We start from the raw sequence: 143506 nt of genomic DNA on the forward strand, positions 1-143506 counted from the left end.
ATCTGCTGTTGCCCTTTATTGGACTTATTTCCACAAATTGTGTAAGATTTAAGGAAGGTATGTTATACAGTGCAATTTTAAGTAAAGTTGGCGGTGGAAAGTGCTGTCAAGTGGGAGCCAGCATGGTGTAGTGGTTAAGAGCGGTGGTTTGGAGCGGTGGACTCTGATCTGGAGGACTGGGTTTGATTCCCCACTCCTCCACATGAGTGGCAGAGGCTAATCCGGTGAACTGGATTTGTTTCTCCGCTCCTCCACATGAAGCCAGCTGGGTGACCTTGGCCTAGTCACATTCTCTCAGCCCCACCTACCTCACAGGGTGTCTGTTGTCAGGAGGGGAAGGGAAGGTGATTGTAAGCCGGTTTGATTCCTCCTTAAGCGGTAGAGAAAGTCAGCATATAAAAACCTACTCTTCTTCTTCTTGTCGCAGCTGATTTAGGGCAACCCTGTAGAGTCTTCAAGGCAAGAGTTAAACGGGGGTGCTTTGCCATTGCCTGCCACTGTGTAGTGACCCTGGACTTCCTTGGCAGTCTCCCATGCAAGTACCAACTAGGGCCGACCTACTTTGCTTTCAAGATCTGACGAGATTAGGCTAGCCTGGGCCATCTTGGTCAGGGCTACACCCTTCTAAATCCATTGGAGCCAATGGGTTGGATCAAGACTAAGTTTTCCGCTAATGGAAGGGATGGGGTAATTTCTACCAAATCCCACTTCCTATTGCAAATGCCTCCAATGCTGGCCAGTCCTCAGGCTCTGCCCCCAAAACCTCCCACCAGTGGCGAAGAGGCACCTGGCAACGCTATGAAGAATATAGGATTATCCACTTTTTATATTACTCTGGCGAACGGTGGCTTGTTTTTTTAAAAAAGTATTTATGGATCAAGGCAACGAAGAGAGGATAACATCTTTAGTAACAATATTGATCTTCTTATACCTCCCTCCCCATTTTGCTTACAATTTCAACGGTGATTCCAGTGTGTGATATGCTATTAAAGAGTTGAATGTTGTTATTTTGAAATCTGGCTAATTATCGATGCTCCATGCTGGACTGAGGTACTGTGATCTCTTTTTTTACATTATATGGCACTTAATTTTCTGAGCTAGTTCCCTAGAAACATGAAAGGGTTTTTTTAAATCATTCCTGCAAGATAATGTTGAGGTTTATGTACTATTTATAAGTCCAAATAAAATAACCCGTCATTTTCGTTATCACAATGTAAATGGTTTCTATTTTCTGCTTTTAAAATATTTGCTGACTGAATGGACCCGCTGGAGTCAGCAGGTAGAGGACGTGGAATTGCATGTTTGACTTCTCCCTTTGCAAGGTGAAAGCTAGCACTTCAAGGAGGAGGCTAGAATGCTTCTTGTCGAGGGTGCAGCTAGATGAGGCAGCAGGAGATCTAAGATCTCCCTTTCCGGTCTTTGACAAACACTAAATAGCACCTGTGCTGGGCGGGGTGGGGGGGACCGTGGACACATAGGCCTTTTAAACATGGCTGTTTCACTCGCCGTTACCCCTCTGTTGTCTTTGGGTCTTTGTTTGGGTTATGCATGCCGTTTCAGACCGTCAGAGGTCGCCTCGCTCTCCCCCTGTGTTTCCCTGTGTTTTGCCCACGCTTTCAAATTCGAGATAAAACAGGTCCCTGAAAACACAGGCAATATGTAACTCTCAATAGCCCTCTAGAATTGTGGAGGTATTTGTGAATTTCCTGCATTGTGCCGGGGTTGGACTAAATGACCTCAGAGGTCCCTTCCAACTCTACGTTTCTGGACTTCTAGTTGCCTGTTTGTTTCATACTGTGTATATCCTTGGACCTTTTTCATGTTTATTTGTGTTATTTTGTGTACTCACTTTGTATTTCGTGCTTGCAATTGTTACACTTGGTGTTTTTTGTGGACAGATACATAAGACTGTCGTTTAAATTTGTAGTTCAAATAGTCATTTGATTTTGAGCTTTTTGCTGGTTGTTCTCCTGTCATTTCCTTATTCAGCATAAGGTGTTCTTAGTTGTGCCAAACCTCTAGGTGGAGCCTGGAGATCTCCCAGGATTACAACCGATCTCCAGACGAACAAGATCAGTTTCCCTGAAGAAAATGGCAGCTTCGGCAGGTGGATTGTATGGCATTATACCCTGCCGAAGACTCTCCTCTTCCCAAACCCTGCCCTCCCCAGGCTCCACCCCCCAAATCTCCAGGTATTTGCCAACCGAGTTGGCAACCCTAGCTCCTATTCTGCAAATGTTACAGCAACCTCAGTGACTCTGCTATGAGCTTTGCTGATAGCTCTGTGTTCTGGGTTTTTTTGCATGTTAGATTATGAAGATGGCTCACTTGAAAAGTGGAAGTACTGATTTGTTTTTCTTTTTCTGTTCCCTTGCCAGTTTTGCAGCTGCAACCAATTTGGGAGCTTGTGGTGAGGGTGGTTTTTTCTTTTGGGTAGAATGAAGATATTTATCTATTGTTTTCTGAACGTATTTCAACCCTGCTGCATTTGTAAAAAATGACAAAAAATTGGTGCTTTTTAAAAATAGCTCCCTGTAAAATCAGGCTGCAAAGGAGCAGGGGGTATGTTGGGTGCTGATGAGATTTGGCGATCTGCTTGACCGACTTGAGTCGGGGCAAAACAGCCCCTGGCGTGGCTACCGCAAAACCACAACTCCACTCCTGGCAAGATTATTTTAATTTTCTTTAGTTACTTAGAATGTATATATTATATATTGGGGGGTAGGGTTGCCAGGTCCCTCTTCACCACCGGTGGAAGATTTTTGGGGTGGAGTCTGAGGAGGGAGGGGTTTGGGGAGGGGAGGGACTTCAATGCCAGAGAGTCCAATTGCCAAAGTGGCCATTTTCTCCAGGTGATCTGATCTCTATCAGCTGGAGATCAGTTGTAATTGTGGGAGATCTCCAGCTAGTACCTGGAAGTTGGCAACCCTACCCCACAGTGGCTGCCACTCTTACTTGGCCTAACCTACCTCACAGGGTTGTTGAGAGGATAAAATACACTGTCCTGAGCTCTTTGCAGAAAGGAACACATGATGCTGCCTTATACTGAATCAGACCGTTGGTCCATCAAAGTCAGTACTGTCTATTCAGACCGGCAGCAGCTCTCCAGGGTTCTCAAGTAGAAATCTTTCGCATCACGTACTTGCCTAGTTCCTTTAACTGGAGATGCCGGGGATTGAACCTGGGACCTTCTGCATGCCAAGCAGATGCTCTACAAACTGAGCCACAGCCCCTCCCCCTAAGGAAAAAGGATAAATAGATGGTGACAATGGAGAATAATAGCTGCTGTCCATGTTGAAAGATTAAGACGTAGCGCGATTTCTACTACTGAGTTTCCATCTCACTGCTCCTAGTTTAGAAATGAAAATCTGACTTTCTGAAGACCAGCGGCTTTAATCGACTAATCCTCCTGGCTCCTATCTGGATTTACACTACTAGCATGACTAACCAGGTTATCTACACCTAGATAACACTCTTGCTGGGGGGGGTGACCTCTTTGTTTAGCTGTAACCTGGTGCCAGTTATGTTTTGTTGTTTAAGTTTGCCATCTAGCGGTCACACCCACCCATTGCACCTTTACAAGGGAAGAGGTCTTCTATTACCATGTACGCCAGAAGTTGGGGTTGCCAGGTCCCTCTTCGCCACCAGCGGGAGAGTTTTGGGGCGGAGCCTGAGGAGGGCGGGGTTTGGGGAGGAGAGAGACTTCAATGCCATAGAGTCCAATTGCCAAAGGGGCCATTTTCTCCAGGGGAACTGATCTGTATTGGCTGGAGATCAGTTGTAATAGCAGGAGATCTCCAGCTAGTACCTGGAGGTTGGCAACCCTACCAGGGGTCCCCAACTTTTTTTGAGACTGCAGGAACCCTTGGAATTCTGACACAGCCACAAAACGACGGCCACAAAATAGCTTTTAAAAGTATCTGCGCAGCCAATCACATTTCTACAGTCCCATCAGAACCCCTGCTAGACGAAAGCCCCACCTGGCCCCTCCTACTTTCTAAAAACGCTTGGTGGGCATCAGGAAAGGTGTGGTGGGCAAATGTGACTGTTTTTAAAAAATAAAATGAAATATTTACATTAAGGTATATTGGCTGCTGGAATAACGAGTATGTGGAAGGAACAGGAGGCAAAGATTTTTATGGGACTAAAGTTAGTTTCAGAGGGTAGCCCGTGTTGTTCTGCGGTAGAACAGCTAGATATCTGACAAAGGGAATTTTGACTCTGGAAAGCGTAAAGGTAGTCCTCTGTGCAAGCACTGGGTCATTACTGACCCATGGGGAGACATCACATCCCGACGTTTACTAGGCAGACTTTGTTTACGGGGTGGTTTGCCAGTACCTTCCCCAGTCATCTCCCCTTTACCCCCAGCAAGCTGGGTACTCATTTTACTGACCTCGGAAGGATGGAAGGCTGAGTCAACCTTGAGCCGGCTACCTGAAACTGACTTCTGTTGGGAATCCAACTCAGGTCATGCACAGAACATTTGACTGCAGTACTGCAGCTTGAACACACATGAACACACATGAAGCTGCCTTATACTGCCCCTTGGTCCATCAAAGTCAGTATTGTCTACTCAGACCGACAACGGCTCTCCAGGGTCTCAGGCAGAGGACTTTCACATCACCTACTTGCGTGGTCCCTTTAACTGGAGATGCCAGCGATTGAACCTGGGACCTTCTGCATGCCAAGCAGATGCTCTACCACTGAGCCACGGCCCCTCCCCATTCTGCTCCACAGGGCTCCTTCTGGAAAGCGTATACCCAAAAAATCTTGTTGGTCTCTAAGGTACTACTGGACTCGAATCTCGCTATGGAAATGAAGGGCTTCTTAAAGGTGCTTTGCAGAAAGGGGTGAACAATTGCCAGTAATCCAAATGTCACCTGTGAGCTAGTGTCTGCTGGTGTGCTAAAACAATTACAGAGTGTTCCTGTGTATATTGGTTAATTAGTGCAAGATCTCATGCATGCTACTTTCTAAGAAAGGGCTTGCAACAACCAGTGTTTTGACTGCAGAATCGTTAATGGATTACTAATCAACATGTCAATTGTGTGTGTGTTAAGTGCTGTCATGTTGCTTCAGAGGCATGGCTACCCTATGAATCAACGTCTTCCAAAACATCCTGTTGTTAACAGCCTTGCTCTGGTCTTGCACATTGAGGGCCGTGGCTTTCTTTATGGAGTCAATCCATCTCATGTTGGGTCTTCCTCTTTTCCTGCTGCCTTCAACTTTTCCTAGCATGATTGTCTTTTCCAGTGACTCTTGTCTTCTCATAATGTGACCAAAGTACGATAGCCTCAATTTAGTTATTTTAGCTTCTAGGGAAAGTTCAGGCTTGATTTAATCTAGAATCCACTTATTTGTATTTTTGGCTGTCCACGGTATCCATTACACTCTCCTCCAACACCACGTGTCAAAGGAACCTACTTTCTTCCTGTCAGCTTTCTTCACTGTCCAGCTTTCACACCCATACATAGAAACTGGGGATACGATGGCGTGAATTAACTTGATCTTGGTTGCCAGTGACACATCCTTACACTTCAGAATCTTTTCTAGCTCCTTCATGGATGCCCTTCCCAGTCTCAATCTCTTTCTGAGAATCATGTCAGTTACCAATAACATAAAACGGTGTACTTTCAGTTCTACGAATGAGTTTTCTCATACTGGTTCTTGGTTGATCTCTTGCTCTGAATTTTGATGTTGTGGCTCTTTGATTATAAAAGCTTACAGAGCCCTGATATGAACAAGGATCTGTCTCTGCCTCACAGGGATCCTCGCGTTTGTGGAGGGGACATGTCTCAGTGGTTGAGTACTTGCTTAACATGCAGAAGATCCCAAGTTTAATTCCTTGCATCTCTAATTAAAAGAATCCAGTTGCAGATGATGCGAAAGACCCTGGAGAATTGGTGCTAGTCAGAATAGCAATACTGACCTTGGCAGACCAAGGTGTGCGTGCATCCATATGTATCGTCACACAAGTTCTCTACCTTTATTTCCAAGGCTCTGCAAATGTGTTAGCAAATGAGGGATAAGCAATATCAAACCTACCCCGGCCTGCCCCTGGCCTTCCCATCAGCCCCACCCCACCGCACCCCAGACTTCATAAACCCTAGTATTCAATTTACTGTTATCTAGAACTGAATTGCATTGGGTGTGATTCTTTTTCATATATGTTAGAAGAATGAGGATGAAGTTGGCTCCTGGGGCCCAGTTCCTTTATTCAACAGACTGTGTGTGTGTGTCGTCAAGTTGCAGCCGACTTATGGTGACCCTATAGGGTTATCAAGGCAAGTGAGAAGCAGAGGTGGTTTGCCATTGCCTTCCTCTGCAGAGCCTTCCTTGGTTGTTTCCCTTCCAAGTATCAACTCTGCTTAGCTTCTGAGCTCATAAGAACATAAGAAAGGCCCTGCTGGACCAAACCAAGGCCCATCAAATCCAGCAGACCGTTCACACAGTGGCCAACCAGGTGCCTCTAGGAAGCCACAAACAAGACGAGCTCTGATGAGATTGGGCTATACCATTGACTTATGGCAACCCCAGCAAGGGGCTTTCAAGGCAAGTGAGAAGCAGAGGTGGGTTGCCATTGCCTTCCTCTGCCGAGTCTTCCTTAGTGGTTCCCCACCCAAGTATTGACCCTGCTTAGCTTCCGAGATCTGCTGAGATCAGGCTAGACCATGCTGCCTTCCCTCCCATCCATCAGATTAGATACAGATATTTCTATCTGTCTGTTGAATAAAATAGACAAAATAATGCACTAGTCTCTATTCATATTATTCAGAGATTACAGACAAATATTCATATTGATTTACCTCATTTATATCCCACTGTTCTCCCCAACAAGGACCTAAAGCAGCTGATGTCATTCTCCTCTCCTCCATTTTATCCGCACAACAGCCCCGTGAGGTAGGCTAGGCTGTGTGACTGACCCAACGTCAGCCAGCAAGCTTCCAGGGCAGATTTGAACCTGGGCCTCCCAGTTCCTAATTCAACACTCTAACCATTGCACTACACTGGCTCTTGATACATAATTAATACTAATAATACATAATAAGTTTGATTAATATTTACACATTACATAAATATACACATCAATATAGCCTGAATAACTCTTCTTTTGCCTTGAAAACCCATGAGTGGTCGCCGTAAGTCAGTTGCTTATTATCATTGTGTGTGTGTAAAGTGCCGTCAAGTCACAGCTGACTTATGGCGACCCCTTTTTGGGGTTTTCATGGCAAGAGACTAACAGAGGTGGTTTGCCAGTGCCTTCCTCTGCACAGCAACCCTGGTGTTCCTTGGTGGTCTCCCATCCAAATACTAGCCAGGGCTGACCCTGCTTAGCTTCTGAGATCTGACGAGATCAGGCTAGCCTGGGCCATCCAGGTCAGGGTATTATTATCATTACACACTGAGATATACAAGTATCTGGTTGTGATATTGTGTGTGTTAAGTGCCGTCAAGTCACTTCCAACTTATGGTGACCCTACGAATGAATGACCTTCAAAACTTCCTATCGTTGACAGCATTTGTGATGTACAACCCCCACTTTACACACGCTTCTTTATGGTATTCTATTAGATACATATACTGATAAAGCAGGTTTGCTTCTGAAGGTGCTAACCTGCAAATGGGCAGAATCAAGAGCTTTCTCCATTGCTTTCTCCATTGTGGCTCCTGCGTTGTGGAATGCACACATGAACACTTGAAGCTGCCTTATACTGTTTCAGACCCTTGGTCCATCAAAGTCAGTATTGTCTACTCAGACCAGCAGCTGCTCTCCAGGGTCTCAGGCAGAGGTCTTTCAAATCTCCTGCTTGCCTAGTCCCTTTAATTGGAGATGCTGGGGATTGAACCTGGGACCTTCTGCATGCCAAGCAGATGCTCTACCACTGAGCCATGGCCCCTCCCCAACAGCTTGCCCGAGGAGGCCAAGAAAGCTCCCACTCCCCTGGCTCGCCACAAACTATGCAAAATCGAACTATTCAAGGGCTTTTTAAATTTTATTTGAATTTCTAGCCCGCCCTCCCCAGCCAAAGCTAGGCTCAGGGCGGGTACCAACAATAAAATCACAAATTACACACACACACACACAAAATCTAAAACAATAAAATGCCGACTCACAAATGATTAAAAACAGATGGCACACCAAATAATAGTACCCACTGCAGCGTAATAAATATCATGGCCATTGTGCAGGTAATAGGGTTGCTCCACACAAAATGGTTTTTCAAACTTGCTTGGGCACATGTTTAAGGACTGTGGTCTATACTGCTGAGTTTAGCTTATTGTAAGTAGGATCCTATTTATGTAATTTCTGTCAGCATACATATGCTATGCTTCAGTTCTTTCTAGTGGTTCCAAACGGCTTAAATCCTAATGCATTGGTTATTGAATGTCCCATTTGATTGATTGTTCTGGCTCACTATCTGTCATCCTACCTTAAGTCCTTGTGAGAAAGGCGGACAATGAGGGTTGCCATCTCCGGGTTGGGAAATAATTAGAGATGTTTGGGATGGAGCCTGAGGAGGGCGGGGTTTGGGGAGGGGAGGGGCTTCAATGCTATTGAGTCCAGTCGCCAAAGCAGCCATTTCCTCCAGGGGAACTGATCTCTGTCACCTGGAGATCAGTTGTAATAGTGGGAGATCTCCAGCTAGTACCTGGAGGTTGGAAAACAAATTAGACACCTCTATACACTTATCTTGAGATGAGAAATTCAGTATAGGAATAGCTGTAACTAATACCAACAAAATTGTGGCTATATATTGACAGTATGTGGTAATATACCCACCAACATCACATATTACCAACAAACACATGTATTTATTTCTTATACACATAGAATTTTAAACGAAGACACATATTCAGCATTTCCTATAAAAGGTAAGTATTGTATTAATTTAATATAATTAAAATGTCCTTTATGATGTATTTCTTTTCTTTTGCAGCAGCTGATTGGTTGAAGGAGAAAACGATCGTTTCAAGGCGCAAGGGCCAATTTTTCTTCAGTTCTTCCTATATGATACAATAAATAAAGCTCTTTGATAGTCATAAATATCTTAAAAATTATTCCATATCAAAACTGCAATAAATAACAATTCCAACACTCTCAGTAATAAATATATATAGATTCCATCATATACTTACAAAAATACGTCCTATGCAATTACTCATCATCATCCATAGTTTCAGGTTTCAACCGAATAACCATTTATGGATATAATATATGGTAAGTCCCCACACTGGGTAAGTGAAAGGAATCAGTCCACTCCGGTAACGATCCCAATGGCGTTATTACAATAGTGCAAGCTAGTTACCTAAATAGCTCTCCGGTGTTCGCTCCTTGATACAGCTGATGTACATAGTCTGTGAGCCAGATTCTTAAAGTGCCAGTGCACATTTACAGAAAGCATGAGAGATCGTTCTCTAAGTTTAAACCATGAGGAGCCATGGTATTCAGAACATGTATAAAGTATGCTTCCTTGCGTCTAAGGATTCTTTCATTGTCACTCCTATTGAATCTGTTACCTTGTAGACGCCAAATTACAAAGAATCTTAGCTCATTCTCATTGTGTTTTAATTTTAAAAAATGGTCGACGACCTGGGCTGTAGTTAATCCTGCCCTAATTCTAGATCTGTGCTCTAGAATCCGTGCTTTTATTGGCCGTATGCTAGAGCCAACATAAATAAGTTGGCAGGGACAAATGAGACAATAAATACAATATTTGGTATTGCAATTAGAAAATGAGCGCAATTTGAATTTTAAATCTGAGTCTGTTCTTTTAAATTCTTTCACCTCCAATGCCAAATTGCAAGCGAGGCACTGATGACATTTGAAATGTCCCACAACAGATTGTCTTTTAGTTTCCCTGTATATATCAGAATGAACCAGCCTATCTTTCAAAGAATTAGTTTTTTTAAAACCTATTTTTGGAGGTGCTGCACATCCGGGAATATCAGACAATAAATGCCAATGCTTCTTTACAATCCCTGCAATCTGTGCTGATAAATGACAATAAATAACCTACATAAATAAAAATGAATATTTTGAATAGTTTTGAATACAGAATGTTATTTTTAGTTAGAATGTTTCTGTATTAAGATGAATAATAGAAAGCAGAAAGACAGAAACTAAAAGCAGTAACAATCCGTATTGATATAGCATTAGAGGTTCTTAGGTATAGCATACGTTAAATGGATTTTTATTACCAGTATTCGAGAGGTTAGCAATTGATGATTTGAAGGTGTAGGCACACTTTGGAAATGTGGAGAATCGATATGTGTGGGTTGTATGAATGTATGTGGTGTTTATTTTGCTGTTCTTTAATAATAATAATAAATTATTAATAAAAATATGAATATTATATTATCATGCATGCCTATTATGAGGTGCTGTGGAATACAGGCAGGATGCTGCTGCTGCAGTCGTCTTGTTTGTGGGCTTCCTAGAGGCACCTGGTTAGCCACTGTGTGAACAGCCTGCTGGGCTTGATGGGCCTTGGTCTGATCCAGCATGGCTTTTCTTATGTTCTTATGTAAGGCTTTAAATGGGGAGTGGACATGTTCATGGAGGCTAGAGCAATCCATGGCTAAAAGTCAAGATGGCTACTAGTCATGATGCATACCTATTCTCTCCAAGATCAGAGGAGTATGCCTATTATATTGGGTGCTGTGGAACACAGGCAGGATGGTGTTGCTGCAGTCGTCTTGTTTGTGGTCTTCCTAGAGGCACCTGGTTGGCCACTGTGTGGACAGACTGCTGGACTTGATGGGCCTCGGTCTGATCCAGCAGGGCCTTTCTTATGTTCTTATTAAACCTACATACACTATTTACATTACTTTTTTAAAATAACATAACACATAAATCAAAACAAACAAATACTATAAAAATTAAAAAAGAAAGTACAAAAGAGTATAGATTGTATAATCTGGTTAATACATTCAAAATTGCAAAGTTATAAATGCAAAAATACCCTTTTGACCCTCCACCCACCTTAAAAAGTGACCATCACGACTTCCAAAGAAGTGCCTAAACAGTTTAAAAATTACTTTAACAATAAAATTAAAGAATAAAAATAAAACTCGTTGCTATAACTTACTAACTAGTGACATTACTGAACACATTACGTTATACTGAACCCATAGAGAGTTTAAACCCATTCATAGTGTTTAAAAGGCTCAGACGCCCACTCGCACCAGCGCAATCCCTAAAAAGGAGGCGCGCCCTCCGCCCCTCCCGCGCGGGACGCGTCCTCTGATGGCCCCTCCCCGTTTCCCGCCTTCTAGGACAAGCCCCGCCCCTAGAGGCAAATCTCCCCGCCTGCGAGACGCCGCGGAGAGAAAGCCGGCCCTCGCGCAGGCGCGTTCCGCCAAGCCGCCGGCTCCTCCTCCTCCCCCCACCCCTCCCTCCTCCCTTTTCTGTGCCATGCGTTGTCCCCCCGCGCACGCGCGCGCCGGCTGCTTCACGCGCTCTTTTCCCCGCTCGCTGGGTCAGGGAAAGGACCGTCCTCGGAGGCCCTGCGCTCTCTTTCGGCTGCCGGGGGCTCTGTGCGCGTGCGCGCCGGGCGGGTAGGCTGAGGGCGCGGGGGAGGTGGGGGGAGGGGTCGCTTGATGAGGCGCGCGAGCGTGGGGGGGGGGAGGGGAGGCTTGGGGCCTGTCCGTTGGTGGTGGGGCCTGTCCGTTGGTGGTGGGGGGGGAGGGGGAGACCTGACCAGCGCCTGTCAAGCCTGCCTGTGGGAGGAGGTATCCCATAACTTTTTTTTTGGGGGGGGGGAGATGGCGACCCCCAGCGTGAGGGGAGGGGGGGGCACACGATCGCCCCTCTTTCCTTCCTTCCCCGCCTCAGCACTGCCGAGGGTCCCGATTCTGTGGCAGCAAGGTGGTGTAAATGGTCACGGGGATGGCGGCTGCAGTCTGAAACTGGGGGGGCCCCTCCTCTCCATCCTCTGACACGCACCCCCTCCCCACTTTGCAGAATGAATGGTTATTGCTTTAAAAGTAATGATGCAGCAAACCAGAGGTTCGTGGGGGAGAAGGAGGCCCGAGACCGTTGTTTGCAAGAAAACGGTTTTTTATTCGGAGCAGCTGCTACCCAGAGCACTCTGTGTGTGGTGTGAAGTGCCGTCAAGTCGCTTCCGACTCATGGCGACCCTATGAATGAAAGTCCTCCAAAATGTCCCATCCTTGACAGCCTTGGTCAGATCTTGCAAATTGAAGGCCGTGGCTTCCTTTATTGAGTCCATCCATCTCTTGTTGGGTCTTCCTCTTTTCCTGCTGCCCTCAACTTTTCCTATCATGACGGTCTTCTCCAGTGACTCTTATCGAGTAAAAATCTCCGAGCCCCGATCATACTGAGGAAGGGATATTTATCCAAATTCAAGATACGACAACCCATCAGCATCCAGGGTAAAGTTCTTGTTATGGTTCATTGTAACCCTCCGCGCCCCAATTCCTTAGCACACGGACACACAGAGATATCCTCCCCAGCAACAAGCTATTCCCTGGCTGTCCTAATACATTTCAGTACATTTTACAGAAAGGTAAAGAGATTATTGCAAATTGCTAAATCAGTGGATCTTCCATAGTCAGGGGAAGTCTACCCTGCTGGCTCAGTACCGACCCCAGCTATATTATGCGTGTGCACGTGTAATTATAGAAAGGAGCAAGGGTCCAGCAGCGCCTCAAAGACTAACAACATTTTTGGCAGGGTATGAGCGACTGTGTACCCTGACCTGGTTGGCCCATGCTAGCCTGATCTCAGAAGCTAAGCAGGGTCAGCCCTGGTTAGTATTTGGATGGGAGACCACCAAGGAATACCAAGGTTGCTGTGCAGAGGAAGGCACTGGCAAGCCACCTCTGTTAGTCTCTTGCCATGAAAACCCCCAAAAGGGGTCGCCATAAGTCGGCTGCGACTTGAAAGCACTTTACACACACGCACATGAGTGTCTGTGAGCCACAGTTCACTTCTTCAGATACAGCTAGAATGGGAGTCCATCTGTCCTTAAGTAGAGATGAGTTAATTAGACGCACAATGGCAATGTAAGTGTCAAAAGCAAGTAAATGACATTAGCAGGCATGATTGGATTGGGTGTGATATGCAGAGGGTTGTTAGGCGTGGAGAAATTAGCATTGGTAATGAGACAGGAATCCCAGATCTCTATTCAATCCAGGAGATAGATCACAACAGGTAGCCTTGTTCGTCTGTCAATAGCAGTAGAAAAAAGCAAGAGTCCAGTAGCACCTTAAGGACTAACGAAATTTCTGGCAGGGTATGAGCTTTTGAGAACCACAGCGCACTTATTCAGATACAGCTGGAATGGGAGTCTATTTGTCCTTAAGTAGAGAAGAATGAATTCGACACACAATGGCAATGTAAATTTCAAAAGTAAATGACATTAGCAAGCGTAGTTGGATGAGGGGGAATGACTGCTGAATTACAACTAATAATGAAACTCAAGACTATGCATTCTCTTGGACTGGATAGAAATCTGAGATTCCTGTCTCATTACCAATGCTAATTTCTCTGCGCCTGGTTCCCCTCACATCTAATATAATCACACCTGCTGATGTCATTTACTTGCTTTTGACATTTACATTGCATGTGTCTAATTCACTTTTCTCTACCTAAGGTTAGACGGACTCACATTCTAGCTGTATCTGAAGAAGTGAGCTGTGGCTCACAGAAGCTCATAGCCTGCCAGATATTTTGTTAGTCTTTAAGGTGCTGCTGGACTCTTGCTCTTTTCTACTGTAACAGACAAACACTGCTACCCATCGTGGTCTATCACATATATGTGTGCACCTATAATATAGGTAATGCTGATATGTGGATACTGAAAAGGGTTGTGTGTGTGTATGTGTGTATGTTTAGAACCTCCATGTTCAGAAGCAGTCTACTGCTAAACAAATAGAAGCCAGCATCGGGATATCCTCAGCCTCTATACCCTGTTTGTTAGCCTTCCAGGACGCAGCTGTTTGGGCACTGTGTGAGACAGGATGCTGGACTAGTTGGACCACTGGTCTGATCCAGAAAGGCGCTTCTTATGTATACAAAACAGGCAATGCCTTTTGCGGTAAACTCTCATCCATGGAATCTCCTGTCACAATGAATGCATTCCTAGAGGGAGAAGTCAGCTGTATCCAGAACAGCAAAGAGCCTTGTGGCATAATAAATTTATCGTTGTTGAGCCATCAGTGACTCAGCTAGCTTCCCTCGGATGCGGTTGCAGCTGACCAAGTGACCTTCGACTCACAAAAAACGTAATGCTGTGTTAAACGTGTGTTAGTAAAAGTGCTACAAGATACCTTTGTTGCTTTTACTGTAACAGACTGTACAATCCTAAACATGGTTACTTTGGGGTAAGTCCCGTTTAACTCAGTGGGCCCCTGCTCCCTTAGTGTGTTTAGGATTGCAGCTGAAGCTGACCACCTTTCTTAAATCCAGTTAGCTCCTGTTCCTTGAGAGATGTTCTTTCGGGCAGGCATGACATAATATTCCAGCCAGACTGCCAATTCATTCCATTAAATCTGTGTTTGCCTGGCTCCCGGAAGAATGCTTTCTTATCCCAAGATACTTGTTTAGGTGCTATGGCCTGAAGTAACACAATTTCCCAGAAATTGTATTTATTTCAAAGGCAAGGGGAAGAACGGGTGTGAATTCAGTTGCAAGGGTTTAGGCTTGGTTCAGAAGGGGTAATGTAGTGATGGAGAGCCAGCGTGGTGTAGTGGTTCATAGAATCATAGAATTGGAAGGGGCCATACATGCCATCTAGTTAAGAGTACCAAAACAGCACAGAAACAATATACGCAATGCTTAATTTTATAAGTGAGTAAAGTGCAAAAGTGACAATAAATATATACAATATAATACAACAAGATACAGGTAAGTAGTATATCTCAATCCAGCATGTCAAGGACTTGGAAACCTCTCAAGTCCATTCGGATGTAAGTCCAATAAATCCAGTAGTTATATAGGAAGAATATTTCCTTTGTGGGGATCAGTTGTATGTCTTTTCAGACTATATCTCAGTATGCTGGAAATCAAGCAACATTTGCAAAGCCACAATAAAGGATGCCAGGACGTGTTGTCTAGATCATAATCAATCACGTTTTGCATATGGCTTTGTCAGCTACATGTATCTTAGTTCTCTTGGTTGAGACTTCTCCCCGTTGTCCCTTGCCATGTGGTAAAAGCTTAGTTGTGGCTTTGACTCTGCTGAGAAGCTGGAAGCTTGTGATTAATTATGCATCCCCAGTGAATCACAGAGCTTCCGAGTTCCTCCTCCTGAAAACGCAGCCTCGTTTCAGCATACTGATTTCCAGCATACTGAGATATAGTCTGAAAAGACATACAACTGATCCCCACAAAGGAAATATTCTTCCTATATAACTACTGGATTTATTGGACTTACATCCAAATGGACTTGAGAGGTTTCCAAGTCCTTGACATGCTGGATTGAGATATACTACTTACTTGTTGTATTATATTGTATTATCTTGTTGTATTATATTGTATATATTTATTGTCATTTTTGCACTTTACTCACTTATAAAATTAAGCATTTCATATATTTCTGTGCTGTTTTGGTTCTCCAATACTTTTACAGCACTGAGCCTTCGTTCTTTCCATCTAGTTAAGGGTGGCAGACTAATCTGGAGAACTGGATTCGATTCCTCACTCCTCCATATGAAGCCTGCTTGGTGACTTTGGGCCAGTCACGGTTCTGTCAGAACTCTGTCAGCCCACGCGGAGGCAGGCAATGGCAAACCACCTCTGAAGGTCTCTTGCCTTGAAAACCCTACGGGGTCGCCATGAGTCAGCTGTGACTTGATGGCACACACACAATGTAGTGATGATGACATTTGTTAATTAAACTTGTAGCGTGAACTCTGAGTAGAAGATGATGAAGATCAAGGAGAAGAATCAAGTCTAAAAAGCAGTTGCTTGTATTGCACGTTTCATTTGACAAAATTAATACAAGTATTTTGGCACAAACCTGCAGCCAAAAAAAGGTTTCTCATGTGCCACTGATGGTTGTGGGTAGACGGTGTTAATGTGTCTATATTGTAATTTTTTTGAACATTCCAAACAGTTGGGATGGGGGGGGGTGAGACATGGTTATATTTCTTTTTCTCCAAACAGATGTTTTATGGTGGGGGGGTTTTAATTCCCATTTTCTTTTCCAGACAATAAAACAAATGAAATACATCTTGGTAACAGGAGGTGTTATCTCTGGGATTGGGAAAGGGATCATTGCCAGCAGCGTTGGGACGATTCTCAAATCATGTGGATTGCATGTCACGTCCATTAAAATTGACCCCTACATTAACATTGATGCTGGGACCTTCTCTCCTTACGAGCATGGTAAGATTTGGGATAAAGGCCTGTCTATGTAATGTTTGTGCGAGACAGACTTCTATATAGTATTTATGTAACATTTCACTTTTGAGAATGAAAAAATTCCGAGGACATAATTTGTAATAAGTGTAAAATTACATTCATACCTTCTCCCTGGAGATGTGTGTGTATGTCTGTACATATTTGAAATTGTCAGGCACTGTCAATGAATTAGTGACCCAACTTTTTTTCCATGTAAAGGTCAGGTACTCTGTGAGCACAGAACTAAATGATAGTACTATCAATATTATTAACTGACCGGGGAAAAACTGATAGAAAAGACTCATACCTAAGTCTTTTTATATGTACTATCATGTACCTGCTGACAGCAATCTGTTATTGTTTTCTCTGGTCTGTTGTGGTCATCTTTCATCTTTTTGAGTTGTCATCGTAGCTGCCTGCTTGCATTTTGAAGCTGAATCTTTCAAAGACAGAATTTCCCATTTTTCTTCTTCAGTACTCTTCATGTTTCATCCCTTTGTTATTGTTTGATAACCGTGTTACTGTTTTTCTTTCTCATCAAGCTAAAGATTCTGGAATTTTGTTTCAGACTTCTCAGTCTCTCCCCCCACCCCCACTTAGATTTTATAATTAAGACTTCTCGCTATTCCTTCCCATACTTTAGTTTGTTCTCTCATTATGTCTTGATTTGATTACTGTAACACTTTATCAGTCGTCCCTCTTCCTATCTGGTCTCTTGTTTCTATTTGCTTCCTGCCTTAATTTTTTCTGCATGTAAACATGATCAGGTTTCACTGCCCTTGATTTTCACTGACCACCGATTTCACCTTTTCATATTCAGCTTAAGATCTATTCAGTTGCAAGGGTTTAGGATTGGTTTCAGAAGGGGCAGTGTAGTGATGGAGAGCCAGCATGGTGTAGTGGTTCATAGAATCGTAGAGTTGGAAGGGGTCATACATACATGTCATCTAGTTAAGATTCCTTATCTTTCAAACATATTCATTCTCTAGCTCCTGTGTTCCCCATCTCTTCAATTTTTCAGCTCTTCGCTTTTTGAAACGCTTTTTTCCCTGTTTCAAATAATTATCCTCCCACACCTTATTACACTATATTTCTAGGGGTGCATAGCCATAGGATTGCTACTAATCTCTGCCTATAGCTTTGTTGTATGGACTAGCTGCACAAATGAAATAATTACAGGAGGTTGGATAATAATGTTACCATTTTTCTTTCTCAGCAGAGTGGTCTTAGCAGATGAAGGGGGACGTGGAGGAGGTAGTTATTGTTTCCAAGCAAGTCTGCTCATCTTCATGTGTGTCACTGTTTACTGCAGGTGAGGTGTTTGTGTTGGATGATGGAGGGGAAGTTGATCTGGACCTTGGGAACTATGAACGCTTTCTCGATATCCGTCTCACCAAAGACAATAATCTGACGACAGGGAAAATCTATCAATATGTCATCAACAAAGAAAGGAAAGGAGATTATCTGGGCAAAACAGTCCAAGGTAAATATTGGAAATGGATCCGCTTTGCTTTGACCTTTGTTGGTAATGATCCATTCCTCTTTGTCTCTTAATTTCAGTCAGTGTTTCGTCCTTTGCGTACTTAAGTTGATTTATAGCATGCTGTTTCTTACGACAAAGCATTATATACCCGGTAATCGATTGGGTGTTGTTTTTTTTACCCTGCAATGCTTAGCCCTCACAGGGCTTCCACAGCATCGTACAACATTTTAAAAATTCCTGCGAATGTGTGTGTGTAAGGGGGGAAGGGAATTGCCATTAAAGAAGTCAGTGTATACAGTACTGAAAGGTACCAACTTAACAGTTTTTAAACCACAGAGGGCTTTGGCACCCAGTGGTTTATGGATTTAAAAAAGGCATTTCTGAGAAGTCTTTGGCTTGTCTGCAGAAGCTCGGCAGGAAGTTGGTTACATTCGCCTCCCTGTGAAGAGAGTTCTAGATCAAGTATTCTATAGCAGAGCAGTGTCAAGATCTCTCTGTGCTCATCTCCCCCCCCCCCCACACACAAATTAGATGTTTCCCAACAGGCTTTCTCTGCAGAACTAAGAACATGTAGGACAATCTTAAAATTGTTTTAGTTGAAAATCCATCTTACCGCAGGCTTTAAGCCTAGCTTTACTGGTACAGTGGACTTTGTAGTCAGTGAATAATCAAACTTCTGTAATTTGGTCTGACTTGATACTTACCCCTAAGTGTAAACCTGGTTTGGGGCATGTTGTTTTTCATGTACTGAACGCTCTGCCTGTAATCACTAACTATCTTCTTTCTTCAACATTTGCATTTTATCTTTCCTCATCCAACGGATCTTTTTTCCTTGCACTCTGTTCTTTGGCCTACCGATTAAGTGAACTATAGGATTTGCTGCCGTGATCATCACATCATTTGAATTTTAGGTCACAAGCATTTGTGTGCAATGTATTGGTTACAGATGTTTGCTAAGATTATATGAATAGAGGAGGTATTTTGTTTCTCTGTGTGTCTGCTAACAGTTATAAGCATATGAGAAGAACCCAGTTGGATCAGACCAGTAGTCCCATCTAGTCCAGCATCCCGTTTCACACAGATCCCAACTGATTACACTAGATGACCAACAAACAGGGCATAAGAGTGATAAGAAAGGCCATGCTGGATCAGACCAAGGCCCATCAAGTCCATCAGTATACTGATGTTGCTTTCTAGCACTGGTATTCGCAGGTTTACTGTCTCTGAATGTGGAGTTTCCCTTTAGTCGCTGTGGCTAGTATCAACTGATAGACCTGTCCTCCATGAATCTGTCTAACCCCTTTTTAAAGCCATCTGCTTCTGTGGTCATCACTACATCCTCTGGCAGTGAATTCCACATTTTAATTCACATTTCAAAGGCAGCCCTGTCTTCAGGTACAGTGGATTGTAAGGCTGGGGCATATGTTGGGGTACAGTCCTTGGTGTCATCTGATGTGAAAGTTACAGCAAATAACCGTGGGTTAATAGTATTGTTCTGAGGCAGGCAAAGTTCTCTGTGGGTGTATGAATATGCCGAGAAAATCAGATGCTGATTTTGCAATGTGTTTTATGTTGGAAAGCAGCCGGACTGTATTCCTGATACTGTCTTTTCTTTGTTTTTAGTTGTGCCCCACATTACGGATGCAATTCAGGAGTGGGTAATGAGGCAGGCTCGAATCCCTGTCGACGAAGATGGTGTAGAACCTCAAGTCTGCGTGATTGAGGTTGGCATCTCTTCTCTCCTGTGTCTGTTACTTTGTGATGGCTCAGGACAGATTAATCTCTTAGGAATCCCTTTGTATGGATGCAGTATACTGTCCTGATTTTTGGACAGGGCTGCTTGAGGAGATCAGCAAAGTACTTGGGGTCTGTTATTTACCATTCACCTGAGTTCTGTGTCCAAATCAAGGTAGTGTTGAAGTCAGTAAGGTTTATGGTGTCCAGCTGCAAAAACTAGAATGGCGAAGGGGATAGATTTTGCCAGCTTGATGTAGTGGTTAAGAGCGGCGGACTCTAATCTGGAGAACTGGGTTCGATTCCCCACTCCTCCACATGAAGCCTGCTGACCTTGGGCCAGTCACAGTTCTCTCAGAACTCTCTCAGCCCACATGGAGGCAGGCAGTGGCAAACCTCTAAACATCTCCTGCCTTGAAAACCCTACAAGTTCGCCATAAGTCAGCTTGACGGCACTTTCCACCACCACTACATAGATTTTGCAGTCTAAGAGAGGACTGAAAGGGAAGGGTATGGGATGGGCAAAAGTAGAAGCTTGGGGATTGTCAGGAACTGCATTACTGTTGAATAGCCTTGTTTGTCTGAAAGGGAACAGAAAACTACATCACCCAACGTCATGTTACATGTTAAATTCTTGAGCTTAACTGCTGACAGTTCCACAAAGTGACATTGACATGAGCTGTGGGGGCCAAAGAACAGAGCATGTGCTTAATTCTAGCTACCTTTATTTTAGCTTGGAGGAACAGTAGGAGACATCGAAAGCATGCCCTTCATTGAGGCGTTCCGCCAGTTCCAGTTCAAAGTCAGGCGAGAGAACTTCTGTAATATTCACGTCAGTCTGGTACCCCAGGTAAGGCTCAGGGAAGCTTTTTCGTTGTGTGCTTGGTGCTCAGTTTAGATCAGCTCATGGTTACATAAGGCCTCTCTGCCCTAAGCATTTGGGATACAGTTGAATACAACTGCATTAAAAAAATGTCATCGACTAATTGTGACCTCTTTGAACTAGCTCAGGAGAACTATCGAATTAGTTTAATCCTGCGACATGATTAGAACTATGTCCTTGGAAATTGCAAGAAGGAATTGAAGTTAGTATAACACGAAGTATATAAACTCAATACGAAATGCATAGAGGCATAATGACTGAGCGAAATGTCATTTAGTTGGTTATACATTTGTTGTAAGGAGCCCCGTGGTGCAGAGTGGTATGCTGCAGTACTTCACTCCAAGCTCTGCTCATGGCCTCAGTTCGATCCTGATGGAAGTTGGTTTCAGGTAGCCGGCTCGAGGTTGACTCAGCCTTCCATCCTTCCGAGGTCAGTCAAATGAGTACCCAGCTTGCTGGGGGTAAAGGAAGGATGACTGGGGAAGGCACTGGCACTGGCAAACCACCCCGTAAACAAAGTCTGCCTAGTAAATGACGGGATGTGACGTCTCCCCATGGGTCAGGAATGACCCAGGGCTTATACTTTGATACCTGGAGGAAAGACGTATTAAATTTCATCTGGCAAGGGAAAAAAACGAGGATTGCTTATAAACATCTGGTGGACTCTAAAGTTAGAGGAGGTTTAGCACTACCTAACTTTCAACTTTATGCTGAAGCGGCCGCTTTAGTATGGCTAAAGGACTGGATGAACTTATCCAATTCGCGTTTGTTAGATCTTGAAGGTTTTAACAATATAAGTGGATGGCATGGCTATTTATGGTATGGTAAAATTAAGATACAAGCATCATTTCGTAACCATATAATCAGGTCCTCCTTATTTCATATATGGATGAGATATAAACATATTCTTGAACCAGTAACACCGATGTGGATATCACCTCAAGAAATGTTGACATTACGCCCACTTAGATTGGACAAATTTATCACCTACCAAGAGTTAATTAACTGGGAAGGAAAGAAAAGCTCACTAAAAGACTTTCAGTTACTTAAAGACGATTTACAATGGCTTCAATATCATCAAATTAAATCAGTATTTACACAAGATATGAAGAATGGATTCTCTAAAGAAAAATCATCTTTTCACAGGATGCTATTAGATAATAATACTCAACTGATTTCTAAAATGTGTAATCTTCTTTTAACAATTTATTGTGAGCAGGAAATAATCAAACCAACAATGATTAATTGGGCTCAAACTGTGGGACATGATATTGCTCTAAACAAATGGGAAAGACTATGGGCGAAAGACCTGAAAGGAATAAATGCGCAGTCAATTCGAGAAAATATCTATAAAATGATGTATAGATGGCATTTAACGCCTAAGAAGATTGCAAAGATCTACAAAGTGACATCCCCTAAATGTTGGAAATGTAATAAAGAAGTTGGTTCTTTTTATCATATGTGGTGGACTTGTGACAAAGCTAAGGATTTTGGGGATATGATTTATAACGAATTAAGACTAATAGTACAAAAAAACATACCCAAAACATCAGAAATGATGCTATTAAGTATGATACCTGATGATTTGTTAAAACACAGGACTTTTTTGATTTACGCGACTACAGCTGCAAGACTGCTTTATGCAGCAAAATGGAAAGGGCCAGACACTCCTGGGAAAAAAGACTGGACTATGAAAATGTTTGAACTGGTGGAAATGGCAAAACTTACAGCCATTTTAAATCAAAAAGACAATGTTCAATTTATGGGGGAATGGGAGGCGTGGATGAAATATTGTGAATATGAACTAGGACTGGGGAAAATGGAAGAAAATACCTTTTAATCTGATCTAGATGACATTGTTAACATAAAGAAACGTAATCAATTATATTGATAGTATAATGTGATTGAAATCTAATTGAGATATAAGAATAATTAAGATCAGACCATATCACGATGGGATAGAATACTTTATTAAGAGGCGGACGGAGGTGATGGGGAAGTCAATAAATTTTCCTTTATTTTTTATTTTTATTTAGCACTTAAACAATTATAACAACATTACCTATGATTTAGTTTTTAATACTACGTATATTGTTGTTTGTTAACATGGAAAATTTATATTATAAAAACCAATAAAAAATTTTCAAAAAAAAAGAGGGAAAAAAAGGAATGACCCAGGGCTTGCACAGGGGATCTTTACCTTTACATATGTTGTGAAATACAGAAAATGAGTTGGTCTTAAATTACGTGGATTTTTAACAGAGAAGTAATTTAAGGAATCAAGTTTTTTGAAGCTGCATCTGAGTAGCGTGCCGGGTATGGCTACCTCACTTGATGCAGTTCTTCTGTTGCTTAATAAGGCTAATCGGTAGGTTAAAGTTTGGAAGAATAAACGGGGTATTTTGTGTGTCGCTGGATTGAGGTGGTGGGTTTACCTTTGATTCCTGTGGTGTTAAATATCGCGTATGCAACGAGTGGATCCTGACATTAGGTGATTATAATACGTTGATGAACAGCCAAGACAGCAGTATTGCAATGTGAAAATATTACCCCCTTTTACTAGGGTCTTAAAGGTTAAATTTAGTAGAGCTTGGCTTCTAGCCAAAGAAAACCACAGTACATCTGTTTCACTGACATTCCAAATAGAAGTAATAAGTGATGATCCTGAAGTCATGATCAATAAGTAATGATCCTGTGTATCCTGGACACAGAGTGAGTGTGTGTTTGTGTGTGTGTGTGAGAAAGAGACAAGCAGAGAGATGCATATGTATATGTATGAGCATGTGTGTGTATACACACATGCACATTATTAGTGCAAAATGTCATTTCGTTTGGCTGTTACTGCTGAATGTTTCCTTTGAAATAGGGATTTGTTTTTTTAAAAATGATCAAAATCTGAATGTGTCGTTGCATTTCAGAGGACCTTGATTTGACACACTGACCTATGTTTTTGCCTGCTTATTTACTAGCCGAGTTCTACAGGAGAACAGAAGACGAAACCCACGCAAAATAGCGTCCGTGAACTCCGGGGTCTTGGTCTTTCACCAGATCTGGTAAGCGTTGCACCTTGAGAAAGAAATGGCACACATGCTGGATTTTTACAGAACCTTTTGGCCATTCTGAGACCTGGGACAGAAAGATCTACACCCAAGGCATAACTGTTGAAGATACATAGTGTTCTGTTTTTAAAAACAAACAATACTTATATGAAGGGCTGTAAAAAGTTGGTGCTGTTTGTTTTACAGCTTCCTTGCCTTTGTCTTCTTTTCTAGATTGTCTGCAGGTGTTCCACTCCTCTAGACACCTCAGTAAAGGAAAAAATTTCCATGTTTTGTCATGTAGAACCAGAGCAGGTAAAAAACTGTTCCAGCGTTTTGAGATGTTGTTAGCGTTGTGGTTGCTTTTATAAAATATTATGTGTCCGTGCTCAGTTATGGGAGTGGGACAGCATGTCTAACTCCTCTTTGTGGCAAAAATGAGGAGAATTATTAAGGTTTCTGCTCAGTTTGGGCAGTTTGAGCCCCACCCCCAGTGTCTTCAGAATGGATTTCCTTATCTTCTCTGATTTCCTCTATAGTAGATAAGGGTATTGTTTCCAAACTGAAAACACACGGGTACCTTACATTTGTGAATGTGGTTTGTCTGCTACTTCTGAGATAAATCATTTTATAAAGGCCTTTGATATGAAACTGATCTGGTAGATGTTTAAAGTTGTTCAAGCTTTTGAACAGAAGATTTTTGTATGGATGATCTGGGAACAAAAGAGTGTCTGAAACGGCTAGATTATAGCTTGGTTCTTTCACATGCAATACCTGTCTCCTCTTTCTTTGTTTTTTTTCTTTTATTTGAACCCCCCCAATATCAGATTCTGAATTTGTTCTCATTTTGAGAACTGGAATCATAAAAACAAGTTTTCTGGCCTTCATTGCTTAGAGATAATAATATTTTCTTTCTCTCACTAAACAGGTCATTTGCGTTCATGATGTATCTTCCATTTATCGAGTGCCCCTGTTGCTAGAGGAGCAAGGGGTGGTTGATTACTTTCGGAACAGACTCGACCTTCCTATTGAGAGGCAGCCTAGGAAAATGCTCATGAAGTGGAAGGAGATGGCAGATAGGTGAGCTCCCTTCGTAGGGAGTTAATTATATCTGCGTGTGTGCTGTTCAGTTTTCCTGAAGTAGCAGTGAAACAGTTAACAAGGAGTGCCGTTCCTTTAGACCAGGGCATCGAACACAATTGTTACGAGGGCTGGATATGACATAGATGTCACTTGGCCGGGCCATGCCTCGCCAGCCCAGATTGAGAGGGGGAGCTGACTCACGGGCCAGATATGAGCTCTCAAGGGGCCGGATCTGGCCCTCGGGCTTTATGTTTGACACCCCTACTATAGACTTTTCCAGCAGTGGTGCTGAGTGTGACTGGCCCAAGGTCACCTGGCAGGCTTCCATGGGAAGGTGGGGACTTTAACCTGGATCCTAGTACAACACTCTTAAGGGGCTGTGGCTCAGTGGTAGAGTATGTGCTTGATATGCAGAAGGTCCCAGGTTCAATCCCCTGTGTCTCCCATTAAAAGTAATCAGTTGATGTGAAAGACCTCTACTTAAAAACTTGGGAGAACTGATGCCAGTCGGAGTAGGTAGTGTTGATCTTGCTGGACCAAAAGGTTTGACTCAGGGTAAGCCTGCTTCTTGTGTTCGAGGGTACCCAAAAATTAAGATACTAGCTAAGCAGCACAGAGGAAAAGCCTGCAAAATAAAGCTTTTTTTTAAAAACAATTTTTTAAGATCCATTTGCAAATCATTTCCTGGGTCTTTTAGGGGTTGCATGAGCTACCTGTTGGAGATCCTTGTCTCCGAGCATATCTCTGTGGTAATCTTTAGGAATCATACTCATTTGGTGTTTTATCTTGGTCTGTCTGGGCTCTAAACGTGTACCCTGCATTGCGCGTTCTTTTGTTGTCGTTGGTACAGGTACGATCGTTTGTTGGAGACCTGCTCTGTTGCTCTTGTTGGCAAATATACCAAGTTCTCCGATTCTTATGCCTCTGTCATTAAAGCTTTGGAACATTCTGCCTTGGCTATCAATCACAAGCTTGAGATCAAGGTATACTTTTCACGAACTTCAGCAGAATCTTGTTTTTTGTTAGGTTAGCTTTAAAAGTTAAATGCAGTAGTAAGTTGTGCATCTTTGTTGTGACGATAATATGGAGGTTGATAGGGTGCCAGCAGTTTCTCTTTTTGCTCCACCTCATAATGGTACTTTTTTTCGGTCCCTCCTCTTGGGGGGGGGTAGATTTCTGAAAGCAGTAATAGTTGACTTCTCCTTGTAAGGTAATAAGCATGATGTTCCTTGGTGACAACCCCCCCCCCTCTCTCTCTTTTTTAGCAAAAGAAATTCAGTTTATAACTTCTTTAAAACATGTATGCCTGGGTTTCATAAGTTTTGCTGAAAGGTTGGATAACAGCTGATTTCAGGCAGGACCATTAAAGGTGGTTCTTCATTAGGATGTGTCTGAGCGGTGCTCTGAGCTAAGTTCTCCTGTAGCAAAAATGATTATCCTGGAGCAAGCTACTTCTCCCACTTGTTATTTGGCAGGGTGGTGTTGACTAATTTTGTCCCTTTCAGAGGGAAGAGGATTCATTTCCCCCCACCCCCCAATTATGGTCCTCTCTGTTCCACAGCATCACTCTGCATGTGTGTTAAATAAAGGAGATTTTTGTTTCTCTTTGGCTATGTCCGAAGAGAAACAAAAGGGGAGCAAATAGGAAGGTACATAAGAAAGGCCATGCTGGATCAGACCAAGGTCCATCAAGTCCAGCAGTCTGTTCACACAGTGGCCAGAAAAGAGCAACCAAAATGATTAGGAGACTAGAGCAACTGTCCTATGGGGAACGGTGAAGACGCTTAGGGCTGTTTAGCTTGGAAAGAAGGTGGCTAAGGGGTGACATGATAGAGGTCTATAAAATTATGCGTGGTTTGGAGAGAGTGAACAGGGAGATGTTTTTCTCCCTCTCCCATAATACTAGAACGCGAGGTCATCTGTTGAAGCTGGAGGGTGACAGATTCAAAACAGATAAAAAGAAGTATTTTTTCACACAACGCATAGTTAAATTGTGGAACTCCCTGCCCCGGGATGTGGTGATGGCTGCCAACTTGGAAGGCTTTAGGAGGGGAGTGGACATATTCATGGAGGAAAGGGGTATTCATGGCTATTAGTTAAAATGGATACTAGTCATGCTGCATGCCTATTCTGTCTAGTATCACAGGAGCATGCCTATTATATTAGGTGCTTTGGAACACAGGCAGGATGGTGCTGCTGCAGTCATCTTGTTTGTGGGCTTCCTAAAGGCACCTGGTTGGCCACTGTGTTAACAGACTGCTGGACTTGATGGGCCTTGGTCTGATCCAGTAGGGCCTTTCTTATGTTGTTATGTTCTAACCAGGTGTCGCTAGGAAGCCCACAAACAAGACAACTGCAGCAGCAGCAGCATCCTGTCTGTGTTCCACAGCACCTAATATAATAGGCATGCTCCTCTGATCCTGGAGAGAATAGGTATCCATCCTGACTAGAATCCATTTGATGAGTAGCCATGAATATCCCTCTCCTCCATGAACATGTCCACTCCCTTCTTAAAGCCTTCCAAGTTGGTGGCCAAGTATAAGACAAATCAGTGTGGTCCTGCTTATGCAGAGAGTTGGAAGGAGTCCCACACCCCATCCTCTGAAGCCTAGCCCAACCTGACTCAAAGCCTTGAGTCATTTTCTCCCTACAAGTATTGTGTGTTCAGGTTTAGTGAGGTATGCATGTAATTCTTAACAGTTTATGGCAGCAAATAAAATCAGCTGCTGCTTCGGCTCTTATTTCCTGTTTGTAGTGGTGGCTACCCTGACCTGGATGGGCTAGTCCGATCTCGTCAGATCTCAGAAGCTAAGCAGGGCCAGCCCTGGTTAGTATGTGGGATGGGAGAGCACCAAGGAATACCAGGGTTGCTGTGCAGAGGAAGGCACTGGCAAACCACCTCTGATAGTCTCTTGCCTTGAAAGCCCCATAAGGGGGTCGCCATAAGTCTGCTGCAACTTGAGGGCACTTTGCGCGCGCACACACTCACACACAGTGGTGGTTACAACAACACTGTGGGCTGGGCTTGGAAGCTGGAGTCTGAATTGGTAGTCTGAATGAGTCTGTGGCATACAATTAGCTCAGAAGCATGGAAAGAAAATGGTCTGAACCTGAATGCTGTGACCTGCCTTTCCGACTGTGAAACGTGCCAAAGCAGTTTGTCATACCAGCACGGCTGCTATTTGGAGAAGAAAAATCTAAAGCTGTTGTGGGAATCACAGGACGAGTTCTGTGGGTTCTTTGATCTTCTCGTAAAGACCAGCCAGGGCTCAAAGTTACTAAAATGCATAAATGATTATAGGATTAACCGCTGGTGCAATACAGTTCACACATGCTTTGCCAGTTGGCTCTGAACATTGAACACTCATTAGCAGAAAAATCACTTGACCATTAAAACCACACTTGTTTCCATTGTCTTTCTACCAACATAATTGTTTGGGTACTAAAATGAAACACACACACAAAATCCCAACCTTTATGATTACAACAGAGTTCAGGGCCTTCTTTTCTCATATAGCCATGGAAAACAACAAATGTTAACAGCTGAAAATCCTTTTGGAAGTGTTCAGTCCCATCTGTGCTGAAAAATTACCGTATATACCCATGTATAAGCCGACCCGCGTATATGCTGAGGTGCCTAATTTCTCCCCAAAAATGGGGAAAAATTAGGCACCCGCGTATAAGCCGAGGGTCGGCTTATAACCCCTCCCCCCCGCAGGCTTACCTGACAGGGCTCTCCAGCGGTGAGGGTCCGGCGGCGGCGTGGCCCGGGGGGGCCTGGGCAGCCTTCCTGCGGCTGCAGGAGTCTGCCCCAGGCCCCTCCCGCCCGGGAAAAATGGCGGCGGGGGCCGGGGCAGCCTTCCTGCGGCTGCAGGAGGCTTCCCATGGCCCCTCCTGCCCAAAAAAAATGGCGGCGGGGGCGGGAAGGGCCGGGGCAGCCTTCCTGCGGCTGCAGGAGGCTGCCCAAGGCCCCTCCCGCCCGAAAAAAGGGGCAGGGGGGGGCCTTGGGCAGCCATCCTGCGACTGCAGGAGGCTGCCCAAGGCCCCTCCCGCCCGGGAAAAATGGCGGCGGGGCCCGGGGGGGGGGCCTTGGGCAGCCATCCTGCGACTGCAGGAGGCTGCCCAAGGCCCCTCCCGCCCGAAAAAAATGGCGGGGGGGCGGGGGGGGCCTTGGGCAGCCATCCTGCGACTGCAGGAGGCTGCCCAAGGCCCCTCCCGCCCGGGAAAAATGGCGGTGGGGGGCGGGGGGGGGCCCTTGGGCAGCCATCCTGCGGCTGCAGGAGGCTGCCCCGGGCCGCTCCCGGCGGCAGGAAGCGGCACGGGCCCGGCGGCGGCGGCGGTAAGTTTCCTTCCTCCCTCCTCCCTCCTCCCTCCCTCCCCCCGTATTGACCCGCGTATAAGCCGAGGCCGGCTTTTTCAGCCCATTTTTGGGGCTGAAAAACTCGGCTTATACGCGAGTATATACGGTAGTAAGGAAGAACCAGATACTATTCTCTCGGGTCCTTGGAGGTAGGGCGGGCCAAAGACAGACGAATAAAGTCAGTGATAAGCAAAAAGTAATGCCCTCAAGGGTCTTCTAGGTTCCTCTGATTCTGCTGCAGTCTCTCACGTTTCCTTATGGATTTCTTTCTAGTACATTGATTCTGCTGACTTGGAACCGGCTACGCTGCAAGAGGAGCCAGTTCGATACCATGAGGCCTGGCAGAAACTCTGCAGTGCTGAGTAAGGACATTTGTACACCAACAACAAAGGGGAAACAGACTTAACCCCCAAAACAGCAGAATTAAGTACCCAAAGGTCAAGGGGGGGGGGGAATCAACATTCAAAGCCAAATATTATACAGTATAAAGTTTTTGTCAATGCAAAATGTGTATATATTTATCACAGGCTAAAATCAATAACATATATAAGGCCCTGCAATAGCCTACCAAACCAACATGCTCATGTAAACCTACAACACAAATAGATGTAAAATTACAAAATTAAACTTTTGTGATTTTACGTCTATTTGTGCTGTAGGTTTACATGAGCATGTTGGTTTAGCAGGCTATTGCAAGGCCTTATATATGTTATTGATTTTAAGTAAGTAAGTAAAGGTCCCCTGTGCAAGCACCGGGTCATTCCTGACCCATGGGGTGACGTCAATAAGAGCCAAAGCAGACTTTGTTTGCGGGGTGATTTGCTAGTTTCTTCCCCAGTCATCTTCCCTTTACCCCCAGCAAGCTGGGTACTCATTTTACCGACCTCAGAAGGATGGAAGGTTGAGTCAACCTTGAGACGGCTACCTGAAACCAACTTCTGTTGGGATCAAACTCAGGTCATGAGCAGAGCTTGGACTGTAGTACTGCAGCTTACCACCCTGCGCCACGGGGCTCCCTGTTATTGATATTAGCCTGTAATAAATATAGACCTATTTTGCTTTGACATTATATTGTATAACTTTTGGCATTGAATGTTGATTTTTTTTTTGACCTTTGGGTCCTTAATTAAGGACATTTGTAACCTTTCTTTCCTCTGACTGAAGTGCCAACATTCAGGGTAGCTGCTGGCATCGGTGTGGGCTTCTCTGACTGTCTCCTGCATGGCCCGGAGCGCCCTACATAGGCCACGCCCATTTGGACATAGTGTTCCAAAGGCAGTCTAGTATTGCCTTTGTCTTATGACCCAAATAAGCCACACATGCAGTAGTTGGATGAAAGAGAAGATAAACTATGTGCTGAAAAGCTGTATGAAAGAGAAGATAAACTTGTGGAAACAGCAAGGAATGTTGATAGGTGGACTAAAACAGGTGAGGATTTTACATGGGAGGTACGGATCAGCAGTTCTGGAGACTGAGAAAGAACGTCATGGAGACAGACAAATGAGAAGGAATGTAAGGGAGTGTTAGGTGTGGAATTTAGCAGGCCTCAGGAGAGGTGGCATGTGAACTCCTTAAATAAAAAAATGTACAGCATGTCGGCCCCTTCAACTCCTTAGGGACGTTAGACCCCCCCCCCCTTGAGGTTTTCAAATTTATTTCCCCTTCACCACTCTGATCCTTGTTTGGCACATCTTTTTTGGCTGACTTTTATTGTAAGCCGATGCTGCAGAACACTCAAATTCCTGCCCTGGAAGAGTGACTCCTAGAAGAAAAGGAACATTGTGGCCATAATTAGCTGTATTTGAAACTTGTATCTCTTGTTATCTGGCTTCGGTACAATCACCTGAAATAACTACATTTCAAAAGTTTTTCCAAGCAAGGCTAAAAAGATTTCTGCAAAGAGATATGTATATTGGGGGGGGTGATTTAAAGGGGAGAAGCGACAAGCAGAAGAGTGTTTAACCCTGCTCCCACTGGGTTTCCTGAAGTGTGTGTGCTACATCATGGGGACAAGGGGCAGCAAGAAATTCCAACCATTAAGCACCCATCCTTATTGTGCTGTACATGTGCTCCAAATCCTGCCTCGCCCCCTCCCCCCCCCCCAGTTTGCTTTGCAGCTGTTTGACAGAGACTCGGAGCTTGGCGTTCTGGGTCTATCCAATTTATGGGCCCGCCCTCTAAAGTAGAGTCATATTTATGTAGCTGGGTATACAGACGTTAAAAATGCCTGTCTGGCTTCGAAATAGCTTTCAGGGAGCTAAGGTTGAAACACGCCATCTTTGCTGAATGGACCTTTTTCTCTTTCTGTAGCGGAGTCCTGGTTCCAGGGGGGTTTGGTGTTCGAGGGACAGAAGGGAAGATACAAGCTATTTCTTGGGCAAGAAAACAGAAGAAACCATTCTTAGGTGAGAGAAATTACGGTTCTCAACGTATAAAGAAACATACGTACAGAAAGTAGGAGAACTTTTGTGCTTCCCAGATGCAAACTTTGATCATAAGGCCATACTCCCAATAATGTGTGAAGTTTGGGTATATGATCTTGGAGCCTACTGATGCAGATTTCATGGGGCCTTTTGTGTGGCACCATGCTGATGGGGGGGAGTAGTGGAATTTGGGTGATATAGGGCAGGTTTTTTTTGTGTTTGTTTTTTGCCTACAGCATCAAGATTACTATGGATGTGAAACAGGATCAGTGACCTCTCCCGTTGTGCTTCTGTCTTCTTCATGTTGACCCTGGTGCAAATAACAGCCAGGAGTCTTATGAGGGAGTTGCAAACAGAACAAGAGAGCCCACCATTGTAGCAAAACCAGTGTGCTTAATGTTGCTGTCTATGTACCTGCATGAAACAGTTTCCTCTCCTTTTTTTTCCCTTTAGGGGTCTGTTTGGGAATGCAGCTAGCAGTTGTGGAGTTTGCACGCAACATCCTGGGTTGGCAAGGTAAAGGCAATGGCAGAAAGAGACCTTGGCAGTTAAGGATGCTAATGTGCAAGGGGGTTGGATCCATAGATTGCATTCTATTAATGGTGGAGCTTTCTTCCACATGAACACACATGAAGCTGCCTTCTACTGAATCAGACCCTTGGTCCATCAAAGTCAGTATTGTCTACTCAGACCGGCAGCGGCCCTCCAGGGTCTCAGGCAGGAGTCTTTCACATCACCTACTTGCCTAGTCCCTTTAACTGGAGATGCCGGGGATTGAACCTGGGACCTTCTGCATGCCAAGCAGATGTTCTACCACTGAGCCACTTGCTTGGGTGCAAAGGGCCTTCCTCCAGTGGAATATGCCTCTTCTGCCAGTGGGGTATGCCTCCACTGTAAGTGGAACCAGAAAGTTTTGGATCCAGCCCGTTGTCACGAACAATGGGTGTTTGCTGTGGACTGGCCTAAACAAAGTACCACTTCTGAAATGTAAAAGGATTAGCCATAAAGGAGAACTACTCCCATTTTCCCAGCATAGTTAGGTCACCCACATGCAAGGCAAGGGTTTCTACATACTCAGGAGATCTCCAGGTGTGCCCTCCCCCACAAGACATTTAAAATTAACCAAAGGAAAAGGATCCCCAGAATGGCCTGATGAGTAGGCACCTGGTATAGAGTGTTGACATATGGAGAGAGTGGACAGGGAGAAGCTTTTCTCCCTCTCTCATAATACCAGAACGCGGGGTCATCTGCTGAAGCTGGAGGGTGAGGGATTCAAAGGAAGTATTTCTTCACACATCGCATAGTTAAATTGTGCAACTCCCTGCCCCAGGATGTGGTGATGGCTGCCAACTTGGAAGGCTTTAAGAGGGGAGTAGACATGTTCATGGAGGAGAGGGCTATCCATGGCTACTAGTCAAAATGGATACTAGTCATGATGCATGTCTATTCTCTCCAGGATCAGAGGAGCATGCCTATTATATTAGGTGCTTTGGAACACAGGTAGGATAATGCTGCTGCAGTCGTCTTGTTTGTGGGCTTCCTAGAGGCACCTGGTTGACTGCTGTGTAAATGGACTGCTGGACCTGATGGGCCTTGGTCTGATCCAGCATGGCCTTTCGTATGTTCTTATTGACAGCAATTGAGTCAGTTTGAGAGAGAGAGAAAGAGAGAAAAGAGGGAGAGGGGCCTAGTTTCTTCACCCACAGTCCTTTCTGCACCTCCAGCTGCTTCTTTCTGAAGCGTACATCCCAAGTGTCTGTTGGGAAGGCAGCAATAGCAGGCCACCCACAGACAGGGAAGAGGCTTCTGCAACCCTCACCATCCAGCAGCTGGAAGCAGGCTGAGCATGCTCCAGGAGGCCTGGAAGTCTCTGGGTAGTTTGAGCATCAAGTAAAGAGGGGCGGAGGAGTTGAAGAGGAAATCGGCCTGCCCAGGCTTTTAATACTGACGGTAGAAGAAGAAAGAGTTGATTTTTATATGCCGACTTTCTCTGCCACTTAAGGAAGAATCAAACCGGCTTACAATCACCTTCCATTCCCCTCCCCACAACAGACACCCTGTGAGGTAGGTGGGGCTGAGAGAGCACGAAGAGAGCTGTGACTAGCCCAAGGTCACCCAGCTGGCTTCATGTTAGGAGTGGGAAAACCAATCCAGTTCAACAGATTAGCCTCCACTGCTCATGTGGAGGAGTGGGGAATCAAACCCAGTTCTCCAGATCAGATTCCACTGCTCCAAACCACCGCTCTTAACCACTACACTACGCTGGCTCTTATTCCCATCGCAACATTTGTAACAGAGCAAAGCAGTGAGGTGGGCCCTGCTCTAAGTAATTAATGCAGATAACTGCCCACATTTCATACCAGTTTTGGGCCAGAGGGAAATCTCATCTAGTGGTGCCTTGTAAACCTCCAGTGTGTTACCTTCATTGTCTCTCTATCTTGCGTGTGATGGACAGGGAAGATGCCTCTTCTTGTGGATGGAGGAAATAAGGGTGTTTTTTTTTTTTAAAGCTCTGGTTTTGTACAGCAAGTGATACCTGATTTTAATGTACTCGTTGGTCTTTAATATACAGATGCCAACTCTACAGAATTTGACCCCAAGACTACGCATCCAGTGGTAGGTTGACTTTTATTTCTGGCATGCCGCAACAGCGGCGAGCGATGCCAGAACAGGGGTGGGGAACCTTTTATCCGCCAAGGGCCATTTTGATATTTATAACATCATTCGCGGGCCATACAAAATTATCAACTTAAAAATTAGCCAACCAAGCCCCAAGCAGGCAGCTGCCCAAGATGACCCCCCTGGTGCGGGCAAGCAGGCAGGCATCCAACCGGTGGTGCACTCGTCCACCTGGTGGCACAGGATGGTCTGTTGCACCAGCTGGGCATAGCCGTCCAGCCACACGCTGGAGTTGCTCCTGCTCCTCACGGTCAAGGCCGGGTTCTACAGCCGGCTCCTGGTACCTCCGCCGGCAGGGATGAAATGAGGACACACTGGCTAAGAATTTGCCCCACACACACACGCATTCTGCCCCTGCCTCCTTTAACCCTTCCATTGTCGCCACTTCTTCCCCCAGCCCTCTTGTAGTAGAGAGGGAATACATTTCTCCACAGCCAGGGTGGGAAAGGGTTTACACAGTTTCTTGGGTGGTCCTAGCAGCTCCATAGCTAATGACTCTTCTGCAAGGGGGAAAGAAGGTTCCTTTTCTCAGCAAAACAAACTCACATCTGCCTTGAATAGAGGCTGTTGCTGTCTGTGGGAGGGGGTGGATCACCAGTCTTAGATCCTTCTGAGCTAGAGATCTGCCAGGACCCACAAAGGGCCAGACCAAATGATTTTGCAGGCCTTAAACTGCCCCCGGGCCTGACGTTCCCCACCCCTGATCTAGGAAATCACAAAACCAAAATGAACTAGGCCGTTTGAGAAGGAATTTACAATGAGAATAAGTGCTGCTTGGGTGTGAAATGTTCTCTCCTGTGATCGGTGGATGTCAGATTAAGTTGGAGAACTGTAGTTCTAATGTAAATGGTCAGAATGGAACAGTGTGACGGATCCACATTGCTTAATAATAGCGACGTCACCATGCAATAAAATATAATTGAACGCGTGAAATGGTTCTAGGTCTGAAAACGTGGAAGGCTATTACGCTAAAGCAGCTGTTCCCAAACTGTGCTCCATGGAGCACTTGGTGCTCCACGAAACATCTCCTAGTGCTCCGTGAAGAGATTGGAAAGAAAAATACCACTGTGGTTCGGCTTAGTGTATAGGTGCTAGGTGAAAATTAGTGCTCCATGATGAATATATCTCCTCAAAAGTGCTCCATGACTCAAAAGGTTTGAGAACTGTGGCTCTAACGTAATCTTGATGCAGTTTCCAATTTTATTTTCCCCTTGTGGAATAGAAACAGTTAAGGAGGGTGCTTATGTATCCCTTGAAAAGCTGATTATGCCAAAAAAGCACTGTTGGTTTGTTTTTCCTCCCCACGTCAGTTTAGCAGTGTTTGCTCTCTTAACTGCTTTTCAGTTACAATGCGCTCGTCTTCACATTATCTCCCTCAGGTCATAGACATGCCGGAACATAATCCTGGTCAAATGGGCGGAACCATGAGGCTTGGCAAAAGGAGAACAATCTTCCAGACAAAGAATTCAGTCATGAGTACGACATTTCCCAGTTTTTTCCTTCCTCCCTCTCCCCCTTTTGGTTATTAATTGGCTTTGCTAGAACTTGTTGCTGAGGTGTATGGTACAGAAGTTCAGAATATCTCTTGGAAAGAACAGAAATCTTCTGCCTTAACCCAAGGGAAGACTGTCTCCAGGGGTGGAGTTGCATACACTAATGATCTGTTGAGATATTTTCTAACAGAGCCAGCATGGTGTAGTGGTTAAGAGCGGTGGTTTGGAGCAGTGGACTCTGATCTGGAGAACCGGGTTTGATTCCCCGCTCCTCCACATGAGCGGCGGAGGCTAATCTGGTGAATCGGGTTGCTTTCCCAACTCCTACACATGAAGCCAGCTAGGTGACCTTGGGCTAGTCACAGCTCTCTTCGTGCTCTCTCAGCCCCACCTACCTCACAGGGTGTCTGTTGTGGGGAGGGGAAGGAAAGGTTATTGTAAGCCAGTATGATTCTTCCTTAAGCGGTAGAGAAAGGCGGCATATAAAAACCAACTCTTCTTCTTCTAACAGAACTGGGGTTTAATAAAAGCATATAATTACAGAGGCTTGATCAATTTGAACCTAGATGTTGGAATTAGGGCCCTTGTTGTGAAGTCATCTAAACCGGTTTCTTGTAAGTGAAGGGCTGTATTTTCTTCTTGGTTAGGGAAACTATATGGCGACAGTGACTATCTAGAAGAAAGGCACAGGCACAGATTTGAGGTACCATCTGTCACATTGTGATCTTCCTTGTCCCCCACCCCCACCCCACATTGAGTTCCCTGGGAACAAGAGAGCATGTGACACCCATTTCCTTTCCATAGGTAAATCCAGAGTTGAAGAATGCCTTTGAAGAAAAAGGTATGAAGTTTGTGGGCCAGGATGTAGAAGGAGAGCGAATGGAAGTGGTTGAGCTGGAAGGTGAGCGCTTGCGTTACAAACTGGGGTCTGGGGGTGGGGAACTGATAATAGGATCACACATTTACTGAGACCAGCGAAATTGTCTCATAGTAGCAAGTAAGCATTTGAGTTAAGAGGAACGATTCTTCAGCTGGAATTTCCACAGAAAATAAAACTGAGAGAGGGGAGAGAAGTCGCTCGGCATGAACAGCCTTGAATCCACACTATGAGAGAGTCTTACGAGCTAGTCCGGGAAGTCTTTTGCAGAAGTGAATGAGACCCGATCTCATTTTTGCTCCCAACTCGATCGGAAGCCGCACCGAAGGCGAACTGGGACAGAGCAGCAATGGCTGCTCCCTTCTTGGAACTATTAAAAAATGTATTTGGATTTGTCTTCAGCTCTGATCAAAAAGCTGTTTTGGGTGTCCAAAGGGGGCAGCTCTTCGTTCTTGCTTAGAAATAATGAGTGACAAGTGTGTCAGTAGTGGGGAGAGGGTGTTCCAGAATTAGCACATAGTAGGTGATACTCCAGGTCTTTGTGTTCTTTCCTTAAATTTCAGAGATGAACACAGATCCCCGTCAGTAGTAGACAGATGTTAGGACCTGCTTTATATAGAATAATGCACTTTGGTCTAAGTTTGATTCCAGTACTCACTTATTGCTGCCTTCTTTCTTAGAGCATCCATTTTTCGTTGGCGTTCAGTATCATCCAGAGTTCCTTTCCAGACCCATCAAGCCCTCTCCTCCGTATTTTGGCCTCCTCCTAGCTTCTGCAGGGAGGCTTGCACATTACCTGCAGAAAGGTTGCAGGCTCTCCCCCAGGTGAGTTCAGCTAAGCTTCCCAGCTCATTGCGTGACTGCTTGACAGGTGATTTCCACGCTGTTGGTTGTGCTAATAAGATAACAATCTGTCATGCCAGGCTCAAATGCTTACAGATTACGAGGTATCTTTTTTCCCCTTGAATCTAGAGTGCCATATCCTACCTAATGCATAGGTGCATAGACGTGTTAGTCTGTAAGAGCAAAACAAAGCTGGAGTCTAGCGGCGCCTCTGAGGCAGTGAGCTCTGACTCTCAAAAGCGTGTGGTGGGATAAGTTTGGTTTGTCTTTAAGGGAGTCACTAGACTCTTGTTTTATTTTACAGAATGACGAGGGTCTCGCTGTGTGCAATAGTAGAAGAAAAAAGAGGGGAATACAACCCAACCTAGAAAACAGAAGTTGGGTACCCAAGGTTGGGTGGGATGAAAAAATATATAAATAATGGAAATATATAATTTATTAGAAGCGCTCTGTCAAGATTAAAATTATTTCAAAAACGTTAAAACTTCACAATGGCATTTCCTAAGGTTGGCATGTGGTGGCAGATATCAACCTTTAGGAAATGCCATTGAGTGGTTTTAACATTTAAAAAATAATTTTAATATTGACATAGCGCTTCTAATATATATTTCCATGGTTTCGCTGTGTGCGATAGGACAGTCAAACTGGGAGTCGAGCTGTTTCACAAAAGCAGGCAGCAAATTGGCCAAGTGTTTTTTAGAAAGTGGGTGGGCTCCTGCCCATCAGGGCTTCTGATTGGTCAGTGGAGGCCTGAGGTCGTGCAGATTGAAATAATGTTTCGGCGGCAGCTGCCACCGCAGTGTTGGTTTATGCTGACTCTCCTCTTTTCCTCTGCGCTTTTGCTTCCTGTGTGTGTTTTATGCGTGGGGGGGGGGCACTCTGCCTCCTGTGGTGGCCAGTTTGTGCCTGCGCCCACCACTGCGCCAGATTCCAAAAGTTCCCACAGGAGTAAAAAGGTTGGGGCTGCCTGGTCCACGGAGTACGTAGAACACTGTTATCTTCCTGGGTTCTTGCTGGCTCTTGTGTCCTTAGGCTAGAGGATTGCTCATGGGGAGGATTACCGTATTTTTCACTCCATAAGTTGCACCTGACCATAAGACGCACCTAGTCTGGGTGCCAGGTCCCCCTAGTTTTAACCCTCACCTCCCCCCCACATGCACATCCATTCCACTCAGTGGCCGTGCGTAAGTGCGGGGGCGGCGCGTCTCCACACACGCGGCCTGGGCCCTGCCCCCAGATACACCTTCGGGCGGGAATGTTTATGCGTGCTCCTGGGCCTGGCCTGCCCGATGCCCCCAGCCAGCCAAGTGGGAGGAGGAGCGGCCGGCGCCTCGAGCTCCTGCAGCTGCCTTGCCTCGTGCCCCTCGGCCGCCTGCCCTCCTCCTCCTCCGCCCAGTACAGAAAGGGCAGAGGGGGGGGAGAGCGCGCTTTCGCCCACTCACCTTGGCTGTGCCCCAGTCCGGAGAAGTTCCCCCCTGAACCGGCAGCAAAGGGGTTGCTTTGGGCGGCGGGGGGCTTCCAGAAGAGTGGGAGGTGAACTGCTGGGGCGGCAGAAGGAGGAGAAAGCCCAGGAGTTGCCTCTACTGGGGCTGGCAGGACTAGCTCCCTCGCAGGCGGCCGCGTGTTACAACCGTTTCCCCTGGCTCTCGGAGGCTCCTCCTCTCTCTGGTGAATGGAGGGCGGGGAGGAAAAGCCCTGGGCGAGGCGGAGGAAAGAGGGCAGGAAAGGGACCGCCTCCTTCTCTCCACCTCCGCCAGCACTTTCTTCTCAGCGATTCGGCTCCAGTTACCGTAACACACACATTCACTCCATAAGACGCACAGACATTTCCCCTCACTTTTGAGGAGGAAAAAAGTGCGTCTTCTGGAGCGAAAAATCTTTATTTCTCAGACTCTAGCATGCTGCATTTTGGCAAGTCAGTAGAAAATTCACCATTATCCGCAAAAACTGCATCACTAGAAAGATGCAAGGACAGTGTTCTTCAGACATAAAATAACTCTCTGATTGCTAGATAGTTCCATCTTCCTCAAAGAGGAAATGGCTAAACCAAATACACAGTTTGGAAGGCATAGAAAACCATTTCTACAGTGCATAAAATCAGGATGTCCGCACAAGCACCAGGGTTATGAGGAGGCATAGGAGTGTTTTTGGCCTCGTCTAAGTTTTTTCTTGGTAAAATTATTATAAAAACATTAAGAATGCCGTGTGGAGGATGAGGGCCAGTCACAGTTCTCTTCGAGCCCTCACAAAGTGTCTTGTGGGGAGAGAAAGGGAAGGCGATTGTAAGCCGGTTTGATTCTCTTTAAAAAGGTAGAGAAAATCGGCATATAAAAACCAGCTCTTCTTCTTCATCATCATCATCCTGAGACCCTGGAGAGCAGCTGCCAGTCTGAGTACCCATTACTGACCTTGCTGGACCAAGGGCCTGATTCAGTTTCAGGCAGCTTTGTGTGTGTAGTTTGATGGGCAAATTCTTGAGATCCTGTGGTCTGAATGCCACATGGAGGAAAACACCTGACTTTCCTCGTCGCACATCTTATACTTCGTTACTCTTTGTGATATGTAATGTATCAAGCAGTCCCTAGAATCAAAGAACTGGCAGAAGCTGGACTGCCATCTGGTCAAGCAAGCCCCACTGATAAGCAGGGGAAGGGGGATACCCTCCATGCCAAATTCTCCCATTGTCAGAGTAATACAACGTGCAGATGGAGTGCCAGAATGAGATTTCCTTTTTTTCTTCTGTGTCTCGTCACTGTGCTGGTAGCTCTCAGCTCAGCCTCTCCTTTCCCGGTGAGACAACAGAAGGTTTGAACTGGTGTCTGGAGGAGGCGGTGAGCAGGAATGAGGGCCAGTAGGCTGCAACCGATGCCCAGTTGGTCAACAGTGTTGCCTGCTGGGGGGGGGGGGTTAGGAAGCTGTCCTGTCCTGGACGACACTTCCCCCTGGCTGGGGGAAGTGGCGCACAGTGCCTTTGCTGAACATGGGTTCCTGTGCCAGCTGTAGCCTTTCCTTGAGACGCTTGACCTAACCATCTGTTCCCTAAGCCAGGGGATCCCCAACCTTTTTCAGCCTGTGGGCACCTTTCGAATTGTGGCACTGCGTGCCGGGCACAGAAGCAAAATCTCAGCTGACCCTCAGTCACACAGCAAAGATCCTTTTGCTGTGGTGGCAGCTGCTCCCGTAGCAATGTTTTAAAAAAATCTGCACACCCAGTCAAATCTCCAAAGGCCAGTCAGAAGCCCTGCTAGGCAAGCGCCCTACCTAACCCTGCCCCATTTTCTAAAAACACTTGGCAGGCACCAGGAAAGGTGTCAGTGGGTGCCGTGGCGCCCATGATCGCCACGTTGGGGACCCTTGCTGCCAACGCATCCGCTTGGCCTCATGCAGCACGCTCTAGGGGTTGTCGTTGCTCAGAAGCCTTCGTAGGTACAAGATGCAGCAACAAGGTCCCTGATTGGCTTCAGCTACTCTGGCTGCCTGTTCGCTTCTGGAAACAATTCAAAGTGCTAGTTGCCCTGAAATGGCCTGGGACAACCAGGGGTCCCAAATATCTCTGCCTGTCAGTTAAGATCTTTTTCAGGAGTTCTGTTCGGTGGGCTCCTTACCTTCAGCGGGTGTGTGTGTGTGTGTGACTACTGAAGGGTCTTTGGACCCTCCCCACAGTTGCTTGCCTGGTGCCTAACCTGGTCAATTTCAGGCATCTAGGGTTTGAGTGTGGTGGCCTGTTTTGTTAATATTTGATTTCTTTGTGGGTGTGTGTTTGTGTAAGTGTCATCAAGAGCCTTCTGACTTACGGCGACCGTATGAATTAATGACCTTCAAAATGTCCTATTGTTAACAGTCTTACTCAGGTCTTGCAAACTGAGGGCCGTGGCTTCCTTTATAGAGTAAATCCCCCTCTTGTTGGGTCTTCCTCTTTTCCTGCTGCCTTAAACTTTTCCTAGCATTTATTGTCTTTTCCAGTGACATTTGTCTTCTCATAATGTGACCAAAGTATGATAGCCTCAGTTCAGTCATTTTCGCTTCTAGGGAGAGTTCAGGCTTGATTTGATCGACAACCCACTTATTTGTCTTTTCGGCAGTCCATGGTATCTGTAAAACTCTCCTCCAACACCACATTTCAAAGGAATCAACTTTCTTCCGGTTGGCTTTCTTCATTGTCCAGCTTTCAAATTCATACATAGTAATGGGGACTACTATGGTATGAATTATCCTAATATCTTTATTCTTCATTTAATGTATATCCCTCCTTTCTCCACAATGGGGACCAAAAGCATTATGTCCTCCTCCTCTCCTCTATTTTATCCCTGCAAAAACCCTGTGAGGTAGGCTAGGCAGAGAGTCACCCAGGTCACCCAGCGAGCTTCCATGGCAAAGTGGGGATTCAAACCTGGGTCTCCCATATCCTGGTCTGGCACCCCAACCACACTGCCACACTGGCTTAACTGTTTTTAGCTGTTTAGTGTGATGATTCCTTGTTAATTATTGATTACTTCAATAGCTGCTTTATCCACCTCAAAAGGATAAATTGTTGAAATTTGTGCAGGATGTCTGTTAAAGGCATACATGAAGGGTGGGGAGGTTGTAGAGGAAATCTGTGTCTAGTGATTGGTTTGTCAGAGTGTTGCAGGCTATAGTAGCAATTACGATTGCAATAATTACATAATATAATAGACGCACAAAGTAAGGAGCCTGTTGTTATTGTATTGAGTAACAGGATTGCCTAAGATATTTTGGCCATAGTGGCTGCGATTGGTGCATAGTTTAACTTGTGCAGCACGAGCTTTAGTTTTGACAGTGACATGAATGGACATAACTAATGAGCCAGAGGCAGTTTCGAAGCATTCGTGATCAAACCCCTTCTTTTTTTCTCTCGTGAAATTCCAAATCCTACAGAGATACGTACAGTGACCGAAGTGGAAGCAGTTCTCCGGACTCCGAGATCACGGAATTGAAGTTCACAACGGTTAATCATGAGTAATCGCTGGTAATATTTCCTTTTTAACATTCTGGGCTTTCAGGCTTCCTTGTTCCCTCTCCCCCCACCAGATATTGAGAACCAGCCCCTCTTTGAGACTTTCTTACCCCAGAAACTGTCCGGTTAGATCCTCGGACCCCTTCTAGTTTGGAGGATGCCTCCCCCCTTGTCCCAGGCCGTGCTGTGCTGGTACAGAGCTTTACTCTGCTCTGGTTAGACCTCACCTAGAGTATTGTGTTCAGTTTTGGGCACCACAATTTAAGAAAGATGTAGACAAGCTGGAACGGGTCCAGAGGAGGGCAACAAAGATGGTGAGGGGTCTGGAGACCAGGTCCTATGAGGAAAGGTTGAAGGAGCTGGGTATGTTTAGCCTGAAGAGGAGAAGACTGAGAGGTGATATGATAACCATCTTCAAGTACTTGAAGGGCTGTCATATAGAGGAGGCTGCCGAGTTGTTTTCTGTTGCCCCAGAAGGTTGGACCAGAAACAAATGGGTTGAAATTAAATCAAAAGAGTTTCCATCTAGACATTAGGAAGAATTTTCTAACAGAGCGGTTCCTCAGTGGAACAGGCTTCCTCAGGAGGTGGTAAGCTCTCCTTCCCTGGAGGTTTTTAAGCAGAGGCTAGATGGCCATCTGTCAGCAATGCTAATTCTATGACCTTAAGCAGATGATGCTTAACTTAAAATGATTAAACTGAGGCTATCGTATTTTGGTCACATCATGAGATGACAAGAGTCACTGGAAAAGACAGTCATGCTAGGAAAAGTTGAGGGCAGCAGGAAAAGAGGAAGACCCAACAAGAGATGGACTGACTCAATAAAGGAAGCCACAGCCCACAATTTGCAAGATCTGAGCAAGGCTGTCAAAGATAGGACATTTTGGAGGACATTCATTCATAGGGTCGCCATGAGTCGGAAGCGACTTGACGGCACAACACACAAGCAGATGATGAGAAGGAGGGCATCTTGGCCATCTTCTGGGCATGGAATAGGGGTCACTGGAGGTGTGTGGAGGGAGGTAGTTGTGAATTTCCTGCATTGTGCAGGGTGTTGGACTAGATGACCCCTTCCAACTCTATGATTTGGCAGTCTGGTGTCCTACCTCTGTGAATAGCAAAGCAGCAGGAGGCAACCCAGGGAGTTCTTTCTGTGAACACTCTTTTTTAAAAAATTATGGTGAAATTGTGTGTTGCCTTGAGTGCTTTTATGACGCTAGGTAAATAATAATTCCTTTTGTTTCCCTCTTCCACCAGGATACACCTCACTATCAGAAGACCCTTTATTGGTGGACACTTTGGGCATTCTCTCCACCATAGCAGGGATGCTCTCGCTGGCTCGGAGTTCCTTAAATCATGTTTTAATTTTGAGGAATCATGTCACAACTTCTACTCTTTCAATTCTGTTTTTGTTCTTTCACATGTCTGGTTAAGGCTCTGAAGCCGAGGCTGCGTTGCCTAGCAATCCCGCGCGCTCTTGTGAATTTTGAGACGAGAACTTCCGAAGACTGGGAATGGTTCTTGGATTTCTGAAGAGGCTTTTGGGCTTTGCCCAGAAGAGGGGTTGGCATTTTTCTGGTCACTTCTGCTGCAGGAAGCTTTGGTGGTGACGTTCCCTTCCTTAGCGGCCTGCGGGATGAGAGGCGGCCCTTAAGCCCTGCGGGTGTTTTAAAACCAAGCAATGGATTTGGTGCTTCCTTGCCGCCCGCCTTTCCCCCCCCCCCCCCAGGATTTTCTCTTCCTGCTTAGGAAACCTTGGGGCCATTGCCACTAAACAATTATTGCATTGAAATGTGTAAATTCCCCACCCCCCTTTTAAAGTCCTTCCCGGACTTGAGAGATCTCCTTGCATCAAGGGGGCTGAGTATGTGAGAAAGTGACTTCAACAGAAGATGCCTTTGAGACTCGTTGAGAGATCTGCCTTGGACAGGGCGGTCTGAAGGTCCTTATTTTTGTAAGGGAGGACCTCCTGCTTCCCCCCCCCCCCATTATGCCAGGGGCCTTGCGGGATGCCCCGCGTGTCGCCAGCTTCTGCGGGGGGGGGGGGTGTTCGGCTGTGTATCTGCAGTATTGACTTGTTCCCCACACACAGAAGAAATTGGTGTGGGAGCTTCAAGAAACCAGTGTTCGTAACCTCTCCTTTTGCCAGCGTAGCTTGTAAACCATGTTAACCACTAAGTTATTGGGGACTTCTTTTGCTATACAAATGTACCATATGTCCATATCCTTTTCAGTTCATTAAAATGTCGGGGAAAACTGTTTGAGTCTCTGGTCTGGTCATCTCTCAGCTTTTCAGATCGCTTAATGGCTCTTTTTTTTGGGGGGGGGGTTCCCCCAGCTAACAGTGTACATCTCTGGTTTATGTTGTCTTTTGTTCTTGGCTAACTAACAAATTGCCAAGGCTGGATAAGAATCAGGGGGGAGAGGGACAATCCTGCCCCACCCCATAACCCCCCCCTCCTCTCAGGGTTTTCTGAGCTGTCATAGGCATGAACAGGCTGATTTCTCCTGAGCCCCCTTTTCTTTAATTGGCACTTAGCTGCCTGCTACATTCAGGAGCCTCGAGGCGCAGAGTGGTAAGCTGCAGTACTGCAGTCCAAACTCTGCTCACTACCTGAGTTCGATCCCGACAGAAGTCGGTTTCAGGTAGCCGGCTCAAGGTTGACTCAGCCTTCCATCCTCCCGAGGTCGGTAAAATGAGTACCCAGCTTGCTGGGGGTAAAGGAAAGATGACTGGGGAAGGCAATGGCAAACCACGCCGTAAACAGTCTGCCTAGTAAACGTCGTGATGTGACGTCACCCCATGGGTCAGGAATGACCCGGTGCTTGCACGGGGGACTATCTTTTACGTTACCTTACATTCCAATTCCATTGCCTCTAGATTATAGTATAAACAGTCCTCATCAGGCTATCCCTTTAAGATCTTTTTGGGGGAGGATCTTTCAGAGTCATATTATTCTGCATTCCTGAGGAAAGAAGGTAGGGATCACTACGTTATATGTGGATGACCTGGGCTCACAGCTTTTGCTGTTCACAGAGGGGCCTTTCAGTTTACTATTAGATATAGGAGCCAGTGGGGTGTAGTGGTTAAGAGCGGTGGTTTGGAGCGGTGGACTCTGATCTGGAGAACCGGGTTTGATCCCCCACTCCTCCACAGGAGCGACAGAGGCTAATCTGGTAAACTGGATTTGTTTCCCCACTCCTGCACATGAAGCCACCTGGGTGACCTTGGTCCAGTCACACTCTCTCAGCCCCACCTACCTCACAGGGTGTCCGTTGTGGGGAGGGGAAGGGAAGGAGATTGTAAACTGGTTTGATTCTCCCTTAAGTGGTAGAGAAAGTCGACATATAAAAACCAACTCTTCTTCATATATTATAGTAGGTGGCTGTTGTTTGGACAGAGAGATAAGGGGGGGATGCAGTAGGGCTTTTTACTACAGGCAGTAAAATCCAGTGTCGCCATGCCAGGCAAAAATAGATGTAAGCTTACCCTAGAATAAGCCTGCCCATATTGCAACCTGCAATACCCCAAAGCCACCAGCCGTGTTATTGATTGTAGCTGTTCCGAACCCCACTGTACTTGGCAAAACTGAGTTTTATGAATCCCCCATTAGGCTTCCATACACTTCATTTGACGAGAGAATGTGTCACAAATTTGTGCGTGCCTGTCTAAACTAATTCCAAATTGTCAAATGGGAGAAATTTAGCCTGGTCAGTGCTCAGTAGTAGGAGAAGAGGGGGTGGGGAATGGTGCAAAAGGAAAAGAAATTTTATTTTACTCGAGGACCTAAAAAAATAATATTTCTTTTCCCACTGCACTGTTTTCCCCCCTTCCTTGATTCTGCATCGACGTGGCCTTCTTTTCTGCAGTGTTCTGATAGAACAGGCCTAACGCAGCATTCATAAATTAGATCAAACTCCAGTTAGTTGTGATGCATAGATTCAGATAGTCTTAACAAATGTGTGTGCAACCAACCTGGGATTTGAAATGAAGCTTTGTTGCTTGTTTAACTAGCGTGCAATAATTGCAGTTTGTTATAATGTCTGAATTTGTGAACCATGGTTTTTAGCGAGCCTCGCTCTTCAAGCCTGCTTAGCTGCAGAACCAGCAAGAGAGGCAAGATGACCTTTTTGTGCAGAGATACAGAGGAGGCAAGAAATAGACTGAGATTCGTTACTTAGCCAACATTCTGCAAAAGCCATGCTGTCTGAATGCAGCTCAGGTGGTGGAAACAAAACGCAACCTACTTATCGATTGCTTTAACCAAAATGATCAGGGGACTAGAAGAAGAGGAGTTGGTTTTTATATGCCGACTTTCTCTACCACTTAAAGGAGACTCAAACTGGCTTATGATCACCTTCCCTTTCCCTCCCCACAACAGACACCCTGGGAGGTGAGGCTGAGAGATTGTGACTTTCCCAAGGTCACCCAGCTGGCTTCAGGAATAGGAGTGGGAAAACAAATCCAGTTCACCAGATTAGCCTCTGCCGCTCATGTGGAGGAGTGGGGAATCAAACCCAGTTTTCCATATCAGACTCCACCGCTCCAAACAACCGCTCTTAACCACTACACCTATGAGGAGCGGTTAAAACGCTTAGGGCTGTTTAGCTTGGAAAGAAGGTTGAGGGGAGACATGATAGAGGTCTATAAAAATATGCATGGTATGGAGAGAGTGGACAGGGAGAAGCTTTTCTCCCTCTCGTAATGCCAGAATATGGGGTCATCTGCTGAAGCTGGAGGGTGAGGGATTCAAAACAGATAAAAGGAAGTATTTCTTTACACAACACATAGTTAAATTGTGGAACTCCCTGCCCCAGGATGTAGTGATGGATGCCCACTTGGAAGGCTTTAAGAGGGGAGTGGGAATGTTCGTGGAGGAGAAAGCTATCCATGGCTACTAGTCAAAATGAATACTAGTCACGATGTGTACCTATTCTCTCCAGGGTCAGAGGAACATGCCCTTTATATTAGGTGCTTTGGAACACAGGCAGGACAAAGCTGCTGCAGTTGTCTTTTTTGTGGGCTTCCTAGAGGCACCTGGTTGGCCACTGTGTGAACAGACTGCTGGACTTGACGGGTCCAGCATGGCCTTTCTTATGTTCTTATGAAACTCTCGCTGGAGAACCAGCATCCTACTGCCACAAAAAGACACGAAACTTTGGACTCAAGGTTGTTCTTGGCCTCCATTTACTTCTAGCATACATGCATGTACTTATTTGGCTGGTTTGTTGTAGTGCTCCGTGGTTACCTGGGGACACAGCATCGCGGGCTGGTATCCTGTTGCACCTGCTGCCGCATCATCTCCTTCTCCTTCAACAAATGCTCTATTTTCCCCTCCAGCTTCTTGAGCTCCTCTGTCCATTTCTGGGGATTTAAAAAAAAGGATGGTCATCCCCTTCCCAGATGGGTAGCAGACAAACTACTTGCCGTAGTGAATCTGGCCAGAAAAGTTGCTGGTTTGGGGACACTGGCAACTCCTTGGTGGTTGACGGATTTCGGAGATTTGGGCCATAGTTGTATTATTGACTAGTTTTTGGTGTGTGTTGCGAGCTACTGAATAAACTAAATTGACCAAATGGCACGCCAATGGCTAGTAAGTTGTCTGTTTTTCGTTCGGCGGCTGGGGACGGCATGGCCGAGGCACTGCTGTGGCGCCTCCAAAGGGGTTTCCCGGCCTCCAAAAGGCTGCAAAAAGCCTTTTTAAATTTAAAGAAGACAAAAATGGGGCATTGTTCCCCATTGCGAACAGTGAGGCTGCGCCAGGAAAACCTGGCAGGGGCATTCCCAGCCTGGAGAAGCTGTGGAAGCTAACGTCAGCTCTGCCACTGGAACGCCCCTTCCCCACACCAGCACCACATGTCTCTTCTGGGATTTATGTCCCGGAGGGACTGCATCGCTAAGGGAGTGGCGTGCAGCTCCAGAGCGTCCAGGCGCCGACGGAACTGCCCCCGCCGTCAGCGTAAGTGGCTCTTATCACGGACTAAAAGGCACATTGGCGGCGAGGTCACGTCATCTCCTAAGCCCAATCGCCCCCCAGCCTCAATGGTTCCCAAACTTTTCAGGCCACCACCCCCTTGGTTCCACAAACTCAACCCAAGAGCCCCCTACCCCATCCAACAACACAGTTGAAGGGGCCCACCTCCAACACCCCCTGCTGCCCCCTTGCCTCTTAGTGCCCCCCCTAGGTAATCCCACTGCCTCCTAGGGAGTGGTACTGCCCACTTCGGGAACCACTGCCTTAGAGGATATTTATCCAAAGGGCCAAGTTCCTCACATGAACCCCTGATGCTGCCTTATAAGCAGACTATTCATCAATCAAGATCAGTATTTTCTATTTTGACCAACCTCAACCTCAGGGTCTTGGGCTGTCTTTGACACCCCCTACCATCTGGTCCTTTTAAGTGGATGTGCTGGGAATTGGTCTTGAGGTCAGCATGCAAAGAAGATGTTCTACCTCTGAGCCATTGGCCCCTCCCCAGCAGCAGCCAATAGAAACAATGGGGAGGAGTTTGGGATCGAGCCAGCCCTTGTTTTCCTCTGACTACCGAGCAAACAAAAAAAGTTGGAGATGCCCAACTGTCCCTAAGCTCCCCTTTTTCCAGCAGTTCTAATGTGGAAGAGGACCTCCTTGCCACTTTCTGGAGTTTTATCGAAAGCCTTGATCTGAAAACAAAAATTGAAGGCACTAGAGCAAAAGTGATGTTTTTAAATAGTTTGTGCTGGTTGGCCAAACAGACACTCTTCGGCATTCCTTGTTTAGCTGCGACTTGCTCAACGAAGCTAGAGGCAGATGGATAAAACCTTTTATCTGGGAACCGGATAATTTGAGGGTTCTTTTAGCAGGATTTTAATACTACCTTGTCAGTTGCCAAGTTTTTTCCCAGTCAATCAAGATTTTAAAAATACTATTTTTCTTATGGGTTATCCAGATAGTTCTTTTCTTTAATTTTTTATCTCAGTGTGACATAGTTCAGGGCTGAATTGGCCATATGAACAGTATCATTTAAGTACAGTTTGTGCTGGGTTGATACAATGAACAGTATCTTTCACGGGGAGCAATATACAGCTTATGTGTAAAGTGCTGCCAAGTCACAGTCAGTTTATGGTGACTCCGTAGGGGAATTAAGGCAAGAGACAGAGATCATTTGCCATTGGACTTCCTCGGTGGTCTCCCATCCAAGTAGTAACCAGGGCCCACCCCACTTAGCTTCCAAGATCAGATGAGATCAGGCTAGCCTGGGCCATATTTACAGCTTGCTTCTCTGAAAATTGAGAGCACATTCATGTTGCTTTCTGCGGCTGGGTGGGTTGCCTAGCATACAAGCAACCAGGTTCTGCAAAAACAAGGTTAAAAAAATTACCTGCCGACACCACTCTTGAATGGCGCTCCCAGAGAGGGGGCCTTGAATGCTGCCGTCTCGCCGGATGTACACTTCCCCTTGGTCTGTTTCATAAAGGAGAGGTTCCCCGTGCTGTTTGGGAGGATGAACAGTTAACCGGATAACTTTCAGGAAGATGCCGGTGTCTTCGGCTTTGATGACGGGGATGAAACTCAGCGTATAAGCCGCTGGGAAAACCTGCGGTTTGAAACCCTTCAGAATGGAGTCGATGAGGAGGCGGACCCTGTCTTCATCTTTGTGGTCACAGCGGACCCCCAGCACGAAGCCGTCGTCTTCCACCCCCACGAGAAGGCTTCCCCCTTCGCTGTTGAGAAATGCGCACACATATTTCCGCACGTGATGCTTCAGAGTGACGGTCAGATATTCCCCGCCTCCACGTTTAAATTCCATGTTCCGCGTCTCGCTCCCCATGAAAGCGCCATAGAAGAGGCACTCCTTGCCAACAATCTCTTTCTGGACGATGGCGCTGTCCGAACGAGTGCCGCTCAGAAAGGCCGCCGGCCGGTTTGTCAGCCTCCAAGCGTGCTGAGCGAACCTTCTGCTGGTGTTAGTCTGGGTTTCGTTGGCTGGTGGTTTCATCCGCCTCTCAGGCCCCTGCAACCCTCCTAGACGAGATTCCGAGCTGCTCCCTAGGGAGTCAGTCTGCAGATGTGACAAGAGTAAAATCATGCAAGTGGGTAACCTTGCAACAAGTGCAGGGACGTTGCTTAGGATTGGGCCTTCTTTGGTGCGCAACCCATGACATGTCTGAGACCTAGGGAGAGCCTTATTGTAATGGTCTATGCCAGGTTTCCCTAACCTTTTTGAGCCTGCTGGAGCATTTGGAATTCTGACATGGCACGATGGAAATAGAAGAGTTGGTTTCTATATGCTGACTTTCTCTACCCCTTAAGGAAAAACCAAACAGGCTTACAATCGCCTTCCCTTCCCCTCCCCACAACAGACACTCTGTGAGGTAGGTGGGGCTGAGAGGGCTCTACAAGAGCTGCGACTAGCCCAAGGTCACCCAGCTGGCTTCATGTGTAGAAGTGGGGAAACCAACCTGGTTCACCAGATTAGCATCTGCCGCTCATGTGGAGGAGTGGGGAATCAAACCCGGTCCACCAGTTTAGAGTCCACCACCTGCAAACCACCGTTCTTAGCCACTACGCCACACTGGCTTTGTGTGAGCAAAAGAACAGAGTTAAGGACATAAGAAAAGCCCTGCTGGATCAGACCAAGGCCCATCAAGTCCAGCAGTCTGCTCACACAGTGGGCAACCAGGTGCCTCCAGGAATCCCACAGACAAGACAGCCGCAGCAGCATTGTTGCAGAGGGAGACTGTTGACTCTCCTTCATTGAAAGCTTGAAAGGGAATGTTGTGCAGCCATTTATCAAGAATGCCCGAGTACAGAATGTCCAATTTGAGGGGAGAGAATCAGATTTGATTGCTTGGTTTCTTTCCACCTCGACATCACACAGGGAAATGTATTTCCACAATACCTAATGTTATAAAAGGGACTTCTGATACAAGAGTAACATACTTCCAGGTGCTTGGAGCCTGCCTAAAATTCTATCCATGAGTGCGTTTTCCCTTCATTCCTCTTCCTGGTGCAGCCCCAATCACCCCCTCCCCTGCTGCTGCTGGGGGTGGGATTCCCTGCCAGGAATTGCTTTGGGTGGGTCACAGGTGTGCTGTGTGTGTGTGGGGTGAAATCAGAAAAAAAATGCCACATACAGAACTTTCAGGTGGTATCCAAGCCAGATTGGTTGTCCCCCCCTCCCTAGCGTTATCCAGGGCTCAGTGGGATCTGAGGGTTTCAGCCCCACTACAAGATCATTGTTGATGGTGAAAAGTGCTCTCAAGTTGCAGCCAACTTATGGTGACCCCATAGGGTTTTCAAGGGACAGTACTCCAGAGTGGTTTGCCATTGCCTTCCTCTGCACAGCAACCCTGGTGTTCCTTGGTGGTCTCCCATCCAAATACTAACCAGGGCTGAGCCTGCTTAGCATCTGAGATCTGACGAGATCAGGCTAGCCTGGGCCATCCAGGTCACCAGGCCATATTACCTTGACACAAGTCTGTCTGTCATTTCAGAAATAAAATATAACATTCTCTTTCATGACTCCTGAGATTGTGTGTGTGTGTGTGCGTGTATGAACACATGAAGCTGTCTTATACTGAATTGGAAGGGGCTGTGGCTCACTGGTAGAGCATCTGCTTGGCATGCAGAAGGTCCCAGGTTCAATCCCCAGCATCTCCAGTTAAAGGGACTAGGCAAAGTAGGTGCCTGAGACCCCAAAGTGCTGCTGCCTGTCTGAGTAGACAATACTGACTTTGATGGACCAAGGGTCTGATTCAGTAGAAGCAGTTTCATGGTCCATCCAAGTCAGTATTGTCTACTCAGACTGGCATCCAAGTCAGTATTGTCTACTCAGACTGGCAGCAGCTCTCCAGGGTACCAGGTAGAGGACTTTCACATCACCTACTTGCCTGGTTCCTTTAATTGGAGATGCCAGGGATTGAACCTGGGACCTTCTGCATATCAAGCAGATGCTCTGCCACTGAACCACAGCCCCTCCCCAGTGTAGATAGATAGGCAGGTTGAGTTGTCCATAGGCACGAGACTCCATATTGGGGTCCAGGGAAAATGAGCCTTTGGGCCCTGGCCTTACCTCTCTGCTATTGTTGGCCCCCAATCCAAACGCCTTGCCTTGTCCCACAACCAGGTTTTTGCCTTTCTTCACCAGCTCCTTGACCAAGTGTTGCTCCGATTCCGATGCCAGCAGCAACTGTTTTAGGACGTGCTCCAAGCTCACATCAGTTGCCACCTGCACAAGGGCATAGGCCTGCCTGCGTTTCCGGATCACTTCGATGTTGTGCCTCTGGAGGGTGATGCTGGCCGTGCCTAAAATGTCCTTTAGCATGCTGCAGATAACTTCTCGTGAGTATTTGGGGTTCAAGTTCCCAATGTAGAGGATATAGGAATGTGTTGGCCCGGGAAGTTGGTCATCTTCCTCTTCTGCTGTTGTTTCTGACAGAGCCGCTGGCTCTGGCTCATGCTCCAACTGGATCACTGGTGGATCACATTCTGTTACCCCCTCAGGAGCAGATACGATTTCCATTGTCCGACCTTACAACGAGACTCCAGAAGCAGGCTTGGCGATTGCTCTTATGCTTCATTGGTATGTTGTTGGCTGCAGAACTAGGCACGTTGTCTTGTTAAGTCTACATTGATCTTGCTTTGTCCTTAGTGCATGTTAAGAGATTACTGGCCTTTGTTACTGTGGATGAAGAAGAAGAAACTGGGGGCCTCCCCTACAGGAGCTGTGGCTGATAAGGCCTTGGAATAGTATCCTAGCCTGAGGGGAAAACAACCCATGAGAAACTTGAATTTAACAATCATGATGATAGTCCTTCAGGTGAGGATGGTGATTTGGTATTACGAGGATGTTGCCTATTTGCAGATGACTGCTACCTGGCTAACTCTCCCAGGATGCATATGTTAATAAAAAATTATAATTAAAAAAATGCAAAGACTTTTAATTGCCTTGCTATATCAGACTAAGTCCTGTTTGGAACATGATGCCAACTGAAACAAAATATCCTCGGACTCAGTCAGTTGTAGTGCCTCATTTGAACAACTTTGCTACCTGTACAAACCAACTGTGTGTGTGTTGGTGGGGGGGGGTACCATGGTTTAAATGAATCACCATATGAGTGCATGGTCCCACTTTTGCTTCAGTTCTTGGCTTTAAATGTGATGCTGGCTACCTGCTCTAGCATTGTTTCCAAGTGTCTGTCTACACATGTGGAAGATCACAATGAAGGTGATGATGTTTGTCTGCCTGCCACATTTGGTGCTAGGCTGCTTTGAAACCAAAGGAGTTTCATTTAGCTGTCATAACTACGAGGCACAGTCACACAGGTAAATCATTGGACGCTGCTGCATCTTGCGGTAGTGAATTCAAGAATGAGGTTTCATAAAGTTGAGGGATGGCATGGCATAGTGGCTAGAGGGTGAGACAAGGACCTGGGTTCGAATCCCGACTTTACCATGGAAGCTTGGGGTCCTGTCACAATCTCTCAGCCTAACAAGGGAGTTGTTGTGAGGTTTAAATGGAGGGGAGACCAATGTAAAAAAGCTGCTTTGAAATCTGAGTAGGGAGAAATGTAGGATATAAATTAGAAAGTGCTTTCTTTTATTTCCTTGAACCTACTGCGCATTAGCTTCTTTGGGTGGGCTGTCCAACACAGCTTCACCACCACCCAGTTCTTTTGCAGTACTGCAGTCCAAGCTCTGCTCACGACCTGAGTTCGATCCCAACAGAAGTCGGTTTCAGGTAGCCAGCTCAAGGTTGACTCAGCCTTCCATCCTTCCGAGGTCGGTAAAATGAGGACCCAGCTTGCTGGGGGTAAAGGGGAGATGACTGCAGAAGGCACTGGCAAACCACCCCGCAAACAAAGTCTGCCTAGGAAATGTCAGGATTTTGCGTCACCCCATGGGTCAGGAATGACCCGGTGTTGCACAGGGGACCTTTACCTTTTTTTACAGCCCCCTGAAGCCCCCCACCCCCAACAATTATGCACATTCCCATCAGCTCATCAGTTACCTATTCTGGAGACATCCAGATTCATCATCTGGGACAGTTCAATACTGTCCACAAATCTAGCTCACATTTTGTACCTGCTTCCAGCTCACCAAGGAACAAGTTAAGCAGTACTGGTTCACTCTGGGGGGTAGAGGCATAATGGCCCCAGCATCACTTTACATGCTTGATGGGAGCTCCAGGACGAGTTCAGGCTTGATTTCACTTTTGTCGATATTTGGAGCCGCAATAGTGAATTGTGAGTAGCAACCTTCAAATTTTTTTTGTTTGATATAACAAACGTTCCAAATTGGTTATAGCCCTATTAGAAGAATTGGTTTTTAGACCCCGATTTTCTCTTACCTTTAAGGAGTCTCAAAGCGTCTTACAATCGCCTTCCGTTCCTCTCCCCACAACAGACACCTTGTGATGTACATGGGTCTGAGAGAGTTCGGAGAGAACGGTGACTGCCCGAGGTCAGGCTGCATGTGGAGGAATGAGGACTCAAACCCAGTTCACCAGATCAGAGTCCGCTCATGTGTAGGAGTGGGGAGACCAACCCGGTTCTCCAGATTAGAGTCCACTGCTCTTGACCACTACACCATGCTGGCTTTCATTATTATTATTAAAATGCACTTTCTTATTTTTCTATCCGTAGGTGCCACATGCAACCTGCACTATTACAAAAATTATGTTATTGGATGATTGCAGACATGTGCACACACTGTATTGTGACCACTGAAGAAAGCCCTATGGGCCGAAACGTGGTCTTGGCTTTTATAGTGCAACCCACCGAGCTGTTTTATGAGATTTTTTACACGTATGTAATTTACCTTTTGAGGCTTCAGTTTTAAATTCTTTTAAAGCGCAACTGCACTTAATAAATGTAAAGGTGTAAAGGTCCCCTGTGCAAGCACCGGGTCATTCCTGACCCATGGGGTGACGTCACATCCTGACGTTTACTAGGCAGACTTTTTTTTTTTACGGGGTGGTTTGCCAGTGCCTTCCCCAGCCATCTTCCCTTTACCCCCAGTAAGCTGGGTACTAATTTTACCAGCCTTGGAAGGATGGAAGGCTGAGTCAACCTTGAGCCAGCTACCTGAAACCAACTTCCATTGGGATCGAACTCAGGTCCTGAGCAGAGCTTGGACTACAGTACTGCAGCTTCCTGCTTTTTTTTAATTAAAAAAATATATATCCTGAGCCGAAGAGGTACTTTTCTTGTTACGTTAAAGTGACAGGGAGACGACAAGGGTAAAAGCCGAGCTGCTATCACAACCAGCCGTGGTGGTGAAGGATGAAGTTTGCCCAGGCTAAAGCCGCCAAGGTGAAGAAAAGCTCCATGTCAATCAGCTTGTCAAACTGGAGAGCAAGGAGAAGAGTGGATATGGGTGTGTGTATGTTGTGGGGGGGGGGGGTGGCAGCAGACCACCCCCAGATTACTAAACGTGCAACACTGCCTCATCCAAAGCAAAATTCTGTTTCGGCTCCTCAAACCCCCAACCCCGCAAACTTTCCCAGAAAAACAAAATGTTACCATGGAAGGAGCTGCTGTTCGTGCCAAACTGAGCAGCTCCAGGTTGGGTGCTGAGCAACCCTGCTGCCTCCAGCGAGGGCGCTCCTTGCCCTTTTGAGTCCTTTTTGATAAGAGCTCTAAATTATGAGGTCATAGACGTCATTGCTACAGTTCTAACCTGAAGGCAGGTGATGCTGGGCTGGGGAATGAAGACCTGCTCCTCCCAGAGACGGCCAAGACGGACTCCCCACCCCCTTACCTCCCTTACAATCTGAACTGTAAAGGCCACCGCATAGGAAGGGAAGTGAGCGGAGGGCGTTGGAATACCAGCAAGCCCAAACTGCTGCTTGAACTCCAGCAAGGAGGGATGTCTCCTTGGGGCAAGGGAGAGGACAGGCCGTGGCTCAGAGCATCTGCTTGGCATGCAGAAGGTCCCAGGTTCAATCCCCAGCATCTCCAGTTCAAGGGACTAGCAAGTAGGTGATAGGAAAGACCCCTGCCTGAGACCCTGGAGAGCCGCTGCCGGTCTGAGTAGACAATCCTGACTTTGATGGACCAAGGGTCTGATTCAGTCTAAGGCAGCTTCATGTGTGACAGACAATACCAACAGGCAGGTGAGAGAGTCATTTCCTGCCTGTAAGGAGGGGCCATGGTTGAGGGGTAGAGCAGATGCTGAGCACCTCAAAGGCTCCGGGTTCCAGCGTTGGGATCTCTGCTTTCAAGGCTTTCAGACAGCAGGTACCAGAAAGGGCCTGTCTCCTCATGAGACTCTGGAGCACTGAAACCATCGAACATGCACTGATATGTTGCCCATTCTGCCACGAAGTTAGATCAAAGCTTATTTCCCCACTTGGTAAATTCCCTGACGATTCAGTTGAGCTTTTGGCAAAGAAGCTCCTATTAGGAGAAGACCGCTTACGCTCCAAACTGCCGAGTTCTGCTCCGTTGCTATTAAAACACGCAGAGCTTTATTAGAGAATGATAGAATATTTTACAATTTTAATATAATTTTAACCAGGGGTTGCTTTTATTGACCTTACACCTTTATATGTCTGTGACTCTGTGGTACAAAACTACCGTGTCTGGAAATTTTGATGTGTTGGCACGTGATTGATCAGTCGACCGTATTAATAAACTTGGCTTGAGACCCTGGAGCCGGGCTGCCAGGTGTACCCAGGGCTGAGTTCAGCTGCCCAAAAGGGGCTGACATTAGTATAAGGAAGCGTCTTCGTCCCAAAGGGGGCAAGCTGGCTCCACTTTAGTCAGTACATTTCTATTGTTTTAAATTAAGGAAAAGAAGAAGAGTTTCATTTTTACATCCCGTTTTTCTCTGCCCTTAAGGAGTCTCAAAGTGGCTTACAATCGCCTCCCCCTCCCCACACCTTGTGAGGCAGGTGGGGCTGAGAGTTCGGAGAGAACTGTGACTGGCCTGAGGTCACCCAGAAGGCGGCATGTGGAGGAGTGGGGAACCAAACCCGGTTCTCCAGATTAGGGTCCACCGCTCCAAACCCCTACACCACGCTGGCTCTTGTGAATAGTGACGCGAAGACGGTGTAGTACTGTGCAGCATTTTCCAGTGGCTTAGAGAACTGTGACTGGCCCAAGGTCACCCATCAGACTTCCTGTGGAGGAGCAGGGACTCCAACCCAGTTCTCCAGATTAGAGTCTGCCGCCGCTCATGTGGACGAGTGGGAAATTAAACCTGGTTCTCCAGAGTCCACTGCTCTTGACCACTACCCCACGATGGCTTTTCCATCGTCACAGAATACAAAGCACTCTGCAATAGCTTATAGCAATTGTACTACGCACGTGTGTGTAAGAGAGTCTTCTCCACAAACGTTTTCTCAGTGCAAACACTTTTCTCTTGAACTGAGATGGAAGGTGAGAAGAGGGCCCTGAACAGGTAAGGCCACCACCGTCGCTAAGGGTCTGGAACACGGGAAATCTCTTCCCTGTTTCTTTCCAAGAAGGCTACAGCCCTTTGCATTTGAGCACCTGGGGAGCCCGGTTGGGGTGGGAAAGCCTTGAATCCTCCCCTCTGTTGGGCACACTCCATTGACTTCAGCACCAGGCACCAGAGACTGGTGGTAAGCTCTCCTTCCCTGGAGGTTTTGAAGCGGAGGCTAGATGGCCATCTGTCAGCAATGCTGATTCTATGACCTTCGGCAGCGCATGAGAGGGAGGGCATCTTGGCCATCTTCTGGGCATGGAGTAGGGGTCACTGGGAGGGTGTGTGTGTAGGGGAGGTAGTTGTGAATTTCCTGCATTGTGCAGGGGGTTGGACTAGATGACCCCAGTGGTCCCTTCTAACTCTATGATTCTCTACCCACACAACAGCATCGCCCACTCTACTTTTCTTCCTTTATTTATAAACAAATCAACAGAATAAGTGCAGGGGGAGGGAAAGACTCATCGGCAGGGTCCTACCCTGCTAGCTGCAGGAGGCAGCGCGCACCCAAAACGGTGTTCGACAGCCAGGCGGTCCTACGAAGAACCAGGTGACCCCTCCTCTCCCCCTTCAAAGACAGCCACGTCAGCCAGGACGTTGCGCACGCCATTCGTCAGTCTTCTCCTTCCCTGCAGACTGGCTTATCGCCCATGAATTCTCATCGCTTCACAGTGGAGGCTCCCCCACACCCCAATCCCTCTTGCGTCGTCTCCAATTGCTGCTGGGCCACTTCCCAGAGCGCCCCTTGCCGAAGAGCCTGGAGGGAGAGGGGAGAACTGTCCGTAGGAGAGGTCACTGGGCAGGAGAGGTCGCCGGGCAGCGGGAAGGCTCAGGAGGAGCGTGTCCTCGCCCTTGGAGCTGATCAATGGGCGACAGGCGCATGTTCCACCCCTGGAGGATCTCTGCGGCCTTCTGAGAGATGAGGCCACGGGCGGCTCAGGACCAAGTCTGGAAACGAGGCCCCTCCTGCTTTCTGACAGCCCGGGAAGAGGCTGTGGAGGACCCGGAGCAAAGCTTCAGCGGGCCCGACTCTTTTCCCACGCCTGTTTGCTGGTGGCAAAAGCTCTCTGCTACGGGGCAGGGACAGCCCGCCGCTCAAGTGCCATCAAAATAAATACATTAAACATTCCCCCCTCCCCCCCAGAATACATACAAAACAATTCATGTTCCCCGCATGAGTTTTGGAAAGGGCAGCCCCCTTCCCCGCTCCACTGCCTGTTTCACCATCCATGTGGTCTTCCCCCCCACCCTCACTGAATGGTCGGAAAGGTAGAATAACTTGAAACGGGGCTCTGACAGTTAACGGGAGGAGCTGGTACCGTTGTAGAGTAAGAACCGTTTCATTTCCTGGGGGAAAGTTGCCAAGGGTGGCCGCTTCAGCAAGTACGAAAACAGTTCGGGTTGGGGTTGAGGGGAAAGGGGAGGCACCCAGAAAAGAAGGCCGCTGGCCCAGTTGTGCCTCCCCGCGATATCTGGGTAAAAAGAAACCTACGGTTTGTTTCCTCTCCCCCCACTGTTTGTGGCTCACTTGGTGAGCTTCAAAAGGGAGGAACGGATCTTCATGACAGATGCAGATCCACTGTTGCACACCCAATTATCTTCCCCTCCTTGTCCCAAATAAATATTAACGCTTTCTGCCCTCGCACCAGCAATACTGTTCACTCGAGCCCTCTAGGGCAGAAAAGAAGTTCCAGCACCAACTAAAGTGAGATCTTTTCCGGGAGTGGGGGGTCCTTCTGCCCCCCTGCCCAACGAACAATCCGGTTAGCGGCAGCTGTTCGGTTTACACCCGAGCTGACTCCTCGCAGACCATCGGTCTGTCCTGTATGGCACGCAAAGGTTAAAAAAGGGGGAAGGGCGAGGGAAAGAGACAGCTCCAGGCACCGTCCGCTCTGAGTTCGAAACTGCACGCTCTCCGCCTGAAGACTCGTCAAAGAGGGTGGCGAAAGGACAGGGCAAGCTGACAGTGCGTATCCGGCAAGCTAGACGGGTCAAAGCACCAGCGCCGAAGTGAGCTTGGCTCTAGTCAGGTCTGCCGGAGCTCCGTCCGCACCACGGAAAGCATCTTCGTTGCTTGGTGGGCGGCGGGTGCCCACTGCCACCAGGGGAAACAGCCAAGAAAGCCTTCAACCCTTTGGCAGGGCCGTTCAGGGGCACTTTCCTCTTCTCGCCGGCAGAGAAGGAGCGGGCGTGGAGTCCTCTGAGCTCTGTGAGGTGGGGGCAGTGGAACGCAGGCGTGCCATGCCTGCCCGCGAGGAGGAGGAGAGAGTGGGGGGCCGGGAAGGCCTCTCTCGCTCAGAACTTGCCCTGCTTTAGCTTGTCGATGTGGTAGGTCAGCTTCAGGGCCGGCCCCAGTTTCAGGCCCATGTACTTCATCATCATGTCGCTGCGCAGCAGGAGCAGGGCCTTGCCGTCGATCTCCTGGCAGAGCAGAAGGGAGCGCATTAGAGCGGGACCCCGTATGTATGCACACAGAGAGCGCCTGTTTCTCCCTCTTGCTAGAACTAGCCCTGCTAAACTCCGGAACGAGGATGGTTACTTTTCTACAGCCATTGTTGGTTCCTGGTTCCCTTGCCTCCCCATATCTGCTCCCCACTACCAACAATGGGCGAAAACGCATGGTCGCTTTAGCCTCCTTTATTCCCTGTTTCAGCCAGGATTCAGCCAGGATTGAACACATGCATTTTTGCCGAACGTGCGTTTGATCCTGGCTGAAACAGGGAATAAAGGAGGCTAAAGTGACCATGTGTTTTCGCCCAATGGCTGTAAAAGGGGATTAGACAGATAGCCATCAATGGCTACTAACCATAATGACTAAAGGAGAGCTAACCTCTGAATACCAGGGCTAGAAGGCAACCTCAGGGAAGGCCTCTGTGCTCTGTCTGTTAATTCTCCAGGGAAACCGATTGGCAGCTATGTGAAACAGGATGCCGGACTAAAGGGGCTGTTGGCTCCTTTTACATCCTCACTTCCCACACTCAATCCCTGGTGTCTCCGGCAGGTGATCTGAAAGGCTTCTGCTCTGAGACTCCGGAGAGCTGCTGTCAGTCAGAGTAGATAGCATGAAGCTGGACTGACCGATAGCCTGACTCAGCAAAAGGCAGCTTCGTGGATGGAGCATTTTTGCTTGCTATGCAAAACACCACTTTCCCTGATCACAAGGACGAGAAGCTACAGAGTACTAAAACGCCTGCTTCTATCCTCTTGGGAGATCTTCTCGCATCTCTTCTGAACCATAAAGACCCAGGAAACCTTGCAAAAGTTTAGAAAGCCCCCCGTCCAGCAGCTGATCATATTTACGTGTTTTCGGAAGAGGTCAGCGTGGGGCCCGAGCTGAGGGTCAGCTTCTCTCACAAACTGCATGACATCTTCCACTGTCCAGGTGGAGGAGTCCCGGGTGCCCAGACGTGAGGTATCTCGGGGCCCGAGATATCTGTCGGAGCCTAGAGGGTAAACAAAAAAGGCTTTGATTTAGGAGAGGGGGGTGGGGGCACAGGGCTATATTACTAGATAGCCTCCTCCCCACCCCAAATAATCACCGCCGATTTTATAACTACCAGCCAGACCATGGCAATAAGAAGAGCTGGTTTTTATACCCCACTTTTCTCTATCTTTAAGGAGTCTCAAAGCGGCTTACAATCACAGTCCCTCTCCCCACAACAGGCACCTTGTGAGGTAGGTGGGGCTGAGAAAGCTCGAAGAGAACTGTGACTGGCCCGAGGTCACCCAGCAGGCTTCATGTGGAGGAGTGGGGAATCGAACCCGGTTCTCCAGATTAGAGTCTGCCGCTCATGTGGAGGAGTGAAGAACCAAAAACCCGGTTCTCCAGATTAGAGCCTGCTGCTCTTAACCACTACACCATGCTGGCTCTCGTGAACAGTGACGCAAATAGCGAAGTGAAGACAATGTAGTCCTGCGCAGCATATTACTCCAGTGGTTTAGGCTGGAGCAACTCAGAAGAAGTCGGTTTTTGCATGCTGACTTTCTCTTCCACTTAAGGAAGAATCAAACCGGCTTACAATCACCTTCCCTTCCCCTCAACAGACACCCTGTGAGGTAGGTGGGGCTGAGAGAGCTCTATCAGAGCTGTGACTTGCCCAAGGTCACCCAGCTGGCTTTGTGTGTCGGAGTGGGGAAACAAATCCAGTTCACCAGATTAGCCTCCTGTCGCTCATGTGGAGGAGTGAGGAATCAAACCCGGTTCTCCGGATCAGACTCCCCCGCTCCAAACCACCACTCTTAACCACGCTGGCTCTCTCACGCAGGGGAGCGCGCCACAGACTTCTCACCGGCACACACCTCTCATTTAATGGTAGCCCCACAAACCTGGAGCTGAAAAATCAAAAATCCGCCGAGGAGGCATTTCCGCTCTCTTACCCCCAGCGCTAAGCCTGTGCAACGCTGAGGGGCCGCACTGCGTGAGGCTGGACGGCTGGTGCAGGTGCCGGTATCCCTGCAGCCGATAGTCCCTGGAGGTCCTGCTGGGACTGGGCGCGCTGACGGCGTTCAAGGCGGAGTCCATGGGGTCCAGGCGAGGCTCCAAGGCGCCCGGCAGCCCGTCGCCCAGGATAAATGTCTCTCCTGCAAAACACATAAGCAGCCAATGAGGGGAGGAGGAGGACGACGACGACGACAACTTCCCGCTGACTGCCCAGAAGGGCACAGAAGTCTCCAGAGCCATCAGCCGAGGAGCAACTTGGGGTGTTGAAGTCCAGACAGAAAGTCAGAAGAGGAAAACCAAGTGAGGCTTCCCGCTTTAACGCGGTCAGCAAGGGCTGGCCCGGTTCTGCCTACGAGCCCCCAAAGCTGCTGCCTTTTTGACCGCAGCAACAGCCAAAGGGGGAGGTGAAGGGTGGCATTGGCGGCGCCCCACAAAAACGGTCACTTGTCCATTACCAATCCTCATCTGAACGGTATTTTTGCAAGCCAATTCAAGTTCCTCTTGGGGGACAGGGGCATAAATCAGGGTACAGGTTTTCAGTGATGTAAACCAGTTCTTTTGGAATGATTCACCCCTTCATTTAAAAAAGGTAAAGGTCCCCTGTGCAAGCACCGGGTCATTCCTGACCCATGGGGTGATGTCACATCCCGACGTTTCCTAGGCAGACTTTGTTTATGGGGTGGTTTGCCAGTGCCTTCCCCAGTCATCTTCCCTTTACCCCCAGCAAGCTGGGTACTCATTTTACCAACCTCAGAAGGATGGAAGGCTGAGTCAACCTTGAGCAGGCTACCTAAAACCAACTTCCGTCAGGATCGAATTCGGGTCACGAGCAGAGCTTGGACTGCAGTACTGCAGCTTACCACTCTGCACCACGGGGCTAAGTCACCCCTTCATTTACCAGCTCCCAAACTCCAAGCAATTTGCATTTACTGCCTGTTTGACCTGCTCCACACATATCCAGGGCCGTTTTGTCTGGGGAGCAGGGGTACAGGTTAAACCGGAAGCCTCAAGCCACACACTTTGCTGAGTTATGTGTGCCTTTTTAAATATCCATTCCTGTAATGAGGCCAGAACAAGGGGAAGGTTAAGAGAGATCCTTTTTGACGACCAACCAAGCCGTGCTATGATCTGCCGCAGCGGAGAGATGGAACAGCTGGAATGCTAGGGGCCTTGGAAATTAATCTCTGCCTTTCCATTCCATGAGGCCAACAGGGAAGCTTCCCACAGGCATTTCTTCAAGTTATTTCATTTATACCCCACCTTTCTCCCCTAAGGGGAACCAAATGGGTTGACATCAATCTCCTCTCCTCCATTTTATCCTCACAATAACCTTGTGAGGTAGGCTATGCTGAGGGTGGGTGGAGTTTTGAACCTTGGGGGTCCCAGATCTTGGTCCAACACTCTTACCACTACACCACACTGGCTCTCAGGAGTGCTCCCTTCCTGTTTTTCCTCGGTTCCTTTTGTCCTGTTTTTCCTTGAGCTATGATATTGTTGCTATCACCGTAGGGACATGGGGAGGGGCCGTGGCTCAGTTTGAAGAGCATCTGCTTGGCATGCAGAAGGTCCCAGGTCCAATCCCCGGCATCTCCAGTTAAAGGGACTAGGCAAGCAGGTGATGGGAAAGACCTCAGCCTGAGACCCTGGGGAGTCGCTGCCAGTCTGAGTAGACAATATTGACTTTGATGGACCAATGGTCTGGTTCAGTATAAGGCAGCTTCATGTGGGAACATCTCTCCCTGTTCTGAATTTACTTAAGCGCCATAAAATAAATTTGGTTAATTAGTGTAAAAATTCAGCGTTTTATAATAATTTTTACTGCTTATAATTATTTGTATTTATGTACTGTATTTTAATTGTGATGTTAGCTGTCCTGAACATGGCATCGCTGGGGGAGGGCTGGGTATCAATAAAAGTTTATTGTTATTATTATTTCCCTGATGGCTGCTTTAACTGATGTTACTGTCTGCCTGATGCTATTGATTCAGGTCCTCTTCCCCTCCTCATTCTCGATGAAAGCGGAAGCGCCGGTCCAAAAATTATCCATGAACCAGCTGTTTTCCCGTGACGAGTTTGCCCTTCTCTGGCATGATATGTCACCACGCGGCTGACTTGTACGTGATTCATTAAAAGCAGCGGTTCCCAAACTGTGCTCCGTGGAGCACTTGGTGCTCCGTGAAACATCTCCTAGTGCTCCATGAAGAGACTGGAAAGAAAAATACTACTTTCAGTTTAGTATATAGGTGCTAGGTGACAATTAGTGCTCCGTGATGAATTTCTCTCCTGAAAAGTGCTCCGTTGACTCAAAAAGTTTGGGAACCTCTGATTTAGAAATCTTCTAGGCCGCTGTTTCGCTAAAAGGCCTGCGAAGTGGCATACCACAAAACCAGAACTAAAACCAGATGAAGCAATAAATGAAGCAACAGAACCACCACCACCCCCATCAAAAAAAGACCAAGGGAGCAGAGCATCAGGTAAAAACCAGGAGATCCTGAATCGATTCCTAAAAAACTTTTTAAAAGGTCTTAACTTGGCAATGAAAAATGAGAATGAAAGCAAGAGTTTGACCAGACTGCGTGAGGAGGGATATTCTATAATCTCCACTGGAAAAGCCCCCTTCTTTCCAGTGCCACCTGCTCGATCTAAATGGGGGAAGAGGAGACAGAGAAGGGCCTGTACTGCCACTGCCGGTCCTGAGTAGACAATACTGACTTGGATGGACCGAGGGTCTGATTCAGTAGAAGGCAGCTTCATGTGATCCCGGCAAAATTCAGTAAAAAACAGATCGCTCTTGAAGTCAGGAAGCTGCTCTACCCCAAGTCAGACCATCGGTCTATCATGGTCATTCCTTTCTGCTTTGGCTGGCAGCAGCTGCCCAGGGTTCCCTCCTCCCCTCACATCATCTACTTCCTGATCCCTTTAACTGGGGATACCGGGGATTTGGAGGACTTTCATTCATAGGGTCGCCATGAGTCAGAAGCAACTTGACGGCACTTAACACACACACCGGGGATTGAACCTGGCGTCTTCAGCGAGCAAAGCAGATGCTATGCCACTGAGCTATGACCCCCCCCCCAATCTTATTCCAGGTATTAAGAGCCAATCCCTCTGGTTCGTATGTGCAAGACTGCTTCTGCTTTCATGGGCATGCACGGTTGACAGGGACCCCACGCTGCCCTGTGCAACCGGACCTGGGGGGGGGGGTAATTACGTCCCTTATTCCAGCAATCCTGGCTGTGTGTTCAAGAGTTAATCCAAGGAAGCCACTGTCCGGACAAAACCTAAGCAACGAACAGCCAGGCTGGAGGCAGAACACTGGGCTCAAGTCCTGCAAAACGTGTCTTCGTAATGACAGTTCTATGGGCCTCAGCTTGCTGAACCCCTCATCCTCAAAAGCCAAGCTAGGGACCAGACGCTGTGCTCACCTTCCAAAGGGTGACGGTCATTCTTTGGTAACTTGGGGGAGATTGGAGCACTGTATGGAGGGGAATCTTGGGAATATCTCTTTGTACCCCGGCCTGGTCCCTGCAGAGAGCCGTCTAACGAAATGCTTCTGTCTAGGGGAAGAGAGAACAAGCCCCGCTTAGGCATCTTCTTGAGAAATTCAGCCCTGCTCAACTTTTTCTGATTCTTTGGGGTAGTCAATTTTTTTACCTACAGCCCCGTCTGTTGAGGGAACAGAGGTGTAGATGGTTCACGGCACAACCCCCCTCCCCACACACAGAAAGTGATTCAAATCTATTGTCTGGCACAATTTCCCATTGTAAATTTCATGTACAGCCGACTACCTGCCGTTGATCTTTGGTGGAGGTTCTTTTCACAGCGGTTTGGGATACTATACTGGAAAACACAGCAGGGGGAAACTGAGCTCCTCAGCTCCAGTGAATATGTTTGAACATAAAAACGGTAGAGAGAAGTGCTGCCTTTTAACGAGGAGCCGGAGGCAACATTCACAAGGCTGATTAAAACTGCACAAGTCTGAGCAGTCGAGCATTTCGAAAAAGCTCCTTAATGCAGAGAACGTGATTCTGAACAAAATCTACTAGCAAGGTGTGTCAGAATAAAGAGTTCAAAATTAATTTATGTAGACAAACGTCTGTCTATCTGCCCCCCTCCCGTCCTCCCTCCCAGCCCTGATATATATCTTCTTAAACTGGGATCCTTGGATCCAAGTTCAAGAAGATGTGCCCAACTGCTGAAGGAAGCATGCACAAATTGGAATCTGGAGAGGGCACGCTGTCCTTTGACGTCTACTGAACAGTGCTGCCATCCTGCCATTCGAAGCAGGACCCCTGACCTTACTGTAAGGATTCCACTACATTTTTTTTAAAGGTTGCTTTCCATAAGGTATGCGCAGCACACAATTTGAGGTATTTACCTACCCAGGATACACAGCCCTGGTTTAAAAAAAGGACATTAAATTGTGGAACTCCCTGCCCCAGGATGTGGTGAAGGCTGCCAACTTGGAAGGCTTTAAGAAGGGAGTGGACATGGAGGAGAGGGCTATCCACAGCTAATACTAAAAATGGTTGCTAGTCATGGTGCATACCTATTCTCTACAGTATCAGAGGAGCATCCCTATTATATTAGGTGCTGTGGAAGGCAGACAGGACAATGCTGCTGCAGTCGTCTTGTTTCTGGGCTTCCCAGAGGCACCTGGTTGGCCACTGTGTGAACAGACGGCTGGACTTGATGGGCCTTGGTCTGATCCAGGATGGCCTTCCTTATGTTCTTATCCCCCAACGTGTGAAAATGCTTCATCCTGCTGTACACAGACTCGTCCTCTAGATCTGGCAATTCATCACCGGTCGGGAATAGTCCACGTCGACTCCAACTGCACTGTTTACTCTTTGGGCAAGACTTTGTGTCCATTTTATGTTCTGAGCAGTTAATGGTATTTGCATACACCTTAAGACTGCAGGTGGTTTCTGGCCTGCCTTGATTAACTGCTGGATGCATTGCTTTTGTAAGTGAATTGGGATTGTCATGCTTGTTTTATGGTTTTATCTGTGGGATTGCTGCTACTTTTCTTTTTTGCAGCTGTTGCATCTCACTAGGCTGGATCTAATCAGCTTTTCTGTTGGAGAGAGAGGAAGGAGGGGACCCAAGAAAGGCTAAACTGAGAACCGTGAGACGTACACGCCCAGAAGTCCCATGTGACTTCTGGGATTTTAATACGGAGGGGAACTGGGTGATGCTGAATGGGAAAAAAAACCCCTGCTGGATCCAATTCGTAGACTTGGAAGCTTTTACCTATAAGACACTTTTAAAAGTAGAGACGCATGGAAAATTCTCTAAATAAACATTCTCCCATCCTTTCTCTGTTTATGTACACACACATACAGAGACCATAAAAATGTTTTCTGTCGTTAAATCTGGTACCTAATCTAGCTAAAGATCAATTTTGTATGGTGTTACATATTATAACTGTGGCTAGAACGACCTTTGCCAGTCACTGGAAACAAAAATCAACTCCAAAGATAGAGGAATGGCTGGTTAAACTATCTATGTTTTAATTAAGCTAACAGCATATCAGAAAAACAGAGATACAATAAGATTGGATGCGGTATGGTCACATACAATAAGTAAAATAGAGAATTTCATAAATAAGAGCAGGAAAGAGGAATGCATTACGCTCAGTCAGGACGTAATGATGAATATGAAGACATAGAAATAAGCTGTAGCATGGGAAACTTGATCTTATTTTATTATGTGTGTGTGTGTAAAAATACATATTTTGTAAAAATACATATTTTGTAAAAATATGTAAAAATACATATTTTAAATTATGAACTGTCACTAATTTTGCTTTTTTAAGTTGTTGTTATTGTCATTGTTTTTTTCTAGTTTTAAAAAATGTTTTCTGTTGTTTCGGCTGCAAAAGAGTAAAACTGCTGAACCTCTGAAGTTCGCACTTAATTTTTTGTGAACTTTGGCAGATCATGAGAGGGAGGGCAGGAAGAGCTGCGTCGGTGTTTGGCTCTCGTGGCCCTTTCTTGCATGCTCTGGGTAGTACCAATTGCCACTTCGAGGTCAGGAAGCAATTTTCCTCCAGGCCAGATTGGCCAGGGATCCTGGAGGGTTCCCCCCCCCCCATCTTCTGGGCATGGAACAGGGGTCACTCTGTGTGTGTGTGTGTGTGTGTTGGGGGGGGAGGTAGTTGTGAAGTTCCTACATTGTGCAGGAGGTTGGACTAGATGATCCTGGTTGCATAAGTGAAGGCTGCAAGCAGAAGGCGGTTAAGAACTTTTTGTCGATGAAACCCAGGGTGTGGGGAAACCTGTCCTCCTGCCCTTCTCTGGTCACTTGGAGTGTTGCTTGGTGGGAATGCTCTCCCATCTGGGGCAATGACCGTAACAATCCCCCTCAGCCCCAGCTCCTACCTGGTAGGTACCTGTCGTGGTCGTACTCGCGGGAGTGCTGCGCGTGATGCTGAGTGAAGGGCTGGTTTCCAAAGAGGTTGTCGCTGCGGAGGTTGTGGCAGAGTTTCTCGAGAAAGCGGAGGACGTACGTGATGCTGTTGACGGCCGGCAAGTTCAGGGTGTGCTGCTCGTGATCAAACACAGCTGGAGATGGAAAGGACAGAGCCAAACGTCTTAAAGATTGCCTGCGACAGACCAGAACTCCAGGATCACACAGTGCCTTCTTGCCACTGGTGATGCGGATGAAGTTCGCGCATTCACTCATCAACACAATACAGGGCTGTATTATGAATTCAGTGCCCCCTCAGCCCCCCCAAAAGTTTCATTTCTGGCTTGGAATGTTTACAGCTGTGTCGTAAAACCCAAGAAGCAAAGAAGACAATTGCTGTAATACCTTTCATTTAAAAGGTACAGGTAGTCCCCTGTGCAAGCACCAGGTCATTAGTGACTCAGGGGATGACGCCACATCACGATGTTCGCTAGGCAGACTATGGTCATTTATGCATGGGGACTCACGTTTGCCCCCGCCTGACTCATTTCTCCCTTGGAGTTCTGCATGAGTTTTCCGTCTGTTAGAAATGACCTTGCTGCCAGCCCTCGCAATGTCCGGGTCTTCCCATTCCTCTGTTAACCCAACCCTTTCCTCTCCTCTGAGCTCAGCCTGGTTGAAATCTCTGTGCAGAGAGCAAAGCAGGGGAAACAGAAGCTGGCTTTCTCTCACAGCCAATTACAAAGTAGTGTGTAAAGAGGCGGGGATTCAAATACTTCCTGCTTCCACTGAGCTTTTTCTGAGCAAAAGAAAGGCTTTTTAAAACCGAGGTTTGGATCCCCCCCACACTTTCAGATTACTCCGCATTTTGTTCTTAAAATACCTTTTTATGCAGCAATTGGATTGGAGGGGAATCTTCTCTCACAGTGAGCACTGCAAAGTAAGCCAATTACAAAGCAGCATTTAAAGGGGCGGGACTTGATTTGAGGCTGGAGGCTGCTGGTGCAGAGATTCCCAACAGGAAAGTGTCCAGCCAGCAACGAACCTCAGGTAAAACTCCCATGCATAAATGACCTATGTTTACAGCGTGGTTTGTCATTGCCTTCTACACTTTACCCTCAGCAAGCTGGGTACTCATTTTACCAACCTCGGAAGGATGGAAGGCTGAGTCAACCTAGAGCCGGCTACCTGAGATCAACTTCCGTTGGGATCGAACTCAGGTCATGAGCAGAGCTTGGACTGCAGTACTGCAGCTTACCACTCTGCCCCACGGGGCTCTCTAATACCTTTTATTAGAAGCAACCAATGACACTTAGCTGTAAATTTTTAATTTCTCCAGAACTCATGATTCTGAAGGTGAAGCTTGAAAGATGGGTAGCCCCATGGATGCACCATGAGTGAGTTTCCACCTGGGAATGCCTTTAAACTGTGTCGCAGGGTCCCAGTTCTGGTTGGGACCAGCACAGCACAGGGGAAAAGAAAGGATCGTTCTTTACCCCCCATGCCATTTTTCCGAACCAAAATAGGCTTGGGGGGGGTCATATGAGCAAATAACACTCCCTCAGCACCGTGGGGGTGGGAAGCAGATACCCCTTCTCCCCTTTGCGCTGCAGTAATTCCAACCAGAACCAGGCTTCTGTGATGCAGTTTAAAGGAGTTCCCAGGTGGACTATGCCTTTGTTATCTTGCGGCTGGACTGCTGCAATGTGCTTTGCATGGGGCTGCCCTTAAAGACCACTCAGAAACTTCCATTGGTACAAAAATGCCACGGCTTGCCTGTGACCAAGGGCTAGTCAGAGTGAACATATTACACCAGTACTAAATCAATTACAGTAGCTGTTTGAGTGGAAAGTGGCTTCTATTTTGTACTGGGGCAAATCTGATTTTTGTAAGCTCCCTCGAGCGCATTAATGGAAACAGAGACAACTGTAAGAGTAAAATAATACAATAAAATGTCTAGCAGCAAAGAGCTCTGTAAGACTGAAGAAGATCCACCGACTTCAACGGAACTGCCATAAGAGCAAGTGACCAAAATTTCTAGTCTTCCAGAAAGCAATCATTAATAAAAGTCCTGGCTGTACATGACATGAAGACTTGAGAAGAATATTGCAGCCCACTTTGGCAGACAGACAATGTTACAAGCCCTCTTTCACTCTTTGAGACGGCTGCAAGAACAAAACCAGGCCACGAGATGTCAAAACCATCCCTCTGGAGCACGCCACCGAGGACAAGGAGAACCGACCGGCGAGGCTCTCTGTACCTGAAATGATCTCGCCTCCGTGGCCTTGCTTCAGGAACGAGAAGACGGTTTTCTGGTGGTAGGCACAGTCGATGCAGGCCTGGACTGCCTGCTGGAGGACCACGGACGCTCGAGCTGGCCCAAAATGGTCCGGTAATTGCTGGACTTTCTTCTTGTCCAGATGAGGGCCGGTGCTCCCGTTCTTATTCAAGTAGATACAAACTGCGGAGAAAGACCAGAGGGCTTCCGATAATTAAGCGGAGAGAAAAATGAAGACGCCGTTCCTATAGCTACAGCTCCCCAAGTCATTGTCTCCGCTACCGAAACAATATCCCCAGTCATATATCCAGTCATCAGAAACCACAATATTCAGAAACCAGTGGGGGACATTTGAACCTTCCAGGACATTCAGTTGCTGATTTAAGAGCAGCAGTTCTCTTACAAAGGGATTTCAAAGAAGAAGAAGAGCTGGTTTTTATATGCCGACTTGCTCTACCACTTAAGGGAGACTCAAATCAGCTTACATAAGAACATAAGAAAGGCCCTGCTGGATCAGACCAAGGCCCATCAAGTCCAGCAGTCTGTTCACACAGCGGCCAACCAGGTGCCTCTAGGAAGCCACTAACAAGACGAGTGCAGCAGCACCATCCTGCCTGTGTTCCACTGCACCCAAAACAATAGGCATTGCCTTACGATCACCTTCCCTTCCTCTCCCCACAACAGACACCCTGTGAGGTGAGTGAGGCGGAGAGAGTGTGCCTAACCCAAGGTCACCCGGCTGGCTTCGTGTGTAGGAGTGGGGAATCAAACCCGGTTCTCCAGATCAGACTCCACCACCCCAAACCACTGCTCTTAACCACTACACCACGCTGGGAGGTTAGAAAGAGAGACTGATGAACAATGAGGCTCAAGACAATGCATTCTCCTGGACTGAATAGAGACCTGGGATTCCTGTCTCATAGCCAACGCTGATTTCGCCATGTCTACTACCCCTCTGCATATCACACCTAATCCTATCACTCCTGCTAATGTCATTTGCCTGCTATTGACATTTGAATGCTATTGCCATTGGGTGTCTGCATTCACTCTTCTCTATGGGACTCACATTCTAACTGTACCTGAAGATGTGGCTCATGAAAGCTCAAACCCTACCAGAAATTTTGTTAATCCTTAAGGTTCAACTGGACCCTCCTCGCTCTTTTCTACTGCTACAGACAGACTAACACAGCTACCCATCGTGATCTATCCCCCAGTCATAGTTTGGCTGAGCCTTGGAGGACCAGCCTGAATGCTTTAACCACCATACACATGCACAAATAGAGGGCCTTCCGCTCCCCTCCCCCAAAAGCAATTGCAACTGAGTTCCAGGTTGACTGGAGAAAAAAAGCCTTGCTCTCATATAATCAGTTTGTCAAACATTGCTGTACGAACAATTCCAGAAGGGCAGCCACATTCATTTGTTGTAGCAAAGGGCTTTTCTGCACAGGTTATTTCATCGCTTTTGCGCCCGTATTGGGTCTCCCCCCCCTTTTCTGCCTGTGTTTTGCTCCCTCTAGTGGTCGCTTTGCTGTTTCATAGCCGTATCACTGGTTTATCCCCAAGCACTTTAAAAGTGTGGTGTGCTGTGGTGGTCCTGATGCAGTACGGGCACACACGAGTGACAACAACAAGAAATGCAGACAAGCCCAAAGTTTCAGGTGGGTATCTGTGCTGCTCTGTAGTAGAAGAACAAAATTGGAGTCCAGTAACTCCTTAAAGAGGAGCCCCGTGGCGCAGAGTGGTGAGCTGCAGTACTGCAGTCCAAGCTCTGCTCACGACCTGAGTTCGATCCTGACGGAAGTCGGTTTCAGGTAGCCGGCTCAAGGTTGACCCCAGTCTTCCATCCTTCCGGGAACAGTAAAACGAGTACCCAGCTTGCTGGGGGTAAAGTGTAGACAGCTGGGGACGGCACTGGCAAACCACCCCGTAAACAAAGTCTGCCTAGAAAATGTCGGGATGTGACGTCTCCCCATGGGTCAGGAATGACCCGGTGCTTGCACAGGGGACTTTTATCATACCTAACTCCTTAAAGACCAACAAGATCTTTGAGGTATAAGCTTTTGAGAGTCAAAGCACCCATCCTCACATATATCTGACGAAGGGAGCTCTGACTCTCGAAAGATTATACACCAGAAATCTTGTTGCCTTTAAGGTACTACTGGACTTGAATTTTGTTGTAGCAAAATGAAACAGGAGTCCAGTAGCTCCTTAAAGGCTGAACATACATTTACTTTGGCTTGAGCTTTCATGAGTCAGAGCTCCTTCAGATGCATCAGAGGAAGTGACTCATGAAAGCTCGTGCCGAAATACATTTTTGTGAGGCTTTTAAGCGGCTACTGGACTCCTGGGATAATGTTCATACAGCTCAGCCGCAATGAAACCCAAGCTGTTCCTGACAGTTAGGCAAGCTCTTTGCCTGCAGCCATCTTGCCCATCCAGACAAGAAAGAGGAGTTCAACCCTCTTGCGGCCAATTGCACTGTTGCTCAACTTGGAAGTGAGGATGGAAAAAAGAATACCAGGAACAGCAGGAGGATAAGGAGGAACATTCACATCGGTCCTACTGACAAAGCACTGTGAAAACTGCTGCCTGAATACCTGCAAAAGACTTGCACTTTTAAAAACGTTCTTGGTTTCATGGCAGATCTTCCACTGGTGGCGGTTTAAGGCACTTCTAAGCACCCACGTGAATAGCACTCGACTAGTGATGCTTTCTGGACAAGGAGATGGGAGTGTGCCCATGTGGGGTTACCGGCCAAAGTGGAGACCTACAAATCAAGTTGCAAAAACGGCCAACTAGGAGGTGAAGCAGGGATGGTCACCACCAGGGGAGGGGCCGTGGCTCAGTGGTAGAGCATCTGCTTGGCATGCAGAAGGTCCCAGGTTCAATCCCCGGCATCTCCAGTTAAAGGGACTAGGCAAGTAGGTGATGTGAAAGACCTCTGCCTGAGACCCTGGAGAGCTGCTGCCAGTCTGAGTAGCCAATATGGACTTTGATGGACCGAGGGTCTGATTCAGTAGAAGGCAGCTTCATATGAAAATATGAAAACCAGCATCTGGCTGCTGGTGGTGCAGCGTGGGCAACAGTGGGCAGAGCGTACGATGCGTTTTGATCTGACTGAGTTATTCAGAGCATGCACTGAGCCAGCGGATGGTGCCTGGCAGGGTTTTCTGGGGTCGTTTTTGAAGCGACACTGTCAAAACGGGAACAAGTAGATTTGCACATTCACTGAACACATGATAGCTTTGTTTTTCATTGGTTCTGTCAAAGACGCAGGTTTCTGACCCACCCCGTCCTTGCAAGGATGATTGGATTCCCGTCCCCGAACCTGGGACCCTGGAATAAGTCTTCTGATAGTTTGGCCGAAAATGGGTTTGGACTCTTATGCATGCAGTAGAACACACCAATAAAAGCAACTGACTATATTGAAAAGATTCAAGAATAGGTTCAGGCTTAAGCACAAAAACTAGCTTCCTAACATACTCCTGCATATGTGAAGGCAAACAGGGTACAACATCTTCAAATCAGCATAAGTAGCAAAGCAGGAGATGAACCAAGATGGTCCCTGGTCCATGATGTTATTATTGGGCCATGCTTGGAAAACTTGTGCCGGATGGTTATAGCCAACTTTATAGGAAACTGGACCACTGACCTACCCCCAGCCAGTATAAGCCAATCAAGAATGTGATCCAAAATACGATTCTCAAAGAAGAAGAAGACTTGGTTTTTACATGCTAACTTTCTCTACCACTTAAGGAAGAATCAAACAGGCTTACAATCACCTTCCCTTCCCCACTACCAACACCCTGAGGTAGGTGGGGATGAGAGAGCTCTAAGAGAGCTGTGACTGGCCCAAGGTCACCCAGCTGGCTTCATGTGGAGGAGTGGGGAAACCAACCCAGTTCTCCAGATTAGAGTCCACCGCTCCAAACCACCACTCTTAACCACTACACCACGCTGCTCCCAAAAAGAAGCAAGATTCCCTGCCCCCCATCTGATATAGCTGAGAGCAGTTAAGTCAGATCGCTTCGAAAGGCAAAGGTGCGATTCTCAAGCTCTTTCACCTTATGTTTGGGAATGGCGGACGAGTTTGTAAGCGTCTGATATGGAACTCTCCTCGAGTTATTCTCTAACGCTTGGATGACACATCAGGAAACAGGCGATCACTTTGAATTTATGACAATGGCCAAATGCTGTTTATAAACTGTCAGGCATTTCTCTTGACAGGTGTGTTTTCTTTGATTATTCATATAGGCAGAAGTATAAAAAGCGGGGGCATTTCTCAGGACAGGCATTACCATGAGATCAAAAAGCAGCCTCACTCTGCCTGTTACCTTAAAGACACTCCCTCCCCACACCACATGGGTATGAGTAACACAGGAATAATATGCCTAGGAGTAGAAAGGAAAAAACCCACAGACTCCTCTGATATGCTGCAAGCATGCATAAATCCATACTCTAAAGAAAGTTTCTTCGGAAGGAGAACAAGCTGGCCTCTTCCGAACCACCATGGCCTGCTGCCTGGCCCCCTGCCTAGGAGCCTAGTGATCCCAGGATGAACGTTGTGATGGAAAGCTTACGGGTCATTGTCAAAGCCTTCTGACATTTCCGCTGCATCTCCAGAGTTACGATATGATAAAGTTTATTGATTGTGGCCAAAGGCCATCACAATCTACCATACAAAGCATTAAAATAAGATTAAAATAACTTTAAAACAGTCTGACCACCAAGAAGCTAGTAATTAAACGTGTTAAACTCCCTGATTAAAAACAGCTTTAGCCCGGATTTTCTTGGCTGCTAAAGCAAAGAGTGACACTTTGTAGGAAGCATCAGGGTTGGCGTCTGATAGGAGAAAGAGCAGCTTCTCCCAGAGTTATGTACATACGCACACTCCAATGGAGAGACCGAGGAAAAGAGACGAGGGAGGACTTTCGACGCTCAGAATCCTGTTTACGTTTGTTTCTTACATCCCCCCTATCTTCCTGCTGTCAGGTTCATGACCGCCACTGCTCAGGTCTCCCTGACTTCCTCTCCACCAAACCGCTACGCCCAAAAAAGGACAGCAGACCACATTCTGTACCTGTCGGGGCCTGCATGGCGGAGCTGGGGATGGTTGCCGCGTCCTGGGGCACTGTGCTCGTATCGGGTTCGGGAGTGCTGGTTGTAGGGGAGGTGGGCGCTGGATTCAGCAAAGTTCGAGGTTTCCTCTGCAGAAAAAGAGAGGGAGAAGAGAGAGAGATCATGTTAATAAGACAGAAAGCCAGGGCGGTGTAGCGGTCAGAGTGTCAGACTAGGATGCGGAAGACCCAGGTTTGATTCCCCACTTGACCACGGAAGCTTCCTGGGTAACTTTGGGCCAGTCACACACACTCAGCCTAGCCTACCTCACAGCACTGTTGTGAGGATAAAATGGAGGAGAACAATGTAAGCCACTGTGGGTCCCCATTGGGGGGAAAGGTGGGGTATAAATTAAGTAAATAATTAAATAAAACACTTGAACTGGGGGGGGGGGTGAATCCAGCAGGCAGAAGGAAGAAACTGTTAGAAGAAGAAGAAGAGTTGGTTTTTATATGCCGACTTTCCCTGCCACTTAAGGGAGAATCGAACCAGCTTACAATCACCTTCCCTTCCCCTCCCCACAACAGACACCCTGTGAGGTAGGTGGGGCTGGGAGAGTGTGACGAGCCCAAGGTCACCCAGCTGGCTTCGTGTGCAGGAGTGGGGAAACAAATCCAGTTCACCAGATTAGCCTCTGCTGCTCATGTGGAGGAGTGGGGAATCAAACCTGGTTCTCCAGATCAGAGTCTACCGCTCCAAACCACCGCTCTTAACCACTACACCATGCTGGCTCTGTTAGGTATAGATAACACAGCATGGAGAGCACGCTCGTAAGGAAATCGGAAGGGAACGGTGAGTTAACAGTGCAAACCTCAGCAGAGGGACACCCTTCTAAGTCTGTTGAAGTCTGTGGGCTTAGAAAGGTGCAGCTCTTCCTTAGAAGAAGAAGTGTTGGTTTTTAAACCCCGCTTTTCTTTACCTTTAAGGAGTCTCAAAGCAGCTTACAATCACCTTCCCTTCCTCCCCGACATCAGGCACCTTGTGAGGTAGGTGGGGCCTAAGACAGTTCAGAGAGAACTGTGACTAGGCCAAGTGGCTGCGCGTGGAGGAGCGGGGGGGAATCAAACCCAGTTCTCCAGATTAGAGTCCGCCCCTCATGTGGAGGAGCGGGGAATCAAACCCGGTTAGGAGAGCACTGTTAGTGGCCAAGTTTACAAAAACGGGCAGGGGACTCGAGACAACAGTAACCAATAAGAGAGGCTGCAGAGAGTTGAGTTAGTGACAATGAACTGTAGTTTTAAGCAAGACTGTCTGATTCAAATTTGTCTGCTACCCCCCTTTTGCAACCTGAGCTTCCTCTTAGGAGCTCACAAACAGAACTCCTCAGTAGCCTCCCAACCAGCTGCCGGCCAAACAAAGAGCTACTCAGCTTTAGAGTGGAGGCCGTATCAGGTGCCTTCAGATCCCAGCAGATTCGTTGCCACCTGGAGGCCCACACACCGTATTAAAATATTTGGTTATCTGAGTTACGGATAATGGCAAATTAGAGCAGGAGGCAGTGTCCTGATTGAGACGGCAAGTGGTAGACGTTATAAAACGCTGATAATATTTGAACAGCTGCAGAGACAGCACCCGTTCAACAGAATGAAATTTTATCGACTTATTAACAAAATTCATCACAAAGGTACACAAGGACTCATCCTTAATAACAAAAATAAAATAAAAAGGGAAATCCAATAAATGCACAGTCAAGCAAAATGCAGATAATTTTTTTTAAACCCTGTAAAATTAAAAATATTTTACAGATCAGCAACTGAAGCACTCTCAATTTCGAAACGCCTGGTAGAATACAAGTGTCTTAACCGGTTTTCAGGAAGAAGCCTGCTGCCTGAGCAGTACAAAATGGTGAAAGAAGAAGAGGAGGAGGATTGGGATGTACCAATTTTAACTTATATTACGATGCAAGTGGTTTCCTTTGAATTTCCACATGGACTTATGGTCAAAGTGATGACCTTTAAAAGAAGAACATGTAAGCAATAATTTAAGTTCTAGACTAGGGGGCAGCATTAATTTGAAATAAAGAATCACTAGCTTTTTAATGTTTTAAGAATATGGGAAAGACATGCATGGATCTTCCTCAACATTGCCAGTTGTCTCAGGCAGCCCGTTCCTGAGCATTTCGGCAGCCGGGGAAGGCGTGGCCGAGGTGCTGCTGTGGCGCCCCCAAAGAAGTTCCCTGGCCTCCGAAAGGCTTCAAAAAGCCTTTTTAAATTTAAAAAAGAAAAAAATGGGGCATTTCCCCCCCCCATTCCAAACAGCGAGACAGCACCAGGAAAAACCTGGCGCAGCAACACTGTTCCTGGAGGGGGCGTTACCGGCCTGGAGGGGCTGGTGAAGCTGACTAACGTCAGCTCTGCCCCAGGGAATGCCCCTCCCCCCCACGCCGGCAACGCATGTCTCTTCTGGGATTTACGTCCCAGAGAGACTGCACCACCGGGGGAGCGGCGTGCAGCTCTGTGGTGCTCAGGCGCCGACAGAACTGCCCCCACCACCAGTGTGCCTCTTATCACAGAATAAGAGACACTTATGCTGGCGGCGGGGTCACGCTGCCTCCTAAGTCCAATCGCCCCCCAACCTCAGACAGACAAACCCGGGATCAAATTAATCAAATGTGGACAGCTTTGACCAGAGGTTAACAAAAAAGTATGGTGTCTCTTATTATAGGGCTACCCTTGAGACTGCTCCGGAAGCTCCAGCTGGCCCAAAACGCGAGGGTCCTTACGGGGACGAGAGCACATATTCAACCAGTGCTTCACCAGCTGCACTGGGTCCAGGTGGAGTACCGGATCAGGCTCAAGGTATTGGTGTTAACCTTTAAAGCCCTAAACCGTCTGGGACCATTGCGTCTGCAGAACCGCCTCTCCCGGTACACTCCCCACCCCCAAAGAGTGTTACGCTCAACGAATAACAACTTGCTGGTAGTCCCCGGCACGAGAAGTATGTGGCTGTCCTCAACCAGGGCCAGGGCTTTCTCAGTTCTGATCCCGGCCTGCTGGAACTCTGTCTAGTGGGACCCGGGCCCTGCAAGATTTGGCACAGTTCTGCAGGGCCTGTAAGACTGAGATGTTCCGCCAGGCCTACAGTTGAGGGAAGCGACGGTTTCCATTGTAACTGCCCTCCCTTCCCTCCCCCTTCCTATCTGGTTAATTTAGATCTTTTGAATAAAATTGGGGGATCTGTCTGCCTTTTTCTTTGGACTGGCCGCTGACCACCATGCTCATGAAATGAGCTGTCGGATTTAAATCTGATTTTAGTACTGGTTTTAAGTGGTAAATAATTTCATAAGTATTTTATAATGTATTTCATGATGTAACCCCCTCTGAGCCTGGCTTTGGCTGGGACAGGGCGGGATATAAATCCAAAAATAAATAAATAAAATAGATAATCAGTTTTTGGACATATGAAAATCAGGCACACCTGGGTGAGTGCACATCACAAAATTCTAAATAAATAAACAAGCACAGTTTTGAATCATGAGGTTAGGAAATGTTCCTTCAGAATAAGTGCATCTCAAGAATGAGGGGAAACTTTGTATAACTATATACAATAGATAGTTTGTCACAAGAATGTGGCTGCTTTTTTCTACAGAGAGGTGTCCGTAAATGTTGAGAGAGATAACTTGGCTTTCGCTTGACACAAAATTTCTACAGTCTGTGGAGGAAGGAAAATACACACAGGTTCCAGTTTTCCTTTAACACTTGATAGGGATCACCCCTTTTTCTTTGGAGCTATTTCTCTCTGGGAAGGTCAACAATAGAATTCTTTTTTGAACCCCCCCCCCTCCGTCCAAGCAAGATTTAAGCTAACTTCCCCTCTCCTTAATCTAACAAAGGACAGCTCTGAGGAAGGGAGGTTGAGGAATCTCCTATGGGAAGAAGGGTCAGCCCAGACGATGAAACAAGTAGCTAAATTCTGTCCTGCAATATACAAGATCCATCAGACAAAGCGGGGGCTCGGCAATCTAACCTAAAATGGAAAATGTTATATTAATCTGAGGTTTTTAGCTAATAGTAATTTGGTCAGCCCTGACCTGGACGGCCCAGGCTAGCCTGATATCATCAGATCTCGGAAGCTAAGCAGGGTCAGCCCTGGTTAGTATTTGGATGGGAGACCACCAAGGAAGTCCAGGATCGCTATGCAGAGGAAGGCACTGGCAAACCACCTCTGTTAGTCTCTTGCCATGAAAACCCCAAAAAGGGGTCGCCGTAAATCGGCTGCGACTTGACGGCACTTTACACACACGCACAATTTGGTCAATTTATTTAAGAATTATATATCCCATAATTTTAGATACTGTACCTATCAATTCTATCTTGCAATTGATATGAATATTTTAATGGCTTTTGCCATATTAATAAATTTGAATCTGAACCCCGTCAAAGAGGGTTCTCAGACTGGTAGGGGAGGTAGTTGTGAATTTCCTGCATTGTGCAGGGGGTTGGACTTGATGATCCTGGTGGTCCCTTCCAAAACTATGATTCTATGGTAAGGCATCTGCAATTATCTGTCCATCACTGCCTCGTAACTGGTTTCCAGGGACAGGGGTCTTCTTCTCAAACTTGTTTTGAACATACCGAAATCTGGGGGATAACCATGTCATCCTGTATAATATTCCGAGCCGCAGAATATTGACACTTTAGAGTTAGCCCTTGGCAAGAATAGCTTTTACAGCGGAATGTACAAACGTGCTGCCAACGTGCACCCGTCTTCCGGGCTTACCTTACTTCCGGGCTTCGGCCCCCTCTTTTTGGGGAATTTCAAAGGTTCCACTGCCTTGGAAGGGGCGGACATGGGGTGAGTGGTCAGAGTCTTAGGCGTCCGGCCTCGCTTCCGACCAGGTTTGCGACCCCTCTGCCCAGGCTGATGGTCCAGGATGGTCTTTGCGCCGCTGTGCATACTGCTCTTGTCAGAGATCACGTCGGGGACAGGGAACGGGCTCTTTGGAATCACCACTGCCACAGAAGAGAAGACAAACTGTGCGTCATGACAGCCTCAGCCCCCCCTTCATAAAAGCGCATCATCCATGACCAAAGGTACCCAACCACTACAAGCAGTGCTATTGGTCTCAAAGCGAAGTGTCGTAAATATGCAGCCAAAGTCCCTATGTACAATGCAAAGAACGATCCTTAAGGCTTATCTCCCCACCCCAAACAGCATGAATTGGCTTGGCTGGTGGACAATTCCTTCTGCACTGGATTCCACGAGGAAGATTTAACAGGGCAATTTCCAAATAAAAGCAAAGAGGAGGAGGAGGGGAAGGAGAAGCACTTAGCATTTATCTTGGAGATGGTCTGTGGCCAGCCACCGGGGCTTATCTAAGCTGTGCCTGATTGACACTCGTTCCATACACCGTTGGCTTGCACCGTTTCTGTACATTACTCTTGGGCTTAGAAGAAGAAGAGTTAGTTTTTATATGGCGACTTTCTCTACCATTTAAGTAAGAATCAAACCGGTTTACAATCACCTTACCTTCCCCTCCCCACAACCGACACCCTGTGAGGTAGGTGGGGCTGAGAGAGTGTGACTAGCTCGAGGTCACCCAGCTGGCTTCATGTGGAGGAGTGGGGAAACCAACCTGGCTCGCCCGGGAATCAAAACCGGTTCTCCAGATTAGAGTCCACCGCTCCACATGAAGCCAGCTGGGTGGCCTTGGGCTAGTCACAGCTCTCTCAACCCCACCTACTGTCTGTTGTGGGGAGGGGAAGGGGATTGTAAGCCGGTTTGAGTCTCCCTTAAGTGGTAGAGAAAATCAGCATATAAAAACCAGCTCTTCTTCTTCTAACTCTCCAATGCCTCACCAACTTAAGCTGCTTAAAGCAAGCTCGCTAAAATCACAAGGCTCCATCCAGCTGATGGCAAAGGCATACATCCTATCGATTACACACACCCTCCTTCCATAAGAACATAAGAAAAGCCATGCTGGATCAGACCAAGGCCTATCAAGTCCAGCAGTCTGTTCACACAGTGGCCAAGCAGGTGCCTCTAGGAAGCCCACAAACAAGACGACTGCAGCAGCAGCATCCTGCCTGTGTTCCACGGCACCTAATGTAATAGGCATGCTCCCCTAATTCTGGAGAGAATAGCATGCATCATGACTAGTATTCATTTTGACTAGTAGCCGTGGACAGCCCTCTCCTCCATGAACATGTCCACTCCCTCTTAAAGCCTTCCAAGTTGGCAGCCATCACCACATCCTGGGGCAGGGAGTTCCACAATTTAAACGATGCGTTGTGTGAAGAAATACTTCCTTTTATCTGTTTTGAATCTCTCACCCTCCAGCTTCCGCAGATGACCCCGCATTCTAGTATTATTCCAACTCAACTGGAGCCAAAACGTGTTAATAAATATAAGCTGTATTCGTCATTTCCACATATACTGCACGTGGCAACTAGCAGCTTCTTTCCCACAAAAAAGCTTGCTGCAATTTGCCACTAATTCAAGGGTGTTCTGCATGCATTGACATGGGAGAGGGATGCGGGTGGAGAGGTGCATATCAGGACTGCATGGGAGTGTTTTGCTGCTCCGCAATTCACAAGGAACAAGGTAGGGGACAACAAAAATCCACAGAATCCTGACATAAAAGAAAAGGGTCAGCAGCAGAGTTTCTGGCAGGATCGTTTTATGGGGTAAGAGGAGGGCCACATGGATAAAAAAAATACCCACAAGAAATTGTGCTCTGCAGCACCCGCTTCAGCAAACACAAGCCATCCGGCCTTCCTGTTATTCTCATGGGAATTTCTCTTCAGCATCGCAGTCCTAATTTCTGGCTGCCAGCTACCTTCCTCCCCTCGGAGGCTACGGGGTCAACAGCTCTAAAATTTGCTTCCTTTGCATCATTTCTTAACGAGATCTCGCACTCCCTTTCCCCTCCACCTTTTCCTGCCGATCTAAGGAGGCAAAGGGTGAAGCGCTTTCCCCGCCTTTCAGCGCACTGGAGAATAAAGGCAATTAGCGCCAAGCACTGAGATCCGTGCTGTGCGGGATCCAAGCTGGTTCGCTTCCAAGCTGGCTGGCTGGTTTCGTTTCCAAACATAACCTTGAAGCAAGAGGCATCAACCCCAGCTCTTAAGACTCTGTCCTTTTCAGAGGAGCAGATGGCTGCACAGAACATTCCTCCATGCATGCAGATTCTGCCTCTGTAATTCTAACATTGTGCAAGGACATAATTGCCTGAAGCAGCCAGAGGGGGAAGAGTACAGAATGATCCGCAGACCTGCCTGATTAAATAATTCCCATTCATTTTCATTTTATATATACATATTTTTAACAGTAAGCAAAATTTCCTGGTCGTAACAGAATCACAGAGTTGGAAAGGACCACCAGGGCCATCTAGCCCAACCTCCTGCAAAATGCAGGAAATTTACAACTACCTCCCCCACACACCCCCAGTGACCCCTACTCCATGCCCAGAAGATGGCCAAGGTGCCCTCCCTCTCAAGGTCATAAAATCAGCATTGCTGACAGATGGCCATCTAGCCTCTGCTTAAAAACCTCCAGGGAAGGAGCACTTACCACCTCCTAAGGAAGTCCGTTCCACTGAGGAACCACTCTGTTAGAAAATTCTTCCTAACGTCTAGACCACTGGTTCCCAACCAGGGGTCCATGGACCCCCAGGGGTCCGCGAGAACTAAATTAAGGCCCGCGAAACAAAGTTATAAACCCATAATAAATTAATATTTTCAATTAAAAGTTCTCTATTATAAAATATATATATATTCAAATATTATTCTAAGTTTAATGTTTAACTAACAGTTATGATTAAAGTTTATTTTCAAATTCTTGGAATTTTTATTTTTGAACTTCGGGGTCCCTGAACCGAACAAAAAAGTCCTAGTGGTCCCTGGTCAAAAAAAGGTTGGGAACCACTGGTCTAGACTGAAACTCTATCAATTTAATTTCAACCCACTGGTTCTGGTCCGACCTTCTGGAGCAACAGAAAACAACTCGGCACCATCCTCTATACGACAGCCCTTCAAGTACTTGAAGATAGTTATCATATCACCTCGCAGTTGTATGATAGTTTACTACCAACTCTTTGCAACAAGAAACCATCTCCCCCCCCACATAAAATATTCTTCTGCCTTGTCACAAGAAAGGAAGGCTCCAAAGATGCCATCTTCCCCACCTCCGAAAGAGGGAGAAAGCTGCTAGCATTAAGAGGTACAACTAAAGAGAAAACAACAATCACAAAACCCTATTACCTGTGTGTTCTCAGCGGAAATGCTACAGAGCCACTGGGGGTTATTTTCACCTAACAGTCCAACTGCAGGCAGGCTACCTGCCCGAGGCTGCTTGCGGGCCGTCCCCTAGGAATTCCTGAATTTCCTGTGGATACCTGAAGCTGGATTTTCAATCCCTCCTGGCCAAAGGAAGTAAAGCTAACCGGGGCCCTTAATCCGTACAGGATTGTTGGGAATAACGGCTGACAAGTACAAGAAAGAATGGCTGCGTGCCACTTAAAACATCTCCATGGTAACTTAAAAAAAACAACTAACTAACTTTTGCTGGCCTGCCAAGCGAGTTTACTTGAACGATCCAACGGCATTTAGCGGGAACAAAGGAAACTGGGGCAAGCGTCTGCAGTTATGATCTTGGCTGCATCCGCAGGAAAGCTTGCTTGCCCTTGGCACAGGATCGGGGTGGGGGAGAGCATCCTTTCTTAGGTCCCAGTTGCTTGGCAGGCCCTCAGTGTATTCTTGCCAGCTGAGAGGGAGCCAAGGGAGAGAAACTCCACTCCTTTGCATTCCAGATCTCTTGATAAAGCAGAAGTCTGCCTCTGGCTCACAGTCTGTCGAAACGTGGTTAACTCTTAGGGAGCTGCTGCTTGGCTGTGCGCGTCACTTTTGGTTTTGTAAAGGTTCCAGTACTCCATATATAAGGTTGCGCTGATTTCCACCTATTCCACCCTCACCCCGCCACTCAGGACTTGGGACAGCCCCCCCAAAGGTGCTGCTACTAATTTCCAGTGAGTACCATCATTATTCCTGGGCTCCATCGTCAACCAAAAGGGAGACGGCAGCCAAGAAATCAGAAGGAGGCTGAGACTGGGAAGGGCAGCCATGAAGCAGCTAGAAAAGATTCTGAAGTGTAAGGATGTGTCACTGGCCACCAAGATCAGATTAATTCATGCCATCGTATTCCCTACTACTATGTATGGGTGTGAAAGCTGGACATCGAAGAAAGTGGATAGGAAGAAAGTAGATTCCTTTGAAATGTGGTGTTGGAGGACAGCGTACGGATACCGTGGACTGCTAAAAAAAATCAGTGGGTTATAGATCAAATCAAGCCTGAATTGACCCTAGAAACTAAAACGACTAAACTGAGGCTATTGTACTTTGCTCACATTATAGGAAAACGAGTCACTGGAAAAGACAATCATGCTAGGAAAATTGAAGGCAGCAGGAAAAGAGGAAGACCTGACAAGAGTTGGATTGACTCTATAAAGGAAGCCACGGCCCTCAATTTGCAAGATCTGAGCAAGGCTGTTAAAGATAGGACGTTTTGGAGGACATTGATTCATAGGGTCGTAATGAGTCGGAAGCGACTTGACGGCACTTAACGCACACACAACACATACACCATCATTAAAAAGCCATGGCTGTGGGTATGAAAAGGAACTTCCAGCTCCAGGAGAGCATATTGGAAAGTTGAACCTAAGTGTAAGGAGTGAAGCTTGAAGACATGGTCCAGTAAAGCATGTTGTAGTTATTTGCCAAAAGCTCAGGTTGCTTCCACACAGACAGTTTGCTCTGGCCTGGCATTCAAATGGGAGTGGTTTGGGAATCCACGGCACCATCCCCTAATTGCCACCATCAAGTTTCCCCCCACTTCGCTCTAACCTTTCTCAAATCTGGTTTGTTACGCCCTGTTTTCTAGCCAAGGCATTTTCAGAGTTATGTTACTAGAATATTAGCAGAAGTGCTTTCTCTGTCTCTAACAGAAAAAGCTTTCAAAAAGCAGCATGTTGGAGACAGCAACAGAATACTTCTCTTACCTATGTGACTCCACTGGTAAGGAAATGTCAGTCTCAAAAATTCATGGACAAAGAGAACAACCGAAGCACCCCACTCATAATATCAAAAAAGCCTTTGAATTCATGTAAGAGATATGCACAAACAACTGATGCTGCCTTTTACTGAGTCAGACCACTGCTCTTATCATGGTCAGTCTTGTCTACTCTGACCGGCAGTGACTCTCCAAGGTCTCAGGTCAAGGGGTCATTCACAGCACTTCCTATCTGATCCTTTGTTAATTGAAGATGTTGGGGATAGAACCTGGGACTAGGGCTGTCAATTCGGTTTGGTCCGAACTGAAAATCAACCGAATTTCCCCTGATTCGGTGATTTTCTGTTCGGACGGATCCGAACTCAAAACTGGCGGGCAACCGGAGGGGGGCCGAATTCAGCGAGTTCGGGAATAAATTCGGCAAATTCGGCCCCCCTTCAGGGGAGCCCGCTGAAAGGCGCGGGCTGCCCTTTAAACTGATCTGAGCCTCCCAGCTGGGCCTCCCAGCCCTCCCAGCTGGGAGGCTCAGATGAGTTTAAAGGGCAGCCCGCCCCCCTTCAGCGGGCTCCGCTGGAGAGGCGCGGGCTGCCCTTTAAACTGATCTGAGCCTCCCGGCCAGGAGTGCTGCCCAAAACAAAGTGCTGCCCAAAGCAAACTACCAAAAAAAATAAAGTGATATAAAATTTATTGTCTGCGGCCATCACAATCCACCATACAAAACATTAAATAACATTGAAATGACTTTAAAACAGTCTGACCCTCAAGAAGCTAGTATTTAAATATGTTAAGTTCCCTGATTAAAAATAGCTTTAGCTCGATTTTCTTAGCTGCTAAAGCAAAGAGTGACACTTTGTAGGAAACATCAGGGTTGGCGTCTGATAGGAGAAAGAGCAGCTTCTCTGGATCTGGAAAAAGATTTAGGCCCTTTAGGAACGCTCCGAGAAATTTAGATCTGGGTTCAGTGTAAAGAGGACAGAATAAGGTGTAATGAATTACGTTCTCTGGAGTGGCTCCACAAATGCATAGGCAAGAGGCCGATGGTGTTACCAAAAAACAAAAACAAAACAAAACTTCCATTTTTGATGTAACTGCTCAGGAAGCTGAAATGTACCTGTCTTCTGTACAGTGAAAGCCGGCAAGGAAAACTTATGATTGCAGGGGCTGCCAGGAAACAGACTGATAATGAATGGGGGCCCCTTTGCCCAAGATTAACTTCCTTCTTTAAAAAAAAAAAACTGGTTAAGTTGCAATAAACAGCCCAAGACAGATGGTCACCATGGCGTTGCTATTCCGCAGCCATTTCTTTCTCTTTGCAGGGATCGCCGCAGGTGTAATGCAGTGGCGCGGTACGGGACAGCGCAACTCTTACCTTTCGTCCCAGGTGGTTGTAAGTTGTCTCCAGTCATTGAGCACCAGCCCACGGGAAAGATGTCTCGTGAGTCGTAGCGGCACCAGTAGTCAAAGGCCCCCCTCCAGCCATCAAAAGTGATGAGGACCTCGGAGCCCCGCACCTCGCCGATGGTTGCCGGGCAGATGAAATGTGGGTTTTTCCTGTCCACGGCCTCCAGTTTCATCCCGATCTTAAAGAAGTTCTGCGAGGGAGGTGGGGGCTCCTAGAGAAGAAGAAAGGCGTGAGTGACAGCTCCCCCAAGAACCTTCAAGCACACACAGAAGGAGATGGTTTCACAGCCTTCGTTTGCTGTCCTATAATGAAACAAGCCCGTAACTGACTAGGCTGCTTTTTAGACTCAATTGCTTATGTCTCCCAGCAGCCCTTGTGAAAGGAAACAGCAACCGGTAGGCTGGTCTACAGTTCTACTTCAGAACAACTCGGCTGCCTAAATCGGGGCTTATTTTCCTCAAACTAAATATTTTAGGTCCAAATAATAGTGACCAGAATAATGTTCAGTTATTGGTCTAATTTGAGAAACAAATTTGCAAATGGATTCTCTGTCCAGGTTAAGTGGCAGATCCCGGTCATCGCAACCAGTTTTCTGTCCCGTCCCCCCATCATACCAACTGTGCCTGGTTTTAAGGTTTAATTTTATTCATGGTTTTATTAATATTATTATTATTATTATATGATCGTTAGGTTTTAAATGATGCTATCCGCCCTGAGTCGGCTTGCTGGGGAGGGCGGACTACCAATTTGAAAAATAAATAAATAAAATAAGGGGTGGTTGACCTGGTTAAGGAAGGCTAGACAGAGCTGCACAGAACACTATTTGGGGCCTTCTTAGAAATGAGAAGGACATGTAAACATTTAGTAGCAGAGGCAGACCTCTAGGCAGTGGGTTGGATTCGGACTAAGTTTTCTGCTAATGGAAGGGAAGGTGTACTTCCCTTCATTGCCTGTTCCTGTCGCTGACCCGATTTGCTCTTCATGCCATTGCTGAGGGTCCCCTACTCCCCGGGAGCATTTCTTCACACAACGCATAGTTAAATTGTGGAACTCCCTCCCCCAGGATGAGGTGATGGCTGCCAACTTGAAAGGCTTTAAGAGGGGAGTGGACATGTTCATGGAGGAGAGGGGTATTCATGGCTACTAGTCAAAATGGATCCTAGTCATGATGCAGACCTATTCTCTCCAGGATCAGAGGAGCATGCCTATTCTATTAGGTGCTGTGGAACACAGGCAGGATAATGCTGCTGATGTCTTGTTTGTTGACTTCCTAGAGGCACCTGGTTGGCCACTGTGTGAACAGACTGCTGGACTTGATGGACCTTGGTCTGATGATAACCATCTTCAAGTACTTGAAGGGCTGTCATACAGAGGAGGGTGCTGAGTTGTTTTATGTTGCCCCAGAAGGTCGGACCAGAACCAATGGGTTGAAATTAAATCAAAAGAGTTTCCATCTAGGCATTAGGTAGAATTTTCTAACCATTAGAGCGGTTCCTCAGTGGAACAGGCTTCCTCGGTAGGTGGTAAGTGCTCCTTCCCTGGAGGTTTTTAAGCAGAGGCTAGATGGCTATCTGTCAGCAATGCTGATTCTATGAACTTCGGCAGTTCATGAGAGGGGGTTGCGTCTTGGCCATCTTCTGGGCCCTGTGTGTGTGTGTGGGGGAGGTAGTTGTGAGTTTCCTGAATTGTGCAGGAGGCCATCTAGCCTCTGCTTAAAAACCTCCAGGGAAGGAGAGCTTACCACCTCCCGAGGAAGCCTGTTCCACTGAGGAACCGCTCTGTTAGAAAATTCTTCCTAATGTCTAGATGGAAATTCTTCTGATTTAATTTTAACCCATTGGTTCTGGTCCGACCTTCTGTTTCCCAAGCACCTGTAATCCCAATTCAGACTGGGACTGTGGTGTGAGGGGAGAAGGGTTTCATCCCCCCCATGCCATTTACATGAACCAAAATGGCTCAGGAGGACTGATGGGCTACATGCACTGACCCCGTCTAGGCAAACAGCCCCCCCTGGGGTCATTTTGAGTCCGTAAAACAGCACAGGTGTAAAGGTTGAAGCCCCTCCTCCCCCAACGCTACAGTCCCTGTCTGAATTGGTGTTCTGGACGCTTGGGAAACAAGTTCCCCTGCACCTGACACGTGACTGAGGCAAAATCAGGTCAGGGACACCCAGCTGCCGCATGTTAAAAAAATGTATCACCCTAAGCACCAAGCACACCGATAACAAAATTTTAATCACATTAAATTCAGCAACATGCAGTTTAAACAGGGACGAACGTAAGCTTCATGCTGAAGTACCTTATGGAAAATCCGAACAGGAGCCATTTCTGCTCCATTCAGTGTTTTCAGGAGAAACATGGGCCAAGACGAAGCATTCAGCCGAAATCCTGAAACAAATAGAAATGGGGTGGGGGAGTATTAAAATATAGCAACAGAACCCAAAGATATCTTCTCCATACGTGAGAAGCCCTTCTACCGTGAAGACACCTGGAGGTTTCCAGGTAAATTCTCAAACACCCATGCACTAAAAATTGAGGAATTCCAGATCTCTGCTTTTGAGTGAGTCTACCTTTTAAAAAGCACAGTTTATGCCCTGTTACACCCTGACCCGGATGGCCCAGGCTAGCTGGATCTCGTCAGATCTTGGAAGCTAAGCAGGGTCAGCAATTAGCATTTGGATGGGAGACCACCAAGAAAGTCCACGGTTGCTACACAGAGGCAGGCAATGCCAAGCCACCGCTGAACCTCTCTTCCTTTGAAAACTCTACAAGGTCGCCGTAAATTAGCTGTAACTTGACCGCACTTTACACACACACACTTCGAGGTTACATCATGATTATACCTCCTGCCCTCTAGTGGCCAAGAAAAGAAACAGAAAAGCTTTCATTTCCAAGATGATTATTTCCAGCAGATGATTGGGTTACCCAGTAAAGACGAGCTCATTAAACATAAACTTTCCAGGAAAGGGCTCTCTATTCTCAACTGGTGACTAGGTGAAACAGATAACTGAGTATTGGCCTCAGCTCTTCTACCCAAACTTATCAGAGGGTATTGGGGGGAAAAGAAATCAGAAAGGATACTGGAAAAAAGAGACAAGGTGATTCTAAAACTCTTCTAATAGTCTTAAGGGTTATTTTAAGATGGTTCTTACACCGGAGGCTCCACAAACATAGTCCAGCAGCCATCATAAATCTATTCAGTGCTTCTGAGCCTCTCGTAAGCCTGGCAGAAAGTGAAAGACGGGGAGAACTTTAGGAAAAGGCAATAAAATAAAAGGCTTAAAAAAAAACTTTAGGGAAAGGTAAATTGTGGAACTCCCTGCCCCAGGATGTAGTGGTGGCTGCCAATTGGAAGGCTTGAAGAAGGGAGTGGACATGTTCATGAAGGCGAGGGAAAAATGGGTGAGAAAAGCGGGTGTATGAAGAGGAGAAGTTCAATGGAGAAATAAGCGACTCATAGGTCTTTAGTGATTATTCCAGCTTTCTATTGATAGTCCTGCTCTTGCAAAAAAAAATGTCTTTGAGGGGAGGAGGTTGGAGGAAGGGGAAAGACGTGGGAGGGAGAAGAGAGAATGTGGGTGTGGGGAGGCAAATCCGAACTAAAACTATGCATGGGACTGGCAATCTATTTGGGATCGATGCATGCATTAACCTTGGGCTAAAACAGAAAAGGCGGTGGAAACGCGAGGAGAGAGCAAATTGACTTCTAAAGGTGGGAGAAAACGTACATAATGAAAACAAGGCCCCCGAAGTAGTTGGGGTGTGTGTGACAGCGACGGAAACAACCTGTGCATAAAAGGCCATTGTTAAACCTGCGTAAAGCCAGGTTTTAGAACAAAATGATCCCTGTAGCTAGCAGGTCATCTTAATGTGTGCGCATGGGATATTCATTATCGTTTCAAACCTGAGGGCATTACCACAGCAAGATTTAATTTCCCACAGGTTGGCGGGATGCTGCTTTTGGCCATCAGCAATGTGCAAAAAATAATTGATCCAAAGCAGTTAAGGAGAAAAGGCGGTGCCTACTGAGGAGGGGGAATATGTCAAGCCAGAAGAAGCCACTACTAAAGTGGGTCAAGGATTCATAATGAATGCAGTGCCTACAAAGAAAATGCACCTGTTTTCAGCATTAATTTGGGCCAAGGTCCCCATATCCTTCAGAGGAGTGTTTCCCAATCTGTGGTTCGGGACCCAAAAGTAGGTCGTGAAACCGTTAAAACTAGATCGTGGGCCAGCCCTCCATAATGGCCATCTCTGCCCTCTCCATTGTTCTCTTCTGTATTTTGGAAATCAAGATCTGACCCTGGAAACAGTATCTTCTATGTCATACATTAGTTGATATTTTTTCTTATAGAGAACAAATACTGTTTGACTACACAGGTTGAATGCATGTTTATTTATCTTCCTAGTTTTAGTCTCTGTAATTTTAGGTTATTATCATGCACTCTAATTTTATTCATATTTCGCATTTGTTCAGATATTAATTAGCTATACATTTGATAATCTTGCCATTTTTAACTATTTTAACTACTTAATCATTTTAATAGCAAATCTATTTTATCTGTTTTTATCCTGTACATTTTAACCATGTAAATATCTTTTATTTGATTGTCTATGACTGCAAATAAACTATTGATTGATTGATATTTTTTCTTCACTGCACATACAAGTAAAACTGATGGTTACTAGAGTTTCGTAGACTCTTAGGGCGGATTAGAGGGAGTAACGGAGAAAGAGAGGGTGGTCAAAGGCTGGAACGTAACCTCCACGTGCAAAGGCCGTGCATGTCAGAATGTCACTTGCTTGGGGTACATAGTGCACACTTTGTGTGATGTTTGTTGGTTTCTCAAAAACCTCTGGTTAGCCACTGTAGAAAATGGAATGCTGAATTAGATGGGTGCCAAAGGTCACAGTGTGCCTAGGGCACCAAAAAACCTTGGGCCAGCCCTGGACGGGTCACCATACCAAGTTAATGTGGACTTGTGGGTCACCATCCTGAAATGGCTGGGAATTGCTACTTCACAGAACATGAGCAGATACATACCATACAGAGCCAGCGTGATGCAGTGGTTAAGAGCAGTGGTTTGGAGCGGTGGACTTTAATCTAGAGACCCGGGTTTGATTCCCCACTCCTCCACGTGAGCAGCGGACGCTAATATGGTGAATGGGGTTGGTTTCCCCACTCCTCCACATGAAGCCAACTGGGTGACCCTGGGCTAGTCACAGCTCTCTTAGAGCTCTCTCAGGCCCACCTACTTCACAGGGTGTCTGTTGTGAGGAGGGCAAGGGAAAGAGATTGTAAGGCAGTTTGATTCTTCCTTAATTGGTGGAGAAAGTCAGCATATAAAAACCAACTCTCCTTCTTCTTTCATCATAGACTGCTTTGTCCTCCACCCTCACCTCCTCGGCATTCACCACCACTCCAAAGCACTTTTTGGGGTAACACGAGCAGTAGAAGGAACAGCTTATCCTCCCTCGGGATCTAACACACGATGCAAATAGGCATCCTGGAAGACAAAGGTTCCTACTAACCCAGCGGGGGCTGCAGCATCCCTCCATCCTTCTCGCAGTTCCCGATGGGCTGGATTTCTGCAGAATCCACCAGACGCCAGAAGTCGTTCTTGTTGTCGCTCCCGTCCAGGCGCAGCCGGAGACGGGCCCCCGTCAGCCCCACCACAGTGGCAATGCAAGTGGATGTGGTGTTCCTCGGGTCCTGGGCCTCGAGCTTCATGCCGATCTTGAATTCGTTGGTGGGTGGGGTGTATGACTGAGAAGAACCGGGATCTCTGTCAAACTCGAGAATCAAACCACACGTTTCCCTTCCCTCCCTGACCCCCTTCGTTCCCTGTATCGCTGCTGGCATCTTAAGAGCAACAGGGTCTTCAGAGCTCGATGTCCCAACTCACAATTACAGAGAATCTTGAATCCGGAATGCAAGTATAGCCCTTGAAAGGAAGTTTCCACTGTCCTTTAAAATGCTTATCTTGCCCCACTGACCCCCCCCCCCAAGTCATTTTATCCCCAAAGATAAAACAGAGGAGAGGGGAATGATGTATGCCATTTTGGGTCCTTGTTGAGGAGACAGGCAGGGTGTAAAATAAATAAAATAGGGCCTTCAGGTCAGGCAACTGCCTCTAGGGTTACTATGACACTTGCGGTCTGCTCACATGCATATTTTTTCATAAGCAAATCCCAACAATGCGCATTTAAGTGTGCAGCCCTGTTCACACTGGCAGGTGATATACTATTGTGAAGTTCAAAGGATATTGTTATTGCCACACAATTTACATTATGACATTTTTTTTAAATCCCTCTAAATATACAATTTTCTTCTGACGCTTTCCAAAAATATTGAATACAACATCGCATGTTAGTTATACGCAATACTTTTCACACTGAACAGTAAAGTTTACATGCGTTTATAAAGTATTACATGTATTTCAGTTGGAGGAGGGGGGTCTCTGTTTCCAACCTCCAGGTGGAGCCTGAAGACCTCCTGGAGTCCCAACAGGTGAACTGGTTAACTGGATTTGTTTCCCCACTCCTGCACATGAAGCCAGCTGGGTGACCTTGGGTTAGTCTCACTCTCTCAGCCCTACCTACCTCACAGGGTGTCAGTTGTGGGGAGGGGCAGGCGATTGTAAGCCGGTTTGATTCTTCCTTAAGTGGTAGAGAAAGTCGGCATATAAAAACCAACTCTCTTCTTCTTCCCACAACTTCCAAATTACAGAAATTTTGCACTTCTGTTCCCCCACTCCTCACCAAAAGGAATACGGAAGAGTCTAACCCACATTTGTCCATGTCCTGACTAAAAGCAGCCCCTTTATTTATTTTAAAAAACACAAAATTACCTGCTTGAAGCAATGAGAAGGGGCTGGGATGGAGCATGTCTCTTTCAAGTATTTATCCCAGGCAAAGTGACCTGTAAGCATTTTGGAGGAGAGGGGGAGAGAGAAAAAGGCTGAGTTCAATAGGAGCTCTGAGAAGTCTGGAAAATGGTCCACCTGCTGTTAGAATCCTAATGAAACCCCTGGGATTGTACTGGCTGCTATTCAGCTGTTCACCCCACCACCCTGACTGCCCCTCTCCATCAAAACCCAGTGTGCGTGGAACAAACAGCTACAGAAGCTGATAAAGTCTCTTGCATGCCACAGAAAGCTACAACAGAGGGGGAGAAAGAGAAGTCACCTGAAGACGAACAGCCAAGTCTGATGCCCTGACCCTTAACCTATTCCTTCCCCAAAATAGGAAGGCAGTAACAGCCCATTCCTGAGCCTTGCGGCGGATGGAGACAGCGCTGCCGCAGTATTTCCAAAGAGATTTCCCGGCTGCCGCAAGGCTTTAAAAAAAGCCTTTTTTAAAGGTGAAAAAAGGAAAATCCTGGTGCAGCAACGCTGTTATTCAAGGAGGCGTTCCTGGGCAGGAGGGGCTTTGGAAGCTGACTACTGTCAGCGCTGCCCCGGGAATGCCTCCCATGCCAGGGCCACATTTCTCTTCTGGGATTTATGCCTGGGAGAGGCCGCTGAGTTGGAGGAGCAGTGGGTGGCTCCATGGCACACAGGCGCCGACAGAACTGCCCCCGCCGCCAGTGTGCCAGCGTGGTGTAGTGGTTAAGAGCCGTGGACTCTGATCTGGAGAACAGGGTTTGATTCCCCACTCCTCCACATGAGCGGCGGAGGCTAGTCTGGTGAACTGGATTTGTTTCCCCACTCCTACATATGAAGCCAGCAGGGTGACCCTGGGCTAGTCACAGCTTTCTTAGAGCTCCCTCAGCCCCACCTACCTCAGAGAGTGTCTGTTGTGGGGAGGGGATTGTAAACCAGTTTGAGTCTCTCTTAAGTGGTAGAGAAAGTCGGCATGTAAAAACCAACTCTTCTTCTGTAAGTGCCTCTTATTCCATGATAAGAAGGCACTTACACTGGCGGCAGGCTCATGCCGCCTCCAGATCACTTTCACCCCCACCTCAGGAATGGGCTGTTAGTAGCCTCCAAGCAGCTATTTATAGAGGGGAAAAAAAGGTATTTATTTTAGTTATCCCTTTTACCTAGGACCTTCCAACCAGTTAAAAAATGCAGGGCAGGGCATATATAGTGATGAAAAGATGCAACCAGATTAAAAAAAAAAACACCACTCAAAAAAGGCAGGCTAAGCAGAATAAGTCTGCATTTGTAAATTTACAAAATAAAGTAATATATAATAATTAAAAAAATAAGTCAGAGGTCTTAGAAGGTCTTCCATGACCTCTGACGTCTTTTTTTAATTATTATATATCATTATATTTTGTAAATTTACAAATGCAAATTTATATACAACTAACCAAAAGATATTATAAGCCCATTAGCTTCAGTGTCTCTGCTCTAGGACAGCACTGTAAAGTACACTTAATTACGAAGCTAAGTCCTACAAAAAGCTTTGACTACAAATTGTTATTTTGATTTATGGTGGGCATTTTTACTTCTATTATTGATGGCCTGGAGGGTTCTAGATATATATTTTTAATTGTTGCTAGTTACTTATTATGTTCCATTTTATGGTTCTATCATTTTCATATTGTTGCAGACGGCCTCGGGCAGTGTGTTCTGGAGAGGCAGTGAAAAAATATACTCCAAATAAATAAAGACTTACTTTTGCGAAAACATGCTATTGAGCGCCCTGTTAGGGTTCTGGGTAATTAGAATTAAGATCTCACCTCCTACAAGCCTAGACTTTATTAGCTCCTGCACAACTTAAATAGCAAGAGATCTCTATTTCCCAGTGATTAGGAGAACACTAAAGACAGCAGAGAAAAGAATCATTAACAGCTCTCTTTTGACTACATTTTCAGGTTTTCAACCCAGGCCCACCAAATGGAGTGGCTGTAGGGTTGCCAACAAGCCTGGAGGAAAATGCCCTGTCCCTTTAACAAAGACTTAATGGGCAACGGAAGGTTTTCATGAAGAAGAATGTGCCATCGAGTTGCATGGATGGTTACTCCATCTATGGGGCATGCCAGGCAAGAGATGAACAGAGGAGCTTTGCCATTGCCTTCCTCTGCATCGCAACCCGTCTTTCTTGGTGGTCTCGCATCCAAGGACTAACCCTAGCCGACCCTCTTAGCTTCCAAGTTCTCATGAGCTCAGACTAAGCTGGGCTGTTCAGGCTGCTAAGTTTTCATGGTATGGAGGTAAATGACATCACCTGGTAAACAACAACATCCCATTAAGACTCTACTAAAGGGACAGGGACATTTCTTTCCCCCAGGCAGGTGGCAATCCGAAACAGCTGTCAGGCACACAGATTATTTCAAGCTAGCTCTGCAGAATAGTAATAACAGGGGCCTTGGTCCTCTGAAGGCTTTTAGAGTGGAAATGTTCATGGAGGAGAGGGGTATCCACGGCTACTAGTAAAAATGGATCCTAGCCATGATGTGCACCTATTCTCTCCAGGATCAGAGGAGCATGTCTATTATATTAGGTGCCATGGAGCACAAGTAGGATAATGCTGCCGAAGTTGTCTTGTTTGTGGGCTTCCTGGAGGCACCTGGTTGGCCACTGTGGACTTGATGGGCCTTGGTCTGATCCAGCATGGCCTTTCTTAATTTCTTATGACTGAGAAGGAAGGAAGTCTCAGGCTCTACCAATTTGCTTCCGATAAACTCTGGACTTTTCCTCACCAATTGTAGAGCAACCCAGCCCAGGAATAACTGGGAGATGGTCTTTAAAAGGCTGCCTATGCAAGATAAACTAACGGCTAAGCTCCAGTACTTCCTTGTGCTTCATTTTCCTTTCAACCCCCCCCCAACCCCCAACCCCCAACCCTCCCAGCATGTCTGTAGGTTGGATTTGACTCTTTTAAAATTGCTCTACAGCAAAGCTTTTTAAACTGTGGGTTTGCGACCCCATACAGGGTCGAGTAACTGAATTTAGAGGTCATGAAAAATTTGGCAACAGTAAAATTATATGTATACCAAAGAATTGTTTTAAAATAAATTTCTTTATGATTTATTATCAGTAAATGTTTGGTTTGTATACTTCTTTTATATACCTATATACCCAGGGTCGCGTAAAAATTTCTCAGGCGAAAAGGGGTTACGAGTAGAAAGTTTAAGAAGCCCTACTCTACAGCAACTAGATTGGAGGTCCTGTCTAAAATTGTTAATATTAAATTGACACACTGGCCTTTCAGCTAACATTAATTTCTCCCTTCTGCTGATATCTGGTGAAGAGGTAAAGGAATGAGGACCTAAATTCTTCAGGATGGCATATTGGCAAATCAACCCAAAAGAGCTGCCATGGCTGCTACAGCCATTTAACTAATGTTGTTTGGCCTCTGGGCCTGGCCATCTGGCATTTTTCACAGAATTTTTTTTCTTGGTTGTTCGTATTCATTGCTCTTCTTTCTGCTACTCCTTTCTGGAGAAATAACCCTAGGTGACACAAATGCTGTAGGAAGCGTCACATGAGACCGCGTGATCCTGCGTTCCTACAGGAGTTTGAGCCCCCAAACGCTAAAGCATAATTCAGGCAGCAAGCCAACATCAATATGGAGAAGAATTTGCACGGAGGCACCACGGCAGAGGGTAAAATGGAGGAGAGGAGAAATGACGTAAGCCTCTTTGGGTCCCCGTCGGGGAGAAAGGCGGGATGTAAAATAAAGTAAATAAATAATAATCTGACCGGTCAGTATTTTAATAAAAGAGACATGCTCGTCAGCCAGATGGAACCGGCTCAACACAAAGCTCTTGTAGTGCCCAACGGCTTATACTCCAACAATGCCTTAAGTGGGCCCATTAAAAGATACCACTGGGCCTAAATATTGTCGAAGGCTTTCACGGTCAGAGTTCATTGGTTCTTGTGGGTTATCCGGGCTGTGTAACCGTGGTCTTGGTATTTTCTTTCCTGACGTTTCGCCAGCAGCTGTGGCAGGCATCTTCAGCTAAAGTTGAAATTCATAAACATCAGCACAACTTTAACAGAAAAGAAGAGAGTTTAAGAATGAATAAGGCTTGGTTTCCTGTCCTGAAAACCTCCAGACTAACAAAGACTACAGTCAACAATAGCCATGCAGATTAGTTTTGGATTGCACACATTGTCAGATCACTTCAGGATACAATGCTTCCATATTAACATACCACACCCTCATTAGCACATTATCTTGATACTTACAGGACAATGATTAGCACATTACCTTGGATACTTTTTGCAGGACAATGGTTCAGCTCAACCCAACCCCTTTCTGACTATATATTACTCTTCCTACACACTTGACACTGAGAGACACTGTCCTTCAGTGTTACTCCTCTGAAGATGCCTGCCACAGCTGCTGGCGAAACGTCAGGAAAGAAAATACCAAGACCACGGTTACACAGCCCGGATAACCCACAAGAACCAAACACTGGGCCTATTTTGTACCCCTTGGGATCGGCAGAGGAATCATAATCTACTAACAAGGACAGGAATGGGGGAAAAAAATCAAGATGGATAAGTTTCCTACCTTGGTACTGAGAGGGAGGTTCCGACAGGCGCCCGTACTTGTGCTTTTTGCCATCTTTCCAGTCTATTGCTGAGGCAAACACCACCACCACACAAACAGGTAAGTGAGGAATCAAAAGTTACTACAGCTTTTTCTCCATGAATAAGTCAATCATCCCCCATATTGCCCTCCATTCGTTGCTCCTCCATTGGGAGGGGCTGTGGCTCAGCGGTAGAGCATCTGCTTGGCATGCAGAATGTCCCAGGTTCAATCCCCGGCATCTCCAGTTAAAGGGACTAGGCAAGTAGGTGATGTGAATAGACCTCTGTCTGAGACCCTGGAGAGCCGCTGCCGGTCTGAGTAGACAATACTGACTTTGATGGGCCAAGGGTCTGATTCGGTATAAGGGAGATTTATGTGTTCATGTGTTCCACCTGTTTGCAACCTGTAGAGTAAGCGATGCAGCTGCAGTCCCCCTCCCCACACCATTTTGATTAAAACATACATTAAGCGAAAAAAATAAAACAAATCCAACCCCATATATTAAAATATTGAGAGGCTGGTTTAAAAATAACCATGAGTTTTAGATGCCTATTCAGACTGGGGCACTGACCTGGATGGCCCAGGCTAGCCTGATCTTGTCAGATCTCAGAAGCTAAGCAGGGTCAGGCCCGGTTAGTATTTGGATGGGAGACCACCAGGGAAGTCCAGGGTTGCTGTGCAGAGGAAGGCACTGGCAAACCACCTCTGTTAGTCTCTTGTCATGAAAACCCCAAAAAGGGGTCACCATAAGTCGGCTGCGACTTGACGGCACTTTACACACACCACACACATTCAGACTGGGAGATCTGCCCTTTTCTGTAAAGATAAACATGACAGCAAGTAAATAGTGAATAGCGTGGGGTGTGGGGGAAGAGAGACGAGATAGAAATATGTTGATTCTCTTTATATTTCAGATTCCCATCAGCTGCAGATCTCAGGAAACACTTCGTCGAGAACCAGGAGAGCTACGAGGGAAAAGCCATAACCTTCCCTCAACTCCCACCCTGAACATCTTACAAACTGCCAATTTACGATCCTTCCGGTCCATCAAGGTACCCTTTTGCTTGCGGTAAGACAATCGAGTCGGGGGAGAAAGCTTTTTTAAAAAATGTGCATTTCATAAATTCTTACCACACAAGCTCCCCGGGAGGCTCTCAGTCTTACCAATAAAAGTGATAAACAGTGCCCGAAGGATTCATCCAACCCACCAATACTTCCCCTAGCCACCTGTGTAGCCCCACACTGCCGGCATGTGGTGACTCATTTAGATGCTGGTTAGATGCATGGGGATCTTATGCTGCTGCCCCATTAAATAGTTTATCAAGAGAACAGGTCACCAGCGAGCCTGCATTCATCTTGTGCCACCACTTACAGGCAACACAGCCTTACTAAGCAGTCTGTGATCATGGTGTGGCGCTCCTAGAACACTTTCATCATGAGCCAGATGGCAAAACGGTCTGTTTGAACCTGCTTCATGACACTCCAGGAGAGTCATCGCAACCTACCATTATCCAGAAGTGCAATAATGTTACACACACACACAATATACTATTTCATACTGTTCCAAATAGGAAATATTAAATTGTAGGAAAAGCGGAACATACACCATTTGTTTTTACCCCTCGTTTCTTGCGCATACAAGTTCTTTTGCACATAACAAGGACATAACAAGAGCCCTACTGGATCTGACCTATGTACCATCTAGTAAAGCATACTGTTTCATGAAGCAAATGACCAGCTGCCCTGGACGGCCAAGGAGGGCTTAGCAGCCAAGGCATTCCAGACACTGCCTCCTAGCACTGATACCAAAGGTTTACTGCCTCTCTATATGGAGGTTCTCTTTCGCCACCATGGCTAGTAGCCCTTAATGGACCTATCCTCCATGAATCTGTCTAACCCCCTTTTAAAGCTGTATATGCTTGAGGTCATCACTATGCCAATGGGCAGTGAATTCCACAGTTTGCACAAACAAATATTTCCTTTATCTGCCCTTGAACCTATCTCCCAACAACTTCACTGGGTGCCCCCAAGTTGTAGTATTATTGGAAAGGGAGAAAAAGCTCTACTTTCTCTACCGCATGCGCAGTTTCATAAACCTCTACCATGTCTTCCCTTAGCTGTCATTTTTCACGGCCTCATGTCATGTCCTGGTATATATATGGAGAGCCAGCATGGTGTAGTGGTTAAGAGCAGCGGGTTCTAATCTGGAGAACCAGGTTTGATTCCCCACTCCTCCACATGAATCCTGCGGGGTGACCTTGGGCCAGTCACAGTTCTCTCTGAACTCTCAGCCCCACCCACATCACAAGGTGGCTGTTGTGGAGTGGGGGGAAGGCAATGATAAACCACTTTGAGACTCCTTACAGTAGAGAAAACAGAGTATAAAAACCAACTCTTCATCTTCTGTTTGTCTCGGGTTTTTGTATTTTAAGATGTTGGTCTTTGTGATTTTTTTTTTATTGGGAATTTAGTAAGATTCCCAATAAGAAACAGTTCATGGCCAAGAGACTAAGGGATATAAATGCATTAAATAAACCAATGGGGATGCTTCAGCCTGTGCTAGTCCCTCCAATGGTCCTCAGGGTCAGCGTGAGCAGAGCAATCAAGATGGCTACCTTTCTAATCTCAATGCAGGTATACACCAAGGAAAACCTGCCAGTGTTTCCATGAGACACCTCCCTCACTACCACTTGCATTACGGAACGACATCCATGTGATACCCTTCAGAGTAGCTGAATGTTAAGGCCTGCCAGAAACAAGATACTGTGTATTGGGGGTGGGTGGGGGTCCTCTATCTCTTCTCAAAAATAAGATTTTTGCAGGGGAGGGAGGGAGACCCTAAGCATAGAAGATGAAAAAGACATATTGGCAATGTCAAAAGACAGCCCCCCCTTCTGTAGCAGAATAGTACGGTGTTCAAATACTCGTTACCTCTAGCAACCGATTACCTGACTCTCTACGGGAGGAACCACGTTAGCTGCCGTTACTAATTTTTTAATAGCAAGAGCACCCTTTTAAAATGAAGACATTCAAAAAGTGACAAAAGAGAAGAAACCTACAGAAACCCAATGAATATGCACCTATGTCAATTACAGCTAAATAATAATAATAATAGAAGTAGTAGTAGTAGTATCTTCAACTGCTTTCTAGAAAACCCATCTGCAAAGAGAGGAACCAGCCTGCCTTACAGGGACAGGTGCTGGGTTCAGGGTAGACAGTCTTTGTAGAACCAGAAGTCACAGCGGCAGCAATGGCTGGAGGATTTGCTCCACAAAGTGAGGACAAGCTTGAAAAGCAAGGGCCGGAGTGAGCCTGCGTGGTGTAGTGGTTAAGAGCAGTGGTTTGGAGCGGCGGACTCTGATCCGAAGAACCGGGTTTGATTCCCTGCTCCTCCACATAAGCGGCGGACACTAATCTGGTGAACTGGGTTGGTTCCCCCACTCCTACACATGCAGCCAGCTGGGTGACCTTGGGCTAGTTACAGCTCTCAGCCTCACCTACCTCATAGGGTGTCTGTTGTGGGGAGGGGAAGGGAAGGTGATTGTAAGCCAGTCTAATTCTTTCTTAAGTGGTAGAGAAAGTTGGCATACCAAAAAAAATCCAACAACAAAACCAACTGAGCCAGCCAAGGCCGAGACCACCACACCACAGACTAGTCAAGCAGCCCCTTCGTTATCAGGCTTCCATCTGCCTCTCGGCGGGCTCACATGGGCCTCTGCTTTTCTCCATTTACTTTTGTTCTGTTAAAGGACAAGCAGTTCTAGAAGGAGGCTGATGTTCCCTGGGATGAGCAAGTGGAGATGCAAACGACAGAGAGAGAGAGAGAAGGAAATGTCCTATAATAACCCTTGCACTTTGCATGGGAGATATAAATAAAGAGCGATAGACATACTGTCTTCTTTACTGAGATTACCGGTACCTCCCTTGCTTTGGGGTAGAAAATCACTAACCAAATGTTCAAAGACAGTGGGGGGAAAAGTTAAAGGGGGGAGGGAGAAATAGAGCTGTAATGACAAAACACCTTAACACAGAACCCCAGACGGCCCTTTCATGCTTGTATTCTGTTGAATGTTGAATGCAAGCCATATGGGGTGTTTCCTGGGCCTGAAATCACAGTTGGCCTTGCCTTGCTGGGATGCTTCCTGAATTTATACAGGATTTACACATATCCTAAATTTTGCTTCCTGAATGTGGATATACATACCATAGAGCTACGATTCATTCTGACCTTGCTTACAAAGTTCTTTGGACTGTGAACAACCACAATCCACAAAAAAATGATTTTTGATGGTCCTAATCTATTCCAACAATGAAGTGAACACGTGATCACATGAAGCTTGCCTTATACTGAATCAGACCCATCATCCATCAAAGTCAGTATTGTCGTGGACTTGTGGAAAAAAAGCCAAAAATATTGGAAGAAGATTCATCGTGAACTCCAAGCTATGTTAAGAACTAACTTTGGGCTAGAACCAAAATACATGTTGTTAAGCATGATTCCACCTCAAATTGACAACTCACAGAAAGAACTTTATCAATACGCAATTTCAGCTGCCAAAATTATCTTTGCCAGAAACTGGAATCTTTCAACAATACCAAAAATATCAGAATGAAGGGACAAAATTTGTGAATTCGCTTTAATGGCCAAGCTTACAAATCAAGTACGGTAAACATGAAACCTTCTGATTCATTCCAAGAGAGATGGAAGCTGTTCTATCAATATTATTGACTTCACTATGTTTATCTTAAAATGATATTAGAGCCTAGAGTCTTAAATCATACTGTAAATATCCACGTGCAATTTTACACATATAGGTATGTCAATTTGGGTTACAACTGAGTGTGCATTAAGAAGAGAAGAAATGAAGATAAGGAGAGAAGAAAAGAAGACAGGACAAGAAATATTGAAAGCATCCAATATTATTTCAGTAGGCAGTTTTTAATGTATTAGTGAGTTTGCCACAACATATTCTGGGATTCTGGGTGCCAAGAAAGGAAGAAAAAAGAATAAATTTTGAATGTATTGTATATCATTTTTTTATCTTTTCCTAATTTTCCCCCTCCCCCCCTTTTTTAATATATATATAAAAGTTTATTCAGACAGGAAGTGGCTCTCCAGGGTCTCAGATAGAGGTTTTCTGCATGCTAAGCAGATGCTCTACCACTGAGCCACAGCCCCTCCCCTGGGACTCGTTTAGTTAATGAATTGGCCCTACTTCTTGTGAGCGTTTTAAAGCTTAGGTCAGAAACGCTGTATATTGTATTTTGAATAATTTTACTTTATAGTGTGTATTTTAATAATTTGTACAACTGAGGAAGACCTCGTGGCCGAGACGTTTGGTTTTTAATGGATTTTTTTTTTTTACTATTTGTTATGTATTAAAGCTGCGTTAACATATGTAACCTTTTAGTATTTATTCTGTTGTTAGGCCTTTTGTCAACCTTCTTAGTTACCCGCTAGAGGGAAGTGCCATGAGATAGGCTGGTTGCCGGTTTCATGCCTCATTAAAGGGAAGGATGCATCTGCCAGCATCGCACCGGCTTGCCCCATGCTGAGCGCATAAGCAGATGGTGCCAAAGAGGCAACGCGGGGTTACTCAGGCTCCCTTCGGCTGGCCTTGCCCGTTAACTGAACCGGGAGTGAGCCTCTCCTCAAAAATAATTATGTGCCGAAAATCAATTTGTTCACAGCAAAGCAGAGGGAGACTACGAACGATGGGAGCCAAAATGTGGTCTATTGCGAAACAACCTCGTCTAGGAGTTGTTGTGTGTTAAGTGGTGTCAAGTCGCTTCCAACTCATGGTGACCCTTTGAATCAGTGTCCTCCAAAATGTCCTATCCTTAGCAGCCTTGCTCAGATTTTGCAAACTGAGGGCTGTGGCTTCCTTTATAGAGTCAATCCATCTCTTGTTGGGTCTTCCTCTTTTCCTGCTGCCCTCATCTTTTCCTAGCGTGATTGTCTTTTCCAGTGATTCTTGTTTTCTCGTAATGTGACCAACGTACAAAAGCCTCAGTTTAGCCATTTTAACATCTAGGGTCAGTTCAGGCTTGATTTGATCGAGAACCCACTGATTTGTTTATGTTCTGCATACAGACAGGGAGATAAATTACATCCTTGTCTAACACTTTGCCAACTGGAAACCATTCTGTTTCTCCATATTCTGTCCTAACCGTGGCCTCTTGTCCAGAGCACAGGGTTGCACATCAAAATGATCAGATGTTGTGGCACACCCATTTCCTTTAAAACCAGCCATAGCTTCTCATAATCCACACAGTCAAAAGCTCTGCTGTAATCTGGGTAACTGCATCGATATCTTGGTACAAGGAGCATTAGAGATTAATGCAGGCTGCATCCGCACAGGAGCTGCCCCATTCCTGCTGCCCCCCAATCCCTTGCTCTCCCTCCCACCTTTTCCTGATCAAAAGCACATTCTCAGCAGCAATTTTGACAGAACCACCCCACCCCAAACCATGCTGTAATGCTATAGCGTGTGTGTGTGTGTGTGTGTGTGTGTGTGGGAGGGGGGTTCCCAACCTTTTTTGCACATGTGAGCACCTTTGGAACTCTGACAAAAGGCAGTGGGGCACAATTCTTTAAGTACTTGAAGGACTGTCATATAGAAGAGTTGTTTTCTGTTGCCCCAGAAGGTCGGACCAGAACCAACGGGTTGAAATTAAGTCAAAGAGTTTGCGTCTAGACATTAGGAAGAATTTTCTAAGCCAGAGCAGTTCCTCAGTGGAACAGGCTTCCTCGGGAGGTGGTGAGCTCTCCTTCCCTGGAGGTTTTTAAGCAGAGGCTAGAAGGTCATCTGTCAGCAATGCTGATTCTATGACGTTAGGCAAGAGAACTAAATAAAAACCATATCCATTTCTGCAGACTGAAGGTGGCTTTCTATGAAAGGGGCCCAAGATCTAAATGTGAGCCATGATCTCAAAAAAAAAGAAGAAAAAAAACTTACACAATAACAACAACCCTCAAGCCCAACTAACACTCACTGATTGAGTGTATAAAGAGTTGCCTTATGAACAGACATGAGGCCAATCTATCCAACTTAGTATCTGACTGGCAGCAGTTCTCCAGGGCCTCAGGCAGAGAAAGTCCTTTCCTGGCACTAGGGTTGCCAGCTCTGGGTTGGAAGATACCTGGAGATTTAGGGGGTGGAGCCGGGGGAGGGTGGGGTTTGGGGAAGGGAACTCAGCAGCGTATAAGGCCATAGAATCCATCCTCCAAAGCAGCCATTTTCTCCAGGGAAACAGATCTTGGTCGTCTGGAGGTCAGTTATAATAGTGGGAGATCTAGAGGTACCACCTGGGGGTTGGCAAACCTACCTGGCAGCTCCTACCCAAGCTCCTTAAAACTGCAGATGTCAGGGACTGATCCTGAAACCTTCTGCACACGAAGCAGGCGCTCCGCCACTTAGCCACAGCCCCTCCCTCAGACCTGACACACTCCAGTTAAACAAAAGGTTTCCCATGGCCTTTCCTTCAACTTAATATCTGTGCTTACCTTTCTGAGGGCTTGGCTTCCGCATTATACTGCTGATTACAGGTCCTCTATCCTGGAACTGGCTCTGGTTTACTGGGCGGAATGGGAAGGAAAAATAAAAGGAATCAATACAAAGTTCCCGAAAGGAGGTTAAAAAAAAATGATATGGAAGCACCACACAGGAAAGTTGTCTTTCATTACATGCTCAGCAGCAAACATCAGCAGTAAATGTTCACAAAACATAATTCCTGCCTCAAAAGCGAGCAATTCCTAAAAAAAAAAAAAATAAAAAAAAAAAAATTAAACAGGCGGTTTTTAAATCAAACCGCAAAACTGTAATACACCTCATTTCTGAGAATTCACAAAGCATTGACGCTTCCAAGTTCTCCTTTTGGAATCTGTGAATGACAGATAGGGGACCTAAATTGTCTTGATTTTCAATGAGATGTCACGGTCTGTGATTAAAAAAATAAACCGATTATCCCTGCAGAATAACTAAGGAGCCAATCTGCTAACCATCTCATGGCGTAATCCTAACCAGAGTTACACCCTTCTAAGTCTACTGACTTGACCTAGATGGCCCTGGCTAGCCCAAACAGATCTCAAAAGCTAAGCAGGGTCAGCCCTGGTTAGTACTTCGATGGAAGACCGCTAAGGAAGTCCAGGGTTGCTACACACAGGCAGGCAATGACAAACCATCTCTGAATGTCTCTTGCCTTCAAAACCACAAAGGATTGATATAAGTCAGCTGCGACTTGATGGCACTTTCTGCCACCCCCGAGTCTACTGAAGGGTGTAAAATATTGCTTAGGATTGTACTGTGTGCTGACTACAGGAATTCCACACTTTTCATCACCAAAATGGAACTTACTTTCCCTAATATTCCCAGCAATTTCTGCAGATTTACAGCTGAGGTTGACAGATTAAAAGAACAGCATGTGCCTGCTGTAATACGTGGCAGCCCAATTGTTTATTTTCCCCGTTTGGCCATCAGGCAAACTGACCTGAGAGGTACTGACAGAAGAAAAATAAACCTACCAAAGTTACAGAAACCAGGTTGTAAAGTGCACACAATATTTTAGTGTTCCCCCTCCAAAAAAAGCTCTGGAATCATCAAGATGCATATGTGCAAGCTGGTTTTATTTATGTTTTGGGGAAGTAAATCACCCCAAGTTCAACAAGACTGATGCTCAAGCAAACACACATAACATCACAGCCTTAGGGCCACGCTAGATGAAATGGGGCAGCCCACTGCATTTATCTATGCACCTGCCCCAATCACATATAAAGCAGGGAAGGTGGTCTAGATGTTTTTTTTTTGGGGGGGGAGGGGGGTTAATACACAATTGCCTTTGTAGCTACTGCCCCACCCCCAAACTGCAAAACTAAATGGAGGGGATACAAGAAGGGCAGGGGAGGGCAAAGAACTCCTAGCAGGCAGCCAAGAACGGTACCATGCGCCAGGAGGAAGCAGACAGCACACATTCCACGCCTGCTGAAAAGGCTCTTGGCTGAATAGTCCAGAAGCTGGAATCAAGAGAAATGCAAGCGAAGGTATTTGCCAATGAGTAAAAGAGAGGAGGAGATTTATTTTCCAAGACAGAAGGGGGAAAGGGATCTTAGAACTGGGAGTAAGTGGACGGGAAGAAGAAAGGAGGATGTTCCTGGTTAATCTCTTCCTGCCATGCCATTCTATGGGCGAGAACTTAGCATCAACCACCAGTGAGACACCAAGGACAGATCCACAGGGTTAAGGAGTAAGGACTAGGACAACTCGCTCCCTGCACCAGCAATTAGCACACGCGCTGGCAAAAATCACCCCCATAATCCTCCATTATTTAGAGCCTCCTAAATGCTAGTCATCAAAAATACATTCAGAGGAAGCACTGCTCTGCGTCTGATCTTAACTTGCTCCACAGGAGAACAGCAAACGGCTCCAGCAATTCATGAATTGGAACAGCTCCCGAGATACTGTTATCATAAAGGAGTCGGAGCCTCACGCAGTTTCTGGCACGGTGTCAGTTATTTCACCAGCAGAAGCAGCATGGCGTAATTTTTTTTTTAACGGGAGGAGAACGTTAACAGCCACGCAAACTTGCAAAGTCACAGCGGCAGGATAAAAAAGTCAGGCAAAACCAAACCGAGGAAGAAGGGGAAAAAATTCTGGGTTGCTCACGCTGTTGCAGGCACGAAAGCAAACTTACAGGAGGAGCTAAAATTTTGGATGAACACACAATCTGCAACCAAGGGCAGGCAGTAGCCTGAAAGACAGTGTATAAACTGAATTTAAATTATCCTGATGTCTTCTAACGTGCACCAGGATTGCTGAACACTTTCAGTGACCCTGTTGGAAACAAACAGGAGAGTTGCAGCCCAACCGCCTGACCACCTTTCCTGGAAAACAAATTCCAGTGATTTATAAGGCTCATGCTTAGGACTGTAGTCTTAAAGACTATGATTTCAAAAGACAATGTACTGCCTCTCCAGTATATGCATGAATATATTGTTAAATACGGTAGGTCTTGATACCACATCTCAATCGGGGATGAAGAAAAACACCTTCCCTGTGCTCTCCCATCGAGCAGGGGAATTCCTCTCTAGAGTTCTGTATTCTCTAGAAGAGGGAGTTTGTGGAAATTCTCTATCCGATCACCAAGATTACATTTACTTCACTCCAGAAGTACCTAAGGAGGAAGGGCCCTTTTAAAAAAAGGTTGACGCTCTAATACCAGTCACCTCTGCAACATCTAGCATTAATTTATACCAACCAGATAGGAGCCAGCATCTCAAAGGGCTGAAAAGAGAGGAAAGCATGCCTATTGTTCAACAACAAAAAGATGACTAAAAGTCAGAGAAGTCAATGTGCATTCCACTTTTAATAATGCATTTTAGTCTCTCTTTTAGCTTTGCTTTCTAGAGATAGGTGGCTAGTCTGTAGCAGGTGCCCCAGGTAACTTGGAGGGCATTCAGTGCAGAGGGGGCTTTGCTATGGCATAAAATCCAGGACCTGGGCACACCCCTGCCGGTCTCTTCCAAAACTGTGGTTTGTTGCTGCTTCCTCTTCACTCAGTTGGCTAGAAACAAAACAAACCTTCAAGGCACAGAAGGACACATTAGAGTGAAACTCCACATTTTAGATATGACTTGTGGCACACCGTCTCCCCCCCCCCAAAAAAAAGACTGATCACAACTGAACCAGAAAATAGAATTCAGCACTTTGATTAACCATTAACTTCTGTACATGCTAACACCCACATTAAGATCAGAGGGCTTGGAAGTGCTCTCAATTTTGGAACGCAGCGTAGAACATCTCACAGGTGGATTTTCATCTACACTTTAGCAGGGGATTCTATGAAGATACACCTGCCTCCACTTTCAAGCAAGGTGTTCCACACAGCAGCAGGAAAATAAAGCAAAGGGTGTGACAGGAAAGATGTGCTACACACTTGAAGGACAGCTGAGGTTCATAGGAAAATCATGTTTGATATGTGAGCATGCATGCACACACTGTCTGCAAGCACACAGTGCACGTAGTATATACATTGCCCTCACATTACTGGTCTATATTGGCGGCATAGGGCAATGTGTAGGCATAAGCCCACAGCTTGTGAAAGGGGGCAGGCTGTCGGCCAAAGATGGAGAAGGAATTGGTGATGGAGAATTGTCAGATCTCAGCACCTCATCGCGTTTCTTGCATAGGGAACTTCACTCCAGACGTAGTCACGAGTTTAAAGTTTTATTAAGAAAGCCAGCGAGTTCAGCAAGTCATAGAAACTTAAGGCTAGAATACAGACATGGGGAAATACTGGTACATTTATAGGGTACATACAATAGGGTTGATTAGTTCAGGATACAATACAAAAGAACGAGGATCGGCAGAATTGTCTTGATAGTTCAGATACAAGGAAATAATACAGAAGTTAACAGCCGGTAACTACTTAAGAAAACGCATACAAGAAATTAACGCATGTAATAGCTAGATGATCTCCAGGGCTCCCAGGCATTGTTTCGTGGGACCTGGTATCATACTAGCGATTACTCGGGCGGGTCTCCATTGTGGTGCAGATGCCGGTGGGGGGGGGGGGGAAGGGCAGAGGCAGAAAGCCAGAAAGCCTTAGCTGACAAGAATACAGAGCCTTATGTGCATATCCTCCAAGTCAAAGGAGATCCTCCTAGCTTCCATAAGCATTAAAGTGGGGATCTGGATAGACTCTGTGTCAAAACGTGTGTATATGTGTTAAGTGCCGCCAAATCGCTTCTGACTCATGGCGACCCTATGAATCAATGTCCTACAAAACATCCTATCATTAACAGCCTTGCTCAGGTGTTGCAAACTGAGGGCCGTGACTTCCTTTATTTCAAATTTCAAATCATCTTCGTTTCGATACAAGATCAGCTGTGACTTCCTTTATAGTCAGTCCATCTATGTGGTGGCGGAAAGTGCCGTCCAGTCACAGCTGACTTATGGTGACCCCGTAGGGTTTTCAAGGCAAGAGACTTTGGAGGTGGGTTTGCCCTTGCGTGCCTCCGCGTGGGCTGAGAGAGTTCAGAGAGAACTGTGACTGGCCCAAAGTCACCCAGCAGGCTTCCTGTGGAGGAGTGGAGGAAATTGAACCCGATTCTCCAGATTAGAGTGTGCCGCTCTTAACCACTACACCATGCTGGCTCTAAACCAGTACCCACCGCCCCTTTGGTTCCACAAACTCAACCCAACGCCCCCTACCCTATCCAACAACACAGTTGAAGGGGCCCACCTCTAGCGCCCCCTGCCTCTTAGTGCCCCCCTAGGTAATCCCACCGCCCCCCAGGGGGTGGTACTGCCCACTTTGGGAACCACTGCTCTAATCAATCTTGCAAATAGCAACTTGCCTGGGTGGCAACAACCAGGGAGTCCCGATCAGGCAGTAAAGCATTACTAATCACAAGAACTAGCTCTTCCTTTTTTTTTTCTTTGTGGCTTTATGCATCACAAATGGTCAAGCTAGGGAAAAATATCTGGTGTTCATTTAATCTGAGGAAGTCGGCCATGACTCACAAAAGCTCCTGCCGGAACAAATGCTGTTTTGTCTTCAAGGTGCCACTGGACTTCTGTTTTATTTGACGACCACAGGCTAAGACTGCTGCCGCTTTGCATTTGTCATGTTGTTATCTTCACTGTTATCAGAACCCAGGGCGGGCACGGATCCAACAGGTCATCTGAAGTTCAGCTTGGGTTCAACGTCAGGTTTTACCCCTAGCACATATGTGGCATGATTTTGAAATCATGCAACTCTGGAGCAAAGGAAGCTGCTTTTCTATCTCATCATGGGTCACTAGAGTCAGCTTCCAAATACCTGGCACTAAAAGATAAGCGTTTCCACATCAGAGGGTGCATCTTCCAGGAAAGTTTGAACCCAAATGTTTTTTCTTCCCAGAAAGCAAACCACAGATAAAAACCACAGCTTTTATCGGAAGCGTCTAAGGATGGCTATTCTACATCCTTATGAGGAAGCTTGTCCTACAATTGAACTCCCCACAAGTTAGGATGCTTTTCCTACTGCTGTGCCTCAATTGGCCCCTCTTATTTGTTCCTTCCTGTACTCTGCTAAGTAGGCCAGAGGAACTATTGTTCCTTCTCAGTGGGGTCCCACATAGGTATTTGTGCTTGTAAATACACATCTGGAAGGGTGGGGTGAGCAGTGGGGTGCAGAAGAGGAAGGGTCATTCTGAGCTGAAAAAAATAGCAAACGGTTTAAGCACCCCCCTCTTGCATGCTTCTCCTCCACTCAAAAGCACAGTCGCCAAAGTCTGCTTTTCATATAAAAGAACAACAAAAACAAATGCATGCAACAATGCTCCACTAACATGTAGTTTTCCTGAGGTTCTTACAATAGACAAGTTTTCTTCCCAATCTTCTGGGAAACATATAACCCAATCTTATTTATACAGGCCACTGGCTACTTTCTCTCTCTCTGGGTACGTGCATGCATCTGCAAGGCATTGAAAACAACACTGCATAGTTAAGCATGTTAACACCAAAAGGCACAGTCCCTTAGTCTCTGTTGCAACTAAGTTAACTGCTTTCAGTATAACATAGACTTGCCACTTATGCCTACTTCTGTTTCCCTCTGTTAAGCCTTCTGTCCTGAATGAAATTTTAGATTGTAAACTCCTGGCAGCACAGACATAACTTCTTGTAATTCTATAAAGCTCCAAGATCACAGATGCTGCTACAACACTAATGACTAAAATAAAGCCGGCATTCCTATGCCAGTAGCATCCAACTGCTTCATTTGGATGGCCGATCCTCTCCAATCTCCCCCCCCCCCCGCAAAAATGCTTAAAGTCAAAGTATTTTAACGGAGAGGTGAAAGATGTTAACTCCTGATCATCAAGACAAGATTCTGGAGTTTGTTGCTGAATAAATCACCAAGAAACACCAAAAAGGAATCAAAACCCAAAACATGCACCAAGAATGAAAGCAACGACTTAAACTAGCCTACCACAGTCCACAGTATGAATTCTAGTACCAATGTTTTTTGCTGGCTGGGTTTAACATCGTTCAATTTATGCTAAACCCATCTATGTGGAAAGCACTTCCTGCTTGCTTCATCATCACTTAGAAACTAGACTTCAACTTTCCCCCCAAAAGGAAACAATGCACTTTATCCACAAGATTCTCATATAGCTTTTTTGGGGGTGGGGGTTGAACATTGAACTTATGAACTACTGTGAAATCAACCTCCTAAATATGTAACTGCACATATTCCGCCTCATGTTCGCTTGCCCGTTAAGTTTTCACAACTGTGAGAAAACATAGGAACACATATCACCAGCCAATACTATACCGTACATGCAAACACAAGGGATCTGACAGAATTGCTCCATCGAATAGTAAATTGACTGGCCCATTTGTGGATGACAAACACGGCACAGGGGGCCACCTACTGACAAGGAAAGGGATCTTGGCCTGACAAAGATTATGCTCCAGAAGGGACAGAATGTTGAAAACAGGTGTGTGGGGAGAAGTCACGCTACTGAAGCCTGGGAGGGCTAACAGAATCCTGAGGGAGAGAATTCCCAAATTGTCCCCCTCCTGTAGCACGATTCCTTGTAAGCTTTCGTCTTGTAATATTTCTATTTTGCGTGTATACAATAAAAAGATATGCTGTTTTCTAAATCCTGCAAACTACCCTGAATCTAGGCTCATGATTAAGTCTCACTGGTTTCAGTGGAACAGGTATCCAGACATCAGGTTTGTGATCAGGAGGGTGCCAGACACTAAACAGAAACTGAGCAACTAGCTACTGAGGTCATCAGAACTGCAATCGAGAAAGAAATATCAGTTTGTGCTCTTCTACCAACAATAAAAATGATGGAAAAGGATGCAAGCCAACTTACAGCCACATGCCACTTTCCCACCATCTCAGCATGTGCAGAATCATCCCCGTCAACAGCACCGGCCACTACCTAGTCCCTTTTTAAAAGCAGCACAGAAAACGTTAAAGGGCTTTTCATAAGGACATAAGAAAAGCCATGCTGGATCAGACCAAGGCCCATCAAATCCAGCAGTCTGTTCACACAGTGGCCAAGCAGGTGCCTCTAGGAAGCCCACAAACAAGATGACTGCAGCAGCATTGTCCTGCCTGTGTTCCACAGCACCTAATAGCCATGCTCCTCTGATCCTGGAGATAATAGGTATGCATCATGACTTGTATTAATTTTGACTAGTAGCCATGGATAGCCCTCTCCTCCATTAACATGTCCACTCCCCTCTTAAAGCCCTCCAAGTTGGCAGTCATCACCACATTCTGGGGCAGGGAGGTCCACAATTTAACTATGTGTTGTGTGAAGAAATACTTCCTTTTATCTGCTTTGAATCTCTCACCCTCCAGCTTCAGCAGCTGACCCCGTGTTCTAGTATTATGAGAGAGGGATAAAAGGTTATAATGTAACATAACAGATAATAAGCCTGATTAATCCTAACATAAAACATTATAGAGATGACCTGTAAAATGGGGGTAGGAGAGGAACTAGACCGAAATGTACATCTTTGACAGTTGTTGGTCTTACACTTTTTTAAAACTGGAATTCTTAGACAGAGGTGTTTTTCCCCCCAGCCTTCATCCAGCCAGGTGTAGAAGGGAAAGAGGGGGGCAAGTGATTAATCTCAAAATAATAAACTGGAGCATCTTTCCTAGGAAAGCCTAACACATTTGAGCTTTTTAGTTTTGGGGTTGGGGAACAACAGAAACGATGGGGAGAGTAGAGACACATGGCAAATGTTTATAAAATTACATGTGATGTGGAGAAAGTGGGTAGAAACAATTTTTATTCTCTTCTCTTATTACTCTAAAACTCAGGGTCACCGAATGAAATTGACAGGCAACAGATTCAGCAAAGAGCTGAAGCAGGTGATATAGAAAATTGGCCAAAACTAAAAAGTTACATACTTGGATAGGACTTTTTTACTATGTATATTGCCTTGAGTTCTATGAGGAGTGACAGATGAGATATAAACGTAACAATACATCATAAATATGTGGCACAGCACATAGATTACGGATATAACTCACTGCCACCAGATGTGGGCGGTGGCCACAGCCTTACCTGATATAGACCAGAGGTTCTCAAACTTTTTGAAATAGGACATACTTCTAAACTTACTATATTTTACATAATCTGTTTGCAAAGTAACTTCATACTATTTTCCTCCTCTCCAACATAATTTACAGGAATCTCACAACACTGAACCAGTGGATAATGTATTTTTCATGTTTAGTATTTAAAAATATTTTTATATATTTATAGCTACGAGCCATGTCGGAACTTCCATAGTCAAAGGCAGTATACCTCTGAACACTAGCTACTGAGGGCAAACAGCAAGGGACCACTGAAAGTCTTTACACCCTGCTGGTGGCTACTGGGAAGTAAACAGCAGGGGGAAATGCTGGGCGTCACCATGCCCTGCTGGTGGGCTTCTAGGAAGCATCCACATTGGAATCACGATGCTGAATTAGCACTACATACAGCATGGTAATTCACAGAATCATAGAGTTGGAAGGGGTCACACAGGCCATCTAGTCCAACCCCCTGCTTAATGCAGGATCAGCCTAGAGCATCCCTGACAAGTGTTTGTCCAGCCTCTGCTTAAAGACTGCCAGTGAGGCGGAGCTTACCACCTCCCTAGGCAACTGAGTTCACTGTCGAACAACTCTTACTGTAAATTCCCCCCCCCCCAATATCCATCTGGTACCTTTCCACCCACAATTTGAACCCACTATTGTGAGTCCTATCCTCTGCTGCCAAGAGGAACAGCTCCCTGCCCTCCTCTAACTGACAGCCCTTCAAATACATATAGAGAGCAATCATGTCCTTCCCCCCCTTCTCTTCTCCAGACTCAACATTCCCAACACCCTCAGCCTCTACTCATAGGGCATAGTCATAGAATAGAATCATAAAATCACAGATGGGAATCCATGCCAGTCAGAAATAAACAGGACTCTAGTGGCATTTTAGAGACTAAAAGAATTTAGGCCAGCATAAACTTCTGAAAATCAGAGCTCACTTTATGAAATGAAAGAATAAAGTATTAGAAATGTTGGTTTTAAATTGGAACTGTTGTATATTTGTTGCTGCTTATTTCATTATGTTTTAATGGATGTTAGCCACTCTGAGTCTGGCTGGGCTGGGATAAAGAGTGGGATATAAGTCAAATAAATTAATTAATAAACATGTTCATCTTATAAGAACATAAGAAATGCCATGTTGGATCAGACCAAGGTCCATCAATTCCAGCAGTCTTTTCACACAGTGGCCAACCAGGTGCCTCTAGGAAGCCCACAAACAAGACGACTGCAGCAGCATCCTGCCTGCGTTCCAAAGCACCTAATATAATAGGCATGCTCCTCTGATCCTGGAGAGAATAGGTATGCATCATGACTAGTATCCATTTTGACTAGTAGCCATGGATAGCCCTCTCCTCCATGAACATGACCACTCCCCTCTTAAAGCCTTCCAAGTTGGCAGCCATCACCCCATCCTGGGTCAGGGAGTTCCACAATTTAACTGTGCATTGTGTGAAGAAATACTATCTATTTATTTACTTCATTTACACCCCACCTTTCTCCCCAATGGGGACCCAAAGTGGCTTACATTATTCTCTTCTCCATTTTATCCTAACTATAACCCTGTGAGCCCTGACCTGGGTAGCCCAGGCCAGCCTGATCTTGTCAGATCTCAGAAGCAAAGCAGGGTCGGTCCTGCCTGGTACTTGAATGGGACACCACCAAAGAATACCAGGGCAAACCACCTCTGTTAGCCTTTTGCCTTGAAAACCCTATTGGATTGCCATAAGCCAGCTGTGACTTGACAGAATGTTATACACACATAACCCTGTGAGGAAGGTGAGGCTGAGAGAATGTGACTGGTCCAAGGTGACCCCGCTAGCATCCATGGCAGAGAGGGGATTCAGACCTGGACCTTCCAGATCCTACTCCAGCACTCTAACCACTACTCCACACTATCTAGCAAGGTACCCCCAGGGCTTCAATTTAATTTTACCATAAAAAACTCACAAGTCCACCCTTCTGGAAATCGTTAGTATAGCTCCAGATGTGGTCACAAGCAGCAGCAAAATAAAACAGGAGCCTGGCGGTACCTTAAAAACTAACAAAAATGTACTCCAGCATACCAGTCAAGATGAAGTTGAGCTCCAACTGGCAAAAGCTTACATCACAATAATTGGTCATTAAGTAAAAAGCTTACATGACAATAACTGGTCTTTAAGTCACCCCTGGGCTTTGCCAGTTATAGCATGGTTTACCAATTATGGGCACCCAGTTAAGCCCATCATTGCTTGTCGCCACCCTGTAGGACTCCACTGTAGGATCCAACCGGGGAATCCTGATAGGTGTCACGCAAGGGCATGTGCCAGGAAAAAGCCTCTGTGCGAGGGGAAACAGGAGGAAAAAGAGGGCAAGGAGAAGAAGCGTCTTGCTATATTATAGGAACAATAACAAGGTAATATGATAACCATCTTCAAGTACTTGAAGGGCAGTCATATAGTGAGGAGGGTGCTGAGTTATTTTCTGTAGCCCTAGAAGGTCGGACCAGAACCAACGGGTTGAAAGTAAATCAAAAGAGTTTCCGTCTAGACATTAGGAAGTTAGAGCGGTTCCTCAGTGGAACAGGCTTCCTCGGGAGGTGGTAAGCTCTCTTCCCCTGGAGGTTTTTAAGCGGAGGCCAGATGGCCATCTGTCAGCAATGCTGATTCCGTGACCTTAGGCCAATCATGAGAGGGAGGGCACCTTGGCCATCTTCTGAGCATGGAGAAGGGGTCACTGGGGTTGGGAGGTAGTTGTGAATTCCCTGCATTGCACAGGGAGTTGGACTAGATTACCCTGGTGGTCCCTTCCAACAACTATGATTCTATGTTAACCTTCTTGGCCGTCTTCTGGGCATGGAGTAGGGGGGTCACTGGGGTGTGTGGGTGGGAGGTAGTTGTGAATTCCCTGCATTGTGCAGGGGGTTGGACTAGATGACCCTGGTGGTCCCTTCCAACTCTATGATTCTATGTTTACCTTCTTGGCCGTCTTCTGGGCATGGAGTAGGGGGTCACTGGGGTGTGTGGGTGGGAGGTAGTTGTGAATCCCCTGCATTGTGCAGGGGGTTGGACTAGATGACCCTGGTGGTCCCTTCCAACTCTATGATTCTATGTTCACATTCTTGGCCATCTTCTGGGCACGGAGTAAGGGGGGTCACTGGGTGTGTGTGTGTGGGGGGGGAGGTAGTTGTGAATTCCCTGCATCGTGCAAGGGGTTGGTTGGACTAGAAGACCCCGGTGGTCCCTTCCAACTCTATGCTCCTAAGAACAACAATAATAGAAAAGGGCCAGAATCCAGCAGCACCTTAAAGACTAACAAATACTGTTAATTCACAGTGGGTAGCTGTGTTAGTCTGTCTGCAGTGGTAGAAAAGAGCAAGAGTCCAGTAGCAGCTTAAAGACTAACAAAAATATTTTCTGGCAGGGTCTGAGCTCATACCTTAAAGACTAACAAAAATATTTTCTGGCAGGGTACGAGCTCATACCTTAAAGACTAACAAAAATATTTTCTGGCAGGGTACGAGCTCATACCTTAAAGACTAACAAAAATATTTTCTGGCTGGATACGAGCTCATACCTTAGAGACTAACAAAAATATTTTCTGGCAGGGTACGAGCTCATACCTTAAAGACTAACAAAAATATTTTCTGGCAGGGTACGAGCTCATACCTTAAAGACTAACAAAAATATTTTCTGGCAGGGTACGAGCTCATACCTTAAAGACTAACAAAAATATTTTCTGGCTGGATACGAGCTCATACCTTAGAGACTAACAAAAATATTTTCTGGCAGGGTACGAGCTCATACCTTAAAGACTAACAAAAATATTTTCTGGCAGGGTACGAGCTCATACCTTAAAGACTAACAAAAATATTTTCTGGCAGGGTACGAGCTCATACCTTAAAGACTAACAAAAATATTTTCTGGCAGGGTACGAGCTCATACCTTAGAGACTAACAAAAATATTTTCTGGCAGGGTACGAGCTCATACCTTAAAGACTAACAAAAATATTTTCTGGCTGGATACGAGCTCATACCTTAAAGACTAACAAAAATATTTTCTGGCACGGTACGAGCTCATACCTTAAAGACTAACAAAAATATTTTCTGGCAGGGTACGAGCTCTTACTTAAAGACTTAACAAAAATATTTTCTGGCAGGGTACGAGCTCATACCTTAAAGACTAACAAATATTTTCTGGCTGTGTATGAGCTCATACCTTAAAGACTAACAAAAATATTTTCTGGCAGAAAATATTTTTGTTAGTCTTCAAGGTGCTACTGGACTCTTGCCCTTTTCTACTACTAAAAATTAAGTCTGTAAGGTGCTACTGGACTCTTGCTCTTCTGCTAGTGACAGACTACCCATGGCAACAACAATAATAATAAAGGAGTGTGTAACTTGGGGGGGTGGGGGTGGAAGATGAGCAGCCCACCCCCACCCCCCAAGTAGCCACGGGGCAGCCGCCACACAATGACACTCGGGAGGCCCCACGCGCCGGCCCCTGTCACTCCGCCGGGGTCGCCCCCCGGGAGGGCCGGGCCTGCGCCGGCCGGCTGACCCACAGCCCGTCCGGACCCAGGCCGCCGCCGCCGCCGCCCGGCTCTCCCTCGCCCCTCCCGCCGGCGAGGCCTACCCCGGCTCGGCCGCCTGCCTGCCTGCCTGCCTCCCCCCGCTCACCTGCGGCCTCGCCTCACTCCCTCGCCGCCGTTATTGCCGCCATGTTCCGAAGCGCTGTGAGGAGGAGAGAGAAAAGGAGGCCGCCCGCCTCGGCCCAGCCCGGCCCAGCGCCGCCCCCTGAGGACGCGCCGGGGAGCCCGCCCGGCCGGCCTGTCAGCGAGGGCGGGAAGAGAGAAGGCCCAGACGGTTGGCTTGGCGGGAGCGCCGCCGCCTCTCCCCGCTCCCCGCTGCCGTCTCCTCCTCCTCCTCTCCTCCTCCTACTCCTCCCAGCCTCCCTGCCTGCCTCCCCCGGCGGGGAATGACCCGCCGCCTGGCTCCGCGTCGTCGTCGTCGCCGCCCCACAGAGCCCTGCCTCTTCTCCCTTCGCGCCTCATCTTAAAATTGCCCTCGCGCGTTAACGGTGAGATTGGCCCAACGGTTTTTTGGGGGGCGGGGGAGGGGGAAAGAGACTTTAAAATTCTTCATAGGCATGAGGAAGGGGCTCTGGGCGGGTGATCTGTGTGCTGTTTTGTATGACCGCCTTGGTTTATTATTTCCATAGGATCACAGAGTGGGAAGAGGCCGCCGGGGTCATCTAGTCCAGCCCCCTGCACAAGGCAGGGGATTCATAACAACCTCCCCCCCCCCACACACACCCCCAGTGACCCCTACTCCATGCCCAGGAGATGGCCAAGAAGGTTAACATAGAATCACAGTCTTGGAAGGGATCACCAGGGTCATCTAGTCCAACCAACCCCCTGCACAATGCATTGAATTCACAACTCCCTCCGTCCCCTCACCCCCAGTGACCCCTACTCCATGCCCAGGAGATGGCCAAGAAGGTGAACATAGGATCATAGAGTTGGAAGGGACCACCAGGGTCATCTAGTCCAGCCCCCTGCACAATGCAGGGAATTCATAACAACCTTCCCCCACACACACCCCCAGTGACCCCTACTCCATGCACAGAAGATGGCCAAGAAGGTAAACATAGAATCACAGTCTTGGAAGGGATCACCAGGGTCATCTAGTCCAACCAACCCCCTGCACAATGCAGGGAATTCATAACAACCTCTCCACACACACACACCCAGTGACCCCTACTCCATGCACAGAAGATGGCCAAGAAGATAAACATACAATTATAGAGTTGGAAGGGACCACCAGGGTCATCTAGTCCAACCCCCAACACAATGCAGGGGATTCACAACTCCCTCCGTCCCCACACCCCCAGTGACCCCTACTCCATGCCCAGAAGATGGCCAAGAAGGAAAACAGAATCATTGTCTTGGAAGTGACCACCAGGGTCATCTAGTCCAACCCCCTACACAATGCAGGGAATTCATAACAACCTTCCCCCACACACACACCCAGTGACCCCTACTCCATGCCCAGAAGATGGCCAAGAAGGTAAACATAGAATTATAGAGTTGGAAGGCACCACCAGGGTAACCTAGTCCAACCCTCTACACAATGCAGGGAATTCACAACTACCTAACCCCCCAACACCCCCAGTGACCCCTACTCCATGGCCAGAAGATGGCCAAGATGCCCTCCCTCTCATGAACTGCCTAAGTTCATAGAATCAGCATTGCTGACAGATGGCCATCTAACCTCTTCTTAAAAACCTCCAGGGAAGGAGAGCCCACCACCTCCCGAGGAAGCCTGTTCCACTGAGGAACCGCTCCAACTGTTAGATTTTTTTTCCTAATGTCTAGACGGAATTTGTATTAACGCATAGATAAATTGTGGAACTCTCTGCCCCAGGATGTGGTGAGGGCTGCCAACTTGGAAGGCTTTAAGAGGGGAGTGGACACTTTTGTGGAGGACAGGGCTATCTTCGATTAGTGTAAGGATATTGTTAAGATGGTTCTTATACCGGAGGCTCCACAAACATGGTCCAGCAGCCATCATAAATCTATTCAGTGCTTCTGAGACTCTCGTGAGCCTGGCAGAAAGTGAAAGACTGGGAGAACTTTAGGGAAAGGCAGTAAAATAAAAGACTTAAAAAAAACTTTAGGCAAAGGCATTAGTTAAATTGTGGAACTCCCTGCCTCAGTATGAGGTGAGGGCTGCCAACTTGGAAGGCTTGAAGAGGGGAGTGGACATGTTCATGGAGGAGAGGGCTATCCATGGTTACTAGTCAAAATGAATACTAGTCATGCTGCATACCAGGATCAGAGGAGCATGCCTATTATATTAGGTGCTGTGGAATACAGATAGGATGGTGCTGCTGCAGTCATCTTGTTTGGGGGCTTCCTAGAGGCACCTGGTTGGTCACTGTGTGAACGGACTGATGGATTTGATGGACCTTGGTCTGATCCACCATGGCCTTTCTTATGTTCCTGTGGAATGGTTTTGTGCAGTGCTGTCTTAACGCACTGGCACGCTGAGTGCATGCCCAGGCCGCCCAAGAGTATAGGGGGCCCATGTTAATCTATGTACGTTGTGACTTGCTGTCAATGAATAAATAAACACTATACAAAACTATAAATATTTGTTATTGGAGAATGCATATTTAGCTAAAGATAATGGACAATATTGCTAAATATTGTAAAATTGTTTAGTGTTTTACTAAAGATAATGAACAATATTAATGTTAATTTGGGTTTGGGTTAAGAATAAATAATTTAATTTTATCGACCGTTTACATCTTTATTCCTGTGAGTGGTTGTGTGGGTAGGGGCCCCAGTGTACTGCTTTGCCTGGGGGTCTGTACGGCTGTTAAGACGGCCCTGGTTTTATGGCCTCTTGTTCATTAAAATATATATTAAAAAAAGCTGGGAGCCCAGCAGCAGCTTTGCATCTGGCATCTAAGCACAACGCAGAAGTAGACTGCATCTTTTACAGCATCTCCTAGCATCATTTCTCCCCCTAAAAAAACAAAAAACTATTAGGGTAGCATCCAGCCTGAAGAAGAGTTCTGGAGAACTAGAAAGTCTGCACGCTACTTGTGTGTTATTTAGTTGGTCCTTACGTGGATTGTGTTCTTGGATTTGGGACCGCTCTCCCTCAAACACACCAGCTAAGGAGATAAAACAGTGCCTTCCTAAAAACATTTTTCTGGGAGTAAAACCCATCCAATCCTACGCACACCATGATGATAATTCCAGATGGGCATCTGTATCAGTCAGAAGGAAAAACGAGAGGCACATTAGAGACTTACAATGTATTCCAGCATAACCTTTTGTAAATCAGAGATCATGTCATTTGATGCAAGAACAGTTCTATCTCATTTATTACATATTTATTTACTTCATTTATTTACCCCGATTACAAACACCTTTCTAGGAGTAAATAAATTTATTACATATTTATTTACTTCATTTGTACCCCGATTACAAACACGTTTCTAGGAGAATAGAGCTGAGTAGGATTCTTGGTAGATCTGTTTAGGGTTGCTCTCGAAATATAGAAAGAACTCTTGGGGTGGGCAAAAAAATAACAATCCCTGGGGCCTGGGTCGTTTTAGATGGGCAGCCATGTTAAGTCTGTAACAGCAGAATAAAAAGGGATTGCAGTGGCATTGAACAGTGCCATCTTAAACAGTTGAATCCTCCTAAATCCATTGAAGTCAATGGGCTCTGAAGGGTAAGGTTCTGCTGAGGATAATAAAACAGGAGTCCAGTGGCCCCTTAAAGACATAACAGTATCATCCTCTGTTTTGTGTGTGTTGTCAAGTCGCTTCCAACTCATTGCGACCCTATCCTTGCTTAGGTCTTGCAAACTGAGGGCCGTGGCTTCCTTTATAGAGTCAATCCATCTCATGTTGGGTCTTCCTCTTTTCCTGCTGCCTTCAACTTGGGTCACACCCGGCATGGTGTAGTGGTTAAGAGCGGTGGTTTGGAGCAGTGGACTCTAGTCTGAAGAACCGGGTTTGATTCCCCACCTTCACATGAGCGGCTGACGCGAATCTGGTGAACAGGGTTTTTCCCCCCACTCCTACTCATGAAACCAGCTGGGTGACCTTGAGCTAGTCACATTCTCTCAGCCTCACCTACCTCACAGGGTGTCTGTTGTGGGGAGGGGAAGGGAAGGTGATTGTAAGCCTGTTTGATTCTTTCTTAAGTGGCAGAGAAAGTCGGCATATAAAAACCAACTCTTCTTCTTCTTTTAAATCAGTGGTTCCCAACCTTTTTTTAATCAGGGACCACTAGGACTTTTTTGTTCGGTGCAGGGACCCCAAGGTTCAAAATAAAAATTGCGGGAATTTGAAAATAAACTTTAATCATAACTGTTAGTTAAACATTAAACTTAGAATTATATTCGAATATATATATTTTATAATAGAGAATTTTTAATTGAAAATATTAATTTATTATGGGTTTATAACTTTGTTTCGCGGACCTTAATTTAGTTCTCGTGGACCCCTGGGGGTCCATGGACCCCTGGTTGGGAACCAGTGTTCTAAATCCAGTGAAGTGGATGTCCTTAGCGGGATGTAACCGCTCAAAATGGCCCTGTGACAGAATGCACTGCAGCATAATCTTTGGTGAGTTAGTGCTCGCCTCATCAGATGCAACTGATCGTCATGCATCTGATAAAGTTCAGCTCTGGCTTATCAAAGCGTTTACTGGAATAAATGTTAAGTCTTTAAGGTGCCACGGGACACCTGTTTTATTATGGTACCTGGATCAACGTCTCAGTAACCTTTCCCATAGATCAGAGATTCTAACAGTGTGGTGCTATGCATAATTATTCTAGTTTGTCCATTCAAAGCACAAATACATGAAGCTGCCTTTTACTGAGTGAGATCCCAGGGCTATCAAGGTCAGTATTGTTCACTTGGATGTGTGGGCAGCTCTCCAGGGTCCTGGGCAGAGATCTTTCCCATCGCCTCCTACCTGATCCTTTTAACTGGAAATGCAAAATATGTGGCCTGCCACTGAGCCATGACCCGTTGCGTTTAGACTGGAGTAAATGTATAGGATTGCACTGGGATATACATATAGCTGTTTGGGCCAAAAACCTCTTGCTGGTGGTGAAGAGGGACCTGGCAACCCTAGGTAGGCTGACTCCAAGCACTCAGCATCGCAAGAGGATAATGGCACCTCTTCCTGGGCCTGCATCTCCCCTGGCCTGGTCCAAGCCGAGCTGCTTGGGTTTGACCCATCTGGGGGCGGTCCAGGCCCACAAGAAGACGGGCCTGTCTTTCTTCTGGCCATGTTCTGGGCATGGATAGGGGTCACTGGGGGTGTGGGGGGGAGGTAGTTGTGAGTTTCCTGCATTGTGCAGGGGGGTCTGACCCTGGTGGTCCCTTCCAAGTCCATGATTCTATGGCCATCTGTCAGCAATGCTGATTCTATGACCTTAAGCAGATGATGAGAGGGAGGACATCTTGGCCATCTTCTGGGCATGGAGTAGGGGCCACTGGGTGTGTGTATGGGGGTGGGGAGGTAGTTGTGAATTTCATGCATTGTGCAGGAGGCTGGACTAGAGGACCCTGGTGGTCACTTCCAAGTCTGATTCTATTGCCATCTGTCAGCAATGCTGATTCTATGACCTTAAGCAGATGATGAGAGGGAGAACATCTTGGCCATCTTCTGGGCATGGAGTAGGGGTCACTGGGTGTGTGTGGGGGGAGGTAGTTGTGAATTTCCTGCATTGTGCAGGGGGTTGGACTAGAGGACCCTGGTGGTCCCTTCCAGCTCTATGATTCTTAGGGTGACCAAAATACTTTGAGCCAAGATGGCGATGGAGAAACAGTCTTGGCCGGAGTGCGCTCTGGCCTTGAGAGAGGATTATAGTTGTGGGAAGTAGAGAGAGATGTGAACATAGCTGTTTGTGTATCCATGCACGTGCACACAAACATGGGTATATAGGGAAATAGCGTAAACAAGGGGCAAGAGCTATACAGGTGTTTCTGTGAAAACCAGAGAGGCTACAAAAGATAATCTCTCAAAAAGGCACCGCGGGAACTTTGCAAGGAGACTCCAGCATAAGATTGCCAACTCCATCTTGGGAAATTCCTGGAGCTATGTGAGTAGTGCCAGGGGAAGGAAGGGTGTGAAGCAGGGATGTGATGCCATAGAATCTGCCCTCCAAGGCTGCCATTTTTTCCCCCAGGGGGCCTGATCTCTGTAGTATGGAGATCAGCTGTGATTTTGGGAGAACTCCAGATCTCAACTGGAGGTTTATAGCTCTACTCCAGCATGAAACTGCCGATTTAGAAGTTACGACTAACTTTTTTTTTTGGTCTGGTTCTGAATCCAGATGGGAGTTTTCTTACCCTCCCCATCAATGTTAAATTTAGCATTACAAAACTAGGAAGATCTTAGTCCTCCACAGACAATGCGTACACAGAGAAAAAGTTGACAAAAAATTGAATTGACTCTCGTGCTACAGTTTGGGATTTTGCATGGATCATGGATGTGCAAAAGTTGAAGACTGTTGCATTAGATTAAGGTGCCAATTCCCATTTCCTGTCAGGACCTAAGCATGGAGGGTACGTGGGCTGGTACAGTTTGCCAAGGTCCCTGCAAGACCTTTGGCACGATAGGATCAATTTAAATAAAACACAGTGATTTATGTCCTGACTCATGAAAATGTATGTGTAGGACAGGAAGGATTGTGGGACCCATTTTGCAAGTTTGTACGGGGTTCCAGGGAAATAACGCTTAGGCATTGTGCCCTTACTGCGTCTCTTGACAGCAATTTCTGATTGCATTGCAACTATTTAAATCCAACCAGATTCATTACGAGATTAACCAGTCTAATAAAGATCCTCAATTATTTCTTTAAAAAACCAACCAACCAACCAACCTGAACTGGAGGATGTACAGTGAAATCCTAAACAGAGTTACACCCTTCTAAAGCCATGCATTTAACTCTGTTGAGGACTGAACTAGTAGTGGTGTAGGAGGAGCGGCGGGTGCTGATGCCTACAGATTTGGCAAGGAAAGACAGCTTGGGGCAAGAATTGGATTCGCAGTGTTGGAATGAGTATGGAGATAAAAATCTCATGTCTTCCAGTTTGATCTGGGAAACCCCAGCAACGGGTGGGGGGGGAGTGGCACAAGATGATGGGTGGGGCCAGCTGTGATTAGTGGCACATGATTGGCGGCGCAAAGGCCCTGCTGTGTGCTAACAGGAGAAGCCTTGGTATTCTGGGGCCCTGAGCAAAATGCAAGGATGGGACCCCAGAATCAGGCAATGTAAATGGAGGGAGATCACCTGTAGGGTGGTACCCCCTCACCGCTGTATAGCTGATCACCCCTTCACTTGTGCTGCCCATGGCTGCACAGCATGGTGCCAGCCTGGTGTAGTGGTTAAGAGCGGTGGTTTGGAGAAATGGACTCTAATCTGGAGAACCAGGTAGATTTCCCCACTCCTCCACATGAAGCCAGCTGGGTGACCTTGGTCTAGTCACAGCTCTTTAGAGATCTCTCAGCCCCACCTACCTCACAGGGTGTCTGTTGTGGGGAGGGGAAGGGAAGGTGAGTATAAGCTGGTTTGATTCTTCCTTAAGTGGTAAAGAAAATTGGCATATAAAAACCAATTCTTCTTCGTCTTCTTTTGCTCATGTTGAATAATGCACTTTCAATGCATTTTAGCAATTGTTTGCAACTGTTTTACACAGGAAAATCCAGCTGCAAATGATTGCTAAAGTACATTGAAAGCACATTAATGGTGCAATCCTATGGGGGGGTGAAAGCCCTTAGGAGGTGCTGTGACCCCGGCACCAGCGTAAATGCCACTTGCACCGGCTAAATGGGCATTTACGCCAGTGCTAGGCCACTTATGCGGGTGCCAGGGAGCGGAGTGGCGGTGCCATGCATGGGTGCCAGTGCAGCTGTGGTGCCAGCATATCTCTGGTGCAGGGGCTTGCGCCGGCGCCAAAGGGGACATTCCCATGGGCGGGGCTGACATAGCTCCCTGAGGCCTATTGCCCCAGGAACACCCCCTTTTGCCAGCATGAACTTACATCAACAAAAATGGTGGTACAGGGCAATTTTCCTGTTTGGCTTGCTGGCTGCGCTGCACCAAGCCACTCAAGAGGCGGCTCGACTTTGCCATAGCTGTGCTGTCCCTGGCACAACTACCCCTTTTAGGATTGCGCTGTAAAAGTGCATTATCCAACATGTGTGCAAGCAGCATCTTTAAGACTGCCCCTGCAAGTTAATTAAGCTACACCTATGCCATGTTCTGGCACCAATCAGGGAAATGCCTTGTTTTTCCATTTCCTAGATTCTGGTGCTGTTTGGACTATTTCTCGCAAAGTAAAAGAACACTCAGCAACAGCTGGGAAATGTGCGACAAGGCTCTTGCCACACTAAGGTTGCCAAGTGCCCGGTGGTGGTGGGTAAAATCCAACCGATCCACCAGGTGGGTAAAATCCAACCGATCCACCAGGCTGCCCGCCTGCCAGCTGATGGCCAGCAGGCACTGCGGGCACGCGCGCACACGCGTCACTTTTGGGTAAACCCAAAAGGGATGAGGAAGCTCTGGCAATCTCGGATAAAACTCTATGGAAACCATAGAGTTTTGACCGAGATCGCTAGAGCGTCCGTGTTGCTTCCTGGTAAACCCGCTTCCTGGTAAACCCGGAAGTGATGTAGGTGGGTTGAGTGGGGTGTGCATGCGCCACAGACACAGCCCCAGAAAGCTCCCGCCGGTGGAGCTACGGGGCCTGGAAAACCTATGCCACACTGTTTCCATCTGTGTCTATGATGGTTGTGTGTCTGTGGCTACCTCCGTCGCTTCATGCAGTTGAATTGTGATGCTGGTGAGAGGCAAAAGACCTTACTGGTGTGACCTTTGGCATCAATCAATCAATCAATCAATCTTTATTAAAAACAGTCATAGATCATTGCGGTCTATGAAAACACATGTAGGTAGATAATATCCTAAAGGCAAATTTTAGTACATCATGCTTGTTTATGCACTAGTATCCTGTCTGTATTGTAGCCAAAGTGCCACATAGCTAAGGAAAGTGAAGATCAGCTAAAAAAGTTTGTCCCTCCAATTTGGATTGGACACTGCTTCTTTCTGAGAATTTGTTGTGCTTCTGGCTTGTGAATGAACCGGGCATCATTCAGGATGCTTGCATATTTATACATTAAGATAGCTGAAAGTCAGAGCATAGTAGATCAAATCAGATAATTTATTGCGGTCATTGACCAGTATTACAAAGTTAAAATAGCATTAAAACAACAATAGTTCGATACCGCAAAGAATAGCAACATGATCATTTGAGCTAATCAAATGGGTTTAAGGCTCTGCATCAGCTTTAGTATCATTTCCCCGCATCACAATTTACCGACCTTTGGCATCTAATTTATGTGTTTGGAAAAATTGACAGGTGACCTCCAAAGAACCTGCTTGAGGTGCCTTACGAAACAAAATATGATAAAAATCATAAAGCGTGGAAATAATATTTTTTTAAATTACACCCATTCATAACCCATAGCATTAAACACAGCACAAGACATTTAGCAGCCTAAAGTCGGTGTCATAAAAGACTCCTCAGACTATACAAACAATGAAAAAAAGATCAATCACCAGAACTGAAAGCCTGGGTAAAAAAAGAAATGTTTTGCCCTGGCACTTAAAAGAGCTTAAAGTAGCGATCACACAAGTTGCAAGGGGAAAAGCATTCCGCAGCCATGGTACCACCGTTGAAAAAGCCCTGTCTGTGGTCGGTTCCAGGTAGCTGGCTCAAAGTTGACTCAGCCTTCCATCCCTGTGAGGTTGGTAAAACGAGTACCCGGCTTGCTGGGGGTGAAGTGTAGATGACTGGGGAAGGCAAAGGCAAACCACCCCATAAGCATAGTCTGCCTAGTCAACGTTGTGATGTGGGGTCACTCCATTGGTCAGTAAGGCACAGGGGGACTACCTTTACCTTTTATTGGTCTGATCTGGCCTCACTGCTGCAGGTGGGGGAACAGAGAACTGGGCTTGTGAAGACAATCTCAGCTGCCAGACTGCTAGGGTTGCCAACCTCCAGGTGGGGCCTGGAGATCTCCTGGAATTACAACCAATCTCCAGATGACAGAGATCAGTTCTCCTGGAGGAAATGGCTGCCCTGGAGGGTGGACTTTATGGCATTATACCCTGCTGATATCCCTTCTCTCCACAAACCCCACCTTCCCCAGGCTCCACCCCTAAATCTCCAGGAGTTTCCCAACCTGGAGTTGGCAACCTGTCAAGCTGCACAGTACAGTCATTCGAAATAATGTCTTGTTCAAACTGGGCTGCCACCCGTGCAAAAAGCTGGTACACTTGCACACAGTCCAGGCTGCTAGTCCCTGATGCACGGACAGCTTTGTTTCATGGCTTGAGTTAAGAGCAAAGCAAGGAACATCACCACGAGATTTTGCACAGGTTCCCTGGTTTTGTGCAATCTGCACAAAACAGGGATGTGTGCTCAGTTTTCACACCAGAGATCTGTAGCCCTGGTGGATATTGCTGTGGATCCACTGATGCCATGGGAACACACAGGTGGGTCCAATCCATTGCTCTGGCAATGTGCTAACTAGGAACATTGCATAAATTGCACATTGCAACACAGGTTTTAAGACCGAACCCAAGTCTATGCAGAATTGCATGGGGAAGTTATATTTTTGTAAATCTCGTTGTGATATTTATACCTTTCCTTCCCAAAATTGTGTGACCCAAAGCAGCTTATGACATCGTTCACCCCATCATTACAACAACCACCTTGTAGCAACCACCTTGTTCACTTGCTGGGTGGACCTGAGCAATTGGTTCAAGTTCAACCAGCAAAGCTTCTGATGAGAATTTGATCTTGGGTCTCTCAAATCATCATCCAGCACTCTAACCACTACACTCTAACCACTAGATCACTCAGGCCTCACTAGCCACACGTTTACATTCAGACTGACATGCACGCACACCTCTTCTTAGCTAACTGTGGGGGCTAGGGTTGCCAGCTCCAGGTTGGAAATTACCTGGAGATTTTGGGGGGTGGTGCCAGAGGAGGGCGGGGTTTGGAGAGGGGAGGGACTTTATGGCATTTGGCCGTTGGACTCTATGGCATTAAAGCGGCCATTTTTTTCAGGGAACTGATCGCTATCATTTGGAGATCAGTTGTAATTTCAGCAATTGTAATAGCAGGAATGTAATTTACATTATAAAATGCCCCTGTAACTTGCTTTATATTGGTAAACCACTTGCCCCATAAAATATCGTATAGGTGAGCACTGCTCTCGAATTCAGAACCAGGTATTAGAAGCCCCCTTGGTCCAGCACTTTAAAACCCTTAAACATTCAGACACTGACTTTCAGTGTTTTGTTATTTGGGTTTTTCATAAAAAGCACTATGTAATGCAAGATGTTGAAAGAGCTTTGCTTCAACAAGAAGCAAGATTTATTTTAATGTTTAAAACCTTAGCTGCTATGGGTCTCAACTCCTCCTTAGAACTTTCTTGCTTTCTCTAGTCGGCACCTTTAAGGCTTGTAATGAAGCTCACCTGTTTTCAACTATTTCTGTAACACTGGAATTTGAGCTAGGAGTCTGTCTGTGGATTATGTAACCGTGTACTCCTTATTCAACACAACACAACACACAACTCAACACAAGCCTTTATTGGCATATAAAAACGAAGAACATACATTTGGATAAAACTGAGTACAAATAAATAAAATTGGATAAAACCGTCCCAAATCAGCCATTAAGGAAAGCTACACACCATTCACGATACCTGATTGCTAACTGTAGGATCCTAGCCACGCTCCTTATTCAGTGATGTGGTAGGTCATTTTCCTGTTCTAATCTAATGTTTATAATAATCTTTCTGGATGAGCTATATATTTATTAGGTTTTGTTTTGTAGAACAATACACATCGAATGTCTGTATTTAAGTGCATCTTCCAGCACTGAGCACAGCTCACGGCTTGACAGCGAATGTTTGTGCGACTGAAGAAACTTGGATGTGAAATGAGACTTATCCCGGATGCCCTTCTCGCCATTCGCTTGATTCTTTGTTTAAGCGCTGTTTAGTTAATTTGTAACTTTTGCAAATTTTGTGTCCTAAGAAGATCATTCTTATGTGACATGTTTAGCACGCAAGTTATGCATAGCTTTTGGATTCTCTCATTTGTAATAATAATCTCATTCTTTTAGAGGCTTGCAGTATTGGGCATTGTATATATAAAAATACTGTTTATATTCTAGTGTTATTCCATTTAGTCACAGTGCTACGTTTTTTTGTTATCCTCCTAGCTTAGCACAAGGTTTCCCTTTTTTATTACCACCTGGAAGTTGGCAATCCTAGTGGGGGCCCAGGTGTGTCTGTCTAGTGCTGGTGTTCTCTTGGTGTACATCTCTGTGCTCATGAGACTGACTCAGGCTTTGATTAGCCATAATTCACACAAAGGCGTGCATGGATTTTGCATTTTGTCAAGGGGTCTCCAAGCTCCTCCTGGCATTGGGGAACAAATTATTTTGTTTATAAGTCTGAGGAGCACAGGAATATTTAGCTATTGAGATCTGCAGCCTGCCTATCCCAAGGGAATTGGAATAAGCAATATTATTATGCAAATATTCAAATACGGTTCCTCATCCCAAAGGCTCTGCAATAGAGGATGGAGTGGTGTTGTACGTTCTTGGGGTGTGGGGGAGGCAAAAACGAGGGGGATAGATGGGCAAGAAGAAACGATGTTACGCAAATTTGTTACATCTCTTCCAGGTGCCCTATTTTTCACCCCTCGAAAGGAATTCACACTTTCCTGCTACTATTCCCTATGGAGAATAATTGCTTTTCTGCTCTCCTGGGAACAAGCAAGTCTGCAGCAGAGAGAGAGAGAGAGAGAGAGAGAGAGAGAGAGAGAGAGAGAGAGACTTTAAAATGACAAGCTACAGATGTCCCTTATGCAGCTCTTTTCTCTCACTTTCGAGACAAGTGTTAATTTTCGACGTTTGTGGCTCTGTTGTGAAAACGTAGGGGGGAAAAACATATTGAGTTATATTCCCCCCCTCCTCAAAACAGGCTCCAAAGGCAAGATGCTGGATTGGGGGCTACTTATTATATTTATGGCCTGCTCCTACTATGCATATCTATTCCCAAATTAAGTCTCTCTGTGTTCCATGGGGAAAGGTTCCCAGGAAAGCTTGTGTACAGGCATATCTTCTCCCAAGCATGTTACACTGCTGCAACAATCCCTCTTCTACTGCCCTTCTCCAACTTTACCGACCCCTATTCAAGCAGGCTTTTGATTTTCTCAGTCTTTATTACCTAGGGTTGCCAGCTCCAGACTGGAAAATACCTGGAGATTTAGGGGGTGGAGCCTGTGGAGGGCGGGGTTTGGGGTAGGAGAGTCTTCAATGGGGTATAATTGGCCAAAGAATCCACCTTCCAAAGCAGCCATTTTCTCCAGGTGAACTGATCTCTGTCGTCTGGAGATCAGGTGTAATAGCAGGAGATGTCCAGCCACCACCTGGAGGTTGGCAGCCTTATTATCACCCCATCCCTTAACAGACTCTCAACTGCTCTCAACAGTCCAGGAGCAATGAGCATGCTCAGTCCTTATCCAGTTGCCTTTGTCTCCCATTTTTTTAAAAACCACAAACTATTTTTTCCTGCTTACCTAGGGAGTCTCCTGAGTATGCAAAAAAAATTCAACCTCATCCCCGAGTGAACCCCACACTCAATAATTAAGTTGACCATCAGAATTGCCAACCTCCAGGTGAGAGCTGGATATCTCCTGGAATTACAAGTGATCGCCAGACGACAGAGATCAGTCTTCCTGGAGAAAATGGCTTCTTTGGAGGGTGGGTTCTACAGCATTCTACCCCACTGAGGTCCTTCCCCTCCCCAAACCCTGCCCCTCTGCAGACTCCACCCCCAAATGACCTGGAGTTTCCGGACCTCAAGTTGGCAACCCTAAAATAGGGTTGCCAGGTCCCTCTTCGCCAGCAAAGGGAGGTTTTTGGGGCGGAGCCTTAGGAGGACGGGGGTTTGGGGAGCGGAGGGACTTCAATGCCATAGAGCCCAATTGCCAAAGCGGCCATTTTCTCCAGGTGAACTGATCTCTTTTGGCAGGAGATCACTTGTAACAGCAGGAGATCTCCAGCTAGTACCTGGAGGTTGGCAACCCTACCCTTCAAGCTCAAGGCCTGCAAGGAATTGGGGTGGTAGTCATGAGAATAAATGATCTGGAAACATCCCCACATCTCACCTACAGCCTACAGGATGTTATAATCTTTCAGGGGTCTGAGCAGGCCAATTTCCACAACTGTTTTTCCAGGGCCAGCCTGACAACTAAGCAAACCTAGGGCGCCAGATTTGGGAGGCCATCAAAAAGCCAAGAGGGGCATCCTCAGCTGGCTTGAAGGGGAGCTTGCTGTTAACTAGGGTTGCCAGCTCCACGTTGGGAAATACCTGGAGGTGGAACCTGAGGAGGGTGAGGTTTGGGGAGGGGAGGGACTTCAATGCCATAGAGTCCAATTGCCAAAGCTGCCGTTTTCTCCAGGTGAACTGATCTCCATCGCCTGGGGATCAGTTGTAATAGCAGGAGACCTCCAGCTAATACCTGGAAGTTGGCGACCCTACTGTTAACTGGCTTCTAGAATATCCATGTCTGGTTTTGTATAGCTGCCCTGATGAAATATGGCAGGCTTTGAAACAGCTCGTCTATTTTTGTTTTTACTTTGTTCCTTTTGAATGCCCAGTAATTAAAACATTCATTCTAGACTTCTCACTTTTCTCTCTATTGAATTGGAGTGAGATGTGGGGTACCAAAGTGATGGGATGCTGGGGGGGGGGGTGCCAAAAAATCTTGGGCCTCCCCTATGCTGCCTCCATCAACTAACTGATCCCCAAAGGCTCTCATCATTCCATGCCTCCTGGATAGGGTTGCCAACTTCCAGGTGGTTACAATCAAAAATAGGCACCTCCGTGCCAATACCAAATAGTTAGAAAAACTGCAACGGAGTCTCCAAATACAAAAGTAGCAAACAATTCTTATTGGTGCTTACACATGAATGACAACAACAGAACAGAGTGAAAATTACACATAAGAACTCCCGAAGATATATACAGTATATACAACTTAAATTCAAGTGCAGTCTCTATGCACCAACTGCCATGCTCTTCAAAGTATATATTTCTCTTTCTTCAATGAGTCCAATAACAGGTACAGTCCCCAAAGAGCCACTTTTTGGGAAAAGATGGGGGACGGCCGTTTCAAGTCTTTTCTTCATCCCCAATCCTATATTAAATATAACATATAATGTTGTTTCCAACATAAATACCAAAAAGATTATTTTTATGCAGTGGTTAGCAGTCAAATACTTACAAAAATCCGTTTCCAAAAGTGAACTCAACAATCAAATATTTCACTCAGTTCTCAGTTTCCCGAAGGATACTCCAAAGTGCAGCCGAGTACTAAGTTACCCTACTGTGTGCTGGATTTAAAACAGGTGTTGAAAGAACATTCTGCCTGCTTCGCTCAGTCAAAGTTACCGTATATCGCCTACTATAGGAGCCTAACTACCGTATACCTCATTATACATAACACGAAAAATCATTATCCAAATTCATACCATTAGGTTTTATGGTATCAAAAAGATGTATGAAGTATGTCTCTTTTTGCCTTAATATTCTTTCTGTATTCCTCCTATCAAACCTTCTGCCCTTTAAATTCCATATAACAAAAAAACGGAGATCGTTCTCCGAATGGCAGGCTTCAAGGAAGTGATTGGGGCGCTGGAAATTCGTGCGCGTATGTTCCAATATTCTGGTTTTAACCTGACCCAGTGTACAAAAATCCACATGGGCATCTAAGGCAATATACAGAATTCCTAGTTTCACAATTTGTAAAATTTTTAAGCTTAAAGGTAAACTGAGTGTCTGTTCGTTTGAATTCTTTAACTTCTAAGCTCAGCTGACAGGCTAAGCATCCGTGGCATTTAAAATGACCTCTACATCTATCACTACTGTCCAAAGTTTTACAATATCTGTATGCACTAATTTATCCTTAATAGACGTTGTTCGCCTATATCCAAATTGCGGTAGATTGTCACATCCATGTATACCTTTTAATAGATGCCAGTGCTTTTTTATGATATTACTGATTTTCCCAGATAAATGTGTTTGTTGCAAAGCAAATGTAAGTCTCTGTGTATTATTATTATGAAGAGGTTGGCTATATATTAATGTTTGTCTATCTATTATTTGCACCCTTGATCTAGCTTTATGTACAACTCTGTCAGGGTATCCCCTTAATGTTAGTGCATTTGTTAGGCTATTAGCCACTTCTTGGTAGTCCTGCTCTCGAGTAGAATTCCTTTTTAGTCTCACATACTGTCCATAAGGGAGATTTTCTCTGAGATGTTTCGGGTGGAACGAGTTAAAATGCAATAATGCATTGCGGTCAGTTGGTTTTTTATAGACCTTGACTGCCAGCGTATTAGATGTAGTGTGGTACACCACAGTATCCAAAAAGGATATGGATGTGGTGTTTCAGGCACCCGTAAAGCGGATTGAGGAACACGTGTTAAGCCAATCGAGAAAATGTTCAAAATTAATATCAGGAGACAAAATAAAAAAACAAATCATCAATGAAACGTCGATAGCTAAAAATAAAATCAGAAAACGGGTTATTGTTATATAAAAAACGGTGTTCAAAATCAACCATGAAAATATTTGCAATGGTGGGCGCGCTAGCAGAGCCCATTGCTATACCATCAACTTACAGAAAAAGTTGCTCTCCAAACCTAAAAAAATTATGATCCAAAATAATATTAAGTACCCTGCAGAGAAATTCAGAGTCAGGAGTGGGATCTACACGTGAAACTAATAATTTCTGAATGATGTTACGTGCTTCACAAATAGGTACATTTGTATACAGAGATGTACAGAGATGTAGCCAATATAAACTGTTCTGGGATAGTTAGGTTTTCAACATATCTAATAAAGTCACCGGTGTCCTCTATATAAGAGGCTGATTCTACTGCAAATTGCCTTAAATGATAGTCAAGGTATTTAGCCAAAGGTTCGGTTAATGATTGTGAGGCTGAGACAATCGGCCTCCCAGGAGGGATATGACCAGGTTTATGAATTTTTGGAAGTATGTAAAATATAGGTATGCGTGGGTATTCGTTAATCAAATATTCTGCTGTCTTCTTGTCAATGTGATCTCCCGCTATTACAACTGAGCTCCAGGCGACGGAGATCAGTTCCCCTGGAGAAAATGGCCACTTTGGAAGGTGGACTCTATGGCATTATGCCTCGCTGAAGTCCCTCCCCTCCCCAAACCCCACCCTCCTCAAACTCCACCCCCAAAATCTCCAGATATTTCCCAACTTGGAGCTGGCAACCCTACTCCTGGAGCATGCTCAATTCACATTTTTGTGTCCCTTTTTCTTTTGGTTAATTTACAACCTCACACTTTTCAGTGGGTCTAGGGAGTCCTAGTACGTAGAAACCCCTACCTTGTCTGTGAGTGGCCTTGTTTTTTTCGGCCACCATAACTGACACGAGCTGCCAACTTTACTAGTGGGTGTAGTAATAATAATGATTATTCTTTTTAAAACCCCTTCAGAAGAAGCATGTCTGATAATATGGGAAAGTTGCTCCTTAAAGCCAATTTTGTCAGGATAGCGCAGCTCGATCTGGGTGGTGCGAAGTGGGGAGGGGGAAAGTCGTTTGAGGTGAGGGAGCTGAAACCTCTCCATGTCCACCCTTTTTGCTCCTGTGACTAGGGTTGCCAAGTCACTCTTTGCCACTGGAGGGAGGTTTTGGGGGTGGAGCGTGAGGAGGGTGGGGTTTGGGGAGGGGAGGGTCTTCAATGCCAAAGCGGCCATTTTCTCCAGGGAAACTAACCTCTATCGGCTGGAGATCAGTTGTAACCCTACCTGCGACCCACAATTTTTTTTGCTCCCTATTTCAAGGCCCCGACTGGCAGAAAAAGCATTTCCTGGGGTAGGAATGAAAATCAGAGACCCCCTCCCAACCAGCTGCTTTAAAGCAACCCCCAAAATGTCAGTGTACTTTTCTGAGAGAAGATCCAGCCTTATACGCCCCTAGAAGGATAATAAGCTTATATCTATATGTTTAAGGCTGAAGAAGCAAATTTATTGCGAAAAACGTTGCAATTCCGGAAGGGGTTTTCCATCTTGTTATTCCTGTCATATTTGGGAGATCCTCTCCCCTGCTTACAACTTCAGTTACCATCATCTTTTACACACATGGACTTTGTTTTGGGGGTTTGTTTCCTCTCTCCCCCTCCGTGTGCTATTTGTGGAAGTCTCTTTAGACATTGTGCTAAGTTCTGTTGAACTACATTTCTTGTTATTCCACTCTCTGTTATATATATGGTCCTTACACCTGATATATTGTCTTTACACCTGGTTTGTTGTTTCTTTCCTTTTTATGTTACATATTGAATAATTGTTGCATTGAGCTGTGTGCTGGTCTTTATTTAGTACCTGGAGGTTGGCAACCCTACCTGCGACCCACAATTTTTTTTGCTCCCTATTTCGAGGCCCCGGCTGGCAGAAAAAGCATTTCCTGGGGTAGGAATGAAAATCAGAGACCCCCTTCCAACCTTTAAAGAAAACCCCAAAATGTTGAGAGATCTGAAGACAGATTTCCCATGTAAGGTTTAGGAAATGGAGTTCAGGACAGAGGGTTTTTTCCCTTTCTTTCTGTCTACGTTCACGATCTTGGTGTCCAGTAATAGCAGATAAAGGGAAATGTTACATCTTCTTTGAACCCCATTTTGATGTTGTCCTACTGCTTGTGATTCTTTGTTGCTAATTAGAGTAACTACAATTTCCTCTGAGACTGTGACGGAGCAGCATTGGGCTATAATTTCAGTCCCCGAGAAAGTTCCATTCAGCTGCTTTTGTATGGCTAATGGCTCTCGGTAGAGATTCTTGTTTTGAGAAATACATTCAGTATTTTGATCAAAGGCCTCCTGCTGCACAGAGTGAACTCTGGAATAAGTTACAGCGTCACCGGAGTAGAGCTCGTATCAACAAAATGCAAGAAATAACTCTTGAATAAGTCTCAAGGATAGTTTCCAGGAGAACATAAGAACGTAAGAAAGGCCCTGCTGGATCAGACCAAGGTCCATCAAGTCCAGCAGTGTCTTCACACAGTGGCCACCCAGGTGCCTCTAGGAGGCCCACAAAAATCGTGCTCAGAACCCTACCGGGTTCTCCTCTTAAAGCACTAATACAGTACTTACATCAGATCCTGGATGGAATCCACCCATGTCTCTTCAATGGCTGTTTTGTACCTTCACTGAGCACAGGCCCAAGTTTTTCCAGATCCCATAGCTGAAGACGGCATGCATTGCAGGGATGGGCCGTTTCTCTCTATATGTGTGTTTGAGGACATTTATCTCCCCAAGCAAAGCGGGCTGCTTGCAAGCCGGCTGCCTTTCATGTCTGCTTCAAAGGGGCAGGCGCCGTCTGAAGAAGCTGATTTATAAAAGTACAGAGTGTTTCCAAATAGGCAAACAGATGTGGTTATGATCCAAGGGCAGGAGGTGGTGTGGGAAGATGGGGACCACACGGTAGGTAATATTCTGCCAAGAGGGACGTACATCTTCAGGGACAAGAAAGGCAACGCATGTGCAAGCACTTTGGTAAACCTACGGCTCACAAACGTATCCCCATAGAAAAGCAAGATTCAAGTCCAGTAGCACTTTAAAGAACACCTTGCCCAATAAAATTCATAGTGAAACTATTGGACCGTTGCTGGAAAGGTTTCCCAGAAGATCCAACAAAATTAGACTTAAATATCTTCAGTCAGATAAAAATCACCAAACGAAACGCTTGGTTGCCCGGTTTGGCACCCATATCTGTAATCATTAGAAAAATTGAGAAGGGTCTTTAATCCTGAAGAGTGGCAGAGATTTTAGTCCCTGGAAATGGCACTTAAACACATCCTGAATAATGCACTTTCAATCCACATTCAATGCACTTTAATGATGAATACCAACTATTTTGTCAGATTGCACAGAGAAGCCAATGAAATTCATAAACATCAGCACAACTTTAACAGAAAAGAAGAGAGTTTAAGAATGAATAAGGCTTGGCTTCCTATCCTGAAAACCTCCAGACTAACAAAGACTACAGTCCACAATAGCCATGCGGATTAGCTTTGGATTTCACACATTAACAGATCACTTCAGGATACAATGGTTCCATATTAACATACCACACCCTCATTAGCACATTATCTTGATACTTACAGGACAATGGTTAGCACATTACCTTTGTTACTTTTTGCAGGACAATGATTCAGCTCAAACCCAACCCCTTTCTGACTATATATTACTCTTCCTACACACTTGACACTGAGAGACACTGTCCTTCAGTGTTACTCCTCTGAAGATGCCTGCCACATCTGCTGGCGAAATGTCAGGAAAGAAAATACCAAGACCATGGTCACATAGCCCGGATAACCTACAAGAACCAATGAACTCTGACCGTGAAAGCCTTCGACAATACTTTAATGATGGTTTGCAAGTGGATGTTGCCTTTTCACACAGTAAAATCCAGCTGCAAAGTGCATTGAAAGTGGATTGAAAGTGCATTATTCAGGATGTGTGAAAGCAGCACCCGGAGAATGTCGAAGTGTTAAATTACTGACAGATATGTGCAGTTAGCTGGTGTCTATTAGGCCTACCCTGTGTCTATCAAGTTCATTTGTATATAAATTTTATTCTTTCTGTAGTTAATGTTTCCTTGGACTGTATTTAATGTTTCATGGACTGTAATAATAAAGAGCTGAACTGAACTTTAAAGAGCAACAAGATTTCCAAGGTATAAGCTTTTGAGAGTGTGACAGTGTAATCCTGAGCCTGAAGGGCGAAAACCCTAAGGAGGCCAGGAAGGCACCGCGGCGTCGTTCGGGGCCCCTGCACTGGCATCCAAGCAACTTACGCTGGCACGGATGCTGGTCGCCAGTTCGCAACCGGCGGGAGATTCTGGAGGCGGAGCCTGAAGAGGGCGGGGTTTGGGGAGGGGAGGGACTTCAATGCCATAGAGTTCAATTGCCAAAGTGGCCATTTTTCTCCAGGTGATCTGATCTCTTATCGGCTGGAGATCAGTTGAATTAGCAGGAGATCTCCTGCTACTACCTGGCAGTTGGCAACCCTAGCTTCTGCCAGCGTCTCACCGGTGTAAAAGCCCGTGCTGGAAGGTGTTCCTGCGGCGTTCCGGCACTGGGCTGGGGGAGGAGCAGACTTTAGGTGGCCTCCAAAGCCCTTTCGGGCCGGGATCACACCTTTTTTATTTTCGTGAGATACACCAACTTTTTAGGTGGCGTATCTCCCATGCAATCCTATGGGTTGCACGGGTTTTTTACACTGTGGGGAGGTTTCGGGTGGGCTCACTGAGCAACCCTGTACCAGTCATTTTCTCTCCTCCTAACCTATCTCACAGGATTGTTGTGAGGATCCAAGGGGGGGGGCATGTGCCCTGCTTAAGTTTCCAGCTTCCAGGTAGGGACTGGAGATCTGGAATTATAACTGATCTCCATCTTACAGTAAGAAGAAGATGAAAAATAAGAGTTAGTTTTTATAACCCAATTTTCTCTACCAGTAAGGAGTCTCAAACCGGCTTACAATCACCTTTCCTTCCTCTCCCCACAACAGACACCTGGTGAGTAGGGTTGCCAGGTCCCTCTTCGCCACCGATGGGAGGTTTTTGGGACGGAGCCTGAGGAGGGCGGGGTTTGGGGAGGGACTTCAATGCCATAGAGTTCAATTGCCCAAACGGCCATTTTCTCCAGGTGAACTGATCTCTATCGACTGGAGATCAGTTGTAATAGCAGGAGATCTCCAGCTACTACCTGGAGGTTGGCAACCCTATTGGTGAGGTAGGTGGGGCTGAGAGAGTTCAGAGAGAACTTTACACCATGCTGGCAATCAGTTCCTCTGGAGAAAACGGCTGCTGTGGAGGGTGGACTCTGGCATTATAGCCCATTGAGGGCCCTCCCCTCCCCAAACCCCACCCTCCCCAGACTCCACCCCCCAAATCTCCCAGAATTTCCCATTTCAGAACTGGCAACCCTATGCACCACCCTGAATTCCTTGGAGGAAGGCTGAAATAAAATGTGATAGGCTGCCAGGGAAGGGCGTGCAAGCAGGCAAAGGCTTTAACTTGGCCTCCTCCATGACGACTTTGCGCCGTCGCTCCGTGTTAGCTTGCAGCCGCCACCCAATTTCAACTGGATGTTTCATTTAACGCTATTTCATGGCCAAAATCTGGGAACCCTTCCGCAGTACCCGAAGGTTAGCGTGACGGCTGGCGGGATGAATTCACGCAGTGCAGAAGTACCAAGCCAGCCTTTAACTGCCTATGCCGAGGCTCGCGTTTCCTGCCTTAGTCATCTCTCTCTTGCCTCCCCAGCAATAAAAGGAAGTCCATGCAACACCGAGGCACTTCCTACATGAAAGAGCACATTCGGGGCTGCTGGTTGGACCGTTTCGCTCGTACCGCAAGCCCGTCCTCTCCATAATCAAAAGAGAGCGGACTTGTGAATGGCACACCGGGTGCCTGGCCCAGCTGCAACCAATTAGCTGTCTTTCATTTTTTGAGTGAAAAGGAAGGCCTGGCTCGGCAGAGGGAACTGCTTAAACAGGCTTAGTCTGATGCAGGGTTGAGAGATGTATCTCCAAGGCAATATCGGGGAGATTCCAGGGTCTGACAAACTGCACCACTGCTGGGGAGAGCAATCCAACGACATGGAAAATCTGGCTTCACCAGAAACCCCCAGTAGGGTTGCCGACCTCCAGGTGGAGCCTAGAGATCTCCCGGAATTACAACTGATCTTCAGACTATAAAGATCAGTTTCCCTGGAGAAAATGGCTGCTTTGGAGGGTGGACTCTATGGCATTACACCTCTGCTGAGATCCGTCCCCTCCTCTCCCCAAGCCACACCCTCCCTAGGCTCCACCCTAGGGTTGCCAACCTCTAGGTACTAGCTGGAGATCTCCTGCTATTACAACTGATCTCCAGGGCAAGGTTTGGGGAGGGACTTCAATGCCATAGAGTCCAATTGCCAAAGCGGCCATTTTCTCCAGGTGAACTGATCGCTATCGGCTGGGGATCAGTTGTAATAGCAGGAGATCTCCAGGTAGTACCTGGAGGTTGGCAACCCTACCCTTGGGTGAATCAAACCTACAAGTCTTTATTTTTGCTTCGTTTTCAGCTTCCATTTCATTTTCTAGGCTGGACCATCTGAAGACTGGTGTGTGGATGTTTTCCACAGTCCTCCAGTGGTGTGGTACTGGAAGTTGAAGCAGATGGGTCTACTTTAAGGACGGAGGCCTAGAGGAAGAGAGCTCATCCTTGTGACTGTTAACATCTGTTGCTGAGGATGCTTGGTATCACTTTCCTGCTATATCCCTCAGGTGCACTGCAACCTCTAAAGCTGGAGTCCCCATCCTTTTTGAGCCTGTGGGCACCTTTGAAATTCTGACACAGGGTGGTGGGAGCAAACACAAAATAGCTACTGCAGGAGTAGGATTGCCATGTGTCCTCTGGGGGTGGGGGTGGGAGATGTCCTGCTGCCAGCAGGCATTGCCTGGCAGCATTTCCTCGGAAATAATATCACATCTCTTTAGTAAGTGCTGGAAACTCTATCTTAAAACCATAGAGTTGCTGATGATCCCTAGAAAAGACTGATCCAGAAGCGGAACACATGAACTCATGAAGCTGCTTTATATTGAATTTGGTCCATCAAAGTCAGTATTGTCTACTCAGACTTGGCAGCAGCTCTCCAGGGTCTTATGTGGTCTTTCATATCATCTACTCGCCTAGTCCCTTTAACTGGAGATGACGGGGATCGAACCTGGGACCTTCCGCATGCCAAGCAGATGCTCTACCACTGAGCCACAGCCCCTCCCCAAAAGTCAGGATTGGTTTATTTGTCAACAACCAGATCTCTGAGTTGACTGACACTGAACACATGAACACATGAAGCTGCTTTATACTGAATCAGGCCCTTGGTCCATCAAAGTCAGTATTGTCTAC

General features: G+C 46.3%; 3 protein-coding genes and 1 non-coding gene across 5 annotated transcripts; 1 reads left to right on the top strand and 3 right to left on the bottom strand.

Moving 5' to 3' along the window:
* Positions 1-11536: 11536 nt before the first annotated feature.
* CTPS1 (CTP synthase 1) lies at positions 11537-42253 on the top strand. Its single transcript, XM_056845993.1, has 18 exons — positions 11537-11559; positions 16177-16354; positions 17682-17852; positions 19476-19576; positions 20320-20436; positions 23439-23522; positions 23742-23822; positions 24436-24587; positions 25441-25573; positions 29224-29312; positions 31261-31355; positions 31827-31889; positions 33946-33989; positions 35432-35528; positions 36193-36248; positions 36350-36446; positions 37103-37247; positions 42162-42253. Exons 2-18 carry the CDS (start codon positions 16189-16191, stop codon positions 42244-42246), a joined length of 1776 nt encoding a protein of 591 aa, XP_056701971.1. The 5' UTR covers positions 11537-11559; positions 16177-16188; the 3' UTR covers positions 42247-42253.
* Positions 42254-47485: 5232 nt separating this feature from the next.
* On the bottom strand, positions 47486-52746 carry SLFNL1 (schlafen like 1). The gene is made up of 3 exons (XM_056846421.1): positions 52297-52746; positions 49603-50283; positions 47486-47605 (listed from the first exon to the last, which is right to left on the bottom strand). Exons 1-3 carry the CDS (start codon positions 52744-52746, stop codon positions 47486-47488), a joined length of 1251 nt encoding a protein of 416 aa, XP_056702399.1.
* TRNAI-GAU (transfer RNA isoleucine (anticodon GAU)) lies at positions 52129-52200 on the bottom strand. Its single transcript has one exon. It is a non-coding gene; the product is annotated as a tRNA-Ile (tRNA).
* Positions 52747-59944: 7198 nt separating the features above from the next.
* On the bottom strand, positions 59945-106392 carry SCMH1 (Scm polycomb group protein homolog 1). 2 transcript variants are annotated; one of them, XM_056846097.1, is made up of 14 exons: positions 106329-106392; positions 98801-98869; positions 94180-94250; positions 92861-93095; positions 89628-89716; positions 87297-87540; positions 80642-80874; positions 75885-76011; positions 70787-70987; positions 68499-68681; positions 65541-65672; positions 62052-62255; positions 60975-61117; positions 59945-60095 (listed from the first exon to the last, which is right to left on the bottom strand). In XM_056846097.1, exons 1-14 carry the CDS (start codon positions 106351-106353, stop codon positions 59970-59972), a joined length of 2082 nt encoding a protein of 693 aa, XP_056702075.1. In that variant the 5' UTR covers positions 106354-106392; the 3' UTR covers positions 59945-59969. The 2 variants fall into 2 exon arrangements, with proteins under 2 accessions (XP_056702075.1, XP_056702076.1); XM_056846098.1 differs by lacking the exon at positions 65541-65672 and having other exon boundaries at positions 106329-106367.
* Between the last annotated feature and the right edge of the window lie 37114 nt (positions 106393-143506).

This window comes from Euleptes europaea, chromosome 3 (genome assembly GCF_029931775.1).
Source record: "Euleptes europaea isolate rEulEur1 chromosome 3, rEulEur1.hap1, whole genome shotgun sequence".
Lineage (NCBI taxonomy): Eukaryota > Metazoa > Chordata > Lepidosauria > Squamata > Sphaerodactylidae > Euleptes > Euleptes europaea.

Bases quoted from the DNA above. Each gene is read 5' to 3' on its own strand.
- CTPS1 (XM_056845993.1), top strand. From the start codon at position 16,189: ATGAAATACATCTTGGTAACAGGAGGTGTTATCTCTGGGATTGGGAAA. The intron at 23,523-23,741 runs GTAAGCGTTGCA...CTTCTTTTCTAG, and splicing joins TTGGTCTTTCACCAGATCTG to ATTGTCTGCAGGTGTTCCAC. The intron at 31,890-33,945 runs GTAAAGGCAATG...TTTAATATACAG, and splicing joins CAACATCCTGGGTTGGCAAG to ATGCCAACTCTACAGAATTT.
- SLFNL1 (XM_056846421.1), bottom strand. From the start codon at position 52,746: ATGGAAATCGTATCTGCTCCTGAGGGGGTAACAGAATGTGATCCACCA. The intron at 50,284-52,296 runs GTAAGGCCAGGG...TCACATCTGCAG, and splicing joins GGGCCAACAATAGCAGAGAG to ACTGACTCCCTAGGGAGCAG. The intron at 47,606-49,602 runs GTAATTTTTTTA...TTAAATCCCCAG, and splicing joins TTCAAGAGTGGTGTCGGCAG to AAATGGACAGAGGAGCTCAA.
- SCMH1 (XM_056846097.1), bottom strand. From the start codon at position 106,353: ATGCGGAAGCCAAGCCCTCAGAAAG. The intron at 80,875-87,296 runs GTAAGAGTTGCG...CTTCTGTGGCAG, and splicing joins ACAACCACCTGGGACGAAAG to TGGTGATTCCAAAGAGCCCG. The intron at 65,673-68,498 runs GTAGGAGCTGGG...CTCTTCCCCTAG, and splicing joins CCACGACAGGTACCTACCAG to ACAGAAGCATTTCGTTAGAC.